General features: G+C 39.4%; 1 protein-coding gene across 1 annotated transcript; it reads left to right on the top strand.

Annotated features, from left to right (window-relative positions):
• Positions 1–31,006: 31,006 nt before the first annotated feature.
• PHACTR3 (phosphatase and actin regulator 3) lies at positions 31,007–142,645 on the top strand. The gene is made up of 13 exons (XM_072879514.1): positions 31,007–31,115; positions 88,843–89,004; positions 89,962–90,039; positions 94,252–94,434; positions 99,719–99,922; positions 103,846–104,110; positions 105,100–105,347; positions 112,629–112,782; positions 133,339–133,394; positions 137,690–137,751; positions 138,633–138,773; positions 140,551–140,627; positions 142,630–142,645. The coding sequence occupies exons 1-13, from the start codon at positions 31,007–31,009 to the stop codon at positions 142,643–142,645; spliced, it is 1,755 nt and encodes a 584-aa protein (XP_072735615.1).
• Positions 142,646–144,179: the final 1,534 nt, after the last annotated feature.

Here is a 144,179-nt window from a genome sequence, read left to right as displayed (position 1 = left end):
CGTACATAGGAGGTGGATGAAAAAACTGGGAGAGAAAAGAAACTTCAGGAAGTAGGTTTTCTGTAAGATCCCTGGGTAAGCTGCATCAGTCTACACCAGTGAAAATTTAAATTTCTTTAAAAGCAAGCCAGGCAATCAAGGAAGATTTATGCTTTTAGCGCTTAGAAGTTTCCACTGACTGATTTTCTGCTTTATGGCTTCTCTGTTTTGCGAAAAGGAACCAATTAAGATCAGTGCAGAATACTGACCAGGCTCTTCCACTGGTCTCCTCAGGAACATAACTCTCTTCTCCCCAGAAAATGTAGGGAAGAGGGAAAAAGCTGAAAAGGCCCAGCAGGCTAGGACATGTTATGCACACCCCTTTTGCCAAGCAATCAGTGGTCAGGTGTAACATGAAATCTGAGCTGGTTAACAGCTCTACCTCACTGAAAACATGTTTTCCTCCCTTAGTATGCAGACTCTGAAAGGATTAAAAATGAATTAGAATGCGCTAGAAGCTTAAATGTATTATTTCACTCAGGGAGGAAAAGGTAACATGCTTCTAGTGACACTATGCAGCCCATAAATTTCAGTGGTATCCGAACATTACCAAGTTATTTTACTTTACATTTTATCTTACGTTTACATATATGCAAAATGTGTACTCAGTGCAGAAGGCTATTTTAATGTAGCAGCAAAATTTGAAAGTGACAGGCATTGAATTTGTGCTTAAAAGACATGCTCATTTCCACGGATCAGACATGCAGCTGGTCCTACTCTTACTCACACTCAGACCTAAAGGCTGTAGAGCTATGCCAGGTTCAAGGCTAGTGACACTGAAGGGCAATGAATTCTAGCCGTTCTATCCCCTTGATATAAATGGGGATGACTTCTAGTATCTTTCATTAAAATTTTCTCTAGCTATTCAACCAAATGGCAGCACCAAACCAGCAAAGGCTCTCTGGGAACATAAATAAAGCAGATACCAATAAAGACACAGAAAGAGCTAGGCAGTTGGATGTACGTGGCTATACTAATTGCCTGCACCATGATGTTTTGTATATGGAGTTTTGCAAGCCAGCCTGGCATTTTAGCAGTTGGAGAACTAGGCACCGAATTATATACAAAGCTTTTAATATTCAGCTTTCATACAGAATTAGAACCCCAAATGCTTAGGTCATAGTCTACATCTGTACTCCTTATTTGTAAAGAGTGTCTATGCTTGGGTTAGAATGTGCAAAAAGTATTTAGTCTACAAATATGCTTCATAAAAGAATCTCAGATTTTAAATAATGCGTTTTTTTCTCTCAGATGGAGAAACTGAAGGTGCAGTTCCATGATACTGCTATGTCAACTGAACACCTAGTTTCAGCCAAAAGAACTAATCTTCACCTTCATGCCAGCGGCACTCTGGCCGTTTCTCTTGTATGGGATATGACTCTTACTTATACTACAGCAAGATAGTGTAGGGAGCTAAACCAGAAAAATAACCCTGCAAAACCCCCTGCTTTCAACTGAATTCCCTGAACTAAGCATACAAACACACACCTTCACTTGTACAAGGAAAAGGGCAAGAGCAGAATCAGGATCACGTCAGTGGTTGCTGGTTATTAAAATGGCTTAACTTTATCATAAAAGCTAAAGTGCAACCATGTTTGGGGTGAAATTTTTCATGCAAAACATTTTTTCTCACGCAGGGCGCACACTCACAAATGAAATTAAATAGAATAGAATTAAATAAAATAAAGTTAAGTTCACTGAATTATTGAAGAATCTGCATTCGAGGAAGTTATGTAAGGGACAAATATTTTTAAAAGAGCTATTGAAATTATTTTTTAAAAAATTACCTTCAGAAGTTAATTAGCATAGCAATTTATGGTAAAAAATATAAGGGCCTTTAATTTGAGCAAACTGGAAACAAGGTACCTTTAATTTCTATTCTTTCCACTCAACTGGTGAACCAGGAAAAAAAAGTTATTCCCACAGCTTTAGTTATAACAAGCCAAGACTAGAAACAAGCCAACATAGTATGCTTCTCTGATTCCTAATCCATTGTCATATCATTTATATCTTATATGTAAAAAAGGAATTATTATACCTTTTCCACTTTTATCTGGAGATCTTACACTACTTTAACAGACTTATTAAAAACATTATTTCTTCTTTATGCACACAAAGAAAGATGCAGAGGATAAGAATACACAAAGAACTTTCTGCACAGCAAGCAAGGGTATAAACTTGAAGAGCTCCAGTTATTCCATGAGAAATAGATACATGCACATCCTTATCCTAAAAAGTACTTATTTCAAAAGGGGATAAATTCTTGTCTTACCTCAAGAGGTAAATGTGAGGTGGATGATCTTCTTGTCCTGGGGTAAGAATGTTTGTTTGGCAATACTGCCGAGAAGCTGATGTATTTCAAGTTCACACAGCAGTTTGCCCTAAAGTAACTTCTTTATGTGTCCTTAATCAAAGAGACTTGCCCAAGCTCAGTGACAAAGCCAAGGCAGAATGGTGCCCTGCAGCTAGCTGAATGAGTCTTCATCACAGTGGGCCAAATATTACACTTTTAAAAGCATTTTACACAGTTCATCAGTATTACCTGACAATTTATTTTTTGATAGCTTTCCGAGAACATAATGTAACTAACACCAGTTATTTTCAATTTGCTTTTAAGAAATTTTATAAACTCAGTTCAGGACATTTCAAGAATCCTCATCATCACACTGGAGACCATTTTGCTACGGCATTATCTAGGGGCATTTTTACAGCTTCATTAACAGATGTATCTCTTACTTTATGCACACTGAAATGTTGTCAAGAGGCTGTAAAACTTCCATCATGTTAGTATTAGTCAATATAGTTCATACAGATGACTGAGAATTTTTGAAATATAAATCTTAATGCAATCAGAAATAATTATTTTGAGAAGATGCCTGATTATCCTTAATTGAAATTCCAAATTAATACATAATTTCTAAAATTATATTTTGCATATAACCCTACAGACTGAAATGCCAAAGATACTTTATGGGACAGAGCAGCAGCACAGAGGTGTAGTTAATGTAGTAACTGCCTTACTTAACATTTGCTATAAATAGAAAATTTTTGTAGGCCTTCAGTTCAGTTGCTATCAGATGCTTCCCATCTCTATTATTTTCTTCCTGCCAAAAAAGATTTTAAAGTAGGGTTCTTATAAAAAGGAAATAACATAGATGATATAAAAACTTCTGCTCTTGAGGTATTTGATCTCTTTTCCAGTAGCTTAAACAGTTGGATGGAGAAAAGAACAAGGAAATATGGAAAATGAGGGTGATGAGTATTAAAGTAAACAATTTAGCTTTGTGAAAAGTAGGTTTAAATGAAATTGCTTCATCATCAAGTCTTAAAAAAGGCCAAGTGAGTAACTGTCTATACTAGCACTTATCATACAGCTAAGTACTATAGACTATTTTGGCCCAAAGTCATGGTAAGTTGTTTTAGGTCATGAGGAAAGTGTGAACTTCAATGTATTTCACCTCACAAGGCAAAAACTTCTGCTGCAGAATTTAGACCCTGGCTACCATACTGGAAACAAAACTCAATACTGAACTCACAGCTACTTTTTTGTGTGGAATTTTTTTTTTTTCACAAGCTGTTTAAACCTGCATGTTTTATGTCTTACTCCAAAGCAGACTGGAAAAGACCTAGTCATAAAGTTTGTCACCTTTTATTGTAGCAACCACATCATATACTAGTATTAAAAAAGAAATAAAGTTTCTGCTCAGTTTTGTATTTAAACTTGATTTTTTTCAGTGTCGTTATAACCCCTTTTGTATGTGTCCCTTGTGTTTCTACAGACACCATCATGTCCTCTGACAGCTTCAGTTCAGTACACTGAGCACAAGGCCCTTTAAACCGTTCCTGAGAAATGCTCTTTGATTCCGTCCTCATTGCAGTAAAACCACTGTAAAACCTTGCTGGCCACAAATGTCACACAGTCCACGTGGTCTACATGCTAAAAATTGTGAACAAACCAAACTCTCAAGCAGTAACTATATTAAATGCTTATGAAGTATTTCAGTGCATCCAAAGGGAAATCCAAGCAAATGTGAACTAATCTAATCTCGTTTATTCAAGCTGGGTATCTGGACTTTTCCCTTCTAAGGAAAGAAGCTGTGAGCTCAAGTAGTACCATCAGTTCACCCAACACCACAGCAATAATAGGACAATTTACATTAGATTATCCAAATATTTTCAAATTAATCAATTTGTGAATTAAAAAAATAAATCTTGAAGACTGCATCTTTTAACTTGAATCAGATGCGTGCTAAATGATGAGAAAGAATAAGAAACTCAGTATTCACAACACCAAGGTGGACATAAAACAGCCTTTCTCAAAACTAAAAAAAGAATGAGAGGATCACATATTTTTAATCCATGATAACCAAGTGTTTCCTTGCATCAGTCAACTAAATATTTCTCTGACACAAAAATCATGATCCAGTTTCCAAATCACTCATTTCATATTCTGGGATAAGTTTTGGCATACTTACAGGAATTCTAGAGTTCTTTTCTAGTAGATGTTCTGTTTGTCTACTGTACAGAAGAAATAATTGAAGATTCTATCAACAAGACTTTTCACTACCATGTTACACAGCTTTAAAAATGTAATTTCCCTCCTTTCTAATGAAACTATTTTGAAGATACACAATTTGATATAATTTGAATTCTTAACTGTGTGTAACTTTTTCTCATTTCTGACTAAACATTGTACTCAGTGTCATTAATTCAAAGACTGATAACTACTCTTTAAGCACTGGCTCCAGGCAATAACAGGCCTTTAGTCCAATACCAGCAGGCCTACAGGAATGGCGTTCTGCAGTTTTCAGATGCATTTTGAAAGAGCATGATGTAGTCAGATGCAGGCAGATGATGAGAATACACTCAAAAATTCTCTCTTCAGTTACAGACAGAAGAAACTAGTAGGTAGTTCTCCAGAGACTGACCGCAGTTCAGGTATGAAACTACTGAGCCACAAAGTTCTAAGCAGTTTTTATTCCTTCTGTGTTCATGACCACCTCATGCAGTTTCCTCTGGCTGGCAGCATACAAAAGTCCAACTCACAGCACAAGGCCCCCTTATTCCAGGTGCTGGGCAAATGTAAATTTAGCCATTAGTCACTCATAAGTGACAAGCTCCATCCCAAAGAGTATTTTCCAAAGTGCATGATGAAAATCATCTGTGTTAGCTTTGAAGACGAAAAGTGTTCAACACGTACAAGGAAAGTGATGTTACAACAGATACTGCAGAGCTAACATCTGGACTGATCAGCAGCATCTTAATTGCAATATGAAATTCCCAGCACCATTAGTGTTCGGTTAAAAATTCCACATCAAAAAGAGTAGAGGACTATCCAATTTTAATATTTCCCCTCTTTATAATATGTGGGCAGATATCTTTCTGTACCCTTTCTTGTAGAGGTTTTGCTTGGCCTTTTAGTTTAATTTGTTTATTTCAGGACATGTCCAAACAGCTCATATAAAGCAATGAATGAGAGTTCTAGAATCTTAATTTCCAGTTTGCTGCTAGATATTGCCTGATTGCAGCAAGTAAAAGAGAAAACACTAGATGATAAAACAGGAAAAAAAGAACTAGTTTTTTTTTATACTGTAACTTTTAGATCTTAACCTACCCAAGTAAGTTGCAAAAAGTTCAGTGAGATGAAGCACCTGTTTGAAACATCTACTTCAGCAAACATGTGCTTTTCTGGGGGAAAAAAAAGTACAAAAAAATTATATAAGATACCTGAGCTAAGGGAAATGGATTGCTTTCACATGTCTGGTCTGAAGGTTTGTTTTTTCTGCCAGTAAGGATGCTATTTTAAGGTTATAATTGAAGATGGCTCAAAAGAAGCTGTGAAAAGAAATGTGTTGGTAGTTTGACCAAATGAACTACAGGTTTTATGAAAGCCAGCCAGTTTGAGCAACATAATTTACAAGCATTATAAAGCCAGTATCATTTAGTTCTTAATTTCAAATCCTTCATGTTTCTGATTGTAGTCATTCCCTTGACATAAGACCCATGCGATGTAACATTACAACAGGAGGCACAGAAGAGTGGCTTCCTCTAACTTGTCATGCCAGTTTTGCAGTTCAAGCTCTTCTCAAATGCTGCTTGTTGGCTACTAATATTGCACAATGATCATGAAAGAGGCATTTTGTAGTTTCTAAAGTGTATGCTACACAGGCAGTTAAGTTGACTCCCTCATTCCCACAGTGGCTCAGTGATTATTTCTCGTCCTACAGGGCTTCTAATATGTAATTTTGTTATCAGATTTAATCCAGAAGAATGACTCATGCTTAGTGGGGAGTAAGGTAAGTCAGTTCAACACGACACTATGAACCAAAGATGCATGAGTCTTAAACTGAACTCACAACATTATGAAGCTTTAACAACTGGCTCATGTAGATTGCTCTCTCTCCTATCACTTTCAAAAATACGATTCTATTCTGAGTCACAAAATAACCAATGGTTCCACACCTGCTCAGTTTGAGTGACGGTATAGCAATGGGTGCTTTGGCTAGTCTTAAACATATGTGAAACATAAAATGATGTGAAAAGGGAGAAAGGAAATGGAGAAACTATAACCTTCTAATTTTGTTACTGAATCCTATATGCTCAAGCTACAGACCTACTAAATAATCTAATTCTTCCTTTGCTGAGTATTTTTGATAGCATTTTCTCTTGCAGTTCCATTTTAACTCTCTGTAGCGATTAATGCTAGTTACTTTACTTGCAGTTATACAGCATGACACATCTCAATGTCAGGAAATTTCTTCCTGAGATTGAGTTAAACTGTAGCTCTGGGAATATCAGGAGTGTTGAACATGGCCAGCAGGTGTTAAAGTAGCACCAGCTGAGTTGTTTGAGTACCAGAGTCCCAAAGACAGGTGATGCTATTATTCTGTTCAGCATCGTGTCCTACTGTATCACTTTTTTCCTTCAAAGACTGGAAAGTGACATAAGTCGGGGCTAGCCTTTGGTCTGTTCTGTGCAATAGGAGAAAAGGTATCTTATCTCAACTGATGATCATCCGCTGGTAATTTTACTGTTAGTAGGTACAAAGTGCATTTATTGAACGTTAAGCTAAAAGCCAACAGTCTCATTCCACTAGGTATATGAGACGTTTAAATGCTCTAACATTTCTCAGCAGCAACGGTATGGATGTGGGAGCCTTTATGATTACGGTCCACGTAGTTTCAAGCCCCAGTTCATATCTCACTTGGGAGGCAGAGTTTTCCAGTTTTCCACTGAGCTTTCCACTGTCCTTCCTACAGGAAGGACACACATGTAGCGATACTGACAGGAAGAGAACTGCACATCGAGGAACTAGAGATCCACGTAACAGTTAGCCTCAGCAGGGCCAGGCCTGTGCTGTGCTGCGCTATGCTGCATGTCCAGTGTGGCTTTCAGGCGTGTGCTGTGCCGCACAAATTCCGAGGCCGCAGGATAAACTTAGCCAGCTAATGCTAAGAGTGGAGCCTGCAGGCAGCTCCTGCTTAGCACCGGTCATTACACCACCTGCATGGCCTTGCCTTTATCTAAAAGTGCAGCAAGAAGTTCTCATGCAAACATCCTTTTGGTTTGACAGTAGAAATTTTGTAAGAAAATTCTGTAATAAAGTGAATGACCAAAATGGGAGAGCTTCTTCTATGGATGGGTTCTGCACAGCATGCAGATGCTACACCACTCAGGGTTCCTAGCATCTAAAGGGACATAAGACTATCTGTACCACTCTCTCCTTATAGTGTTAGCTCTGATAAATACCATTTTAAGTGATACTTACAGCAGCTGAGTGCCTTTCTTACTGGGATCATAAAGGACCAGCACCTCCTGGTGCAAAACACATGTATCTGTAGATTACACCTCGCTTAGTAAGAGGCCTGCACAAAAGTATGCACATATTTATGAATTACATGGACAAACTCATTTTCCCTTTTTTTTTTGGTGTGTGTGTGCTAAAAGAAAGCTAGTAAGATTAGAAATTTTCAGGTAGCTCTGACACATTCCACTGATCAGACACCACCATGCTGTCCCTATGGCCCCAATGTCTTGAGCATCGTTCTCCTTCTCAGAAAAATATAATCACTTCTGCAACAGAACATTCTGGGAAGACTGCGCTTAGTCTCAACGTGAACTTAGACCACAAAAGTTAACTCAGTATTGAGGAGAATAGCCATATGTCTTACACCAGTTTAAAACTCCAGTGCCCTAAAGGGAAATATATAAACATATTTTTTTAAGTCCAATTAAGGTTTTAGCTCCAAGTGTTTGGCAGGACAAGAGTAAACATTTTATAACTTGCCTTTGCATGTATTATGCTATGTGAAGGAGTTCATATATTAACTAATGAGGTCCATAGGAGTCATTTTTCTAGTCTATGCTGATACTCTCCTAATCCTGGCACTTGGCCTCGAAGGATGTATTATTACATGCCGTATTATTATGCATTAACATTTAACAGTGTTATATTCTTCTTCCTGTTGGTTATCTTGAAATACCTGCTCCTCTTTTCTCGGCGGCAAAACTTTCTCTCACTGGCAGAAGGAGGACAGACTCGCAAGGTCCTAAAGTCATTGTCTGTCAGGTCACTGTATACAGTCTAACTGCCTGTGCTCCTCCTCAGATGCGACTGCATTGCAGTAAGTGGAGTATTTCTAGTAGTGCATAGAGTGCTCACATTCACCAAAGTCAGCGGAAACTTCCAGTCCCTTACGTGATATCTATTCAGGCCGTTTTGTATTTCCTTGCATCAGTGATATCTCTGGAAATCTCTGTGTATCTGGATCACTCTGGGCAGATTCAAGACCTGGGGCACCCTAATTTGGCAGCGATGTTCATTTCTCAGAACTTCTGTAGTTCTCTGAATAACAAGAATGGCATCCTGTGATTATCTCCTATCTTTCTCTCCTTGTCTGCTCATGTCCCTTTTGAGAAACTTCCAGCCCTTCAGACACTGGCCCAGAGGAAAACCCTGTCCTGCTGTACCCAACAAATAGGCACAACATGTTTTCTGATGCCTTGTGTCCCACACTGATGAAAGGTGCTCTGTATTTATAGATGTCCTTTATGCAGGAATGGCTCGTTCTTCAGTGCAGGGGGTGGCTCTTTGGTGGAAGAAGGTGGTGCTGCAGGGTTTACAGTTAGGTAAATTGATGGCTTTTCCTCATCTGGTCACTCTTTGTGGTTCAAGCAAGCAAGGAAGGTACCAGGAGCATGAAATGTTTTTCAGAGAATAGATTGATGTGCTTGTTTGTGGAGGAGAGGGGAATGCTAACAGTATAGAGGTTTAAAGGGGTGCCAGCTACAATAAAATACTTTCCAAATTCTATTAAAAATGTTGCACTGAAGAGGTTATGGAGAAGGTGGCTTTGTGAGAGGGACGCAAGAGTCAGAGAAAGGAAGGAATGCAGATTGCACTCAGGAAGCTGTTTTATTATCACTCCTGGGGGCAATGTATAATGTAGTGAATTTTAAGGGGGGGGGGGGGGGCGGAAATCACTTTTGTGGTAACTGATTTTAAAACAGAAATTCAAGCACTTTAAGCAGAACAGGGTTTTTTTCAGAATGCCTACAGCTGCTCAATTATGCATACAACAGATGCTTATCTCTGATAGAAAAAAAATTGGTAAAAATTTATTTCTAGGCCTTGAAGCAAAATCAGGGCATATGGAACATGAGGAAATACTGTAAGAATTTTTGCAGGCAATTCCTAGAAAGAGTCCAGATCCAAGATTTCCTAGAAAACCTGCGAAAATTCCTAGGAAGGTTCTAAACCTAGGAAGGGAAATTCCTAGAACAGCACAGGAAGTACCTCAGGTTCTAGATCCAGGAATCCCCATAAAAAGTGAGAAAATTCCGATAAAAGTTCTAGGTCCAGTAAACCCTAGAAAAGGTCTCAGTCCAGTAATTCCTAGAAAGGTTATACATTTAGGAATTCCTGCAAAGGCCAGGGAAACTCCTAGAAAAGATCTAGATCAATTAATTCCAAGAAAGTGCTAGGAAATTCTTTGAAAATTTCTCAATACAGTAAATCATAGCATAGGTCTCAATCTAGCTATTCCTAGGAAGGTTCTTGATCCAGGATGCCCTAGAAAGGCCAGGAAAACTCCTAGAAAGCCCCAAATATTCCTAAAAAGTTTATAGACCCCAGAATTAAAAACTAAAAAACAGACAGAGAATTCCTAAAAAGCTTTGAGAATTCCTAAAAACTTCAAGAAAAAAACCAGGAAAAATAGAAAAATAGAATTCCTAAAAACTTCAAGAAAAAAATAGGAAAAATAGGAAGATTCTTACAAAACTCCCAGAATTTCTAACAAGGCTTTTCAGCCTGAAATACCGAGAAAGCCCGAGAAAACCCCTAGCAAGCTACAGGAGTTCTTAGCAAAATTCTAGACACCCCCTTCCTCCAAATTCCTAGAATGACCTGGAGAAGTCTACTAAGTGACAGGGATTCACAGGAATGCTCTACACACAGTAGGGCAGTTGCAGGAATAGGAATACATTAAACACCAGAGTTCCTGGAACACCCCAGGGAATTCCCATAAAACTCCAGAATTTCCTAGAAATTGCAAAAGAGTACAGGGAAAATTCCTAGAAAGCACATGAAAAATTCCTAGAGAGTATCAGGACATTCCCAGAGAGCACCCAAAAAAATTCCTAGAAAGCTCTGGGCACATTCCTGGAAACTTCCCTGGAGGAATTCCTAGAGGGCACTTTGGGGCACTTCTAAAACACATTAGAGAAATTCCCAGAAAGCCATCAGGAAAATTCCTAGAAAGTATCTGTGCTAAATCCTAGAAAGAGGTGGGAAAATTCATAGAAAGTAATCTAAATGCAATAAAAAATATTTCAATTGACCATCATTTCATCCCCTAACCCCACACTGCAAACAATTTAAAGATTTGGAGATAATTCCCATTGAGAAAAAACCCTCCAGAGTCCTCAGCAGTTTTCAGAGGATGGGAAACTATTTCTTTCCTGGCCCTGTGAGTGATAGAGCATCACCCACAAAATCCGTTCGACATCCTTTGCATAGCTACTTCCTTGGGAAATTAAGGCCAGATTTTAATTTTTTTTTAAACCTTTCTATATTAATGAATTTTCACATATTTGCCCGCACACCTTAAAACATAAAAAGCTCCCTTAATTTCATCTATGTGTTTTAAGAGTAATAAAGATTCATTAATTATAAATTCTGAAACAATTTCAGTATATTCAGCTACTTTTGAACATAAAAATGGTTCAATCAAAAAGCAATAAGGTGAAGTGTATAGGCACTGACTTTTTCCTACTGAAGCTAAGCCAGAAGATAAAGAATGAAGAGTTAAATACAAACTCTAGCTAATTTGCATGCAAATCAATGCAAATGTACAAATCAATCACCTAAGTATACACTCTAATCACTAGGGAATATATAAAAGCTCCCTTCTGAAGGTGTGACCCTCAAATCTTTGCAGTTTTATTAACTTCTATGAGAGGTCATGGATTTTAATAAACTGTTCACACTTCTCCAGTCACTTAGACTGTAACCTGAATGCTGTTTATTCAAAATTGTTTAAAGGAATTGTTTGAGTAATTTTTACATTTCTTCACTTGATTTAAAGTCAGTTACACTTTCCATATGGCCAAATGACTTCCCAGCTAAGCATTCTGGTACTATAAAAGTAAATAGAAGTGTAGTCTCTCTTATGAAGTTTCTTCATAACTGGTGAAGAACAATTACAAAAAAGAACAAACAAATAAACAGGGACACCTGTGGGGTTTGGTTTTTGGTTTTTTTTAATTAGTTTGGTTCAACAGTCATAGAAGCAACATGGGCTTTGTCACCAAGTACTTCAAACTAAACCTGCTAGTTAAGTTTTCAAGTTTAACACTGACATAAACAGGCTGGCAAACTAAGTTGGGGATCTGCGGTTCAAGGGAGGTTTTTTTTTAGTCTGGTCTATTTAGGTTCTTATGGGATGAATACCATTGTCATATGGGTAGGGTCTTTCACATCACCACATGTTCCATTTACACAGCTGGCTCTAACATTTAATCTCTTCAGAATCCAGTTTACTCCCCTATAGCTGCTCTGACTTGATAATGCTGACAGAAGTAGTAAAATGTCACTTCAGTATAATAAGTGGCTCTGCCTCTCAGCACCAATTTATTAAGTAAGGAAACACCATTCTGCAACAATCCCTTTGCTGACCACAGCTGCACTAATCACTTGCTGTAAATAGAACTGCAGACCTGATGATGAAAAATTGGACTTGTGGGCTACTCCTTATCTTCTGAGAATATGCTTTCTTCCACAATCACTGCCAAGTTTTAAGCTACAGCCTTTCCACCTTCTGCTCATATAATAAGCTGAAAGATACCAATGACTTCAATGAGAAAGTCCTCCCAAAAAGCACAGAAGAGCTTTAGAAGGACAATGCATAAATGTACCAAGGTCTCTGACAGCTGATTTCAGAAGGCAGCATGAAAAGAGAGAAGAAATCACCTCAAGGCACAGGTACTTCAAAACAAAAGAATAATGCCATTTTCTTTTCTGGGGGAATAAGGGAGATGGGCCATATGAGATCTACAAAAATGCAGTGTCGATCAGATAAGGAAACATCAAATACTAGGATCAGGAAGAAAGGAGTCATGCAGCATTTTCCCTTTAAATCACCACTTGTAAGAGTTTGCTTATGTATTTTACATAGATGCACGCCATTCATGGTTTGCTGAATCATAATGATTTGAGGTAAAAGTTTTTCTAAGAACTAAGCTAAAATGGAACTAGAGTCACCAAAGGTTATCTATACAGCATGCATCAAAGCATCATCATTCAGTCTTATGGTAAAAATAGCCCATACATTAATTACTATAGTGGACTTTTCCTGGCTACATTACAGATCCCTGTGAAATTCTACTGAGCAAGAATTAAATGTTGATGTAAGAAGTCCTCACCAAGAGTAATAATTGTGTAAAATTAAAGGCCAGAGGTGCTAAAATCTTGGCTTAATATACTCTATTCTGTGCAAAACACAAGAGGATTCTTTAGAAATGTCGTGACAAAAGGCTTTCATATTTAACTTCACATTCTAGTTCTCTATTTGGCTACCACGCCCTACTTTGGAAAAGATACGATCACATAGTGCTCTCTAGTGGCTGTCAGTCAAAAAACCTCTGCAGGCTGCACTCCCAGGTTTAAAAATATGCAAAATAATCCAAATATGCAGCTGCCCCTGTGGTCAGCCACGACTCGCTGAAAGAACAGCGCTTCTGACAAAGAGGACCAAACCTAGTACAGAGGTAGCCCTGTCTGTTTGCAACAGCTTGTAGAAATGGGCTTGAAACACCTTTAGTTACAATTAATCAGAGCTGACATTTTGAATGTGAATCAGAAAGTAAAAAAAATTCTGTTTAAATGAGAATAAATTCGGCATTTTAGTATGTCTCCAGACTCGTTGACCTTACATCTTTAACAACTCACTGAGGAGTAGATAGTGACTTAAGGTACAGACTTTTGATACCGGTTGGTATCAGGGGATAATAGGGGTACAGGGGTAACAGGGGACCTTTTGGCTCTTTAACAAATTGCAGTTGTGCCAGATTTCTTCCTCATCCTACAAATGGCGGTGTGAGGGGAAAACCATTCCCTTCTGCTCCATCTAGACTTTCCAGTTGAGACGACCACATTGTAAAATGGATGCCTATTTTCGGCTATTAAAACTGTACTATCTTACTGTGCTTAAAACACAAGTCATAAAACAGGCCTGGGGCCGTCAGTCTTCTCCCTCTCCCTGAGCTTTCCACATAGGAGCTTCCTGTGAAGACAATGCAGAGCCCAGGGAAAATCTTGAGTTCTGTGAGGCTGAAGACAGAGATGATGCACATGGAGAGTTCTGGTTCACTGGGCTGACCTTCTTTAGGAAGTTCAGGTCAGCATACAGTGAGCAAATGCAGCTGTCTGGAACCTGCACGTACCACACCTCAGCCGAAAACAAGACAAAAAGTAACTGTTAAAATTGCTTACTTGAATTTTAATTTTATGTAGGGATTCTTTTAAAAAAAACAAACAACCACATTTGGGTACATTTTCAAAACTGAACAGCCAAATATTTGTCTCCAAGAATTTCATGGTATATTTCTTGAGTGTAAAAAGTACAACAGGTCAGAACACCTTAAGTGAACAGCAAATTCTGGGAGCATCCAAGTCAACCATACTTTTCCTTAGTGTTTAAATATGAAGCATTCCAGACAACAACTAACCCACATTCCGTTACAGTGCCAAGTCAGTGTGGGAGTTCAGGGAAATGTACTCTGAAAAAAAAATACCCTGAATTAGAGTAGCACAACACTAAACATAAAAACACAGGACTTCTGCTGCTACCAGTGTTGAACTTAACCTTGTGACCAAGAAAAAAATAAAATCAAGGAGCTCTCCAGTATGAGTTCTTTCTAATATATAGAACTTTATTTTCTTAACCTTTCAGAAAGCTTTTCTCTACAGCTTTTTTTAAAATATGCTTTATTTCTACTTTTCTACCCACACTGTAGGATTTGTAACAGAATTAAAAGATGTGAAAAATCCAATATGAATAGATATTCTTCAAATATTTTAAGATTTAACTGAAAATTAGTTCTGGTTGTTGACATACAAGTGTCTGTAAGAACAAAAAAATTTATCCAACAAGCAGATCTTAGAATAATAGCCCCACATCATCAACCCGATGAGAAAAAAAATCTGACATGGATCAATCTAAGTAAGATGAATGATGTATTTTAAAAATTATAAACAGGATACATGGAAGAAAACCAGAAGAAACCACTTTAGTGATTAATTTTAGTAAATGTAGGTAAGATACTTGATTTGATATTATTTTTATGTTGATACTATTTAGGAAAATGGCTTCAGAGTATGCTCCCTTGCAATCATTACATATCATTACATATGTTCAAAACAACACTGAAATCTGATTTCTGTAGGACTAAAAGTTGCAGTTCTTCCCGTGCTCTGTAAAATTCAAAGAGTGGAAAGGATGTGGACAGCTACACAAATGTTTCAAAGCTGCTAAGCAAGACAGAGGGGGAAAAAAAAATCCACCAAAACCTACCTTGTAAGTCAAACTGCAACCGCAGAGTTGTCTGTAATAGGTTGGGAAGAGTTGCATCCTTGGCTGCAATAATACCAAAGGATCTGTCCTGAAGAAAAAAACCCACAAATTCCAATATAGAACACAAGCTGCAGCGGGAAGAACTATTCATTTTATGTTAAGCACAGTATTTCTGTGGGATCAAGGCCAAAAACTTAGTCTGATAACTGCTAGTGATCCAGAATTAAAACAAAAAAAATTAAAATCAAAAGACCTGGGTTCTTTTGTACTTCCTTAAAGAGTAAAATAAGCAAACCTGGTTAATCTCTATCTTCCTTTGTTTCCTTTGCAGCAATAAGACATATGAACCACTGATACAGGCATGAAGACATCCCCCTTTATGGGCTAATATATAAAGTATATGGCAGCTGTTATTATTTAGTTTTTAGGAAAAGTGGGCAAGGAACGTAATTATCTGTCTCACTGAAGGTACACAAGTCAACACGGAGACAGTAATTTAAGAGTATGTGTTCATTAAATAAAAGCAATGAGGTCAGAGTGGCATGAGTTGACCCTAGTAAAGGAATTAGTTTTGAAGCAGAATCTACACATGGACAGCGCAAATGCCTGAAAAATGGGACACAAAAGCTCTCATAAGCACAGCAAGAAGTTCATCAGTACAGTATGGATTTCAGTATAGACAGCATTACTATGTATGGAAACACTTGAGACTGCAATTGGAATGACAGTCTCAGGATGCACATTTAGCTTAGTTTCTGTACTTTCTTACTATATCTCTATCCTATACCTGCTACTTAAGTAAATCTGCATGCACCACACCTCCCCTGCCTCTTCCAGACATAGCATTAACAGTTATCACCCCTTTTTCATTTTAGTCCCTTTTCCTTTTTGTTGGAAACGCCCAGGTCACTGGCCTCCAAGAGCCAAACCACCTGTACTGCTTCCAGTGTTTCAGACAAACTTTTAAAACCTCACAGCAGGATGCCAGAAGATAAAAATTGAACCTATAGTGCTTGGAGTATCCAAAAATCTAAGAAACTGGGGGTCTTTAGTATCTCACAAGACTGAGCCCGTAGTACAACTATTTGTCTTAACTGTTCAGTCAGATACAGAGCAACTATGACTTACAAGACTAGTTTAAAGCAGAAAGCTCCTTTATAGTACTTTCAGACCTAGATTTTCTTTCTAAGGTACTGATCAATGAAAGGAAAACACTGATAGCTGCAGAGAACACTAAACTAATAACACAAAACAAAGAAAGCCTATCAATGTATCCATGAAGTACATCATATAATTGCAAAGATACCTCTTCTCCTAGAAGTACTACTTCCTTTCTTGCTGCCACCTTCAACACCTTTCACTTACTATTAAGTACTACTGATTACTCTCCCCAGCCTTCAACATCCTCCTAAGAACCAGGATATTTGATGAAATTATTATTTTGTCTAGTAACAGCTGTGCAGCTGCCAGGTATCAAGAGGTAAAAGATCAATTGCTATCAATGGAATGGTAAGCAGGTGTTTAAGTGCTTTTGTTGAACACAGGAAATAATAGCTCTTTCACAGTGGTCAGTGGGAAGTTGGATACATCTCTGAGAAGAATTTTCTAGACTGATCCCAAGGAAATAGTAGTCTTAAAAGAAAAAACAAAAAATTACCCAATATCATCCTACAATACTGAAAGAAAATGGAAGGTTGTCTCTACAATATTCTAGTCTACCCCTCATTTCTTATAATGCCTTTCTATTTGATTCCTATCGAATTCAACCTCAATTTAGCACACATAGAGAAATTTGCATTTCAACTTAGTTCTCAAAAGGCAGGCCAGTGGTTATGGTCTTAGTCTGAAAAGGAGGCTCAATCCCCTGCTCACATGTTCCCAAATTTGGTACACATTCCTACAGGAGGATGTAAATAATTTCAAAATTATGAAATGGGATCTGTGTTGTCCCAAGACACTCATAAATAACCTGGAAAAGGGAGGGAACAAAGATGTGAGAAAATTTACTAATGATATACTAAATGACTCAGGAAAACAAAAACAAGGACCAGTTGTGAAAAGTTTCAGAGAAACCATTTGAAACAGGTGACTGCACAATAACATGGCAGATGAGATTCAATGAAGAAAATGTCAAGTGACGTATCTAGGAAAAAAACCAATTCTAACTGATGGCACTGAGCAATCATTACCACTATAGAAACATGTCTTGTGACTGATATGTAACTAGGAAAATGACAGCTCAGTGGTGAATAGTGGTTAAAAAAACCAAATCAGGAATTACTAAGAAAGGAACAGACAACATTATATTGCCACTCCATTTATTAATGATTCACCATCACCCTGAATATTATGTGCAGCTGGACCTCCCCCTCTCAAAACAGAATGGAAAAAGGTGGAGAAAAAAAGATGCAAAATAGTAACAATGATCAAGAACAAAATGTCTTCAAACAAAAGAAGTGTTAGAAGCTAGTAAACAAAGCTAGCAAAAGCCAGGTTCAAAACAAACACAAAGCATCAGGTAGAAGTATCATATATGCCCATCCTTGGTATCTGCTTAATTTGCCAGTGGCAGGACACTTAGGCCAGGCAGGTCTTTGTTCTGACTCAGCAGGGCTGTTCTTATCATAAATAGCCCAGTGTAAAAACAGGTGCTTCCACTCACTGTTACACTACAGAGCGAGAAAAACATCTCTGGAAGTTTCTGTTGCACTTCACTGCAGTCTTCTTGCATAATCCGGGACAGGAGTAGAAGGTTTCTGAACTCATTTGAATGCCTACAGATGAAGACAGATTGCTATCCGGCTTTTAAAAATTACTATTCTAATCCAAAACTTACCTAGGTAACTTGGGATATTCTGGTGGAGAAAACATCTATGTCTTTTGAATCCTAGATAAAGTAAAAATTCGGTTAAGCCTGCCAGTACTTCTCAAACTCCATCATCACAATAATATAACCCCATAATAGTTTGGGAAATTCCTGGATACTAATGCAACGGAGAATTGGTTCTGTCATAGATGACTTTCCCAAGACCTCTGAAGTCCTGGTATGTAACAGTCTGACAGGAGACTATTATCCTCTGCCCATAGTAACTGACACATTTTCATAACCATTGGCATGTGAATACTGCTGTTGTAAAATGTCTTACTAAAGATAAGTTATACTTTGATATTTGTTACTCCAGATGCATAAATAAAGGCTAGATGGCAAAATTACCCTTTCAAATAATTACATAATTCCTATGGCTCCCTGGTAGGCACACCAATATTTTCCTCTGTACAATAATGTTTCATCTCAGCTCCGTCAGATATTTATTCAGCCAAATAAAGCACAAATCACTGAGCATAAAACCACTACCGAGTGCTTGCAGTATCATCTATTAGCTCCATGATTTCCTTGACAGCACAAAGGATTGCAGACTGCCAATTATAATTAGAGCTCCCTATGGTCTTAAGCAGAGCTTCTAATTGCACTGGATAGGGAAATGCAGGTTAAAACCCAAGAGTACTATAAAATGGACCCAAACCTGGTCCTAGTAACTGTGTTTTACAGAATTGGAAATATCTCTGTAAACAATATTTATATGACAGTTGCATTGGGCAGAATACACAAGCTGTGACATTCTTACGTTGTCAGCTGGTCTTCTATTCAGGAAATCCAGTAGGAGGCCCACATGAAAATTTAAGAAGTACATACTGTATCATTCAGATGCACATATGTAACATCTTTACAGATGGAGAAAAATATTCATTTTGACAGCTTTGGTTCATAATGCATTAATAAACAGAATTTTTGTAACAGCCACAAAGCCAAGGGAGAAAGAAGACAAAATGTTAAAATAATTCATAACTTCTGAAAGATTTTTGAAGAAGCAAACCTACTGGCATCTTCCCTGACTGATCTAATTAGACTTACTTCCACTTTATTCTTTCTGAGGGGAAAAAACCAACAAAACACCAGCAAAACCCCCCTGTTTGCTAGTTCACTAAGCAAGGGTATAATTACCTAATTATAAATACCATGGGTCATACAATCCTTGGCTCTATGGACACCTGTCCTGGTTTCAGCTGGGATAGAGTTAATTTTCTTCCTAGTAGCTGGCACAGTGCTGTGGTTTGGATTTAGGATGAGAATACTGTTGATAACACACTGATGTTTTGGTTGTTGCTGAGCAGTGCTTACACTGGTCAAGGACTTTTCAGCTTCCCCTGCTCTGCCGGGTGCACAAGACGCTGGGAGGGGGCACAGCCAGCACAGCTGACCCCAACTGGCCAAAGGGCTATTCCATACCATAGGGCGTCATGCTCAGTATAGAAACTGGGGGAGTTGCCCTGGGCGCAGCGATCGCTGCTTGGGGATGGGCTGGGCATCAGTCAGCGGGTGGTGACCGGTTGCATCACTTGGTTTATTGTTTTTTTTCCTTGGGTTTTGTTCCTCTTTCTCTGTCTTGTTATTTTCCTTTTCATTACAATTTTTTTTTTTTTTTAAATTATTAAACTGTTCTTATCTCAGCCCACGAGTTTTCTTACTTGTGCTTTTCAGATTCTCTCCCCCATCCCACCAGGGGAGGGTGAGCGAGCGGCTGTGTGGTGCTTAGTTGCTGACTGGGGTTAAACCACAACACTACCTCCAATACACATGCCTACAAATGACTAGCAAGATTTCTAAGAAGCCATTCATGTACATAATTATTTGCATATTTAGCAAAAATTTGTGTTCCAGGTCTCCGTATTTCACATGGGGTTATAATAAAACATTTTTAGACTACATGTTAATAATAAAAAATCTAGTTCTGCAACTGGACCTTAAAACTTGAAGGACATGGCCTTGCAGAAGTAATTTGTAGGAGAGAGGCCTAAAATACCTATATGGTTCACAGATGATATTAAAGTGATCTTGGGAATTCCTTTCCAGTGCATTTTTTTATATCTAGCCCTAGCAGTATACATTTGTATAACAATGAGAGGCACATATTAGGGACAACCTCTAAGTGAAAACAGTGGGACTCTTTCCATTGACTTCAAGGGGTTTTGGATCAAGCTCTAAAGCCCATTCCATATTCCAGCTTGCCCAGGTCTCTGTTTTTAGTACCATTCCTGATGCTGTTTCCAGTTATAAGTTGGCATGCTTTCCCATTTACCTAACACTGCTGTACACTTGCACAGTCCTCAAATGACTAAAACCTTCCAGTGTTTACAAACACATGACTGTCAGAGAAGCATCTGATAGTATGTGGATTTTCCTTTTTGCTCTGGCTTCACATTAGATTATGCTAATGGCTTTGAAACACTGCAAGCAGCTGGGGCTGTTGGCTTTGCAGTGCACAAGTTCAGCACCACATCCAATGTCCTTCAAGTACATGCATAATACATCCTTAAATCCACTCTGCACTACAGCATTTCAGAGTGTTTCCCAAATTCGTTGGTGAGCGATGAGACTGCTTTGTTAGAATGTCACTTTCAGTGTAATTACATGATAAGAGGACTTTGCCAACAAAATCCCCATAAATCATTCTTGCACAACACACCCTACTGAGCCCGTAATTTGCAACCCTGTCAGTTGTGCTGATGCAACTCTTCATTTGACCATACAGAAAATCTGATCACTGACATAAGCCAGGTTAGAAGCAGCACTAAAGGAAGGGGATTGGTTTCTAGCTTCACCTTTTTATTGATTCAGTTTATACCACAATCCCACAACTATATTGGCACAACTGAAGCAAACAGCAAACTACAATGCATGGAACAAGCAGGTCAAAGCAGAACTTCTGAAAACAAATTACTGTTGAAGTCACCATGTCATGTAACTGTGCTCTCAGAGTCTTGTGTTTTAACGGATGCGGTAATCCTAGTGAAGAAAGACCCCTGCCTTTTAAATACTAATTAACTCCTACATGCTCATAAATTCTGGTTCGCAATTTGGCTCTTTAATAAGTTTATCAGAAATAGTGTTTGTAAAATCCTACTTGCACTTTTATTCCAGTGTGGCACTTGGCCTCAAAAGGGGCTTTGTAACAACCATCTGAATGCTGACCTCACTGGAAGAATATGACAGGCAAGATCAGCATTTTATTTGTTGAATAAAGACGTTAAAGGATCCGTTTCCAAAATACATGAGAGCAAAGCTGCATAGTCTGAATGTGCTCACCTGATGACAGTCTACTGCTGTTTGGAAGCAAGGCTGGCAAAGAGTGTATTTTACAATAGAACTGCAGTACAGAAATTTCCATGATTAAATTGTTCTGACTTTGCTTATGCTGATGTCATGGTCTCCAGCTTTGAAGTCATGGAACAGAAGATCCGCCTATTTCTGTCTTGGGCTAACTTTTCAGGTTAAAAGTTTACTCTTAGAACTGATCCTAGAAAAACAACCACTATCTCTGTCCATCAAATAAGTTGTGTTTAAATTGCAAAGAAGCCTGCCTTTCCAAAATTTGCAGCAAGATGGCATCTGTGCCATTAAGAAACAGCATACTGAACTGCAATACAGTAGATGAGCAGATTGTTTTAAGATTGCTTGCTGTCATGGCAACATACACAACTGTCAAAAAAAAAAGATACTTAAAGTGAAGAAAGTTAGCTCAGTTTTTGCTTAAGAATGATTTCTCAAAAACACTTACTACATCTGCAAAAGAGCAGAAGCACAACCTCCACAGCAATAATCTTACTGCACATCCGTATTTTGCCTAAATGAGGATGCAAAACACTACATAAATCCTTACTTAATCCTTGAGAAAGCAGTAACTTTACTATGTAGGAATGGTATTCAGTCCTAGTTTTCCTTAAACTAAAAATTCCTGGAATTTATTTGTAGCTGTTCTGCTTCCCTTCTCAAGTCTTGCTTCAGGAATTGGTGAGCAGGAAATTGAATGGATCGAACCATCCCAAGGTTTACTCTATCCCAGACACATACAAGACTAGGTAACACACAGAAACACTCGGAGAAGTAAGAACATATGCCATGAAGTGATCACTGCGTTCCTCCCTGGGGAAGCTCAAACAGCAAGCTTAATTCTCTTAAATCAGTTCTGCACACTGCAGCTCCACTGACTTCTGTTACAGTATGTAGCACCCGAGTACGTGAATTGGAACCGGCGGCTATGACTTACAGGGAGTCACACAATACACAACTTCAGTCTCAAAACAGATATTGTTCTGCTAACTTGGACCTTGCTTATTATGAGTTCTAATCAATTTGATCTTACATTCTCTTGTCTTCAGCTGCTGATCAATTCTAGACTTCCTGTATTTCCTCCCACGAAGACAAGCCCAAGTTAGCTCGCAATCATATGAGGCTGTGTCTTCTGCGAGATGCTCATAAATCCTATTATGGTCTTCACTAGATTTCAGGTCCCCAAGAACTACAAACTGTGATCTGCTGAAGGGAGCTCTGTCACTAGTTTCACATATCACTGGCCCTCAAAGTATTTTAACTCTCCAACTGCCAAATTTCTTATGTATCATGGTCAGTGTGTGAAATACCAGCCAAAGTCCTGTGTTATACAAGAAATGAAACTGATATACAGATGACATCAAAATGCCATTGAAGTAAATGTTGAAACTTAGACTAACATGAGCGGAATCAGAATTTTGTCCTGCAACTCTGTGTCAAAGATTCCTCAGCTCTCATCCAGTTAGCACAGAACACCAGTTTTCCCTTTCCGCTTCTGCTGACAACTGAATGATCTTCACTATTTGAATTAATTTGAAAAAGTTATACATCAAAATTACTCCAGATTTGGTAACAGCAAGATGAGATCTGAATCAGAATGTACTGTCTGAATACAATACATAATAAAAAAGAAAGGACATCTCTGATAAGGGTACAAGTTATCCAAACTTATCCCTGAAAAAATGAGCTGTGTTCCTTCTAAATATAAACACTTCCAACAGCAAAGCATAAGCAAAACAAAGGTTTTTCTTTTTCATATATTTTTTATTTCCTAATGGAATTTAAGCACTCAAAATAGTTATTAAAAAAGTCTACTTATTTTCTAAGCAATTTACCACTTGCAAGGAGAAAGCAAACATCACAATAATTACAATGTATTTGTCTCCCTTGCACTGTCGTCCCATATCACTTACCCTCTGAAAGATGGAACCTGAGATCCAGTGATGTGAGTGAGATATATGGAAAGCATAGGAGCTGCAGCAACCTGCACGCTGTATGTATTCTATCAATACTGCATATGTTCATCTTATTGAAACATGCTGATATAACAAAAAATTCACATAATGTACTAAATGTAGGGATGTTATGGTGGTTACTAATACTTGAAATACATGTGTACAAATATAATTTACTCAGCTTTTCATGGTTCCATACATCCTAAAGAGTCTCTGTTCCATAATAGAGAAAAGGCAGAGTATGTAAAAAAAGGACTAGACCACAACTATGGCTAAAGCTAAGTGATATAAGTGTTAATTTCTAGCACCGATGTAAACACAGTTTCATGCTTTCTCCAGTAGTACAGGGGATCACACTGCAGCTTAGAAGAAAGCCTTCCACCTTCTTCTTTCCAAACCACAATTCCTTCCCAGGCATGTGCCCTCCTGTTCTTGGGACAAACTGATCAGAATTACTTAAATCAGACTTTCATAAGCAAGTGGCAAGCTGTCATTTTTTTTACAATCCAAAAATCAATTAGTAGCAGATGCTAAGTTTTAGCCATTTGTGAACTTCCCCCATTAGTATACTAAGTCAAATAGCTTCCATCATTTTTTCCTCTTCTTCAATACGTTTGAGTGATTTTGAAACATAAATAATGGAAAGAAAATAATATATATAAGAAAAGCCGACAGACATAACTGCTCAATGAAAGGGTTGTGTTAGGGAAGAGCTCAGGCACTTCATGCATGGCATGCAAGATGACAAGTGGCAAAGGCAAAAAAAAGCTTCTGAACATACTGCAACCAGGCAGAATGAGGAAAGGAGTTAAACAGAACGGCCAGACAGCAGCAAATCTGCCACAGCACCTATTAATGCCCATAACACTTTCAGGATCACAGCTCTAGAAGCATGGAATGGAGCACAGTGGTCTTCCTAATGAAGTCTCAATTGGATACAAATTATTCCTCCCATATTTCTTCTTTGCTGGACACAAAGTGAGGAAGGTGACTAGCATGCTGACCACCACGCCTTCCTGACACTCATTTCACTAATACAGCCAAGCCAGGACTCAAGAGTACTCAGGCAAGTTAAGACTGTTACAAACCCTTCACTAGCATGTGTTGGTTATTTTTAGTGTGAAGAAAAGTCCTAGACTCTTACAAAATTCAGTTAAGACAGAAATCGAATATTCACCTGTGGATTGTTAGCAAGCAAAAGGCTAAACATAAAATAAAACACTGTTTCCAGCTGCTCGGAAATCATTGGGAAAGCAGCCTTCCCTCCTCCCCTTATTAAATCAGGAGGGGAAAAAAAAGTCTTTAAACAGTTGATATGATCAAACTATTAACTAACAATATTGATACAGTGTTATATGGGCCTAAAATGTTTTCATAAATGAGCTTCCTGATTCTACAGAGCTAAAGTTAAACTCCAGGGTGAAGTACCTGCCAAGTTGAGGTTAAATCCTGGTTAAACCTGTCAAGGTTTAAACATGGGGCAGGACTGGGATCCTTGCATAGAGTCTTTCCTCAGCCTCCACCCAACAGGATGCGTGTGGCAAACCCCACAGAAAGCACCAGCCCTTGAGCGGGTCGTGTTAAACCCTGGTAAAAGCTTAAAGGGAAAGCAGGGAAGAAACCCTGTCCGTAGAGCACCTACCTCTGAAGGAGCTTCCTCTCCATGCCAAATGTCCCGAGCTCTAGGAAGGGTGCGAGGGAACCACGGCTCTGAGGAGAGACCACTCCTCGCGCACCAACGGCCATGACGTCCCACACCTGGGGCAGCAGCACAGTACGGGTGGCACGGCGGGCTCTGCGGGGAACCAGCATCGTTCCCCAGGAAAAATGTGTTTTAACAGGGGAAGTTGCACACGTACGGAAAAGGACCCCACAGGAAAAGCAACGCTGAGGGTAAAATGAAGTCAGCGGAAAATTTCCCTCTCAGGTGAGCCAAGATCTCACCTGTGAGGACACCTCGAGGCCTAGAGATGCAGGCCAGACTACACCAATTAAAGTGCAGATCAGGCCTTATCAGGTATTTTCTCACTCTTAAATATATCAAAGGGCAATTTAATGATCCAAAGTGGAATCTCCCAACTCCAACGGCAAACTTTTTCTGGGATCTTATGCTGCATTTTTTTATACTGACAGACACCAATTTCTTTAAGCTATTTCTATTATGCTGACGCCTAAAACCTCTACCCACTTATGTTACAAATGTAACAAGAAATACTTCACTGGGTTTTCCTGTATTAATTAGTAGAGCTTGCAGGGTCTCAATTACACTGGACATGGCTTTCAGACCTCCCACGTCTGCAGTTTTTCATAGTTTTGGATATCTGAGACCATGGAATACTTTGAGGATGAAAGCCAGAATGATAAGGAACTTCCAGCCATATGCCTTCTTAAGAACACTGTGCCTGTAAAAAAGAGAAAGATCTGTATACAAGAATATTCATTCCCTAAAAGGCAATGCAGAAAGGAGGAAGATTTGGACCCACTACGGAGGTTGTATATATGCCCCTTTTCCTCAGACATATTGAGGTCTAAGGGGAACAAAAAATGGAGAGGAAAATCAGATTCATCCCTTCAGAGTTCAAAATGGCACAAACAATACTTAATGGCACATCACCTCTAGCCACGCTGGCTTTGACAGCACAGCAGGAGTCCTCCACTGCCTTCCACACACAGCTGCCTTTTCCTTGCTTCTGACACACAATTATTATGCACAGTAATTGCATCCCTGTAACTCTGTTAGCCTTGGCATGCCATAGATATGAGTTCCCTCCCCATAAACTGATACACTGCTGTTACTATTATAAACTGCATAATTTGGAATAACTGACATAAGAGTAGATGTTCACCTTCTCATTGTCATTACACTGCTACCTAGGACTTATGCGAGTAGAGCTGTTTGTCAAGCAAGCAGGCAGCTGAGATGACTGTCTTCCTTTACATTTTTCCCCTGCCTCTTCCTTTCCTGTTCCTTCACTTATAAAATGACAGAGTGAGCACTAGAGCTGTGAGAGAAAGCAAACGTGAAGATCAGATGGGTGATTCCTAGAATAGCTCTTGAGTATCAGAGATGTTAAATGTGAATGTGTACATGAAGCCACCAACAAACAAGTCCCTGATGCTTATTCATTTTTTATTTGCCTTCCATAGTAGCAACTACATCATCGTGCTTGGGAGAAGGCATCTTTCAAATCTTTGTACTTACAAAGTTGTGACTGCTGGATGATACTTATCTCTCTTCTCAGTGACATGCACTTATCTTCTTGACAAATAAAGGCTCAAAATAGGCCCTATGTCCTCTTTACCAAGAAAGCATCTGAGGGAAAAAAAAACCCCACAAAGTAAACAGAGACAAGAGCCTTTTGAGCACTGGAATGCTCATCTTTACTGTTACTGTAAGCATAGTGAACTACAACGAGCTGGCATAAAATCTAAAAAACTAGGTTTAAGATTCACAAGCAACAGAACAAATGCTTTCTGTTGCTGCATCTCAGAGAACTGCTCTGAGCAAGGCTATTTGTCCCTTGGTCATCAAAACAATTTTAACATGAAAGTTGATATTGTCAATCCAAATGTATCCTGAATTCATTTTTCTAAATAACAGCGCAGAAAGATCAGAGTTATGCTCAGAGATCACATGTAGGCTTCAGATGAATGAAAATGAGGTTGTTTAATATTCTGCTGATTCGAGAAAAACAGCACTGACATGACTCACCTCTTTTCTTTCTCCTCAGAGAATTACTCCTTTCTAACACAAGATAGGATTTCTCTTTATATAAGTAGATCACGAAACAGGAGTTCAGCTGTCTATCAAACAGAAAGTAAATTAATCAAATCGTGCATACCATTTATATAATTGCGTCTTAAAAATTTTTATCAAGGGAAGGCATATCAAATGGACATGCATTGGTTTGGTTGTGGAATATGCATCAAGCTAAATAAATTTTATTTTCTCTTTGTGTTCCTTGTGTGGATATTTCATTTTAAGAAGTATTTTTCTGCAACTGAATGGATTCCAATTGCAGAAATATCTGCCACTAAGCTAGAAAAATCTCATCATAACTTTTAATCATAAATATCAAAGGCTAGAAATCTTCTGAGAGAGAAATAAACATATCAGATCATTGTTCTTTCTGGGAAAATGTTGCAAACTTGTTTACCACAAGACTGCTATAGTGAGAAAATAAACCAAATAAAAGGAGAATCACATATCTACTAATAGTCATTCTGATCCTGCAAATATTTGTTTGTGACATTTATAGAATTATATGAAGTAGTAAACTTAAGGACAATTTTTCAAGTGCTTAGTACCCACAGTTAGAACCAGCTTTAGTTTCATTCCAGTTTCAGAGGGATTTACAAATCAATATATTTACAATATATTGGTTGGTGCATGCCTCCATCAACTTCTATTTACTTCTGTGAAAATGCTCCGTTCCTTTTGGCATTGGTCCTTCACCATGAAGAAAAGACTTTGCCTCACATTTATTTTTCCTGTCAAAAGCTTTGCCCCCTGAAGGAATGCAGAGCCTGCTTTAAGGTAAGGAAATGAAAAGTGCAGAGATACATCATCATTATAGATGAAGCTTGAAAGTAAAAGACACGCAGATAATCATACTTTTTACGAGAGACATTATTTAGCAACATAGGTTTAAACAATTTAACACATTTGGTTTTTTTCTTGTACCCCCTCCCCCAAATGCAATGATGGATCCTTCAGAAATAGCAAGGTGGCCTGGGGCCAGCTCCGTCAGCTGGCGTGTCCAGCACCTAGGACTTATTCCCAGACTGAGTCTCTTGATGCTCGGTTTGGCAGGAATGAAAGAAAATAAAATGTTTTAACCAAGTTAAAACAGCAAGGCAGATTCCAGCCTTGTTTGACTGATTTCTATCAGACAATATTTTAGGATCCAAAGGAACCCTATAAAGTGTCCTCTATAGAGGCAATCCATATGCGAGTTGGCTAAAAATACGTTAGTCTCATCTTGTGTGCTTTTATAGGGTACTAAAGCTGTCTTGGAGATATTCTTTCTTGGGTTGAAAATATTTTAATCTAGTCAATCTTGTATGAATGTTTAAATCTGATATGGAACTTTTCAACTACATATTTTATACAATAAATCAGTATCATTCTTCATTGCAGAAGGTAGGTATGTCAATTAGTACAAACAGACTTTCACAGAATTCACTAGAAACAATCAGCATTTTCTAGCATGACCTAAAAGCTATAGAGAAAAACCATTTAAAACTTTCTACTTCCTCTCTTTAGGACTAAAGCCAGATTTGGCTTATTATTTCACTATAAAGGGGAGATTTCTTTTTTGAAAACTGGGCCCAGTACCTATGTCAGACTGTGCTATCTTTCTGCCTAAAAAAAAAAATCTATCATAAGTAATTTTAAGAGTTCATGACTCCCTTTCAAAGTTGAGTCATGGCAACTCAAAAACTTGGCTCGAAGGGGAAAGGAATACAAAATACATCCTGATCTCTTCAAAGCACCCCTTAAACAAGTAGTTTGGATTTATTTGTTTCCTTGGGCATGATAAAAATGGTTCATTTACCTGTCTCTTTGGAATTACGATGAGCTGTTTGACTGGCAAGGCTTCAAAGAAATTATGAAAACTGACACTGAAAATGTGTCAAGATGGCAATGTTAAGCTCTCAAAAAAACCCAACTTACAGAACGCCCTTGCCACCTTAATTTATTCCATTGCATTATGATACAGCTTAGATTACACTACCACATGTTACTTTTTCCTTAGGATCTACCTTATATGCAGCAAGAAGGGATAGCACTCATTGAATAGAAACTCTCTGATATTTTACTTTAAACTCTTTGTTCAATTTCTGTTCTCATGACAATATTCAAACTTGCTGTTAGATGCAGCAGCTTCCCCCAGCCGCGGGCAGACGTTAAGGGAACAGCCGCACTCAGGCCTTGTTCAAATGGAGCCTTTGAAGAATTTTCTTATCAAGCTCTACAGTAAATGCAGGCCCACAGACTTATTTTTTTCAAAAGGTCACTAAGTTGACCAAACCTCAGGGAATACAGAGCCCAAAGGTGATGCCCAAATGAGATGTGTGCAGGTGGTTAACTCTGAAACTCTTGCTTCAAGAAAAAAGGCAAATACACTTCTCAATGTGATAGGTGCGATGAATTTTGGGTTAAACCCCTCCAAAATACAACAAAGACACAACCCCACAGAACTGCTTCATTTGCCCCTGCTTTCAGAAATGGCTAAAACACATTTGCTTTATATAAGATACGCAAAATGTTTTCCATAGATTTCTGTAAAAACAAATACTTACATGAACAAATGACTGCATTAATGGAAAATTTTCTGACACAGAGTTTCATCCTTAAAATCTGGCAAATTTATACCTGTCTTGTGATAGGAACTCGGCCAGCTTCACATATAACCCCCACTCCGAGTCAGCCTAAGAAATCTTCTTGTAAGTATGGGCTCTCCTTAATGCTAGTTCCATGCAAAGACAAAAGCAATGTTTAAGGCACGCTCCTCAACGCTATCCCCGATAATACACGACGGGAGAACCCGCATGATCCTTACAAGCGCCAACCGAGCATTCTGTAGGACTTTACTAGAGAGCGATTAAAAATTGTCCCTGGTTTTTACGGGTCAGAACTCCAGGGAGACGCCACCCGCAGCACCGAGTACGCGCAGGCAGCCCCTCTGCTGGCACCCGCCGCCAGATGGGGAGGAGCCGCCTTTCATTTAAGGAAAATTCCATAAAAACAGTTGTTCCCTTTAAACAAATTCCCAAACCAACTGTTTAGCCCAGGCGACAGACGCTGCTTCCCCGGGGTCCCCCTGAGACACCCCCTTTCCCACGAGACTCCCCCGCCGAAGGGGCGACACGGGGCGCGCCCCGCCGCACCCCAGCGGGGACCCGCCGGCCCCGCGGAAGCTGCCGCCGAGCTGCGCGGGCGGGCGGGCGCCCCAGCGGGGCGCGGAGCGGACAGCCGCCAGCCCCGCGCGTCCCGCCGGGGAGGAACCGGCGCCTTCCGAAGCGAGGGGAAACAACACCCCAGGACACCCTGCTTCAGCCCGGGCGGAGGCAGGCCGCGGACACCGAGCCCCGCGGCGGCTGCCCCGTGCCAGAGGGTCGCGCCGCTTCCTCCCGGTGGGCGAAGCGCCCGAGCGGCGGGGCGGGGCGGGCGGAGGGGGCCCGGCGGGGTCCGCGCCCCGCATCCCGAGGGCGGGGCGGCCCCTCCCCGCGGCCCCAGTCACGTGCTCCCGGTGGGGGCGGAACCCCGAGGCCGCGCGCACCTGCGGCGGCCCCCGCCTTTGTGCAGTGCAGGTGCGGTGCCCGCCCCCCGCCGTGACGTCACGCGGCCGCTCGCGGGGCACCATGGGAGAATCCCAATGTTTTCCAACGGATGCGCTCAGCAGCGCGGCGGCTTGAGGCGGCTCCGGGAGCGACGCTCGGGGGGGCGTCCCGGGAGGGGGCGTCCCGGGAGGGGGCGGCGGGGGGCCGGCCCGGCGGCCCGCGCCCCGGCTCTTCCCCACCCCGCCAGGCAGCATGGCCCACCCCCCTGAGGCGCCCGAGGCGGCCCCCTGAGTGCCCGGTGCCGGCGGAGCGCCCCGCCGCAGCCTGCCGACGGCGCCGGGGAAGATGCTGCCGCGGCTGGTCCTGCCCGGCTGACGCCCCGCCGCCGCCGCCGCACCCCCGTCCCCATTGTCCCCCGGCCGCCTCCGGCTCCATGAGCGCCTCCTCCTCCCCCCGCCTCTGAGCTTCCCTCCCGCCACCTCATGGCTGCATCGGAAGAAGGGACCGGCTGCTTTCTCCCGCGAGGCAGGTCGCAGAGTGACCCCAGCATCCTCACCGACCCCGCGGGCCCCGGCGCCGGGGAGCACCCAGGTAACGGCCTCGCTCTCCCCAGCAGCCCTCGGGCGGGCAGGGGCGCGCCGGGATCATCCGCCGATTTGCAGCACGCCCGTCCGCCACGGCCGGGCGGGGAATTGGGAACGTGTTTTCTGCAGTAGGCGCTGGAATGATGCAGCGGCTGAGCCCCAGATAGGATGACAGCGGAGCTTTTCCCGCGGCTTCGCAATCGCCGCCTTCGCCCGCAAAGTGAGGTGCGGGGGGCGCGGCTGGCGCTGGGCAGGCGGCGGGGTCCCCGGGCCGCCCCGCGCAGACCGGGGCGCAGGCGGCGGGGTCCCCGGGGCCGCCCGCGGGCTCCTCCGCCCCCGGGCGCAGCGCTCCGGCGTGGCAGCGGTTAACGCCACAGTTGAGGTTCACACAGAGCTAATTTATTACTTTCGCGGGGCGGGGGGAAATAAGGGCTAATAAAGCCGGCTGTTTGCACGGGATCACCATGGAGACAAGGGGAAGCAGAGTCATAATTAAACGCTTTCTCCCCACAAGAAGGTAATTTTCACTTCATAGGGAGAAGCGTAATCTGCTTATGAAGTGTAGGCACAGAGGGTGGTGCTGGGGGGACACAGGCGAATCACTAGTATATAAATAGAATATTGTGATTAGATTTTTTTTCTTTAACAATGGCTAATAATGTTTTCAGCTTAACTTTGAGGAATAATTCTAAACGTCTGTTGGTGGTGACTCAGTAATTTCAGGTTGTCGGAATCTAGGCAATGATGACCCCTTCAGAAAAAAAAAGAAACAGATAACTACATCACTTTGATGTGGTGTGATTGCACGGAAGGGCACAACAACAAGCTGGAAGCAAAGGCTAAGAGCCAGTTTACTCTCAGTTTACCTGAAGAGATAGTCACACAGGAACTGGAAGGTTTCTGTATGAGAAAAGGAGTAATCAAAACAGTGTAAGACAATGAATGGGGTGTTGATCATCACTGCCCGTTACACTGAATTCTAAACTTAGAAATTCTAAACTTAGAAATGGGTTTGGGTTTTGGGTCGGGCACGATCAGCCTGGAAGAGACAGTCCCTGAATGTGATTTTGGATTGAACTTTAGTTCCGGCCTTTTTCAGATTACTGAGTAAATAAAATATTCCAGGCTCTTTTCATACACCTGCTATACTGCTTCCTTCGGAGCCAATGGGGAGATTAGTATTTGTAACTATTTCAAGTTCTTCTATTTATTTGTCTTATCAAGCAATTCTGAGCACCTTGCTCTGGAGTGAAATACAAATTAAATTAAGGCAAACAGTAGATGATTTATCTCTGATGCCCAACTGTTCTGATACCCCCAGTGAAGGGAACAAAGGACTCTTCTAACATGAACTGCTCGACTCACTCCCAAAGGGGCAATCTTGACTGAAAGATGAATGTATGTTTCTGCCATTTGATTTCTGGAAGCAGAAGTGACTAATGAAAGGAAGGCATATGCAATCTCAGTTTTAATTCCTGTATGTTATTTTCTGCTAATTAATTATTTTGACCTTTGTGAAATATATAACAAAGAAAGTACACAACATGTCCGACATATAGACAAAGATATAAACATTATTATGCTTTTTGTAAGGAGAAAGAACTATCAATACTCAGTAGCATCTTTTTTTCCCCTAATACAGACTTCATCAGATAAGACAGTGTCCCATTGCATGGCAGAAGCTATACTAATATGCAGGAAAGGATGTCTTTTATGGTGTTGTGTTGTACATACAATATGTGGAGAGAAACAAAAGGTGATAAATACATACGTTTTTTGTCCAGGTAGGTATAAATAGTTAGTAGTAGAGTTAGCATGTTTGGTAAGCTTTTCAGGTTTTAAATTTGTTTATCAAATAGTATTGAACATCTGTATGCTTCAAAATGATAATAAAATGAACATAAATGACTTAATTTAAATAATGTTTTACCCTACAGTGTTGTAGGTAATCACTTACTATGAGCATTTTCATACAATCAGCTACTCAAAAAACTGAAATACGATTTATACTACTGTAAGAATTATGTGTGCTAGATGACATAATTGTAATTTATCTTATTTTATTATTCTGGAAAATAATTTTATCATTATAATACCAACATAACCATCTATGGACTCTAAGTCAAAAGAAAGTCTTAGGAGCACTAAATGATACATACAAAGTTTGTGTTTACATCCCAACCCTGCTCACAGACAAACCATGTAGAGAAGTAAGTTTGAACAGGTCGGATTCTTTGTTAACTTAAAAACTAAATTAATTTTCATGTCATTTTTAAGTCATGCATTTAAATTATACAGACAAATAAGCCCATAACAACATATGGATATAACTGAAGGATCACTACAAAAACATTCCTACTTTTATATGGCATTTGAATGATACTATATTCCTACTGGGGACAGACTCTTGTTTTGCAACATTTTCTTGAATGCATGATGTGGTCAAGGATTATTCTGCACCAATTCATTTGGCTATCTGTACTGTAGGAAAGTATATCGAGGTAGAAAATGTGGTAATAGATGAAGCCAGCCTATATTCTAGAGATTTTTCTGGTGTTCACGTGGGTTTGTTTAAAGACATAATTTATATTCCTTTTCTTGACCTGTACAATTACAGTGGGGGTTTCTTTAGCCCAGCTTTATACAGGAAATTTCAGTGACATAGCTGAGAATGTAGAGGTGGCAGCATATAGCTTTTCATGTATTTACCTAAGAAAATTCTCTGATGCAGTGGTTCATTTTCCTTTCTCTCTTGAAACGCCAGCTTAGCAGTAATATTGACTCTACACAGCATGGTTACAAGACTTGCTGGCTGTCTTGCACAAGTTCAGAATCTTTTATCACTGGTCCATTTAATCTCTTTTTAGCTGATACTGAGTAATGTAAACATCAGATTCAAGGAACTCAGGATGAACAGACTGCAGATGGCAAGTGTTAGTTCACTTCCTATTGCTTTCATTCACAATTTTTTTTCATGAACTATTGCTTGAGGTCAAATTTCAAAGGGAGTTTCCCATGTGAGAACAAAGCTGAAGTTTGTTTTTTGGTGTTTTTGTTTGTTTTGTTTGTTTGTGTTTTTGTCTTGTTTTAAAGAGGACTCCCTCTTCTTCCAGCAAGAGCACGGAATAACTAAGTAACTGGCTGGTTCAAATACCCTTAGATGTTGATTTTTGAGAAGTTCTGGATGCTCACAATCCTGACTGATGCCAGGAGAAGCTGCAATTACTCCAAGCCTTGAACAATCAGGGCTTCACAATAAGGCTTCTTATCTAGTGTGCTTTTCTTCACAAAGCATTCACTGTAGAAATGAAAAGCTATTTTATAACCTTGATTTACTAGAACAGATGTAATCTTTAGACTACAGTGAATTTTATCACATGTAAAAAGCTTAAAAAATTAACACATGCCACTATGATCTTATTAAATGTTCCTGCAGTAAAGAAGATACACAAGGTGTTCAGTAAACTAGATGAGATGCAGTTAATAGCTATTTATTCTAAAACAGAGATACAAATTCACTGATTTAGATCCTTCACATGCAACTTTAATTAAACAGCAGCTCCTCACAGTGATCAATTAAGACCTCACAGTCATGGTCTGAGAGGAGAATTTGGACTTCAGTTATCTGTGCAGGCTCTACTGACAAATAGATAATTTGCTCCAGCATTTAAATGGTGCATATAGTTCCTACTGGTAGTGTAGAGAATATTGGAAATAGTATAAGAAAGATAAGAAGGAGTGAATGCTTCTTTGTTTTAATTGAATCAGTTATTTTCTCCTTTAAGACAAAATAATGCATTTCAGCCTGTGATTTAAGTGAACTATTTTAGAGCCACTGAGCAATATTTTATGAGAATTAGTATAGTACAGTGAACACTGGACTTCATATTTCAGTCTTCATTTAAGCATGCTGTCACACTGAGTGAGCAAGCCTTAAAAAGGAATATGTCCTGAATTTGAGAAACACACATCAAAATACTTATGTCTTGCTTAACTATAGACTGTGTCTAGACTGTGCTGTTGTTAAGAAAGTGAATTTCATTTTTCTTATTGTGCCATGACTTAATGCCAGATTCACAAGTCTGCTTGATGTAGACTCTATTGCTCTGAATGTGTAATTTTGGTACTGCATATATGTAGAGTTGTGACAATGTGTGGTATCATTACGTTGCATATTACTCAACAAGATGCACTCAACACAAACTGCTTTATGCTGGTTGCCTGGGTATTTTACTTACTGAAACTAACTACTTAGTTTATTTTTTGGGATTCAAGAGAGAGCTTGGTGAAGTTATGTTTTAATGTTACTTTTGCAGCAGTTAAATGAGATCAGTTAATAAGTAGCTATTCATGTTCAGGGTTGTTTTTAGGCTTTTCCAAGGTTTGACTGTTCCCAGTGTTTGGAGACTTGTATTTAGCCAAATATTAGAGTTCTGTAAATGAAATAGAGACCTTTAATGGGGGAAAAAAAAGTGTTTTACAGTTCTCTTTTCTCCTAAATCCCAAGTTGGCAGGTAGTTTGAATGTTGCTGAAAAGATACTTAAACCATTTAAACCTCCTTATCCAAGAATTAGAAACACTTATTATACACCATCATAACCTAGACTGGATTTGTGAGTGTGAGGTCATCATATTGGAAATACCTGGTGGTGTTTTATGAACTTTTTTTGCATCTATAACTACATATACATACTACTACTGTAGTGGTAGTACATACTACTACTATCTATAACTACATATACATACTACGTATACTACATACATACATATACTACTCCTGCATCCTTAAGTAATAACTGAGGGTCCTGTTTTCCTCCTAGCTTTACAATCATTTTCTTCTGAGCAGAAAGATTGGACAGAATCTCACTTTGAAATGCAGAAGCCTAAGGGACCATCATGCAGTGCAAACGTGTGCTCTGCTCCCACATTACAGAGACCCAATGCACTGCTATTCTGATATTCCAGATGCTTGTTGGTTCTCTTATTCTTAGTGCTACTAGCAAAACTCTTGGGACACGTAAAGGATTGGGTCTAAACTTGAATATCAGAGTTAGAGTGGGTAGTCTATGACATGTCAGTGAAAAGCTTTTTCACTAGTTATCTGATCTAACAGTTTCTATTATACCTTGTTGAATCAGATTTAATTTATTAGTTCTAGAATATCTTAAATATTTTATCTCCCCTAGTGCCTGGGAATCCTCTCTCATGCACCAGAAAGAACCTAGTTATGTGTACACAAGTTCTTTCTTCACACTTATGTTGTTGCAGCAACTATACTCTGGCATTAAAAGCAGTAGGGATGACATTGCACGCTGTGTAAACAATGCAGGATTGATTTTTAAAAAAATTTTATATTGATACCTAAATAATGCATTTGCATCTTATTTAAGAAATTTTTAGGTCTAAGTATACAATCGTCCAAGCTGTGTGAGTGAAAAGGGGCTTTTTTGGAGTTGCAGTCTCTCATACATCACACAGAGAAGTATTACAGGTCTCTTGTATACTCTCTACAAAGGGCATTTCTGTTTCCCTCCTTAACTCTTCAGATGTTTTCATGCATCATAAAAGAACTAGCACAGATTACAAAAAAGATTCAGACTCAGATTCTCCAAACATGGATGTCTAGTCTGAGGCAATATCTGAAATACTACCTATATAAATATTATAATATTATTATAGAAATATTACCTATAGAAATATTACCTATGGGCAATATCTGAAATAATGCATGACTGTGCCAGTTGCTGTGCAGCATATAAAGAGAAACTGTTCCCACTTTAAGTAGTTTGCAATCTAATTTGAAAAAGACAGAAAACAGTGAAAAAACCCCAAGTGTTTCTTAACTTTTACATATGGGGAATTGAGCTGTAATTAATTGCCTTCTCTGAGTTTCTGTAGGAAGCCAGTGGCAGCACTGGAAGTTGACTCTGGATTTTGCAAGGCTCAGTCCCATATCTTAAGCACAGAAATCATCCACAGCAGTACTACTGTTGGGATAAATGCTGCTTATGTATCTATGTGTTTCAGAGGCTACTAGTCAACTCATGGAAAAAATTGGAAGGAAGAAGAAAAAATATTTTGTATAGAAAAGGAAATTGTTCTTATTGTAAGGTTAGAGAACTTTGGGGGTTTTATTTATTTATTTTTTAAAATGTAGCTGCAATTTCTTGTTCTATGGCTTCAGTGTTTCTCTAATAATAGAGAAAACAGTTTAGGCAAGTACAAATTTGGAGATTTGGTGAATTAAGGAAAAAAATTCTGAAACTGTGCTCTTTGCATAATGTTACACTGGGACAGTTTATTTAAAATCACAGGCAAGTCTGGTGTCTCACTTGGAGATTTAGGACAAGAATTTTTATTTGTTAAAAGTCTTCAGAGATTCAGTCTTTGTGCTGAATATTGTTTCACCTAATAGGAGAAAAAGAGAAACCATGGGCTTTTTGATGAAAGATAGACAGGGATTTCTAATTACCTTTTAGTACTTCTTCTTCCTCTTTGCAATTAATTTACCTTCTAATGACCTTCTTTGATATGAAGTAGAGGTAGTTGGGAACTTGACAGAGAAAAGTTAAATCAGAAAATATGTATTTGTCCACACCTTCCCACCCAGCTTTAGGCAGGTATATGTACACCAGTTTCAGTAAGGACAGAATTTAAAGAAAAAAAGAAAAAAAAGATCAGTAGTTAGGCAGAATGGGCACTTCAACAGAATGGAAATGGTTCAGTCAATCAGCTAGGCTATGGAGTACTGAAACCCTGTCTTATCTTTCTCTCTTTAATGTTACAGGCTTTATTTTAAAACAAAAGTAAACTCCAAATTTGATTGCATACATTAAGTACAAGTACTCAGACTTAATTTGCACACATAATAATTTGTGCACACAATTAGTTGCTTCTCTGTGCAAATAAGATAAACTCATATGTCTGTCAAATAATAAAAAACCCTCACACTTTAGCTATGAATGAAGATGGTTTAAGATTAGTCAGTCAATTAATGTTTGCACCACACTTTGAAAATGTAATGAGTTACATAATGCTTGGAGTCATGTTTATCTGGAAACTTAACTGTTTATTTTAGTGAGTAGTTAAGTAACAGTATTAATCTTTCACAATCTTTAGGTTTGGAACTCTGTTTCAAGACTGCCCAATTTGTGCTGTAGTGAACAGGCTACACCATTTATTTGTTTATATTATTATAGCACTTTTTAACCAAATCCATGGATTTGTATTTTTAAAATTTAATAAGTAGAATTAAATTACCCTGGTTTCTCTAAGCAGGTCAGATCTATAAATACCAGAGTAAGTAAAGCTAAATATGATACCTTCATTTTGCTTCTAAATGTAGCTAGAGTTTGTATGCTAATATATGGATTCTTTGTGCCCATTAAATCCCACGCTTTTGTTTGAAATTCAAGTTGATTTACGGTCTAATGTATACACAATTTATACATGCCCTAGAGAGCACATCATATAACTACTTGATGCAGGTCAATAGCTTCATGCTCGAGCCTGCATAAATATTTCAGTAAGATGATCTTAATCAAGGGTATCTTATCTTGCTCTCTGTAATACAGTAATACCCTGTAATCACACATGGTTCATGCATGCAGACCTGTGATTATAACTAAAGACAGACATGTCCTTATGCATAAAGCACTTCATGATTGTTGCATATAATGAAGAGACAGTCCATGTGTTAACTTCCTTATTCTAATTTTTTTTTCTTAACATCCTCAAACTGTTCTGTTGCTGCATAACCAGCAACTGGACATAGAGCACTGCATTACATCAAACCAGTGAAGCCTTCAACCTTTTCTGAGGGCTGCTGCATCCCTCGGGCCATGCAGTCTTCCCTGTGCCTTGTCCATATTGATCTATTGTGAATGTCTGTCACATTTCATTCAGTTGCTCACAGAAGTCTGCATCTTACCTCTTAACTAAACAGCCTGCACCAAGACTAGGTTTTTTATCCTTATAAGAACATAAGAAATGCTCTGCTGGCTCAGAACTGTAGTCCATCCAGTCTAGTACAGTGTTCTTGACAGTGGCAGTAGAAGATGCTATTTAAGGGAGAGCAAACTCGCCTAGCCTTGAAGCTTGAGACAGGCTGGAAGCAAAGCAAAGGGTGGCTGAATGAAACATGTGAACACCAAATGAAATATTCAGGGTCAACCTTTTGTGTCTGAGTTCAAATAACATTCACAAGTGTTGATGATTTGGGCAAGTTTGCTCAGCATCTAGAACCAGCCCTGCTTGCTTGGGGGAACTCAGACAAAACATTAGTAGAAATCAGTCTTCAAGAGAGTTTATTGACTCCTGCAAGTACTTTTTAATTCTTTCATCATGAATGATATGAATCTGTGTGGAATATTTAGATAGAGCAAATATTCTCAACAGAAAGGTTAGCTACAGAAGAATTACACACTCTTCCCTATTTCCAGGTCTTGCCGTGTAAGACGTGATGAGATTGCTTTGCAAGAAGTCACTGTCTAAGCCAGACAGTGACTCAGCCTCCAGAGTTCAAGTGCTTTCAGTTATGTATGATGGGCAGAGTTGGGGAAGATGACAGCAAGTTTAGGACTGGAGCCTGGAAAGTTTCCCCACACAATAGTGTCACAACATTATTTCAGCTGGACTTGAGAACTGTGGTGAGTGACCAGAGAAAGGAAATAGTTAAAAGATTTCTTCTCAACCAGCACACATTATGGTCAGCAATATAATGGCCACTGCTGAGCATTCACTTGAGGGATCACTGAATTACTATAAGCATTGCAATGACTTGTTCCCTGCATTTTGAATGAGCATGGCAGAGTGAGACAGGTGGATTGAGAGCCTTAAATCTTGACCATCCCAAATTGTTTCAGCAGCAGAGAGAAAATGATAGAACAAGTGAAAACACACTCACTCAACAGTGTGCCAGTCACCTCTAATGATGGCTCAAAGCAAGGGGGGATTTCATGAACTACTGCAGAAAAGGGGAGAAAAGTTGTACAGACTTTCACTGGCAGGTCTTGGAAATCACAGTTGAGATTGTTTGACAAATTTGGTTCTGTATGCTTGCCTTCTCTCCAGCTATCTAAATCCTCAGCACCTTTTGCGTTGCTCACAATGCACGATAGTGTACGTAACACAGACTTAATTGGGTTTCTCTGAAGTTTATGCTTTGCAGATGGAAATTCTATAATTTTGTAAGCTCTGCATTTATGATAGAAGAAAAAATTTGATTTTTTTTTTTATTATAGCAGCTATGCAGACTGGGTAGCAGCTTTCTGGGATTGCAGAGGTTTCAAGGAGAAAAGCACCCTATTTTCAGATACAGCAGTTCAGCTTAACTTCAGCTAAAATGTTTACTTCCATAACAGTTGCTCATTTGACTTTGCTGTATGTTACAATGCTTAGAAGCAGAGAATAAGTATTCATATTAGAATACTAACTATGCAGAGAAAGCTCTAGAAAAAAGGAAATGGAGCCTAGTATTTCACTCATACAAATTCTCCACTTGTTCACCATGAGTTTTAAATGCCTAGTTTCTTGTTTAACTCAAGAAAATTAGAACTGTGATACATATATCACTTCAGATTTCACATATGAGATACTTAGCTCCACAGAACCTAGCAACCTGTAACTCCTTCCTGCAAGTGAGGAACATAAGTGAACTTACTGTCATCTGGGAATCCCCTACATTTAGGAACATAACAGAGGTCCTGAAGAACATGCTATTTTACTGTAAACTCCTGATACTAATTCAGAATTGAATGGAGTGATACAAAAAAATTACATCCTCACTAAAACCATGACTCTGCTAGATCTGTAATAGGAGCAAATATCAGCCATTGCCTGAGGCTAGTTTACTTGAACCCTCGCAATAGTGGTTAACTTAACAGATGACATGATCAGATGCGTATTTTCTTAAGGCAAACATAGGGTATGTGAACAACAGCTGTCAAGATAGATAGCAAGTAGACTTCTTAGTATTATGGTGTACATTTTCTGCTGTAATTCAACCAGAAGAATAAACTGAAAGGAAGCCAAGTAAAAGAGATCATTTTAACAAGTAAAAGTACAAAGAAGCATCCTTCAAAAATCCAGAATATTGTGCGTGATTGAAAACGTTTTAAGAAGGGTCCCTAACTCATAATAGAAATGTATCCTCTATCTCTCTTCTTTAGTCCAAGAAAGTATCTTTGAAGACAACCCAGGCTGATCCAGAAAACTGGCATTCCTCCTATCTCACTGAGTTGGTGCTTTCCTACATTCTCTTGTTCTCTTGTGAAAGAGTAGAGCTTGTTGCAACTTCTTTCTACTTTTCCATCTGTTTTCCCTACAGTTTTTTCACTCTTCTGCCATCTAGTCTGAGTTCACTCTGTTAGCTAGCACTTTTCTTCTGTTTTAGCAAATGCAGGAGCCCCCTGCTCCAGATGCCTTTCTCCTGAATTATTATTCTGGAAATAGAATGGGTGTTACTATTGTAACAACAGAGAAGCCAACAAAGCCTGCCTTCCTGTAGTTTCAGCATTTTCAGTGTGATCTTAAACTGTCAAAAATCTCATTTATGACTTAAGATTGGATCCTCTATTGTCTAATGAAGTGTCAGTCTGACTGAAAACTATTCCCTTAGGGCACTTCTAGCGTCTCTCCTGTGTGGATGCTTTGGTGTGTAAGCAAAACTGACCTAACACTGGGGCTTTTCCTACAGGTAATACTCAATAGGATCACTAGTGTCTTTTTGCATGAACTCTATATCCTTTGTTGAAAGTTGCCAGTAAGCTCCAAAGTTATTGTGGGCGACATAGGATGAAAAGTGATTAAATAACCCTTGTTTCTGAAAGAACCTTGGAGCAAAAAATAGAAGAAGCTGTTTTCAGTAACTTGCTGTTCCATTTATATTTTTCTCACTCTTGCTCTCATAACACTACTTCTAGGATGTGTTTAGGCTTTATTCCAACGCATCAAAGGTCTCTAGTTCTACCAACCTCTTCGAAAAAACCTGCACTATGACCTGGGGCATTACTCATCTATGTTATTTAGGAGATGATGTTTTATATAATCAGCTCTCTTGTGTCCTGCACCTGCAGAAAATTCATTCCACTTCCCATCCTGGAATTAGTATTTATCTATTCCTCTATTTCTGTGCCTGTTGAGCATTTTAGACATATTTTGCAGTAACTTATTAAAAAAAAAAAACTTAAAACAACTTATTAAAAAAAAATTTATTAAAAAAAACAACAACAAAACCCCCAACATCCTCCATCCCCCCAACCAAAACAAAAAACACACTGCCAAGAGCCTGTGCATTTTGAGATCATGGTTTGTTTGGCTGCTCTAATGAAGTGATTTTAAGAGTTAAGTTACTGAATATGCTCTTAGCAGCTTAGACATCTTGAAAATATTAGCAGAGAAATACACCTTAAATTTTTGAATAGGTATGTATGGGATGATGTTTTCACTATGTCCAAAAGGACAGATCTCTTAAAAGGAGAATACACCTTTATATATGTATTTTTTTCTTTTTTTCCTAATCCTATTAAAAGAAATGGAAGGCTACTTCTGGTGGCTTTAATTAATTAGTTTTTAATTCAAATTCCCCTCCCACCCTCCCTCAAGAAATTCCCCTGCAATTTGCCATCACAGCATTGCAGAAATCTTTTTTAGATCTTGGTAGCTGATGTAAAGTCATCTGAGAACAAAAACTACTTTTGAATAGATTAATCTAAATATATGTATCCAAGTGGAAAAAAAGCGGAAGTAGATACCCTAGATCTTCAAAACTGACTTTCATTTGAAGTAGTGTCTTGAAGAAAGAGGAGAACCTCAGGTATTACATCATGTCTTTTCAGAAATACTAATTTTTAAACACTAGAAAACTTTTTTTTCCGGCTTTATGGTAATGATCTGATTTTTAGCCTGATAGCGTCTGTTAAAATTAAATCATACAGACTTAGAAATATCTTTTCTGACAGAAAGAGACAAGTCTAAGCATATGAGAGCCAACGGGAATGCATGCAGTTTAGGGATTTTGTTGTTGTTATAGATCATAATATTCTCATAATACAAGAGAGATTACGGAAATATGGCATAGTCTTATTTTGTCTGACATTGTAAAGAAAGAAAGACTTAAAGGATTAGTCTTGGTAATTTAGGTGTTCCTTTGCAACGTATTGTGATATAATAGAAAATAATGCAGTCCATATCCTGAACATGAAAGAGAGCCTCTGGTCAGAATCTCATTAATGCCAGAAATGACTTAAAGCTAGCTAACAGTCCCAGTTTTCTGTCCCAGAAATGACAACACAAGATGTGACACTTCTTATTCTAATGCTACATTAGAGCATATCATGCATATGATTAAGATATCATTTAACACGACTAATTCCTCAAGATTCACTTCTCTTCATTGTTAGAAACCTGAGGACAGCATAAGAAAGCAGGATTAGCTTTTAGATGGAAGCTGCTACTTTGACAGGGAATGAAACTATCTAACTCCTTTCTTTTCCAATGTCTGTTGAGAGGGATGGGCTAAGGAAGTGAAGTGAACTGTTTTTTACTCAAGTAAGCTAAGCACCTAATTTACACATTCATTGGCCACAAAGCTTCACTCACTGTGCTAACAAATCACCGTAATGAAGCATTTGCACACCCACACACATTTATACACATGCTGTTGCTCAGCTTGCACCTGCAATGATGGTGAATAGATGTGTAATTGCATATGTAAGTTGTTGAAAGAGCAGCTACTAGGCAAGGTCTATATAGCTATAGTAAGTGGCTGGTTTTTTTCTCCACATTGCTGTGGCTGGCAACTTTTTGGAAACTGTTTTACCACATAAATCCTGCTCTTCCATTATACAACTCTCAAAGACTTTTCCAAGGCGCCTGTATCAGCTCTACAGGTGTTGGTACTGAGTCATGAAAATGTTGGGTAACTGCTCCATGGGCTCATGTCTCTTGCAGAGTCAGAGAGCTGTGAGTCTCCCAGCTCCTGACTCTGATAAGCTCAGAGCAAGGGCAAGTGCTAGAGGGCCAAAGTTCAAGCGTGCTCAGATCTTACAGCTAAAGGAGGTTGTGTAGAAGAGGTCAAAAACTGGTACTAGAAGATTCACCTGAGAATAACAAATACTACGTGCTGAAATCTGCAAAATTTGTATGTGTTGCTAACGGCAGTACTGTATTTCCTGGCTTACAGCTTTCTAGTCAGATCTTATGGCTGCTTGATACCACAAATCAGCAATGCCATCTTCAGAGGAGCCACTAAAATGCTGAAGTCATGCCACTTCATTAAACATCCAAGTCATGTTCCAGACTTTAAAATCATGACTGTTATTGTGAAATTTTTAATTATGCCTTCTCAGAATCAATTTTTTGTTCCCTCATTTCCCATGTAACATACATCTGTGCACAAAACAAAATCATTGATCAGTCAGATGTTTTGTATCCTCCAGAAACAGCACTGAGATGCCTTTGTAGGCATTTTACCATTGCAACAAGCCTGACTGACCCAGTGCTCCTGCTCCCATCTTGTCATTTGGATAGCTTTCAGAAGGTATGACTTCAAAGCAACTGTTCCAAAATAGTATGTCTGGAGTGGTTTTAAGTAGCTGCTTTATTTCATTGTTGTTCTGCCCGTAACACACTCTGCCTTCTGAGATGTGAAGAAGGCTTCATCTATTCCACTGCCATCTAAGTCTACTTGAGGTGACAACCTTGTTATTTAGGATTATTTCTCGTGACAGATGGGTTATGTACAGCAATTGTTTCCCAAAGATGTACATAGTATCATTTTCATAAATTGTTGGCAGCTTTGAGATCACAAGTATCACAGTGTATTTGTTTAGTCTTACCCATTTATCTGCAAATCAGTGAATTCAAAGTGGCTCCAGCATCAGATTCCAGTAACAGTGATGTTTGAATAGTAATTATATTCTTCTTTTTAGAGTTTTGTCTGAAATTTAACAGTTTTAACTATATGTTTTTAATGGGCATTTCATGTCTGTGTTTGATACCACTGTCCATCAGTTTGGTTGATTAAGGATAATGGAAACACACAGTTGCACGTCTAAACCAGGGTGTCGCTGCAAAACTATTTCTACTATTTAAATGCATGGACACTAAATTGTGATTCTCTGTCAGGTCTTGTGCTATCGTATAAACCATATCCATTGAAAATTGATTTGATATGCATAATCACTGTTTAATTGTAGTATCTCCTAAGAAGGCTATTTTATATAAGTGAAAATAATAGCATGGGACAAGTATATGGTTTTCTCTAATAAGCAAGCTATTCTGATTACCCTGTCCTAATAGCATAATTGCATTCTGTATGGTCTCTCCTCAGCAATAACTTTGGTAATTACAGGCTACATGTGGTTCAGGTTCTGATGGGAGAGGAAGGGGTTTGGGTTTGGGGTTTTGTTGTTGCTGATGTTGTTGCTTGAATCTGAATTTTAAAAGTATGTAGCTAGATTTTTCTGCACTGCAGCTATGGTCAAGCTCTAGGATAAGGGAAGATAGCCATCAGGTTTTATTAATTTGTCAGTTTTTACCATTGTTGCTGAAAAAATAATAATTGCAGCCTTTATTGGTGGGGGGAGGTGGGAAAAGGAGAGGTAAGGAGGGGATGGAAGCTGTCACCTGTTTACCTTTATATTTTTGCGTGTTTTCCTGCCAACATATTACATGAAAAGCACAACCCAAAGGGTAGTCTGGATTTCGCACATTTCCTTTCTTCGTCGCTCATGTCACTATAAATCCATCAAGCCTGCAGTCACATCCTCAAACTAGCTCTGAGTGAGCTTAGGAGAGGCCAACTTTGAGCACCAGCTTTGGCCCTAATATCCATATATAAGACGTTGCTCAAACTTCAGCTATATTTAGGACTGAATTTCAGCTGACAAAGTACTGCTATAAGAGCTGTTTCTCTAAAACAATTTAGAATGCAGAGCCAAGGATGAAGCCATTTGGCCATCATAAGAGATGAGAACAAAGCTTTTAGATTCAAGAGGATTTAACTGTGGAACAGTCTTGTAGAAGTGCTTGGGCAAATCTAGTCTGATAGTCCTTGGGAAATATTACATAACCATCCTCATTTTCCAATTTTTTCCACTAAAAATTACATTTACAGTTGTAACACCCATTCTATTTCCAGAATATTCTCATCCTCCCCTCCCTGAAAAAGACTCCATAAAATGCAACCCCAACCAAAGTTTGGCCCCTCAAAAAAGAGAAGAGCCTGGCAATTATGTCTGTAGGTAACTAAGTTACTGCTAATAATTTTATGCAGAAAATGCTCAAATATGCAGATCACAGACAGCATTAAAAAAAAGTATATAACAGTCCCAACAGAACACCCAAGGTTTGAAGGGGCCCAAATAACCCATCCTAATGATGTGACTAAGCCATGATGGGAAGGACTGGAAGGACAATTTCACTGCTATTGCATGTGGAATTTTTGTTCTGTAAACAAAAGAACCTCAGTTCTTCTGGGAATACTGCAGTCACTTCAAGAAAAAATACAGTTTGCAATTTGTTAGTTCATGATATGCACTTTGTTTACTATATAATAAGAGATTTAATGAAATGGCTTGGGACTGAAATGGAATTTTTCAGCTATTCATAATTTTGTAGCTGATTTAACCATTCACCTAGTATTGTGATGCAGAGCAAGTAATTGCACATGTTAATAATGGCAATTACAATAACTAACAGGCATAATTAAGTGGTTTGCATATGCACTCATGGGATTTTTGTGCATACAAATGATTTGTATATTTCGGCATCTGATTTTACAAATTTTCTTCATTGTATGTAAAAGAACTCTCTTTTATATTTTGTTGCCATGCCTATTTCATTTTGCACAATGTATTATACTAAATGTTCAAAGCATTTAAGCACACAATTACCACTGATATATATATTTCAACCAAATGATTGTAATTGACTGACTACTTAACCAGATTGGACGAATAATGCTTCTTTTTAATCAAAGACTGATTTTTATGTGTGTGTTTAGTTCTCTGGTAGATCAAGGACTGTCTTATTTACTAGAAATACACAAATTTTAGAAACATGTCTTTGTAACTGAACTTTGAAGAATCCCTTTATGTCTTTGGGGCCTTTCTTGAGAATCTACCTGTGGAAGAACCTGCTTACTAAAGAGTTGATAGCACAGAGGCCAGAATTTGCCAGACTGCTTTTCTTCCTTTGGTTTTGTTTCATTACTTCAATGTTCATTTTTTATTTTAATTTTTTTTTAAGACTGAATAAGTCATGCTACTAAATGATTACCCCTTCCCTGCTCTTTAAGTTCAGTTTTCAGTTTCTCAACAGTCACTTTATTTAATCTTGTCACAATGGTTTTAAATGTGGCAAACACACTGATTCTGAATTGGTAAAGGTAGGTTATTGTGTGTTGGTTAAGACAGGGGGTGCTTATTCTGGAGCTGCATACCTCTAGGGTGTGATCATCTCAGAAGCAGAAGAGAACAAAGTCTTCTCATTCCCATTTACAAAGGGCCAAATTTTAGTTTGAGTGGCACCCAGGTTGCCTGAATGAACCGGAATCACAGGAGCTGTCATTAAGCTTGACCACTTTCACGTACTCCTGGTTTCTCCACACCTAAGATGTGCCAGTTCCTTTCCAGAGTCAGCCAGGTAGAGTCCTCCAAGAGACCACAGCTGATGTGACTGCTTGTTTGGTAGGATAAGGGGTTTTCTCTGTATATCTTCACTTTTGGAAAATTCTGCTGAGATTAGCCTTGAGGTATCTGCATAACCCATTTCACCATGAAATGGAAAAAAAGAAATGGGAAAGAATCCCCTAAATTCAGAGAACCAGCTTACATACGAGGACAATCCTGAAAGCTCTAGCTGTATCAGTTGTATGGTTTGGCAGTTTTATAATGCAGCTAGACTTTTTTTTCAGGCATCAGAATGACTCACTGCAGAAGAGACAGAGCTAATGATGGTTGAAGAGTTCTAATGATGCCTTTTGTGTACAAACAAAGTATAAATCCATTATATTCTGCTTTCATTTTATTAATTAGTCATTCGTTACCCAATGCACTATCAATTAAGCCTCTCTGAAGAATTCTTAGTATCCTCCTGTTCCTTTTATTCATAATAAATATATCAGTCTCTGATTAAATGCCTGAATTGTTAGAACAGGTTTAGAGGATACAACATAGTCTACCTCTTTACAGTATGACCCAAGGCTCCGATGACATAATTAAAGCATGCACTAGTGGACAGACCAGCTACTGACAGTGTGCATCCTCAGTGGTCTCGTCCAAAGTCATAATGGTTATGGTTCAACCCAAAATCAATCTCCAGGAGTGTCTCAATATGCATTTGTCTTGGAACACACTGAGTCAGCCTGTGCTGGAATGAAGCATGTAGTAAAAATCCAATAACAATCCATGTTTATTAAAATCACAAATTCTTGTTTCAGAGCATTTGCAAATAGATAAAACATTTAAATTCTCACAAGCAAGGTACCAAATGGTCATGTTAGTCTGGGAACACACTCAAATGGTTCAATCTATTCTAATTTGGCTAATTTCTCCTAAAAGTTATAGTGGTCTCTCCCATTTAACAAAATTAGGCAACATCTGTACAAAGCAAGGTTTGAATAACCAAGCATATGTTTTGCACACATGCAAATAAACTTAATTAAGAGTTGCACTCAGTCATAGAGTGAACTGACATAAGATATTGGACCAGAACTGAGCAATGCCACTTGTATATGGCGGCTGAACTCATACAATACACATTTTGAACACTGGAGAAATAATCTAGCAAGTACAAGTTGATGATAGTGTCAGGAAAACCATAATGCAATCAAAGGGAATATGCAGATAGGAAGTAAGAAGGTGCAAATATATTACTGAGCAGGAATTATTTGCTCAGCTATAATGGATATTATTGCATCTAACTAAAACAGTAAGGGCTTTAAAAACAAATTTGCATCACTCTGTAACCTTAATTAGTAACTACCAATCTTCCTAAACTTATTGCCTTCTCAACCAGTCAAAAACCCCCAGACTTTTGCCTCCAGTTTGCCACATGACCTGTAATAACTTTCAGATTGCATTTTATTTAACTGATGCTGACTTGAAAGATGAACAAGTTCTATCCTTCTCAAAAAATACAGAAATAGCTAAAAATGAGAATTAGAGAGAAAGCCCTCCTTACTTCTTTTTATAGTCACAGTTTGAATTTCATGCATGGCAGTAGCTCTAAGGCATTGAAGCTATTAAATCATTTTTAGTTCTACCTATTATGTGAGCTGTTTTAGAAGAGAGAAAAACCTACTCAAATATATTTAAAGATAAAAGCAAAACATGAAACACAGCATTTTGAATGTATGCCAGCGTCTGCATCAATGAGATTCATGAGCCAACTGCATTCTAAAACAACCACACAGAGCCTGAATTCACAGCCTGAACCATTACAGCAAAACCTGCCAGATTTAATGTATGCAGTTGTTTAATCTCCATTGTAGTATTGAAAGATGGCAATCGTACATCCCGGCCACAGCGCTTCATTTTGTCGTTAGTTTACACCAGTTTTTACCACTCACAACAGTCTAGTGTAAAGGGTGGCTTTATACTTTGTAGTTGTAAGGGGAAGCCACTTAGTTACATGCAGTATGACTGGTACCAAACATACTTGGCCACCTGTGATTTCTAATGGGCTAGATTTTCAGCTGGTGGAAAATGGCTGTCTTCAGTGGAATCGGGATAGTTAACTCAAGCTGAGGAACTGGTGTGCTCTCTTTTCTTATCTTTCACTTTCTCCCACATACACCCCCATTATCTTTAAAATGTTTTAACTGCTTCTACTGGGCAGAGGAGGAGAAGAGAAGCAAGGTAACTTCTTGTCAGAGTAATTGCCTTATTCTCGGTTTTAATTGAGATGATAGGCCTATGTACCCTCACATTTAGGAAAGCAATCTTGAGTTGCTGTTGAAGAACCAGCCTGGAAAAGTCATCCAAATATGTATAATGAAACATAAACTGAATGGGGTGCATAAAAACCTCTAGCCTATTGCCTTTGCAGAGGGCCATTAATTCTTAGACTGCAGTCATGAATATTGTGTCCACACCTGAGTTTGCAAGCATTGCAATGCCTGCTGTACTTTCTGTGGAGGTCTGGGGTAATAGGACATCCTTCTGCAAATAATGCTTGTTAGTACAAGCTCCTGGGCTGTGGGGAATACCCACATCAAATGACAACGTTGTCTAGCTGCTTATTTTCTTCCCATATACTCCAGGCAAATGTTTACCTAATGAAGAGGTAAAGAGACAGCCTGGTTTTTTTTTGGAATCTCTAACAGTATTTGAACCAGTTGTGCACCTTTTTCTATTATATTTGTGCTTCCATTTATTTCAAAGAGATTTGGAGGTGCGTAGTGCTTCGCAATGTTTTGAACACAGTGTGTAAGAGGAATGCAGAATTCAGACTTTGGAAACCACTCCTGCACAGAGTCTTGTGAAACTCAACAGGAGATAGTCTTAGAAATAACCACTGCATTTTAACATTCTACTAGAAGGACTGCTTGTGATCCAATATGCTATTTAATTCTTTCTTATGCTTTCATAACCTATGGGTATATGGTTGTACATATTTTATATACACTGACTACAATTTTTAACCAAATGTATCTTTGCTTCAAGAAGCTCCCATAGCATTGATTGGCCTTTTCCTCTTCTCTGTTACAACCTCTGGGTTGACTTAGTGCACTAATGATGTCTTCCTGAGATACTTCCTTTACCTAAGTCACACATTTGTGAAACAAGAAATTGAAATGTACAGGGACTCTAGTGAAGATCAAAAGAATCCATATCTTAAATTTCATCTTTCATTACTGCTATGCAAGTGAGAATAGAAAAATATTTTTGCCTGTCCTCTGCATCACATGATTTTAGACACAAAGACCTTCATTCTGTAGATGTAGTAGAAAGATGCTAAAACAGATTTGTTGTTAAAAACTACCATTCACTATTTTTCTAATACAAGAACATCTGTGTTTTCATGAACAGAAGTCATGTGTTGTTAAAGTAAAAGCTGAAAAGATCTTTTAGTTTCCATTGAAGAAAACAGTTGAACTTCCATCTACTTCAAAGAATCTCTATATGTACTCCTGGCCATTTTAATGGTTCTCTCTAGTAAATCTGAAGGCTAGAAGATCAGTTGTCATGGGAACTGGCAACAGATGACTCAAGAAAACAAAATTAAATGTTGGCTTGATGTCAACAGCTAATCTAGTGCCCTGCCAGCTGAAATCACAGTTAACACGAACCATGCCTAACAAGCTGTGATTTGAACAGAGTTGCAGCCAAAGATAGAGTTTCTCACCCCACGAACAGGAGAACATTTTAAAAATTGAAACTAATGAGGGGACCCAACAAGTTTGGGAACAGTGAAACTTAAAAAAACGTTGTTTATAATTGTTGAGTTTGTGCCTCCACAGCTATAAATCAGAGTTTCTTATTTGACATCAAAATCATGATATCAAATTAATTACCATTTCAAGATCTGTCTTAGCGTTTTCAGAATCCATAAGATTGATTTGTCCTGGGATACAGTCCAAAAATTGTTTCAAATTGTGGTTTTAGTGCATCTGTTATCTAGAAAATCCAATTCTTATGCTATAAGCTATTTTGCAAAGGAACATCTTTAAGCATATCGGTTTTAGACTTGGAATTTAAAAAAATACTATTTTTTCTAAAGAATCATATCCAGCTTCTTTTGTTCATCATCAGTAGACTTTAAGGCCTAAAGGGCTACATTAAAGACTGTAATTCAGAGGATATATAAAAAATTGTCTTTTATATACAGTGATGGAAAATACAGTCTCAGTTAAGAACAACCCACTAATACTTGGCTCCTCCTAGTGACTGTTAAATTAGCCCATATGGAGTGTAATAGAAAATAGAACAGTCTTGAAATAACTTGAGTGTGTTTAGAGCTTGTTTACATAAATATGGACTATGAAAATCCATGCAGTTTAACTTATGAAAGTACAGTGGATTAATTAACTATTAAGATCTATGTGGACACTCATGTCGAGAATTAAAGTGAGCTCAATTTAATTTAGCTTTATTCTTTTCCAAAGTAAATGAACCTAAATTGAATTAAGATTACTTTAATTCTAAGAGAGAGTACTCATGCAAATTTAGTGTGGTTTAATTAAGCTACTCCAAGGACACACAGTTAGATAATTTGGATTAGATTTTGTAAGCATTGCCATGGAAAAAAGCCCTTAGATTCACATAAAGGACAACTTTTAGGCTGAAATGTCTTTGTGTGCAGTATTGTATCAGTCTGGTTACCTAAGTAAATGTACAGTGATTGACTTTTCTCTTTGTTTTGGGATTTCCCATATACATTATTGCCATGTTCTCTCTAGTGATACTACATATTCAAGGCTACTGCATTGGGAACATTTTCTGACCTTACTGCAGTTTTGGTGTTTTGGACTATGTACCAGAATTGTCTGTACCACAACACAATAATCTACACAACCACTTTGAAGTTTAATACTGTCAGTGTTGCTTTGTTGTCACTGATAGATTGCCAAAGTCTTGTTCAGAACCTATGACAATTCATTCTCTAAAAATTAAAGCACTCTTTGGCTTGATACATAAAAAATCCAGTGGGACTTCATTTGCCTTTTTACATGTATAAAATATATAGAGGCCTTCTGAGTTAGCATTTCACATGCATGTAGATCAATTTAAGGTCAGGAATAGATTCATCTCAATCTACCCAATGCATCTCCATATTTCAAGTCCACACTCAAAGGAAACATAAGTCAATTAAACCTACACAAAAATAATCTCTAGGTTTGTGAAAGAATACACACATCTGTTTAAGGGAGTGAAAATGTCTGTCTGTCTCAGTCTGCATACAAGGGGGCATATATGCAATCTGTTACCTATGACATCTTTCTTCTCTGGAAGATGAAGTTGAGAAGTAGACAAGGAGAAGTGGAAAGAGAAATAGACTTTTGTTGTAACAGTGCAATGCCCTGGTTAGTGAGCACATCTGAGACATTGCAGACATGCTGTAGACTGTTTCTGAAGAAGTTAATTTGTGGCTGGCCTATCATGAAGAAAAGAGGGATTTGTGCTACAGTATCATGTCTTCTGAGATTGTGCAATTTATGATCTTTGTTCAAGACTGCGCCTAAAGGCACGATTTAGCCCATATTTTGTACATAGGCAATTCAAAGAAAAATAGATGCAAGTGCAGTGCACAATTCATCTGGCTTTTCTTCCAACACACATATAGGTAGCTGCATTGTGCATTACTAAGAGTAAATAATGTTACAAACTGTATCTCACATCTAACCATTTGCATTATATTCCACATAGAATGTTGTATAAAGAATATAGTTAATGAATAAAATTTAAGGTTTAGATTTTTTAATAAAATCTTCTCTATCAGGATTGCTTATTTCCAACAAGTGTTTTATTAATTCAAGATTGCTCTATATTTTTGATGGGAGTTTTGACTTTTAAATGAATCAAGTCCTTTCTATAGGTTGCGTGTAGTCCTGAGCTGACCTTGGTGCTGAATACTGGAGTGGTCTTTTCTGGTACACATTAATATATCCCTGGTACTCCCAGTGCTAGAGATAGATGTATGTTTATGAAGATACATATCATGTTGGTATATCTTACTCTTATTAGCTGATTAATGTAGAGCCAGTCTCAAATTCTTATAGCAATTTTTGAGGGAGACTGATGAAGAGAGGCCCAAAACAGCAGTCCATGAAAGCATTATTAGACAAAAATTCAACAATTCATGACATGCTGATTTGGATCTATGTATATGCATAAAAATATTAGCCAGTTTTAGTCCTCAGAGCAACAAAAATATAGCTTCAAGGCTATGGCCTGTGCAACGTACAGTATACTTATATTCAGTTGTTTAATGATTTATCCTGTATAGAGAGGACAGAAGTCCAGGTTCTCAGAACTGATTGCAAACAAAATATGTATTTTTACACAGTCTGCAAATTGCCTTCTTATTGATTATTCTCTTGAAAGATCATCATGATTTCAAATGAAAAGGCAAGAGAGATTGTGAAGTAAGGCTCATATAATGTGAGAAGAGATAAGAGAAAATCTTAAAGGGAAGTACCGTTTAGTGTTACTGCTTTTTGACATCACTCTTTTCACTTTCTTTTATGTTGGCTGGTGAAAAAATGGTCATCCATGTTTCAAGTGTTATGCTCTGTGGTGATGAATGTTAGAAGTTACAAGGATCTTATTTTAACAGGTGAGAGGAGAAATACATATTGTGCATGATATCCGGTAATATCTGTAAAGCTTCCCTCAAAAATTTATTTGGAGCTGAAACTAGCAAGTTCAATTGCAAATACTAAAATTCATCCCAAGAAGTTAAACAATACCAGCTGTTGGTTATCAACAATTGTTCCACTTCTGCTGGTTGTATTTTTTGTACTGAGCCAAAATGAATCTGACTTACTATTTCTTGTTTTACAAAAGTTACTCTAGCAGTCTACAATAGTGGATAATTTATAGGCTTCTAAGCTTTTCCAGCTTTGGTCAAGTGGAATTTTCTATTGTGCTTCAGTGTTTCTGCCTGAAGGTCAAAAACATACATTTGGGACATCTGTAAAAATACACGTAAATAATTGATGGATGTGGACATGGATTTTATTTGTAATGGTTACATAAACAGATCATAGGATCATAGGGTGATTCAGGCTGGGAGGCATCTCAGAAGATCATCTAGTCCAATACAAAGGTTCTTTGCAAGGAAGAGTTTCTAGTTTCTCAGAGGATGCTATTATGGGAAAATAAACTGAATTATGAAGTTATATCTTGTGATTGCAGAAACAAGTGTATAGCATGATTACATTTATTTGTTCCCTCAAATACCTTAAGATGAGCTCTTATTCCTGTGGAAATCAGTGCCAGTGAAATGAAAAATGCAATGTTAGGTCTTTCACTTCTTTTGCAGTAGTACTTATGTATAATCAGTTTAGAGTCAAATTATCCAGCTTTCATTCATAGAGTAATGCTTTGCTGTGTAGATAATCACAACAATGGTCAACAGAAATATGTATGATTTAGTGACGTGAGTGAGTAATACTGGCAGAATCTGCCCTTTGCATTAATTGCACCCTGATCCTCACACTCAGAATAGCTGTATATACTGTCACAGTAGCTAATAAGCTGTATCAATGACAGCTTTACCAATTGATAATATTTCCCATCCACTGTATTCATTTACAGGATTATAATGAGTATTGATAGAAAGGCCTTGAGTTCTGACATTAGTGCAGTTGGAATACTGCATATATCATTCTTCACCTGCACTGTTAAGACCAGGCTTAATGATTTTAATAATAGATCAGCATTACACTGAGTGGCTTCTGTTTGAAAAACTAACCATGAAATGGAGCTAGCAATGGTATACTGTTGAAATAATAATTTCAGACCTATGTAAACCAGATCCAGAACTACATATTCCCCATTGGCTAAATTATGACTCTAGAGTCTTGACTGTGCTGGAAATAGGCAGCAGCTATTCCTGACCTGTCAACATGAGGTACCTAATCTTCTCTTCCCCCTTACGGTCACAGGGTAACAAAGAGAGTAGCTATACAAAATCACATATAAAAGATATAAATACAAACAGAAAACATACTTAAATTCTCAGCCTTTCACCATTTTGCTGTTTCCCCCTTACTGTAATTTCTGGGCTTGGACAGGATTTTATACATTTCAGTTGCATAACAACCTTTCAGTGAACCATTAAATTGCTTACACATACAACAAATTTTTATGGCAGGTGATAAAAATAAAAAATTACAAAAGGCCTTCTTGAGAAAACAAAAGGAACTTATTGCCACATTTAAAAACCAAAAATATCCTAATTAAGGCTGATCAAGAGACACAGGGATAGTGGTATATGAATTTTGTAGCTTTTGAAAATGTTTTAGGACATTTTAAAGATACTTCCAGGAATTGGAATATCTGATCTCTCTTTTTCTACTAACTATGACATTAATTCCAAATCAGAACAGGTTACAAATGTTAATTATTGAAGTAGTAACAAAGTACTCCAAGCATGTTAAGTGTATTCAAATGAAAAAGGCTTTAAAATAAGAGGGATTTCTTCAGGTTCATGACAATAGGAGAACAAATGTTTCATTCTACAGTCTTTCTAAATCTAACCTCAAAGTTTCTGGTTTAAAGAGTAGTTGTTTCCAGTTTTTATGAATGTGCCTCTTCTACAGGTATTCATTAAATCTGATAGAAGAAAGTCTCAAAATTGAGTCCAAACACAATTTATGAGTATTTAAGAAATACTGAATAAGTTATAGTCCTAATTTCACCTAAGTTAAAACCTGTTTAAGAGGGATTCCTCAAATGTCAATTTTTCTTCAGTGTGAGTGTTTCAGAGTCTAGTGATTCTATTTGAAGAGTTCTAAAATTAGCACTCAGCATTCTGATACACAGACAAATTTTCAGATGATCATTTTTTCTTGAAAAACAGGAATCAAAAGCAAAACACCTTGGATTTTCAAGAGGTAACCTAGCCAATTTGCCCCCACCCACCCCTTCCTCAATGGGGAAACAAGCTTTTCAGTATCCATATAGGTTTTTGTATGCCAAGTTTGTGCTACATCAATAGCTCAAGTCATTACCTGGTAACTTTGACAATTTAATCTCTTTTTATTGAAAGACTTTTAAACAAACTGCACAATAAAACATTGGAAGATGGAATGTTGCCCAGCTTTAATGAAAGGGGTCGCCATTTGGTACCAGCAAAGAATATCTTATATTTTAGCTGTAATCCAAAGAAGATCTGTGATCTCATAAATAAAGGAATGTCTTCTAACACAGAAATACACCGACTGCTGAAATATAGAATATTATATCCAAACCACATGCACACAATTTTACATGAAACATTTAGGATGCTTTACAAAATTCATATACTTGAAGTATGTTTGCTAAGAAAAGCTTAACAAAAACTTAGTTCTCCAGCACATAGAGAACACCAAAGTGTATGAAGGGAGTTCAGATTCTTAAAGAGGTATTTTAAAAAGGCATGAATTCACTGTAGAGATTATTTATTCCGGCAGTGTAAGTTACCAGAGGTGCTTCATGTATGGAAGTGTAAAAATGAGAGTTCTGAGTCTCATGCAAAAAGGCAAGATTAAAGTCTGGGTCCTGTTAAGGAGCAAAAATTCTGTTTTATTTATGGCAATGGAAAATCTGAATCTGAAGTTAAGCCATTCCAAGCTTTTGAGGAATTTTGCCCATCATCAAGAGTACAAAACATCAACTTTCTCAATATGTGCATTCATTTGTTAGCTCAGTCCTGTATCAAAAGTTTCAACTTGCCCCGGTCACTGCAGGAAGCCCTCCAACATTACCTGTGTGGCCATGACACAGCTCCTCCATTGGTTAACAACCAGTTCTGTAGGCCTAAGATCAATGATTCATATAAACTTCTAAACCAGAAAAGATCTGTTTTATTTTTCAGCAAAACATTTAAGAAGCTTTTGCCAGATTGTCAAACTTGGGTGCCTAAATTTCAAGTATTTAGAAGCTTAGCAAATGTGGTTTTAAAACTCAAAGAAGCATGTTTGCGCATAAGGCATCTCACTGACAGGTGAATCCTATTAACCTTGTTAAGACTACATACTTAAATTTAAGCACATTTGGGAACTTTGCTGGGTCGGAGTCTTTAATTTTTAATAGAGATATTGCTTAATATTTTTTATTTACATTTGAAAGTTAGGCCTTTGGTTGTCATAGCTTTTTCCAGAACTTCAGTAAGTAGAAGGGATGAATTCTGTATACAGAATGGTGAGATAGTCATTATCTTTTTTTTTAAAATAAACTAAGGACTTCAATACAAGCAAGGAAGCATGCTTTTAGATATGAGGATGTTTGTCCTTTTCCTTATTCAACTTTATCTTACACTTTTCCCTGCTTTACCCAGCTGTCCAGTATTCTGATCAGAGCCTTATTTTCCTGCCCAATTTTAGCATTCTTCCATTCAGGAACCATTCAGAAAAGGCTAGTCTTGCCAGCAACAAGGTGAAGAGACTTACAAGATGACTCAACATCCTTCTTTCTCTTATGATACAACACAGAAAGTTCATTAGACTTTGCAGCACATGCCTGAGAGATTATAATAGGAAGAACTTACTGAATAACAATTAGATTAATGGCCAGATACTGATTGATGGGTCAGGATAATGCTCACTAGCAAACTTCTAGAAATACTAAAAGAAAAATTGGGATTTTTTTTTTCAGCTTGTCATTGCATTTAATTCTCTTAAGATACTTAATGGCTTGTCACATTACAGATGTAATTACATAAAAACAATCAGGAAACCCAGATTTATCAAAAAGCAAAGTTCCCAAATTTCTGGGCTGGCTTGCCCTCTAGAGAGAATCAGATACTTCTGAAATGCAAAAATTATACTCAGAAAATGTAAGGAAGTCCTTAGCTAGAACATATATATATTTTTTTAATATATATGTATACAAAATTTTTTATCTAAGTTATGCCATTGACATTAATTGAAAGACTCCCAATGATGTTAATAGTCATTGAAACAGTACTTCATTCAACTTGTTCCTTAAAGTGTCCCTCAAGGAATAACTAACAGACTGTCCACTGAAGTCTCGTTTATGACTGAAAGTCTATGCCTCTGTTTTATGTATGTTCATTGAATTAAAATAAATCAATCTTATATTATCCATATGATTAGTGCACTTTTTTCAGAACAAGCAATTTACCTGAGTTGCAATGGATCATTCAGTCACTGACTACACTATTCTGGAAAATAAATGTGGGTGGTTGTAGAAGATGCATAAGAAGACTCAATAAGAAAAAAACTGCTAATATATATTTCACGTGGCAAAAAAGACTGTGATTTAGTTTAAATTCATAAGATTTTTTTAAAAATGTTTTTAGATTTTCTCCCTGGATTTCAGAAGTTCGCTAGCCATTTTAAGAGCAAGAAGTATGCTCAGTGCTCTGAAGTGGAACTGTTTGCCAGAACACTATTTCAAGAATTACATGACCTAATATCTACAGAAGCAGACAGTGCTCAGTTTATTTTAAAAGTATTTTCCTTTAGAACTGAAAAATTGTAACTTTGGAACATGGGTTTAATGTCCAACATTTCAATCTACTACAGATGTAAAATAGTACTGCTTGACAGTAGGGACAAGATATTTTTGAGCAGTCAACAAAGAGCTGAAGCAGCTGCAGAATGTGATTCCACCAAAGAGCTGTGAATAGTGATTATATTTGAAAGTGTGCAAGAATTCTTATACCTGTGTTTTTGGCCAGTTCTGTACAGACACCTTGCAAGTAAAGATCCTCTCAAACAAGAACTGTTTTTCACTTTGATCTTATTTTCTGCATCATCGGCATAGAATACTTGAACAGAACAGACATTGTGGTTTTAAGTCTGCTTTTGCCTTCATGCAAGAAAGCCAGTGTTTTTAAATTTAGATGGTAATAATATGTTCCCAGTAACAAAATAATGTATAAAACCATTCTGCGATATGGCTCGCTTGAAGCTGAGAGCAATGCAGCTGTTCACTGAGAGTCCTCTCTTGTTTCTTTTAAATCTAGAGCATCTGCCTTTCCAAAACACTTCAATGTTAAGTCTCCCTAATGAAGGCATTTAGGATTGCAGGAAGGAACGACTGTTTTCCTGCATTCTGGGAAGTATGGTTGAGACTGGGTGGGGAATAATATGAAATTTAAATATTCTAGAAAAAATAGTAAGGGAAAAGCCCAGAACAGGCTTTCACTACTGTAATTTAAGCTGGAATTTTTTCAAACAGTGCTGAAGCAGTTTGCTGACAGTGCTATAAGACAAAATTGCCTTGGGAGAAAGGAATCACAGGTTTTATGTGGTAGCTGACCAAAAATTACAGTGGGGTTAGAGGCACTTTAATGACCAAAACATCTCCAATGTGTTTGTTTCTGGTGTTAAACCAAGCCTAGAGGTCTCCTCCAGCATTTCCAATGAAAAATCCATATTGGTTAAACAGTGACTTCCAGCTTCTTCTACAGGAAAGAAAAAGAGAAACTTTTGCAACAAAGAGAAGCTGATTTGCAGATTTTCATCTGGTTCTTCATTTAGAAAACTGAGCCCAATTCTGAGCATTACGTGGGTTTTCACAGTTGCATACAGTATACTATTAATGATCCAGGCGCCTGTCAGTGAAGACATGATTTTCATGGTTAAAATAGGAAATGCATTCATCTGTTTTACATAATATAAACAGACCTGGAAAGATCCCAAAGGTTCCATCCTTGTATTCCTATGCAACTTGAAAAGAAAAAAGTGAAGGAGTTTCAAGGGAGAACAGTAACAGAGGGTGAAAGGAAATAACTGTTTTCTTCCTCGGATCGAGCTGCTGCATTCTGTGTGCTCCAAGCAACAGCAGCACTCAGAGGTAAGTAGCAAGGAACAGAAGACAGGAATAGAAAAATGGATAAATACTTCCTTCCTGCTACTGATGCCTTATTTTGTTAAACTGATCTATCCTATTTACTTGGAGTTTTAACTGAGGTGAGTGGACATTATGTACCCTAAAGCTTTGGGCATTTTTTAAATATTTCTGAGATTCTATAGTCAGGGAATGCAGCTAGCTTTTAACATTAAGGAATTAGGAGTCCTATGATATTTTGCTTGTGATACAATGTGCAAGAATGTGTTATCTCTGTGATCATTAGAAATAGAGGGAAAAAAGAATCCATTGGCTATCTTTCAGGTGAAAAAGTAGGATTGTTGTTTTGTACTTTGTGCTCCGAAAATCATACATTTCATAACCACGAATGTATTCTTCCAAAACTAGGAATTAGTGATGGTGCTGGCAGATTAATTGCATAACTATTACACATGCTTCACTCCAATATTGATATATACACTTTTTCAACAGGGAGAGGGATTTATGTCTACAGTTATGTTGCAGAGAAGTTGGGGGGGGGGCAGGGAACAGGGAATTTTTCCCACTGCAAGTGTCACAATGCTTTTTAGTTTAGACGTGTATTGGATAGCTGGTCTCTTTCCTCCTAGCACTGATAAGAAAAAGAGTTTCTCTAAAAAATCCAACAGTGTAAGAAAGTTTATTTCTATGAAACCTTTAAAGCTGGTCAGGTAATCTAACAGTTGTCCAGCTTGCCTATGATTGCTTTTTGCTGTATAGTTTGAAGATGCAGAATGTTTTTATGCTACCTAGTACTTAAGACATTGATGTATATTCATTTTCAACCTACAGTTGAAAAAATCAGTTGAAAAGTATTATTTTGTAAAATATGAACTTTTTCAATAATGTATAAAACAACATATTGAAGCATTCAGAAGGACATCCTTTTTTAAATAAAGTTGGATGTGCATTATGGTTGAAATAAAGTGCCTGGTGAAATTAAATTCACATACTTTAAAAAAAAAAAGTCATCAATTCCCTTCCTCTCTCACTCTTCCTACACATTATTCATCTGGTATGTGAAAAGCTGTTCTGTGGCTTCCACACAAAAGCAAAGCGAAATGAAAGCCAAAGATGTTTTAGTTAAATAACAATTATTCTTCGGGATCCTTTTAAAGCACAAAACAAAATGTTCTCCAGATACTGAGAAAACATCACATACGTAGTTTCAGATAATTACATGTTATATACCGGAAAGCCAGTATATTAAGAGCACATTATTAAGATTTTTAAAGGCAAGCACTAAAAACTTAGGAAATGCCAGAATTATGGTTGCCTATGCAACCTTAATTTGGTTCCTTGTGCATATGCATTACAATGCAGCCTTTAAGTGCATGATCACACACATTTTTCTCCAGTAATCTATGAAGGCAGAAGTATTAATATATTCAGAAGCTTTTCTGTAGTGCCTATCACCACAGTACCTGCTCTACAAAAGCCCTAAGTAGTGTGGAGCTGGTGTGTCCACCTTACATAGTTGAGGAGTGTGCAGAGCATCAGAGAGAGATTTAAAAATACTAATTTTGACTGCCTCACTTGAGACGTGTATACTATGATTTTCCAGAACCATTAGATAAGGGAGCATTTTATATGCTTAGAGAATAATGTCTACTAAATTCTGTTGTGGATTCTTACCTACCTGAAGATTTGCATGTCAACCATAGTTTCAAGATCAGCACCCTGTTTAAATGACTTATTCCTTTCCCCCACGAGCAGTCTAGCAGGGGTAGGAGAGACAACCCAGTTAACCAAGGCCTTATCCATCTACCTTTTCCCACAGTTTCCTGACCCATTCACAACTTTTGCAGCAAAGCCATCATACAATTTCTCAGTGAATGACTATAGGATATTGCATTAAGATTATGTAGCCAACAGCATGCGTGTACAAGTTCTAGTAAAGACTTCGGAATATAAATTAAAACAGGCCCAGACCTTCTGCCACATAGATCAACATCACTGTTTCATCAGCAGTATTTCAGCCAGTAGATCTACTGCAGAGAATAACAGGGTAACTGAACTGAACCAGCAGATAGGAATGAAGATGAAACCTTTACCAGCACCCATCAGGTATTTTCCAATAGAGAAACAGTGGTCCAAAATCTTGGATTCAGTTTGAGGCTCTGGATGACAGTGTGCTTTGAGTTTAACTTTTTTCTTTCCCTTTAAATCTCTCCAGCTGAGTTTTGTCTCTATTGAAATTTTGGCTCCAGATCTTTCTCTCTTTCGTATTTCTAATCCTACACTCCACCATTCCCAGGCACAAATTTTCTTCTCTTAAATCTAAGCCTGGGACAGAGTTTTAGGACATGTGCTTTGAAGGCAAAGCCAATTCTGCCTTTAGCTATTTGTTTCCATTCCCATATGTAGTTCATCATCCTGCACTCAGCTGCTTGTCCTTAATTTTTGCCCACTGAATGGTTTCTGAGGCAATGTTGTGAAGTGTAGCACTGAAATAACCCAGGTTACAAGCACCATTTAAAAAAGAAGTTAAATTATACACATTAAAGGGTTAAGGAGAATTTCAGTGGCTCTTGGGGGTAACACCTATTTTAAGTAAACCTAGATAAAATATTTTAATCTCCCTTTAAATGAACAATATGTTTTTTGCCATTGGATTTATAGTGTTAGTCAATAGATTGACTCTATAACATGTAATTCCTAGTAGCACCAATCCTCATACCTGTAGTAATCTATAGGGGCTATGTTGCAAGCATTAAGTGTCATACACAAGAGCATGCTATGAATGCTATATTATTATTGATATTATGAGTTGATAAATTATACTTGACTAATTTATGGATCTCAAATGTGTGGAAATATTTTGTCCACCACCAACCCCTTGTTTTTGCTGGAAATCCGTTACTATTTTGCAATTATAAAGCAACCCTGATTTAACAGAATGTGACTTATGTAGTGTTTGGAGGGCTGAAAAGGAGTTGATCCATAGTAGACCTCTTATGGGTAGCATCACGGTATTTACTTCAATATGGTCTTGTCACAGTGACAACTACCAAACAGAACTTCAGACTTGTGTTTCCTCACTCTCCTTGTGGTGTTAGAGGTGAACAAATCTCAGCTGAAAGTGGGTAAAAGATTTCCAATTTTGCTTTAGTATTTTCCTGTTCTGTGGTTTTGATCTAAATGCTTAACAGGCTCTTGTGGTATAGAGAGAGAGTGGAGTACAAAGCTGTTTGGAGGAAGAATTCTACTAACCTGGGGAAATAGAAATGTTTTTCTTAATGAATGGACATCATCTGAAATCTGATTAAGCACATAAAGTATGAAAATCCCAAAGGCCCGTGTGGTGAACTGAGTTAGGTTGCTGTTTGATTTGTAGCAGTCACTTTACCTTATTATTGCGGTTTGCTTTTTCTATTTCTAATCTCCAAAGGCAATGTCTATGAGAGGTAACTTTGCAATGGTATGACATTTTCCATCCTTTTTTGCACTTCAGAATAAAGATTCACTTTTCACTAAAGCAGCTGGTAAGGAACCTAATAGTGAAAATGCTTTAACTGAATTAGATGAATGACTGATCTGATCTAGACAACAGTTCCTACTGTGACCTGGGAAAATTTTCTCATTGTTTCCAAGAATTGAAAAAAAAAAGGTTCTATTTTAACATTAAAATTTTGAAAATTATGGAATTTTTCATGGTACAGGAAATCCTGTTACTATCTATTTCTAATGTTTATGAAAGCACTTTCACTTGATGTATATTTTTTTACTTACTTATTTTTTACTGGAGAGTCCTGTGGCAGATACTCAGTTGATATAATCAATAGTAGATCAACTGATTTCATAAGAGCTGTAACAATTTGTAACACTCGTTGTGAATTTGCCCTTGAAAAATTATTTTTGAAAGTGCTTATATCTCTGTGGTAGGAAAAAGTTTTGTGGTTAGAATACTGGACTAAGGAAAGGATCTGTTCTATATCGTTCTTCAAAACTTTGGAAAAATAATCAAAATCTGTGCCTCAGTCTGTCTTGTAAAGACTGACTAATGCTTTTTTTGAATATTTAAATTGCAATTTCTTCAGAAAGACACTCTTATTTATCAATTATTTTCTTGGTTGTTTTTACAGCTTATATCTTGGCGTTGTTATATGGCTCCAAAAAAAAAAATCTGCCCTGCAACTTTTACAACAATAATTTTTGAATTCTAAGAGGCAAGTTGCAAAAAAACCCCCCCTCCTTATTTGGCATGATAGTAGAGCCCATCAGTGTAGATAAGCCTGAGCTGTATACAGATAAGTGCTAGTTAGCTGTGAGTAGTGATCACACAATAATCATGTTATGACAGAGATCTAAAACAAGAATGAAGATGTCAGAGCTACCCAGCAGCAAATGTAAATTTAATCTTAGACAAAAGCATATCAAATACACCCAAGTGGCTTATTGCCAGAGATGCTAATTAGAAAAAACTGTATTATGCACACAGCCATTTGTTCCAAATGGCTCTTCAGGGACCAGGTTAAGGAAGCATTTCTCCTGTGTGGTTTGTTCTTGTTTACAGAGGTTGTTAATATTTGCATAACCATTGAAAACTGAAATTTCAGTTTTCAATGAAAAAAAACTTGCAAGACTTCAGGAGCTGAAATTTTAAGGAAAAGCTGTAAATTACAGACAAGTATCAATAGTAGATATTGATCATGATTTCAACTCCCCTCATATAGCCTGGATCACTGCCTCTTCAGGACAAGATGTAGGGATAAATAATTTTGGACACAGTAAATGACTGCTTCATCAAACAGCTAATCTTAGAACCCACAAGAAAAGGTACCATTCTGAATTTCATCTTGAGTGGTGCTCAGGACTCAGTTCAAAAGGGTTTAAGTGGGTAACAGCCAAAATACAATTGTGGGGGGATAGGAGGCCCAGTGCATCCTTCCAGTCCCTTCTAGAAAAGGGACTGCATAAAAATGAGGTGATTAAGTAAAAAAGGAAACCCTAAAATAGACAGTCCAAAAAGCAAGATGCTACAAGATGCCTTTAAGTTGATAAAAACATACTACGTTTGAAACCCAGGTGAAATATATGCCCATAACTCAGGATAAAGTTGTCCTAAAATACCATGAATGGCAATGGGAAAGTTAAGGAGATACTTTAGGGAAAAGGTTGGCATTCAAAACTTAAAATTTGCCCAAATGAGAACAGGATCACCTTAGAAACTCTGTGCATCTTTGTCATTTTCCCCTCGCTAGCACTGCATGACTTAAAGCCATCAGATTTCTCTTTGCCTAAAATGGCACTGAATAGCTCCTGTCACAGGGAAGGCATCCTCCTGCCAAAGCAACTGCCAGGAATGTCCTGTCTATTAAGCAGACATCCATCCATTATCTTAAGAATCCAATGGACATTGCAAATGATAGTCATACCTTTCACAGTAAATTAAATTACTTGTATCCCTTTTACTCAAAGAGGATAAATGAAGCCCAGAGGGAGGAAACAGGTTGCTCAAGGCCACCAGACAAGTCAGTGGCAGGACTGCACTAAAAAAAAAATCAACAGTACTCCCAGGTTGGGGATATCTTGGCCCATGCACATAGACAGGCTTTATGAAAACTGAAGCAAGAACTGTAAATAATGTCCAATTTATGGATAATTATCTGAAAAAAAAAAAAAAACCCGCACTGAAGCGCAAATACCATAAAACTTGGGGTAGAATCCTGAGCTGGCAACAGTGGGTGTGTTAGAAGAATAATTCATCTTTCCTGATAAGGATTTACTGAAAAACAAGTGAGCTGCCCCTTAGCAACATTTTTTCCTGATATATCCGTCGAAGCTAGTTCTGCTATGAACCACTCTCAGTCATAGCAACGCCATAATTATTTTTGCCAAGCATTTAGCAACTGTGTTGCCACATGTCATTACAAATAAATAATGTAAGGGAAGTGTGACTAGGGAGTTAGAATCATTTCACCTGGTCAGCAGGCATCCCAACCTGGGCGAGGGTGCCGCAAGCTGTCATTGGGGACCGTCATAAACAGAGCAGCTTCCAGCCCAGAATGTGCTGGAAAGATGATTAACTTTGTCAGAGAGCTTTTGCTTATCAAAAGCCAAAGGAACAACACAAACCTGATCGTGTAACAGTGTCCAGCAAAGAAAAAACTGTTAATTCCCTAATAAAATAATGAACCATAAATGTTAGTAGACCGAAAGCCCAAGGGGAGGCCTTGCACATCAGCTGAGAACAACCTGATGTTACCCAGCAGAACGAGTGGGCAGGGCAGTACACTCTACACAGGTCCCTGCTGCACACTTATGGTTTCAGCTGCCTGCATTACAGATTTGTCCTCCCACAAGATCTCTCTGGCTTGCAACACAGCCCATTGGATAGCCGTGCTGCCTGGGGAAGCACATTGCTTGTGAAGACTGCACCATAGCCGTTTCCCACCCTAACTAGCCAGTCACTGCTAAGCCATGCAGGTCAGGGGAGCTATACTGCTGGCATTTCCTAGGATGAGAAGTCGCTGAAAGGCCAGGGGCAGTCCTTTCTGCCTCTTATGCAATGCAAAACCACTAAGCTCTGAGAAAGGGGATCCATGTACCTTGAGCCACAGCAGCTCCTGGAAGCACCTCTCTGCTTTTGCCCTGGGTTCTCCCTTGCATTCTACTCAGCGTCACACAGCTCCTCATGGGGCCAGAGCACAGGAATTCTTTCTCTCCATTCTGCAATGTAGGTGCACATGATACTTCATTATACCTATCAAGGCTGTCTGTAACATACTTGCTCTTATATATGCAGCTCCAGATTTACAGAGAAGCTGTGCAAGCAGATGCCTCAGTCCAGTTTATATATACAGCTGTGAATCTACCCCATGGGCACAGTTATGACAATTATGCATGCAAGCCAGATAATGAAAAAACAAAAATATCTAATTAAACATGAATTTGCTATTATGCAGCAAGTAGAACTGTTTGAGTTTATAAATAGTCTTCACAGATTTCCCTTGCTGGATGACACAGGAGTACTGCTGTGAAATTTTTGCAAACCTTTGAACCCTTTGCAAAATAAGGCATCATCAGGCAAGTATAGAAAGAGAAGACAAAGAGAGGAGGAGCCTGAGTAGAGGCAGTTGTGATAGAAACACGAGAGTGGCCTTCTGAACAGCTGAATTTTAACCTGCAAATACAGAAGAACTGTAAATGTGGTATCCCATTATTTAAATACATTGTATCACAATCCCTTCTTCAGCCACACTACCTACAAAGATGTTTCAGTTTTAATAGATTATCTGACATTTAAAAATACAAGTGTGGAGAGAGTTGCTAATGTATTTAGACTGGGGAGCTTCATTTTGGTCATCTCTGCCTCTAGCTTCCTCTTAAAACATTTAATAGCAGCTTCATTCCTCTTGGATTCTATGAAGTGAGGATTTTAATGTATTTATGCTGATGAGGAACTTTTCAATATCCTCTTCCCGTCTTGTTGCCATTACAGGGAAGAGGGCAATGATTCTTAAAGGAAAGTGTTTTTTATCTAGAACATGCAAAATTAAAAAGATACTGGAAAATGCAGCATAATTCAGGCTCACAGAACTCTAGAGACCTAGTTGAAGAATACCTATTAATGGAATTAATTTTTCATGCTCCACATATGCATGAATATATAGACCTACAATATAAAATCAGAGTCAATTTCAAAAGTAATATAATGAAATGGTAGAACCTTGGCCTGATGATTTGTTTAAACATCCTGTGACTTATTAATTGTGCTACAAATGCTCAGCTTCACCCGTTGCACAGTGGTTGAAGAGGAAAATGCCGCATGTGACTAATCTGACAGTTACTTGTAATATTTAATGCAGCCAGCCCCCTCTCAACCTTCTGCTTCTGGTTAATCTATTTATTTATAACTTTGCTGACAAGTATGACTTTAAAACTAAAACAAAGGACAGGATTCAAATATGAAGCATGGGTCACTGCCATCCCATCTTCCCTTGAGGCTGCTCGTGCCAACTTTCTCCAGATTTTGTGCACCAAAGTCCTTCAGATTTACTTCCCCAGTTCTTCCCTGTTCTTTAATTCTTTTTACAGAAAGTTCACCTCCCTCCCCAGAAAATCTTGAGATTTTCTTAGAAGTCATGTAACTTAAATTAAACCACAGGTTTTTGAGCCTTTATGACTCACTTTACCAAGCTCTTCTGAATAACCATGTGGGCCAGAAAATTAATTAATTTCTATTGTCTATTTCCAAAATCTATTAATATCAATGTTCTTCAAGAAGGAATAAGCTCTGTCACTCACAGAAAACTGAACCACCAGACCCTAATGTTATTTTTGCAGCACTAAATTTTTCTCTGAAAGTAGATCTCGGTCTATTGCAAGATTATCCAGGCACTATCACCAAGCACCATACTACCTGGGCAGCACTTTGGAAGATGAACAAATCTATTCAAGTATCAGAAACTTTAAGAATGCAAATTTCTGATTTTCACTTTTGGAGAATAAGCCTTGAAAATTTGAGCCACGTACGCCCTAGTGGTTCAAAAACCAGACAGCCAAGGAGACCCCAGAATTTTCTCCCTTTCCCTTGCCCCTCTCACTGAAAAAAAAGGGAGGGGAGGGAGGATGATGCAATTTTCAAGACAATGTTACAATTCCTGTTATAACCTAGCAATAGTTATATGGGCAAAGGACTCTTTCTCTCCCTATGTCAGCAAGGCAAAAGTCTTCTCCCTCATTTTTAGTGCCAGAGAAATAGGACTGGTCCTATTTGTGTGGCACAGGCACAGTGCCCTTTGTAGACTGTAACTGGCATGTTACACCTGCACTGCCACTGGAAGTCAGCTATAAACAGCTGTACAAAGCAGAAAAAAACAGCGGGATCCTCTCAGCTCTCCCATTACCCCAGATAACGACAACTTTTCCCAGTTTTTCTTATTCCTCTCAGGAAGATGGAAGATAGGTGATAATTCCCTTTCAATACAGCATTTAACAATCATCTGGAAGGCAATAAATGCTATACTACAGAGAGATTAGCACAGTTAAACCCAATTATAATGAATAAAATGAGATAGCAACTGCAACAATCTGCAAATCCAGAGATCCTTGGAGCTGTGTGAATAACTGATATTTTACTACGCTGGTAGTCCTGAAAAAGTATTTTAAAAATTTCCATTTGAAGGAAATGTTCAGCATTTCATACTTTGATAAATTGAAGGAAGTTGAAACAAATAGTTTCATAACAAAAATATTAATCAGAGGGTTTTTGGTGGTGGAAGGTAAGGATGCTCTTCAAGTCAAAGGTGTCACTGAAAAATTTTATCCAGAATATTTTCTCCAGCTCTAGCTTTTGCTGTCTCCAGTGAACTGATGGCATAGGTAAAAAGCCTTTGGATCTGCAGAGGTGTCAACTAGTGTAATTTTATAGTAAGTATCACAATTGGAATTTGTGGTTATAAAATTCTGGAATCAGGAGGCTGCAAAGAATGTTCAGTTTTCATGTAAAAAGCTGAACATTCTTTTAACCTTCCTGGCTGCAGAGAAGAAATGAGGAGGCAGCCATTAGGCTAGAGAGTCCTTGAAGGCAAAATAAAAGCCAAAGTTAATCCACCAGTCAATCAATCTTGTGATTCTGGATCTCTGACTCATGATTTTAAATAGTTTGAGGTGAAGAAATTGGGTTTGGCCTTCCTTAGTACAGATGTTTACTGTGGATATGCACTTCTGTGATTATTCAGAAGGCAATTTATGCCAAAAGACACATCATATTATTTTCTTCGAAGCATACAATAGCATGGCAACTTACCAAATGCCATCATGAATGCCAGTTACTGTTATTTGCACATGTATCACAACGCAAATATATATCTGTCATTCCATAACTACTAAACACAGTCTGATGCTTTTCCCACTGGGCTACTTTTTTTTGAAGTAGTTCAGTATTCAGAATTCATAATAGAAGGCAACAAATCCCTGAATCACATTTAGATTTTAGGGACCATCTGTAAATGAGGGGCTAATATATAAATTACCCACAGTGCAACTGTATTCTGGTCTACATAGCTCTCACTTTTCTCTCAATTGGGAATGGAGCTGGATTCATAAGCAAACCAAGAAACAACCCTTCCCCCTGCCCTGAAAGACAGAACCCTGTTTGAGAGGGGAGAAAATCCCAGGAAATTTGCATTCCTTATCAGTACACAAATGAACATTGCTGAAGCTTCAAAATAGTGTTTGGAAGATGCTTGTGAAGTTCTTTGAATGAAATATTGAACAGGGGTCTACAAATGAACTCTGGTTATTCAAAGTAAACAGTGTAGAAAGAAAATTAGTATTATTGTAGAGGAGAAAGGAACTGTTTACTTTTTATGTTTCGGCTCATTAAAAGTGTGATTAAATGGAAGAAGGCAAGATGAGATAGACCATGTGTCATGTATTTCCACTGAAGACAGCCAGGAAGCATCATATTTGACTTCAAAATGAATTCCCCTGTAGCTGTGCATGCTAGTAGGGCTTGATTTTATTAAATGTCATGGTAGAAACTATTACTTTGCTGTGTTTGTATGAAGTAACTACTGGTGCCATCCCATCTGTGCCTCAACCCTCATTAGCCTCTGCTCTCATTTTCTACAAAGATTAATCTATTTTGAGAAAAATCACGGCAAGAAATTATGCTTGTATAGCAAGGTCTTATTCTGCAAATTGTGAGAACTGTGAAGTTGTCCTTCTGTTTGCACTGAATCAAAGGCCACAATGTCAAAGAAAGATGATTAAATGAGTCTGCAAAAAGGCGTATATTGGCAATCCTTGGTTTTGCTTGTGTAACTGAGTGGTCACATGTATGTAGTCAGAACTGGCCAAGGATATAGCCATTATATGATTCATACATACAGCTGTGGCAACTACATACCAAATTAGGTCTCAATATGCACATACTTCATGTACAGCTGCACACTACAATCATTGAAAATATTTTTCTGCAACTGTCAGTGCAGTCATTCTACACACCATTCAGGTCTGTTTAAAAAGCAGGTACATTATCCATTTGTGCACCTTCAGCTTGCACTCACTCCAGAGTATACTGTCCTCACAACTTCTGAATTCTTTCATGTTTATAGCAAGATAAGATATATCATGCCACTGGGCAACTCTGTGGAACTTCCCCAGCCTGTGACTGCAGTCAGAATTTGCTGGGCTGCAGGATTTTCTAAAGAAGCCAAAAGGCAGAGTGCTGGACCAATATTCAGAGGTGAAGGTTCTCTTCCCAGCACTGGTTCAACCTGAGACATGTCACACTACATGTTGTGTTTTAGCTTTCCTGCTTTGTAAAGGACTTGGGTTTATACTTACAAAAAAGTATTACATAAGACTCAGCTGTTATATTAACATAACAATTGGAAAACATGATACTAATACATGATACTAAAGTATTTAATGTGGGGTTTTTATCATTTTTAATGACCACAGAGTATCTGGTTAGTTCGTAGAACAAGATGCTGAGGACCACTTTACTGAAGAGTTTGTATGTCTCAAGTGGCTTTACAGTTGCCATGGTAAAATTTATTTGCTTAGTGCCAAAGTGCATCATGGAGGAATAGAGTTGTTTTCCTTCTTAAATGGTCAAAACATAAGTTAAACCTGCCTTTAGGCACGCTCAGTGTACCCTGCAGCCACGCTGGAACAAACAAATAAGAAAAGTTTGCAATTTGAAACAGGAACATTTGTTGTTTTTTTTTCAGCTGGCTTTGCAAGTTTTGGCTTGGGAGATGCTTAACTGTCAAAGCTTTTCACTTTTAATGTTGACTAAATACTAAGTAGCACTGCGCTTCTCCCCTTGCCCTTCTGCCAACTCCAGGGGAAAAAAATAAAAAAGAGGAAACACAAAAATCAGAGGAAACAAATCAAGGAAAAAGATACCAGGAGAGGTGAGGAGAGCTAAAGAACCCTTTAATGGGAACTGCAGTTCAACTCTGTTCACAGTCCTTTCACTGTGCATTTAGGCACTCAAGTGTTATAAATATGAACATTCAAGACAGAGCTGTAATAGATGCCAAAATTTAACTTCTAACTTGTGCCTTATCTTGTTTTATTTGAAAGTCATCATACATGCTACTAGGATGAATTAGGTGCATTATTGAGAGTGGGTTAGAAACAGCATGCCTGAGCTAGTCAAACTTTGCACTGGGTTCTGCTAGGGCACATCTGCTAAGTAGCTTAGCTGGATTTAGAAGATCTCTGATGCTGACTATGCCACCCTAAAATCAAGCTCCCAAACCCTCTCTGACTCTGACCTACATAAGAAATAGCTATTTTATAATCAAATCCATATTACCAGCAGACTTCTTGAATTTTTTTGTAGATTTTTTTATATGTAATTAAGTAATATAATGTATAATATTGCATGCATGCATACATACTGTAGAGATATACTACGTACATACAGACACATTATAGAATATCTACCGAATTTGGGGAGGGTGGCGCATGCATGCATTTGTAGTGCATAAGCAAAAAGCCCAAAGCCAAAACCAAAGAAAAGCATACATGAGGAAAAGGGTGGTCTATTTTGCTCTGAAAATGGAGCTGTTCTGCATTACCCTGTTGCCTTGCTGGATGCAGCTGCGCAGCATAGGCTCATGCCCTGCAAAAATACTCTCCTTGCTGTTCATGTAGCACATAAGCTGCTGTTGAAAGTTGAGGTCACTGAGCGGAAGTGATCTGTACAGAGGCTAGAGCCACCATGTGATGTCTCATTTTGCTTCTTGCCACCCAGATCTCTGTGCTGGGGCAGCAGGCAGAGACGTTCCATTAGTTTCACATCACCTTCTGGCACCGACAGGCTCTGCTGTCGTATGAGAGGCTGATGTTAACACCAGATGTGTGCACGATTGTTTTTAACAGCAGTACAGGTTGCATCCATATCAAGCATGGGCAAATGATCATAATTCCGTCAAATCAGCCAGAGCTATGATACAGAGTTTATGCCAGCTCTGTACTTTTATGCCAGATTGATGCCAACTGTGGGAAGACAGACAATGCTTGATATGGCATAAAGCACAAGTGGCGCAGACAAATGACACCCGATCCAGCAAAAAGCTTGCAGCAACAAAGTTGACTGATCAACATTTTTTCAACACTTTTGAGAGGGCATAATGAATTTCTAGTGGATCTGCACTTTGTATCATTGGGACCATGATAGTTTTGATCTCATACTAAATGTCCTGAAACTAGATTTATTGGATACCAGCCCAAGACTTTCTAAACCTAGGCCTACTTGTTAGTGTCTGTATCTTCTAAGGGTTTATCTACCTTGTGGAAGAGAAGCTGTGTTAGGGAATCTGAGCTGCTATATCTAACTCAATACCATGCATAGATCATGGAAATATATAACTCCTTCCATCCAGCACCCTGCTAGCTGATAGTGCTTCTTAGCTCTCCGCTTTAGAGCTCATAGCTATACAAATGCTGCAGTGATATTTAAGCACCCTGGCTTGTTTTGGTTACTCAGACATGTCTAGCACAATGCTTCACTGTACATTTTACAAATATCTCGTTTCCATTTCCTTATTAAAGAAAAGAAAGAACAAAATCATAAGATGTGTTTTGTTTTCAACTTTAAGCATTCTGTTCTGGTTTTGGTGGTTTTATTGTGAATCACATGTTTTGGGTAACATACCCATGTGTTTTTGCAAATGTGATCTCTGAGTGATCCCACCAGGAATGCTCAAGGCACGTAACTCTCATAACTCCAGAGTAAACTGCTAGAACAGCACCTGGGCTGTGTGGTCAGCATGTGAACAAAATCACTGCGTGCCAGCTCGTGTCAAAGAACTAAAGCCTAATGGATCAGGTGCCTGGAAGCAGGATATGAGCTATTTGGTATAAAATGTCCTCTTTAAACTTGTAGGGAGGTATTCTGTTTGCTGATTTATTGTGACAGGTATTCTTCGTCCTGTGCCCACACAAAATGTTGTCAGAGCTAGTATCAATTTCATACCTCTGCAGAAAGATCACAGGGACAGACTAACACCTGCTCTGCTAATCATGGGCCATTTAGGTTAGGGTCAGGCTTCACTGATCAACAGCACAGGGAAGTTATGCTGCTTCATGAGCTGTGCCTATTACTTTGCATGAAGAAAAATCCGTGGTTTTCAGTGCTGTCAATCTGATATCCTCAAATTTGCTTCCCTCAGCACTAAGGGACAAGCTGGGTGGGCTTCTAGCAAGTATGCAGCCACTGCATGCAACTGTGTGGAGAAAGGATGTCTTGTTGATCATTCTGCCTTATTTCCAAATAAACGTATTCATTTTAGAGCCACTTTCTGAACTCATCATCCAAAGGCTATACCAGTAGCCAGATGTCAGAATCATAATTTTTTGTTCTCTCAAGCATTTCCTCAGTAGCTTTAAATAGAAGAATAAATTTTCCACCAAGAAAGAATCTTCTATTAATAGCATTAGATAATTTCACCACTTGAAAGGAAGAAATTAGTTGAGTTTTTTATGCTGGTTTTTTTTTTAACTTTTAAAAAATATTGTAAGTTCTTTTATTGTACAGGCAAGAGCGTCCGCCTTCAGAGTTTTAATTACTGGAGGAAAAAAAAATTATCTCTTTCTCTGAGCTCAAAAAACAAAAATGGTGAATGAGACTATGTGCAATGGCTTAAAATAAACATCTTCAAACAATCTGGTCCTATGTGTCAGTTCTTTCTCATGCTTTGATAATCTCATCTCAGTTGTTGAAACAGACTTACACAGATTGCATAGGAGGCTTGAAGATGATTGAAAGGGCTTCTGCTTATCCAATGCAGTGAATTGCCAATAAGAGGTGATGTTCTGAAGGGCAGTCTCAACAGATTTCCTCACTATATTTTCTCATAATGGAGAAAATTTGGCCAGTTACACTTCTACAATCTCACATTCTAAGATCTCTCCTCATTTGTTTAAGAAAATGAGAGGAAAACAAGCCGTAGGCTTCTCTGCATTTTCCAAATAAACTTTGTTATCCTCTTATGTAAAACACTAAGAGGATATTCCAAGTGGCAAAGAGCTTTATACACAGCTTCACTTAAAAGCAAAAACATAAAACATGTTTTGTTCTGCAGTCACAGAAATTTCAGTCATTTATTGTAATGAATGGGCAATGTCAAAGGAACATATGGTATTTTTAGCTCTGCTTCATTACCCAATGTGGTAAACCAATCCTGAATACTTGTAACGTCTAAAAGCTTTCTCTGAGAAGAAAGGCTTTTCCTGCATAGTCTTGATTAAAGTCAGACTGTTATTGTCCAGAGGGTCGGTAAACTGTACGGAGCAGGAAGAGAAGGCTGCCTGCAGGATAAGTAGTCAGATCTGTACAAATGGTGAAATGATAGCAAAACACAGAATTGGGTGTAAAAGCAGAATGTGTGTAGAGAAGAGGAAGGGTAGCCCAGTGAGAAAGGGAATAATCTCTGATGGGGAGATGTAATTTCAGTGTGACAAACTCCTTGTGTGACCTTATGTTCATGAATTTAGGACTGAAGCTCTATGTTAGAGGCAGATAAGCTCAAGCTAACATGACTGAAACAGGGCAGTAGAAAGCATAATAATACATGTCTATAAATGCAATAGAGCTGACAGGCACATTTGATACCAATATCCTCTGTTAATGTGTTTCACAACATTTTTTTACTGTTACATTTGCTGTATGAATCCATTTGACCTGACAGTGAATTTGGCTTATGCTTGAGTAAGTTGACCTTTCTTTCTTTTTCCTCTCTTACTGCACAAGATGCTTGACCTGGTTTGATATGGTCTCCTCAGTCTAGACATGAGCCAAAGCATGAGGGATCTGGCTTATTCGAAAAAAAAGTTATGGGATTGCAGAATGAAGAATGGTTTTCTGCCATGAGCTTCCCCTGTTGTTTCTAAATATAATATTACAGGTAGCTTCAAACAGAGATTTAGTTTGGATATACCTTACACTGTATAGGAAGGAGCAGGCAATGATGAACATGTTAGCTTGGAATAGCATGAATCAGCCTGGCAAGCACTGAACACCCTTCCAGTTCTCATAAAAGCCTGTGGATTTCAGAGTTTCTTGGAACATCACAGAATCAAATCCAAATTATGCCTAGACCAGTGAAATTCAATACCATCATTACACAAAACAATCTACAAAGTCAACAGCAGTCTGAAATCTCTGCAAATGCCGAAGAACAATAGTATAAATTTCAAGACAGAGTGATATGGAAATCTTTAAATATCTCAGTTTTCATTACACTCATAAGTAATCAGTTTTTGCAGCTAAGATACTTCTTCTGTTAGCTCCCATGTAGGTTCCTGGCACAAAGAAGCTTTCAGGAGATTTTTGTGGCTTTTTAGTGGTATACCCCAAAACACACATAGGCCTCCTCATAAGGAAGCAGTTATTATAATATTGTGGGGGGGTCTTGTTTCCAGCTCTCCATGACTCATGCAAGCAGCTGAGAACACAGTTAAAATATGAAAGCTGAAAAGAAACTGAGAGGAGGGAGTAGTTATTCCACTTCTCTTTCTCTTGGAAGAACTAAAAAATACATAAATTTAGGTCAGACAGGGTGAAAATATTCCATGCTGGTTTTCCTTCAATGCTATTTGGGCTTTGTGAGACTTATAAAAACAGGCCCAGGAGATGGTTGAAATGAACAAGACTATTATTTACTTGTTTAATAAAAACCTCATGCATTGAAATAGAAATTCAGTTCATATTCTATGTTGTTTTTAAAACAAAAGTTTTGTCACAGATCTCGTTATCCATTTTGCATAAAAAAATAATAAAATAAAAACTAAAGCAAAAAAAAAAAAAAGAAGGAAACAAGAGGAAAAAGTCCAAATATTCTTGCTGATGAAAGGCAAATGTTAGAAAAACATTCATTAGATGATTCCTTCTCGAAAACATGACCCAAATGAAAATCAAGAGCTGGAAACCAAAGAAATATCTGGGATTGTTAGTCTTAAAAAAATGTGAATTTAAAACCTGTTGCCAGTAAAATTAACAAAACTTGTCTCTACAAAGACAGAGCCTCCTGACATGCTTTTAATTTTGAAACCGGTAGTTATTTTTTGTTCTTTGGCATAAGCACTGACCAGCAGAATAGAAGTGTAATCATGTGCTCCCGAGACACTTCTCAATATTGTAGAATCTCATAATTTTTTTTTTCACACCACTATATTATACACTAAGTCTGTAAATGTAGAACCTGGGCAATCTCACCTGTTCAGACAAAACGTGCAGAACAGGATTTTGATCAGCAACTTCTGTATGTAAGTGAAACATGGTACAGAGAGGGTTTGCTATACCAAGGCAGATTTAAGCTGCTCCACATCCACCATGCTGGCCCCAACCACTAAGTTGCCTTGACAAAGCTATGGGAAAATTTATTAGTAGGAAAATCTTGTGCAACTCAGAGTTGCTGCAGCCTCTCTTGTTTCATCCACAGGCTGATCTAGGGTGAGCAGGACAATGCCTGACGCATTAGCCACATGGTGACACTTAGGAAAACCTTCCAGGCACTTAAAGGCAGATGTGGGGAATCTTTACCAATGCTGCTATAGACTTTTAAATGCAAATGCTGCCAGTAGACTTTTAAAATATCAAAAAAGCCATTTCTCAGCAGTTATCATTTACATTTTAGTTTAGCTCATGGCATTCTTTGTACCTGCTTTGAATATGCTTGTATGCTACCTCCTTCCTCCTCTGTTTATTTCAGTTTAAGGTAGTTCTTTCCAAGATGGTGTAAGCACTATAGTCATTAAACATCACGCTTTTACATATTGTTGCCTAATATTCCTAGAGATAGTAACCATCTGCAAACATATTGTTGAGGTTTATTATGTGACCTTTGCAGTTGTAAGAAGTACAACCTAACTAGCCCACCAAGTTTCTCCTTGAAAAGAACATGAATGTTAAAATGGTATTTAAGACATTTCTCTCCCCTTCTTTCAAATGTAACAATATCAATAAATTATGATGATGCATTTGCTGACTTGTTTTTAGTAACAATTGTCTAGTTTGTGTGGAAAGAATGTTTTACGTAGTAAAAAATTAATACAAAACTCAGTTCTTGCACTGAACTGCACAAAGACTCACTCCAATTAATGAAATCAGTAGAACTCTGGTTAAATGCAAAGCCCTTTCTCCACTAAATTCAGTGCACTATAAACCTCAGAAAAAGAACAAGCTAAAAGAAACTCATCTACCTGTGCATTAGAGTAAATTTGCTTTTTCTCTCACAACCATAGCGTCATTCTGGCAAGTCTGAAATTGTAATTATATTTATTTTGTTAATTTATGCATAGAAATTTCATTGATGCTAAAATGTCTTGCTCGAGGGCTCTAGGAAGATATTGGCCATTCTGGACATAGGGATATATAACAGACAAGTATAGTATATGGACATTTCAGGTAAGCTGTAATATGGGCTAAAACACAATACAAGGGAATTTTTACTTTACCAAAAATTTAAAAGCCAAAGTCTTGATGACAGTTAGTGACTTTCAGAAACAACTCATAGGAATTTGCATGTGTGTTTAGGGGCATTTGAGTCTTGTAATTTAGTAAGAGAAATAATGATCTTTATCCTTCCTCTAGAAAGAAGATACAGGAATTCTTAGTTCATTTTTGGAAGGGCGGTTGTTTAGTTTGGTTGGCATTTTTGTTTTAAAGAAGAATCTTGTTTTCTTTGCACTTTGTAAGGAAAGAGCTCATTCTGTGTCAAGTTAGAGTCCCAAGATCACACTACGTAACAAACGCACGCCAGAAGATGTTGAGTCCTTCAGCACCAGCTGCTCACAGACCTACTTCTAATGGGCTGCATTACTTGCTAATGTAGACACAGCCAATATATTACATTAGCAAAAGGAACAGCAGTTACTTTCATAGTTGTTATCCCTGCTTGGCTGCTGGGTGATATAGAGAGTTAATGCACAGAGATCACTGTTCTCCTGCCAAATTCTCATTTTGTTGTTGCCATGTGGGACATTGTCCCTCTATTCTTCTGTTTCTTACACAGGGCAAGGCTTACAACTCAGTAGTTTATTTTTCCTAGCTCCTATAATACAAGAGGAAAACAACCTGGAATGGAGTCATTCAAAGAGCTGCAGAGGAGACAGCTTTCTATCTTTTGAGTAATTTCCATGCTCATTCCTTGCCCTGAAGATCCCGCCATTCCCATTAGGAATAGACTGTGGTCTTGTTTCAGACAAATAGTGATAATCGCTACAGTAAATTTGATAAGCAATTATTTCTCTTGGCCCTCAACCAGTAAAGAATTTCATTTTAGAAGGCATATTGCTCTATTAGCACTTTAAAGATTGTTACCCAGAGCCCCTCTCTTTGGAAGCAGAATCTCAATTTTTAGCGTATGGACCTCCCAGGCACTCATTAATTTTTAAAGGTACTCAGATCTCTACAGTTAAGCATGTTGCAGTTTTGTTAGATCAGTGCTTTAAAGCCCTTATCTGAGCCTTGAGATAGTGCCATGGTAAGGAGCAGGTAATGCTAACTTTAACACAAGATTTAACAGGTGAGAAGTGCCATCGCCCATGGAGCCTTTGTACTGTCTGACCTTCTGCTCTGTGTGTATGCACATATGTGTGTGTCTTTTCAAGTATGCTGAGGACAACAGAGGGTTTGTGGTACCTTGCTGTCTTTTGAAGACTGCTGAGTATTTAGTATAATTGCTTCTTTGGAAAATACCAGTAGACAGTGGGACAACTGTATCTTTAAAAACAATGCCACCCTCAAAGTATTTCCTACATGTGTCTCATGTTTACAGAATGTTATGTGCAGCAGACCAAGCCATCTCTAGAAAGTATTTAACCATTCATTCAGGTGATATGACCTCCTAAGAAGGGTTTCATCAGAATTTACATACCAACCCAATGTAAAAATCACTAGCAGCTTTATAACAGTTTTACAAGGAGCCAAACTGGATGCATAACCTTTAGACAAAAGTTGAATTCAGTCACTGTGCCTGTTTTCTATCTACCTTTCTCTGTAGCTTTTCTGGTTTATGTCATATTTTTGTTGTTTAAGTATTTCTTCTTCCAAATCTCTGTCCTATTCTGTATAGCAGGCCTGGAATATGCACCAGAGACTGTTGACTAATGTGTATTTGTTGCCAATGGCTGTAAGGAAAGTGAAAGTGCAAAGCAGCAGGAGTGATAAAGGAAAAAAAAAGGCAGATGCTCTTGCATTTCACAAAGCAGAAAGAATGTTTTCTATCTGCAGTAGTGGCATTGAACAGTGACAGAACACCAACAGAGAGCTGTGGTGCGTTCAAGGAAAGAAGGAAATTATGCGTTAAATTACAAGGGCATAAAAGTGCATAGGACATGAGGCATTGGTTATTTCTCTAATATACAAGTTTGGGATGGATATAAAGTTAGAGCTGATTATATGTCTGACAGACATAGACTCCCATGAACAGAAGAAACTCTATAAACAGGTCAATTCTGGGGCATGAATCCCAGAAAAAAGCAATGTATAGTTCCCTGTTAGCAAGTATGGTGCTCTTACATGGATGGCTTCTGTGGGTATTACATGTCCCTCTAAATGTAACTGCTATCAGGGATAAGCTGCAGTGAAATGGATTTGAGAGACAGCACAGGGTGGTGGTTCAGTCTGCAGACTCCCTGAGGAAGCTATAAAAAACATCCTTTCAACAGGTTTGCAGCAAGGCTACGGCTAATTAAACAACTGCAGGTGATGAGACAGTGGTCCTGCAGTGCAGACAACAGCTTTAGTACTCCAAGTGCATGGAAAGCCTAATTTGAGCCATTCCTGTACTTCCTGGGCTTGGCCTCCCTTTGTTCCACAGAGCAGCATCTCTCCAAGAGGCTTGGGGAAACTGCCCAGTCCTGGGAATTTGTAACACCTGTGTGGTACAAAACCCTTTGCAGATGCAGGATGGACAAGGCTTGGTGCACAGCCTGGCTCTTGGCCCTCTGCAGAGGAACTGCTCATTTGACTTTATTTGAATAGATTTTTTGTGACTCTAAGGAGACGCTGCTCTGTCTGGTGCCTGAGCAAGCTCTCACTGGGTGAGGCATGCAAATGTCAAGTTTCCCCTCTCCAAAGAAGATATTGTACAGGCTCAGGTAACTGAATTGTGATTATACAGCAATCCTTCATTAGTCTCATTTTCTTACTGTTATTTAGTTCTTCCTTATCAAAGTAAAGCTTGTTGTGGGTTCCTTTACGCAAACACTGAAAAAATTATTTTGTTAATGAATTGCTAATGTCACACCATGCATTGTAAATCACAAAAAGTGCTATTGGGACTTGACACAATGATCCAAAAGCATGAAGGGTTCCTGATTAATTTCTTTGCACCTTGGCTCATATGGTGGTAATGCTGTTAGGTGATATGTCAACTTCCTGAAGGAACATTTTCTGGAAGAAATCACAAATCTCAAGCATATAAAGCGTATTTTTATCTAAGAGATTTAGCTGGAGTTGCCACTTCCCTGCTCTCTTTCCTTTGATAAATATAATCTGTTTCCTCGTTCATTTCAGCTAAAGCTCGTTTTAAAATCCAAATACTTTGAAGCGATGCTCAGCATGACAGAATGGAAATAAACTTCCTTGGCAAGCACAGCCCCCTTCTACCACCCACAAATTATGTTTTGGGGTTTTTTTCCTCCTTCAATTAAAGAAAAATGTTAAATCATAATTTAACATACTAAAGAGCAGTGGAAATTATAGAACAAGGATACATAGCAAACATTTGAGTATGAAGTGAAAATGGAAGCTCAAACTCTGGAGACCACATGAAGGGTAGAAAGGAAAGCACAGTAACTTGCATTTTCATGCAGGGAAGTATAAAACCCTAATCAGGATTCATACCACCAGGCTAAAAGAAAGGTGATACAGCCCAAGGACAACCTGTACTCAGTGGAAGCTGAACCCAGAGCTGTTTTGGGTATGGTGCTCATAAAGGACTCTATTCCCCTTTGTCATTCTGCCATTTATCTTAGTATTTTCACCCTGCCTTCATTTATCTCCATGAGTCTGAAGTCTGCACAAATTTACTGTGCCAGATTTTCCCCCCAAGGTAACTCAATGAATGACGTAGTTACCACGTGGATGAACCTGGACCATTATCCATCTGCTTCCTTATGGGATTAAAGTATTGGGTGAGATGAAATCCAAGGCGGGAAATCGTGAACATAAAGGATTACAATTTTGAGAACAGAGAGATAAGAATTCAGGCCATTTTTACCTACACTGTTGACCATACAAAACCTAAAAATTTGCAGGCATTTGCACCTCAAGTCTGTAATTTTCCCTACTTCGTTCCAATATTTTTCTGGTGTAACAAATATGATGTGTCAGAACAACAATCTATGGCACATCAGCAGCTGTGCATCCAAAATTAGCTTATGATTACATTCAATAATGTACTACAGGTACCTTGCCTCTTCTAAATAACTAAACTGTTAGGAATTAGGTTTTCTGTTTTACAAAGGATTCTGTGTAAATTTTTCCAAACCAACCCAAAATAATATTGAAACATTCACAGCTTCAAATACAAAGTCCTTCAAAAAAATAAATAAATTTCAGGGTCATCAAAAGCTTTTTTCTCGTTTCTAATTTTAATTTCTAACAGTCCTTTAAAATTGGAAAAATCAAAATACTACATGTTCAAAAAACTGAAATGGAGAGTTCAAACTGGAACATTCCACTGCAGTTTTCTTTCAAAAAGAGTCAAGAAAGAGAGCATGTCTGCAGAAATGCAGGTGACAGGAAACATTTTTAGAACAAGGGAGAGCTCCATCACAGGAAACATCTAACTAGTGCAATAAAAAAGCTCTTCAGTTTGAGTTCTGCTTCTCTGGAACATAACAGAAGTGTTCAAAGGCTCCTAGACACAAACAATTTACCCCTATCCTGCAGATTGAACTATTGTGATCAGTTCTTCCTCTTTTAGGATGCTAAACTAAGGAAAAAGGCATTTGTTCCTGCTGCTAATTCTCTTTCCCAAAGCTCAGGATAGTCCTTACTCTAAAACCAAGACAACCTTTCTGCTTACTTTCCCCCGCAGGTTTCTCTCACTAGATAGAAAGTACCCTCTGTATAGAGAGAAGTGCTGTTTCTTGGCTAACTCACAAATGTCTGGCTTGCATGATTCAGGACTGACCAGCAGTAGACATGAACCTCAGCTCTCCCTGTGATATCATCATTAACATCCTTTTTAGAGGCAGACACTAATTCTAGGCAGCACTGAAAGTTAGTAATGGTAAAGGCACCTCTACCCCAAAAGCCAAAAAGGTCATTTTGATTCCACTCACTGTCTCTACCCTCTGGAGTGGACCAAAGGGAACCTTTTTTTCCTTTTTTAACTCTGCATATGAATTGCAAAGACAGATGCAATGACAACAAAGGGGAGAACATGCAGAGCTGCATTACAAACCAATTCATCAGAAAACAGAGCACGCCTGCCTTACAAATTTGCCTGCAGCTCTTGTCTGCTGTGTTATTTTTAAACTGCCTGCAGGTTGCAGATTTTTCAGTGGTCCTTCTCCTAACAGTGTACACAGAGGATTTAGCAAGGCACAACTTCCATTACCATGAATTTAAGTTACCAAAATTCCCAGCACATTAAAATTCAGCATCCTTCATCTTCCCATAAACTTCTCACTGCAATTTGCATATTCACAAGAGGGCATCCCAAGTCTCTTAGAGTGTCTCTCCGTGGCAAGGTCAGTATAACTCGGCTCTGCGTTCCTGATGTTCCCAACTGCTATACATCACCCTGCAGAGTGCAGCCTGCAGTTGTTACAATCAGCAACCCAGGCATCAAGCTACAGACTCTTTGGCTCATCATGAAAAACCCAAGAAGACAGACCCAACTGACTGAACCCAGTGCTCAATTTCACAGACATGAAATTTCATGTCTCCAGACATGATTGTCTCAGCACCAAAACCATCTGCTGTACAAATGAAGGCTATGCGCAGGCATAGAGCACTCTTCCATCACGCATCCAGGACTCAAACTTCACAGTACTCCCAGTAAACCTGCCCCACTTCTGTGGGAGGCTGGAGGAGATAGAGTCAGGACTTGACATCTGTAAATGGGAGTGCCTCTACGTGCAGAAAAAGTGCACAATCCATGCACAATTCCTATAGAGCAGGGAGTAACAGGAAGAGTATTCTATTTATGTCACCACAATATTTTAAAGAAAAAAGCAATGGAGCATTTTTCAGAAAGACTGATCACCACAACTGCTGCTGATGTAAACAGAAGCTGCAGATGCTCAGACTTTCGAAGGGTTAGAGCCTGCAGCCAAATGTAATGAATACTATGGTTTGTTTCCTTCTTCTCTGTTGCCTGGTTTATTCTGCAGCCCAGAACAGTACTGCAGAGCAATACCTGTCAGGTCAGAACCTCTCCCCTCATCTGATTTGGGATGTCTCAGACATCTAGCCATTCACACTCTCGACCACTGTTAGGACCTCTAGAAATTACCCCAGCTAGCGCTGTAAGAAGCACTTGCCCAGCATCATCAGCAGGGGCACAGCCACATTCATTTCCACCCCTTTGACACACACAGAGCAGATTATAACTGTGTGATGTATGAGGGGATTGTTTTGGATCTGGAGCTCCAGCACCAAAGCCTTTGCCCTCAACAGGGTACAGCAGGGACTTGAAAGTAATTTCTATATAAACAGCCAACAAGCTTCAGTCAGGGCAAAATGCTCTGGCCCCGCAGGGCTGACGACTGTCTCCTTGTGGGACAGTGTGGGACCAATTGGTCTGTCTCAGCAGCAATGGCCAAGCAGAGCCTGGCTTGCCTCTGCTGGGTAGGGTTACGTTGCTGTGCTGTGGGTTAAGGTTGTGCTCGCTTGACCCTGTAATAATGACTGCCCCTCATCCTTCTACATTACACAGCTAGTTAAGCTGTTGCTCATTTCTCCCTGCTGATATGGAGAGCCTTGACTTGGCTCTTGGCTGTTTATATTTTGCAGACATCCTCTATGTAATTGCATGGCCTGGCCCCAGGCTATCAGGCTCTGGGAGAAAGAACTGCATTATTCCACAGAACAGTTAGCATAATTAAAATATTGACTGCAGATTAAAAAATGTGCTGAATATTTCACAGAGTGGTTGGAGGGTTGGCAAGTCTTGGCAGCTTGTTGGCTGCAGGAACTGGCTGATATTTAGGTGCGCCTTCTCCTTCAGTATTCATTGCTGTACGTGGGAACTGCTTTTTGTGCTGTCAACTTCTTATCTCCCAAGCAGCCAACCCACAACCAAGAAAAAACGAACGGACTGGAAATGAGGAGCTCCAAGGGCTTTCTTGTGATTCTTATTGCCAGTGAGACCATTTCCTTGTTATTTATGACTTCAGGACATCTGTCTTACTGTGTCTCTATCTATTTTTATTTGTGTCCGTCTCTCCAAATGCACAGTGTAGGAACTGCATATGGTGAGAATGTACCAGGTGATAAAACCATTTGCTTAAGAACTGTCTGTACTATATGAGAAGCATTAATAAAGTTAAAAAGCCCACAAAAACCTCCACTGGAACTTTTGTTTTAGCTACTATTCCTTCTTTGACATTTTATTTCTATCTGTATTTTGTCTGTAACCAAAGTCTAAGGCATAAAATCCTTACATTTCCACAACCAAGAGGGCAGAAGGGGATGGAAGCCCAGTTGACAGGGCTGGTAGAAACCATAGAAGCACTGATCACTACAGGGCACTTCGGAAATTCTTAGTGTCTTTGCAATATCTCCCCATTCTCTTTCTTAGAGGAATATCTGGGATAATAAACATTGCTAGAGGCACACAGGTTTGGTTTGAACGGCTTCCTGGTTCTGTCTACATCCCCTGCTATCTGGCAAAAAAGGTAAAATGATCTCATGCTACCAGTGTTAAACAAAACATGTGGATGATGCCTAAACCACTTTGCAGACACCTACATCCTGAATGAAATGCAGTAGGATCAGTTACTTGCCAAGGTACTGCTTTAAATCAGCTTCATATTTAATCTTCACTTACATGCTTGAGAAATTCCTGGGATGGTAGGAAGTGGTTGAGCACCAGTGCAGTCTCCACTGGTCTCCAGGGATGGCTAAGCTGAGGCTGTCCTACTCCACTGTAGCTTCCCTTGTAGACAAGGGTCTGATTTACAGTCTGATCTACAGCTCTTTTCTGATGAGCTAATTTTGTGAACATTTCCATTCCCACTCAAGGATGTCACAAGAAATGGCCAAATGTTATTTTCTGAGGCTTCTATTACAGCTTTAAAGTAATCATAATAGCAAATTAATAGCGGATCTACTCTGCCATTTTCCATTCTCATTGCCATCTCTGTAATCAAGAGCAGCTCTACTTCTTCAAAGCTCATTTCTGTGATACTTCTCATTTTTGAATATGCAATTAGGAAAGGAGCATGATATCTTGGCACTCCAGCTGTGGTCTGTAGGATACTGCCCTCCTTCTGTGCTAGGCTTATTGCTAGTTTCTGCTCTCAACTTAATATTGACCTCCAAACTGTAAATCATAAATATCACCTTGGGTAGACACCATTCTTTCCAAGGCAAAAATATATTTTTACATACATTTTAGATCTCTTCTAAATTAAACCCCAAGATAAACTCTGTGGAATGAGACAAAAGATGCTCTAAATTCAGTACACAGAAAGAGAAATTCACTGTGCACGCACAATGGGGGGGGGGGGGGGCGGGAATTGTTACAGCTTTTTCTCTGCTCTCATAGTTCACGTGGCCAAGTCTTTAGTTTGTCTCCACTGAATGATTCATCTCTATTACCAGTATTTTCAAAATTAAATGGAAGAGGAGGAATGTGTTCATTCCCCTGCTGTGTTTAATAATCTTCCAAAAATTGTTTCCTGTTTACTTGGATTCCCCACCTCCATGCTGTGATTTAAGCATTTTCACCGTGTTAACTTAAAGCCTAGAAGATGCTCTACAGTTTTTATCTTGCAGTCATAAAGCAATTTATGATAAATGTTGTGGTTCCAGAGAGAAATTACTTGGAAATGTGCATATGTTCATAGCTCCACATTGCTCATTTAAATCATAACTGATTGTTGAAAAAAATACAAATTGTCATTCAGTTTTTATTCATGTAGCATGTCTGATGACTGATGGCAGCTTCTCTTTTAACAATCACTGTATTGGTGCTCAAATACAAAGCTCAGTAAAGCCATCAATAATCCCATTTATGGAACTGTACTGCTTTCATGGTACTGGCTAGCACGCAACTGTGAATAGTCAGTATGTATTGTTTTATGCAAGACTTATCTATAAGCAAAACTTACAGTGTATTTTCAAGACAAAATATAAAAATACCTAAATTGCTTTTCCAGCTGAAGCATTATCTCTGAACTCCTGTGGCTTGGCTGGACAAAAGGGAAAGAATTTTCCCTTTAGCTTCCTCAAGGAATAAATTTGCACAATAGTTCTAGGATTTTACTTACGTAGCACATATCAAACAAACTATTCTTATAGAAAAGATCTGCATTAGCTCACACAAGTCAGTGTGTTCTGTGTTAGCTCATGTGAAAAGAGTTCATTTAAAAGGCAGGAGTATCCTGTGGCCTGAGAACAGAACTGTAAGCTAGGAATTCAGAAGGGACCTGAGCTTTCTCACACTTCCTCTCAGCTTTTCATAAAGATCTAAATTTTTCTAAATGAACATTACCTTTATGTGATTAACTGGAGGCCACATGGGCCTGATTTACAGATGTGTTAAATTTCTACTGCTCCTATTAAAGCTATTGGGAGCTCTCAGCTCTCCACGTTTCAGAAGGCTGTAATGCAGTTACACACAGCCCTTTGGAGGGAGAGTAACAGCATTACCTTGGTGAGTAGCAGGCATGGACAAAGGTACGAAAGCAATGGAATAAAGCATAGGGTGTACAAATTCATCCCCCTCTCTACGGCCCTAATAGCCCTGATTAATCCACGAGGGACAGCAGCAGTTGAGATACTGAAATATTTGGCACCCAGACAGGTACTGTGCAAGACCAGAGTCAAGAGAGGGGCTGGTAGGAAGCACCAGGCTGGCACAGTGAGGTTGAACGCCTCTCTGGCTGGCATCCCTCAGCCTGGCCGCCAGCTCCAGCAATGCAGAGACTTTCTTTCAAAGTCTTGCACTGCTTATCTTGGTGACTAGACTGAATGCTTGTTAGCTGGTGAGCCTCTATTTGCCTTCCCTTTTTAAGTCTACGCTGAAGCTTTTTGTCTAACAGCTGGCTTTCCTCTCTTCCCCTCTCAGATGAGATGGAGCAGTCCCCTACAATGCGTTCTGACTACTTGGTCTCAGGGATTCGAACTCCGCCAGTGAGGAGGAACAGCAAACTGGCAACGCTGGGCAGGATCTTCAAGCCATGGAAGTGGCGGAAAAAGAAAAACGAGAAGCTAAAGCAGACATCTGCAGGTAGGATGAAAACAAGAGAGGGATGCTGCACACAGCAAAGCTTAGCTTGTGTGAAATTTGCTTACATAGGAAATGTTAATGGTGACCTGATCTAAACCTAATTCAGAGATTTCAGCATGTTACAGATTATATAGTGTTTAAGTCTAGAAAGAGCCCATATAGGCCAACTTTCTATATAATAAAATATAGTACATTTAGAAGAAAAATATAGTACATTTATAATACATTTAGAAGAAAATCTAGTACATTTGACCTTAGAAGAAAAGGTCAAAATACAAGAGTGAAGCGCAAGCCTCGACACAGACTGCTTTTCATGGGCTGTCCCTTCTCCAAAATAGGCTACATTTATGGCCCCAAGTATCATTGCCCCTTTTATTTGGGGTGAAGATTATATAGGTCACAGTAACATTGTGAAAAGTGACAGGAGGGATCTACAGCATGTAAAATACCTTCCCTCAAGCAGCTGTTTCTGTGGTGAAGGAGCCCAGCACACAGCACTGCATGTTCTTGCTAGTCTCCAGGGATGTCCCAGGAGATCAGTCAGGAGACAAACTCACTTGCCTTTTCCTGAGATAGGATGGTGCAATTCCCTCCACTCGCCCTGATATCCTGTGGAGCGTCACAGTAAAGGACACCGCTTCCTGAGGCAGCCCCAATGTGCCTTATTAAACAGCACAAAGGCTCTAATATCCCAGTTACTCTGCACTCAGTGTGATCAGACAGTAGGTTAGATCATAAATCTCAGCTCTACATGTGGGTGATTTTACAGCTGTTTTAACAAAGGAAAAGGCACAAACAGGCTGACCAGTCCATGCTCCCCAAAACAAAATCCTTGCAGTTCTTTCCAAGCACACAGTAGTTGAGACTAGAGGGAATTTTCACATTGCATCTTTCTTACTCCATGATATGAATACTCTGTTGTTAACTGGTGCTGTGTTATGCTACTACTTCGTGCAGTGCTGGAGAAGAAGATGACAGCACGACAAGGTCGGGATGAACTCATTAAGAAAGGTCTTCTGGAGATGATGGAACAAGGTAAGTAAAAATTCTTCATCTTTTTTATCAAAGTCTTTTTCAGGACAATAGGAAACGCATAATTGCAAAAGAAGAAACCTAACAATCAAATGAATAAAAAGGAAAACCTTCAATCCAAACAGAGGAAAATTAAGTATCTGAATTAAGCACGTCTTTCTTCAAATTCCTCCCTGCTGCAATCAATCCAAGCAGTTTAATTTTTGATGTTTTACCATCTTGAATGCAACTCCATCTTCGCTTGATTTACGCATGGTGCAAATCTGAGCTGGTATGTATGTTTTATGCAATTGCTCTAAACCTAGCTAAATCCTACTGCCAAGAAAGTCAGCTAAAGCTGGTATAAATATAAACTTAAACATACAGATGCATTCAGCTAACATGTACAATCCATGAATTCAAATCTCATAAAATATACTAATCTGATGTTTTCAGCTGCCTTTCTGGTAAACCAAGTTTGTGACAAAACATATTACCATTCTGCCTGGTTTTCATTCAGCATTTGGTAGTGTCATTTTAAAGCTTTCCTGAGTACAAACCAGGTTCAGCAGAAGTCATTGAATGAAAGATGATAAAATGTCAGAAACATGCACAAAGGTCTGTGGTTCGGTATATCCCTGCTCCAAAGCCCTGACAGATGCTCAAGGGAGACAGAGATCTGGGTGACTATTCTGCAACATCAAGTGAGCTCCCAATGTTATGGACAACATCCCAATTGCCATTTCCACCTAAACAGAGATAAAAAAAATAAATCCATCTTTACTTTGAAAACTTTATAGCAGAAAGTACTGTCATGAAGAAAGATTGGCCTTTTGAGTTTGACCAATCTGATAGATAGAAATTATGTTCTTTGAAACTAATAATTGAGTTTCTTTGTATAAAACAAATGCCATGCCTATAAATAGCCTGTGGGACAATACTCAGTGATGCTATGCTGGAGTGTAACCGAGCAACTGAAGAGTCAGAAAAAGAGCATTTTAAACAGGATTTTTTTTCACTGCAGTAAAACAATTTCCATATTATTTTATTGGATATATTTTAATATGAGTTTCATGTTCGAGTTAAAAAATTCTATCAAACCATTAGTTTATTCTAAAATGGAAGTTTTTAGAAAGCTCGTTTTTAATTCTGTCCATTGAACTCTTTGTGTCTCTCATAATTCTAGATAATTAGTTGCCCTATTAGCATATTAGCACTATGGGATAGAAAAATACACCCCATTTCTGCTAGGAGTATGGAATTTCCCCATAATCCCTTAATTTGAAGACATGGGTATCTAGAACTTTGCCAAAGCACAGTAAAATAAAACTTCTGTAGAGCACATTAGAAGGTGGTAATAATAATAATAATAATAATAATAATAATAGTAATGAATTAATGAATCTGCTGCATGCATAGACAACTGCCTGGGAGGAAAACAAATTATGCTAATTTTAACAAAATTAAAATAGTTTAAATAAATACATATAATCCAGTGAGAAGTGATGAAAAGCTGTGCTTTCAAAAAGGCAGCTGCAAATAGACTGCTTACCTGTCTGCAATAAAGTTGCATAGAGCTCCTATAAACATCAAACAAATTTTCAGTACCACCCTGCTGCCCAGAAAGGAAAGAATGGCTAACAGTCAGCTGAAGGACATTGCAGCTGCCTGCAAGTTATTTTTCTTTACAGAGTGTTGTGAATCTCCAGGGTTATTTTATTATATTATTAGTAGAAGCAGCTTATTAACTGGAATCAAAAATTGACCCAAATAATTGTCAGTAAATGCTAGTGCCCTACTTGGACTGATCTGAAGTGGCAGCAGTTTCAAGGCTAAGTCCTTGTTTATGCAGTAAGTTGCAATTGTCAAAGCAGCAATACTATGCTAAAAGACTACAGTAAATCCTAAAATCCCTCTATTTCATCAGGCTCTACTCCACTTCCAGAGACCTGATTTCCTGCTCACTTCCATAAATAGCCCAAATTGGGATGAAGCTGTAGTCTGAGAAATCTCCAGATCTGCTTCGTGCAGTTACAATAGCTGTGTCACACTCCAGTTTCGTAGCACAAAGTCTGTCAAGCAAGCGTTTTGAACTGGACTGTTTGGATCAGAGCAAACCACAAAGCTAGAGCAGAATCTGCATCAATCTGTGAGCAGCCCAGGGTGAAACTGCACCGTCCTTGCTTTGATGATGAGTCATCCTAACAGGTTATGTCACCCTTTCTCCTCGCACAACCCCAAAACCCAGCTGCCCAGACACACTGTGCAGATGAAGTTGCACAGCCTGGGCCCCATCTGTCTCCTCCTCTCTCTCCAGCTCTGCTCACACAGGGCAAATACAGCTTCGCTCTAGGGAATGAACTTGCACTCTGTAAGAGGTTACAGGGTGCAGGGTCTGGCATACAGCAGGATTCATTCCCACCTAAATTACAGCCCTACTTCTTCTGATTACTTTGCAATACTCACAACTCTCTTCTGCTTTCCTTACCAGTGGATCTAAGGTCTGTGCTTTCTCCTGTCCTCGGACTCTCTCTAAAATATGGTGTTGGGACCCACTGCCTATCAAAGCAGCACATCCACTTTGATCTAAGCATGAGCTGATCATTTCTGACCGGGAACATCACTGTTGTGAGTCTCAGACGCTCCTCAACAGAAATTCTTCAACAGGGCTGTCTTCTCCGTGTCATTACTTCATTAGTCATTACACTTTCCATTGGCTGGGATCTGAAGGAACTCATGTCTCTGACTGCAGTTTCATTGTGGCACAGCTGTCAGCAGCTTGCCTTTCCGAAGGATGTGAGGAACGTGCAAAGCAGAGTTACCGTGAAAACATTTAGGGAGCTTCCCCCAATATTTGTCCCCATTGTGAGCACAAAACCGATCAGATGTAGCTGTACTTACAGCACTGAGAGATAAGGGCTCCCTGTCAGATAATGCAGGCATCTGTTAATACACCGATGACTATGTACAGGCTGCCTTCACAATGAGCTGAAATGTAGGCAATGAACTTTTTCCCCCTCCCCTTCCCGGTATCATAGCAACTGTGCTACTGCAGGGGCTATTTTAAGAACAGTAACTTTTCACCAAACGTGATTATGAGGCAGACTGAGTGAGCTCAGCATACAAAAATACTGCATCCCTTCCGCAGCATCTCTGGGCCAAAATCTGATACCCTTACCCAAAAGGGCAATAAATTACTCTGCAGATTGTCCGAATAGTATTAAAAAGGAGTAGCTATGAATGCTAGCTATTTTAAATCAATGTTCAAGAAACTTGTCATGATATCATTGCAAGAAAACATAGCCCTGTCAGGAGCTTCCAGAAAGGAGTGTCTAGGGCTGAGAAATACAAGTTAGGAGGTCAGGGGTGGACAGCAGACACATCCATCAGCATAGAGCGCTGGCTAGAGTGGGAAGTAATTGCTTTCTTTGGTTTGCAACAGTGATGTAGATCTTGTAAATTCAGAGAGAGTCGTGAAGTAAAAGGATAGTTTGTATTCTGAGGACTCTTGTCTGAATAGGAGAATACTAGAAAAGCTTCAGTCATCAAGATGCGTACAGCTGCAGGGATCACTGGCACAAAAATCTTTCAGTGTAAGCAAAGGGAGCAGTTTCTAGGTCTGCATGAAGAGGGATTTGAATTTCTGATCAACTCAATCACACAAGACATGCTTTTCAAAGCTGAGTAACCAAAACTATGCTCAAAACCTACAGCTTGGTAGGGAATATTAGCAGCCTTGTCTTCGGTAAGGCTCCAGCATTACTGCTGGGGCAGCTGGATGGCAGTGTGTCGTGCACGGAGCCTGACACAACTCAGATGCGTCAGACCAACCTGTGCACGCACGGCGCCATGAACTTTGCTCATGCAAGGAATTGCCTTCTCCCAGAGACCTCTGATTTCCCATGCTTGTACTCATCACCCGCATAGCAGGTGCTTACAGAGTACAGTGGCCTTCCTGTACATGCACAATGGCCGTTTCCCCAGGCTGCTGGATGCCTACAGGGAAAGGTGCCCCATTGAGAAAACTGGGTGGATATTAGTATCCAGATGGGCTGATCTCCACAAATTTTGCATTACAGATGCTCAGCACTGTTAGAAATCAGGTGCTGCTGTAAGACAAATCTCAGTCCCCTGAGAGCTAGCAGCTTTGAGACTCACTCTTCTCAAGAGGATAGCAGGGAGTTTCATCTTTCACTGTTCATGGTTTAGTTAAGATTAAATTATTTGGTGTTTTAGATACCGAAGGCAAAGCCTGCACTGGTAACGATGCCACGAGAGCAACGCAGAGTGACCCTCCAGCTCCTGTGTGCCAGGCGCTTGCCTCAGAAGAGGTGCAGCAAGAGAGTACAATAGCAGCCACAACGAATGTGACCTCGCTTGATGAGGAGCTGCATTTGGATGAGCTGAAAGAAGATGCAGGTATTGCGTATAAAATGTTTTTAAAAAAACTATACAATGTTAAAAACAAATTTCTGCTGAGCTGCTTTATGAGGAGTCAAATATGTCAGTGCATTCAAGGGTCAGAGCATCTTGTTCAGCTCAGCCCATACTGGGTTAGCAATCAGTACGTAAAAACAGTGATTTTTGCGACTGCTACCAAACTGAGGGACCACACAAAGCTTGGCATAATGGGATTAGTTGGATTATGAGACAATCCAGTCTTGGCATGGTGCCCCTTTGGTATTAGCAGTGACTGCTGTGAAGACAAAACAAGCTTCTCTTAAAAACATTTCTTAAACTTCTGTGCCAAGCCTGAAATTGCTTGTCCTGGCTCAGGACAACAATGTCAATACACAGCCTACACTGTCCATATCATCACCCTGTCTACAACATGCTGCAAATACAAGTGAAGTTCAATACCAGGAGTACAGATAAGCTAAACCAAGCTCCTTTCATGCAGCTGTGCTCCAGCAGAGCTCATCCGTGACAGCAGTTCCTTGGGACCAGAGCAGCCAGGCACAACCCAGCAGCTGGAGGGTTTCCATTCACTTCCTGACAACCAAGAAATGCAAAGCTGCAGAGATAATGCTTTATCCTAGTTTGTGAGGAGTGCCGTGCGATTACAGATCTTCCTGCCCATTCCCTCTGGTCAATCTTTACACCTTCTCCATCTGCCCTGGTTGCCTTTTGTTCTCCATCCCGCCCCCTCATGACCTGTTTCTCTGGGGTCCCAGCCCCAGCCACTTTCACCAAGCCCAACCCTACCTGCTGTGGTTCGCTGAGCAATGCTGCCTGCTTATGCCCTCACCCTGCTTCAGCAGCTCAGAATGGAAATCATTCTCTGAAGGGTTTCCCATTTCTTTGCTTTATCCTTTCCCACTTCCTTTTCCTCCTGTCCTTTCCAACCCCATGACTCATGCAATTTTGTTCCCTTTTGCTGTTTTACTTTTACATAATAATGCTCTTCTGGCCCATTTCTAGCTCCACTCCACTCTTAATTGCTTTGACAACAGAATTTCTTCTGTCTCCCAAAAAGTTTGCTCATCACAAGGATTTTTGTGTAAGCTTAACATCACCTTTCTGTCACCCATCACCTCCTTCATTTCAACTACATGTGTTATTTCATCAAGAAATATCCCAAAGCACTGTATGTGGGCTTCTAAAGATTTATCCTCTCTCTTTTTTTTTTCTTAAAATAGAGACAAAAATAGAGAATTGGACATAGACAGCTTCTATTAATACATGCCTTTAATGCTGTTTTCCTTTCTCTTCAAACTCTATCCTTTATGGCTGTGTTTTATTTTGTATCACCCTAAAACTTAATTGAGGCAAAACCCATTCATCTCCCTGTTCTTAGAACAACCAGATCATGATCTTGCCCAGAATCCTTCAGCACTACTATTATTAGCAATAATACTCTTTTCTAGAGCATTTCATTCCATATCACTAAGGAAATTACTCTCTGAACTTCTAATTCTTATCATTGGGACAGGCTATCCTGGAAAGATGGTACTAATAATGTATCACGTATTTAACTTTATGGCTCTGCAAAACCTAGTACCATGATTTAAAATTTACCTTACACTGCATTCAAAATCGTGTATTGATGCTTTCAAAATCATCCCAATTTCTTATGTCTCTTTCTCCAGTCCTAGTTCCTTTTATTGTCTCCCTGGCACAACCTTTCCTCTCGTGTATTTCTTTTCCTCCATTTTTTGAGGTGCAATTTTTCCAGATTCCAAAAAATAACACTGGGACTACTTTCTCCTGTCTCCCTGGTCTGCGAGACTCCACTCCTATTTGTTGGAAATCTTCCTACCTCTTTCATCATCAATTCATCATCAATTATTTTAAAAGGCCTCTGGCTTTTAAAATAATTATTGTTGATCTAATCTTTATGTGCGAATTTATCCCTGTCTGTGCATTCTAGCATTCCTGCCTCTAGTGAGTCCACCTTAAGAAATTCATTGGGTGGGAAAGCTCTTCAAAATTGTCAGACTGTATTCCTAAGTTTATTATAATGTTGAGTTTATTATAATGTTTGTCCTTGGGCTCAATCCAGGCCCAGTGCAGCGTCTTTCCACAAAATTCATATGAATATTTGACCAGCTAGAAACAAAATGAATGTATTTGCTTTATACCCAATATGTTGTATTTCATCCTGAGGATGTGGGGTGAAGGCCAGGGAGGGGAAGAGGAGGCAACAAAAGGAAATATTTGTAGACTTCATGTTTGGTTAATACACAGACAAAGAACAGCCTAGGCAGAAAGAGGGCAGTTTTTCCCACCTAACCTAGCCAATGGGCTTGAGGGCAGTCCCAAGGGGAGGATTTCTACCTAGTAGTGAGATGGCATGTTGACAAGTGGCACTCCATGAATAATTAGGTACTCTGGCAAAGAGTCTAGTGCTGAGCACTTGGAGTATTTTCAGCAGGATAACATTCACTTTGCAGTACGAAATCTGTTAATAGGTTTGTGTACTCAAGACTCAGGTCTGCCTTCAGCCTGCGTCACACGTGCTGTTGTTACCAGAAACAACCACAGAAAAAAACAAAAACCAAACCGTTCTTTGCAAGGAATGTAAAATGGACATTCTTTAGACAACAGTGCACAATGCCAGTTTGTTTTTGTGATACCACTGTCAGAACAGGATAGAGTTCAGAAACAAAAAGATCTGTTTCACTGAGGCCGAGTGTGTTTTGGATCGACCTGCTCTATAGGAAAGGTCCCACTATGGCTGCTCCTCTGCATCCAGGCCAAACAGCACTTCATGTCAGAGGGAGGTCTACTGATTTCAGTGAAGTTACTGCCAGAAGAAAGTATCACTCCACTCAGGAGAATGCACTCAAATCTGACTAATTTTTCTATCAAGCTACTAACATCTACCAGAGCTCTTGATCTTTCTGTAATGTAACCCATTAGTGACTTAATTTTTCTCTTCCTCTATTCCACATTTTGTCTTCTATGCAGTAGGCACAAAAATACAAAGTGATGTCAGCCTGGAACAAAGCATTTCCCTAGAAGTATATTTAAAAGAAAATTATTTCCTTCTATAAATCAGACAACTATCACATATGGCAGCTTTTCTATCAAGCCAAATTTCACAAGAATTCCTGTTAATGATGCATATTTATTCTACTTTCCTGTCTTTTTTGAATGATAAATACTCATTCCTCCTCTTCATGGCATACTCATTAATCTGTTTGTCAACAAATTAAATGCTATTATCTTGCCAATGGTATTGTTTCCAACTGCCTAAGTGCTCTGGTGCCTCCCTATGCACTCTGAACACGAGGATGCTGAATGCTCATTAATACAGAGAGCTTCTATTCCAAACAAGACATAAAACTGAGCCAAGAAAAGATTTGTGACGTGGCAGCTGTGGGTGCCCACTGCTGTGAGTTTTTAGGAGATGCCTTGGAATGGTTTGGAGGGAAAGGTACTTTGTTTAGACAATCCAGAATGCTAAAAGGAGTGGGATTTGCCATTTATCCCACCCAAGCAGTTTGGACCTCTCTCATGTTTTGGTCTGGTGAGACCCTACCTGGAGTACTGCATCCAGCTCTGGAGTCCTCAGCACAGGAAAGACATGGACCTGTTGGAGCGGGTGCAGAGGAGGGCCACAAAAATGATCAGAGGGCTGGAACACCTCTCCTACGAAGAAAGGCTGAGAGAGTTGGGGTTGTTCAGCATGGAGAAGGCTCCAGGGAGACCTTATTGGAGCCGTTCAGTACTTAAAGGGGGCTTATACAAAAGATAGGGACAGACTTTTTAGCAGGGCCTGTTGCGATAGGACAAGGGTAATTGTTTTAAACTAAAGAGGGTAGATTTAGACTAGATATAAGGAAGATATTTTTTACAATGAAGGTAGTGAAACACTGAAACAGGTTACCCAGAGAGGTGGTAGATGCCCCATCCCTGGAAACATTCAAGGTCAGGTTGGACGGGGCTCTGAGCAACCTGATCTAGTTGCAGATGTCCCTGCTTGTCGCAGGGGGCTTGGACTAGATGACCTTTAAAGGTCCCTTCCAACCCAAACCATTCTATGATTCTATGATGCTATGCTGAGGAGAGACTCAAACGTTGATCTCCCTGTTTGGATGAGTGCTTCACCTGTTAGGGTAGGAAAAATAACCCTTATGGCTCCTACTGAGCCCACAGTGGCTGGAAATGCAATTTGGAGAGAGCCTGGCTGTGGCTGGGGTCCTGGATCAGAGCCAGCCTCAAGCTTCTCTGTGGGTCCCCACGTATGCCAAGGCAGAGATCAGGACACGTAACAGAATGTGAAAGTCAAACAGTGCAGCATTGTGCGAGTTTAAGTACTGCCAGAGTCAGCTGGTATCTGAGCAGGATTCAAGGATGTTAATTTTGGACTTCATCACTGAAATTCCACCTATGTCCTGCTTCAGCTTCATGCCTTTCTGGATCTATTCCCCTGTGCCCTCATCACAGCCAGGTCAATTTGACGAACTGCTCAGTGATTCAGCATGCACTAACTTTAAAAGCTAAGTGCTTTTGCCATCTTTCAGGAGACAATCCTGAAATGAGCACTGCTTCACCATCTCAAATTAAGGCTTTGGTGATTGAAGTTTTTCTTAAGTACTTCAGCGATTCTCTGTTCCACACTAGCTGCTGAGATCCAATGGCAAATCCAATGGCAGGCTTTTCTTGGTTATCAACTTTAACCTCAGGAAAGACTCAACAGTTCTGGAGTCAAGTACAGTAAGACAAGACTGGGGATGCAAGTTGAAGTCATGTATTAAATAAGATAAAAATTAAATTGTGAAAATAAATGTGTACAACAAACAATTGGAAAGTCAGCTTTCACGTAATATTACCAGTTTGATACTCTTTGCCCTTTGGCTGTGTGTTCCTAGCACAGAAGAGTACTCACTCAGTAACTGTGCCGCTGCAGCTGCATGCTGTAAAAAAATCCATTGCTGTTCTCAAAAGTTGCTTTGCCTTGCTATCTTCATTATTTAAAAAAAAAGGAAAGGGAAAAAGGCTTTAGGGAAGTAAGGGAAGCTCAGCAGTTTTCTCAGGAACATCAAAACTAACATTTCTTCAATATCCTCATACATTTTATTCTTTACCTGCTTCATCTGGTTGGCTATTTCACACAATAATCATTTTGACTATGGAAAAGAAGTGCTTCTAGCTGTGTGCCATGTGTTCTGTTTTTCTGAATGTTCCTGGCATTGTCCCCTGGCCTATCATTATTATTAACTTCATGTTCCATTAATTTTACTCATCTTCCTACTAGCCAAGAAACCTTCAGCACCCACGGAAGAATTAGAAGATGCCAGCCTGCCAGCATCTGAAGACAGTCCACAAGCCTTACTTGTATCTGAATCCACAGATTCCCCCCAGAAACAGACAGAAAGAAACTCAGCACAGCTTCCCAGCCCTCCGTTGCTTCCAGCTCCACCACCTAAGGCAATCTCCAAAATCACAAAGAGCGTAACAGGTCAGTCATTCCTGGTCACTAAAGACTTTCCACATCCCTTATGTGTTGTTCACCTACACAGCACAGTATATAATTTTTTTCTTACATCCTTTTTTAAGCCTATTGCTGCAAACTACTGTGAATCAGGCTAGTTATATTGAGTGAAAAGAATGCTAATGATTTCCATGAACTGAGTGGTCCGGTTGCCTGATAACAATGCACTGATCTTTGTACTTCACATATTTATCTGAATCTCTCAGGGGACTATTTGTTGCGAGTCTATTGCACTAAACACATGTAATACAAATCAACTGCAAGCCTCTGCTGAATCAGATGCTCATATCAATATGCCATAAAACACAAGGAAGATTTAAATGTTTTCGTTACCCAGACTCCTGCTGGATAACAGTACAACAGCCAAAATCAAGTTCAAGTCAATAGGTTCTGTAGAGGTTTCTGTCTGAAGGGTTTGCTCTCTAGGGTAGGTCTAAACTAGAGCTATGAAATCTGGTCTAGTTACACAGAATACACATAAGTGATACACCTGGCTCCCACAAAGCAATCTTCCATGCTAGGCTTCATTGAATGTTTCAAAAGTAATTCCTCTAGGCCTGATTTTCTAATGTATTGCCAATGTTGTTACATTTTCCAACATTCTGGCACTGCAGAAAGGGTGTTAAAGTGAATATGACTTTAGTTTGTTCCAATTTTAGGGCCCCTACATATGGTAAAAGCAGCTAAAAGGGCCCTATTGCAAATTAGAATCAAGTCCTGACATCTAAAAGTCAGACCTGTTGGATATTTAGACTTTTAAATGACAGCCATTATCTCAGCCCTGATTTGCATCCACACTCATCTACTGGCACAAACAACAGGGTTTTCGAAGTCACCAGGAAACAAAATATCAGAGGGGCATTGTGATCTGACCACTGAGGTTCATAGAAAATATTGAGGTTTGCAGTCTTTTTGAGGGTAATTACAAGTATTTGTTTCCCATGGAAAATACCCATATTTTATCCATGCTTAAAAGCTGTAAGAGTTTAAGTGGGAGCTGGATTCAAAATGGTATCATAATGCTCCTTGGGAGCTGCTGTTCAGATTGCTTCAACATTCTGTGCTATGGGTCAGGCTCTGTCTTGCCCCTTCCACCTTGCAACATGAACAGGCACAATCAGGACACCCCTTTGACTTTGCTCAACTGATGAGAAGGCCATGCTCTGCATGAGATGTAGGCTATTTGGAAAACCTGACCCATAGATGGTAACAAGATTACAGCTCCACCAGGCACTTCACAGCATTTTGAGTCTAGATATTTTGATGCTTAACCAAAATATTTCCTGTACCATCTAAGATATTCTGAGTTTTGGTATTTCTTTCTCATCTAAATTTTCTACCAAAAACAACTCTTAGTTTTCTCAGTGACTCAAATAACTGTAGACACTTTTTCAATAGTGATTATACATTTGTTTATTTTTGTGTGGATGTGGAGGCAGTGGTAAGTTCAGACTAAACAAATACTGTCAATGAGTCAAAGGGAATACAAATGTATGGGGGAGAGAAAGAGTGATTATGAAAGAAAAGGAAGATGAAGAGGTTGAAAAGCTTTTTTGTGTTTAGTTCTTTCCCCCTTAACAATGTTAGAGATGCTGTTAGCAGAGAAGTGAGGAATAAGCCAAGCACCAATTAATCACAGAGAGAGGGGGAATGGGGCAAGGTGCCAAGACATCACTTTGCAAGATTATTCACTGAATGGCTGTCATTAGGACAAATAAGGTGTGATCTAAGCAAACTCTCAACTCTCAATATTGGCCCAAGCTGCAGTGAGGACAAAATTGGCCCTTGACCTGTTCCAGGAACAAACAGGTATAAAGATAACACAAAGTCTCCTCCCTTCCTGCTTTAGGGTTGAGCTGAACCCAGGGTTCTTGCTCTGAGAAATCATGGACACCCTCTCTCACTGTGCAGCGGTATAAAGTGACCTAGGTGGTTTTTTTCATCCCCTCAGGCCATGATTCAGTGGGCAATCATTGATCATAAATGTTCTCTGTGCATCTCCACAGTAGCACGTAATCAAAATCCCCTTGAGTGCCGAAAACACATCTTTGCTTAGCAGAGGTTGGCTGTCTCCTGGCTGCAGCAACCGTCCTGATCAGGAGGAGCTCCAGGGTGGGAAGGTGTCTCATTGCCAAGACATTGCACATTGGGCACCTAGACACTTGAAGAAATGCCCTTGTGCTTTCAGACATTTCAGATTTTACATAAGGTAACTTTTGGACTACCTTGACCCCTGTCTTCTGGATGCATAGAGAGATGAATGAAGCTCTGGCCATTGGTTAGGGTTCTGGGTTGGAGGGAGAGAAATGTGCAAAAATGCCTTCCAAAAATGAAAAAAATAATGTTAGACCTTTCTTAGAATAAGAGAGACTATTTAATTGTCAATGCAACTCTCTTCATTGAAGGATGGTCTCCTCCTCACCCCACAAATGTGAAAAGGAGACCAGGCTTAGTGTTGTCACTCTCAAATTTTCGATGTCTGATTTTGGTTATGGCTGCAGGAGCTCTTCTTCCTACTTGTGCTTTTGCTGTTGTCCTCAGTAATTCTGCCCTCCAACCTCCAGATGCCCAGCTCTTTTCACAGTGCTGCCCTTATGGAGCTGTACCAGATTTCCAGCAGTAAACTTAAGAAAAGGCATGTAGTTGGTAACCATTATGCAAGATGCTGGGTCTGAGAGGAAATATTTAATAACTTAAGTTAATATCCAAACCTAGTTTTGTACTCTACAGTTTTCTAGTAAGTTACCCTGCTAATAGGAACCAAGTCCTTTTTACATGGGTATTTCAGGATAATCCTGGCCTGAGCAAAAGTTATTCTCTGCTATGAGCTGAAGAATTTATCTCAAAAGTAAGTGAAAAAAGTAAAAATTATCTGTGGAAACAAGTTTGTACAAAAGCTGCACAAGCTGTGTCAGTTTAAATTCCTACTTAAAACACTAGGTGGCAGCAAGAGAAAATAAATACTCTTTTGTACTAAGAACTCGCATTGCCTTTTTACACCTAGACTGAGCTATTTGTATAAACAACGCCATATGCCAGAGGCTTGGGACGGAGATATAAGCGAAAGGGGAAAGGGGAAGAGAACTGCAGAACAGAAAAACTAATCAGCATCTTTTTCAGGCCAGATGTTCAGTTATCTTAAGAGTGTGAAACTACCAAATTTACAACCAGGGAAATGTTTACTGTGTTTTGGACTCCGGTGCTAGTGAAACGTACATATCAAAGTCTAATTTCCAACAAAATGCTTACATTGCCTAAAAAATATCTGAATCTGGGGGTAAAAAAAGATTAGATTGCCCCACCCTTCTTTTTTCTTCTTAGTGCTCAATACCACATCCTTCATTTGGATTTCATTTGGCAAGTTTTGTTATGTGAACCTTATCCTCATATTATAATGATTTTGGCATTTCTTCAACTGGCATATGAAAGACAGAGGTCTAAGCTGTGCAGCAATCACAGAGGAGCAGATAATAGACACTGGTACATTTTGTCCTGACTGAGAACCACAGTGCATAAATTTTAATACAGTCTGCCAAAGTCCAGCAGAGAAAGTGCTAGATTGGAAAGCCACTGCAGTACAAGCCATTGGTGGTTAGGAGGAACAGTACTGGCAATCGAGAATGCATTGGTGGGCTGGGAAAAAGGAGAATCTGATACTGTGAGAAAGAGAGGAAATGGGGGAGGCATCTATTTTGCTAGATAAAGATCTGGATCTGTGTAGTATGAGCCTTTTGAGTTCAGATAGCTACTCAGCTCAACCAGTTACCTCCTAGCAAGAACAAAACATCACCATTTTCCTCTGTTCAACACAATAAATTAATTTCAGTGCAGATTCTGTGCAAAAAACCAAGAAGCGTTGTACATCCTCTTACCCTCTTGTGTTTTGACAGCAGGGAGTGAAATAGATGACCCAGCCATGAAATCTCCTCCTTCCACCATCCTGAAGAATTATGTCATTGTTGGTTCCTCCCAAATCTCAGGACAAGCTGCCCTCTTCCATCCCTCTGGCCAGAAAAGTTCAGATCCACATGTCAGAGGACAGGTAACAACGCCAACTGGTTCCCCTCACCTGGCTGCTGTCCACCTGCCTTTACCTCCCAGCAGAGTCATTGAAGAACTCCACAGGGCTCTGGCCACCAAACACCGGCAGGACAGGTACCTACAGCCTCTTGGCTATATGGGTGCATGAGGAGAGTAATTCCACTAAATCATTTTTCTTGGTAAATGTTCCTACCCTGTTATTAGCATTTTATTTACTCCTACAGCTTGGGTTTGCCTTCCTCATGATGTCACTACTTTGAACATCCATCCCTGGTTAAAGTGCTTAATTTGGCCATTACTTCAAAGTATGTTCTTCCTTTATAAGGAGGCTACCGTGACACGGAAGTGGGTTTTCAACAGGTAGAATAATTTGACAGTCCTTGACCTATTGCAAAAGAAAATCTCCCCACAAGATACCAAGTTAGAGTAGCTAAGATATCCTGCTCTAAATTTCAGTACTCTACATATGAGAAATGCTACTATTTCAGTATCTGCCTCTTGGCTTATACATGAGCATATATGGTATCCATTTTTAATACAAAGGCTTGTATGGGAGTACATTGGGTACTTTGTCTGGTTTTCATTATAAGCCCTCCTGTGTATTAGAGGAGGACAGAGATAACCTTTTCCATCATAGAGCTTTGGAGTTAAGTTGGTAACATTTCTCAAATCCATAACAGCTATTGTCATGGGGAATAGATTCATACGATATTATTTCCAGGCCCTGTTAAACCTTTGTCATGATCATAAAATATCAGAATGGTAATATTTCATGCCATGTATGTTTTACATTAGAAGGATGTGCTGTGTGGGTTTTTTTTATTTTAATCAGTACAGTATAGCATGTGGCTATATATCAAAGAAATACATTAGTCACCACCCTTCCGTACCTTATTTTAAGACAGACATAGGAAAGTAGATCCACATCAGCCATTCTCAACACAGTCTTGAGAATACCATCCCATGTTGTCCCATGTTGAACTCTCTGCCCTGGTCTTTATGAGCTAGAAGACATTCCACTCATTTTCATGTAATGATAAGTTCCTACTGCGGCAATAAAACAGTCTTTTGTAAAAACTGGGCTGTGCACCTTCCACCCACAGCTTCCATGGAAGAGAAAGCAAAGGCTCTCCAAAAAAAAGAGTGGATGTCCGTCCATCCAGAACATCTAGCATTGAGCGCAACAAAGAAAAGGAGAACTCGCTGAGCTACAGCAGTGATTCAGAAAATAAGCGGAACTCAGTTAAAGAGTCGGATGAGAACAAAGAAAACATGATCATGAACTCAGAGCTCAAGGAAGACTCTGTTTTTTATCAGGATGAGGAAGTTTTGAATGACTCCATTATTTCTGGTAAGGAAAGTCACTTCTTATATTATAAAGATATACTATCGTAGCCTAACAATGCTCTAAACAAGGCAGCATGCAACAGAAAATATTGAGCAGTATAAATTCCTCTATTGTCACATCAACTTTTTCAAGGAATCCTGGTGAAAAGCTGAAGTTAAATTTGAGTCATAGTGATTGTGATCATGTTTGTCTTGGTAGGTATTGCATACTAAGATGACGTTTAGAGTTATGTTGATAAGTCAATATATCGGTATGCTTTACACTTTCAGTTACTTATGTACCCATATGTATCCTTACATATAAATGGCAGCACTTGCAGACACATCTCACTGTCAGTAGCCACAGCTTTCTGTACAGCCGGTGCTAATGCTGGGGATGTTTTGGAAGCTTCCCATTTTAGGACTATTATTCCAGTGCAGTGATGGTACAGTGAAAAGTGGAAGAGACCAATGAATCTAGGAAGGACAAACATCCAGAGAAAATATCTTAAAGAAGAAAGTTGCTCTCCATTTGGTCCATTTTACTGTTTCTTGAGCCATATGGGGAATGCATTGTATAATCCTGAGCAATCATTTAAGTGGGCTTTGGCAAAATAATCAGCTCTCATTAGAAAATTTATTTTTCATTCAAGCTTTTAAAGTTTTCCATGTTAGCAAGCCAAAAATTCAGTCTGAAATAAATCCCTTCAATCTCTTCATCAATGCATTAAAAGAAGGCAGGCAGAGAAAAATTCATCAAAAAATAATGGTTATAACAGATCAAGGATGAATTTTAAAAGGTGCCTATTAGAAAGTATGAGCCAGCAGACAGGACACATGAGTTCTGCTCCTGTGTCTTAAGACACCTAGTAACAGAATAGACTACTGAGATAAGGCAAAAGAAAAGAGAATCCCTTGCATAATTGCTGTGCATTTAAGGATAACTTAAAAAATAAAAATCACCTTTTAAGTTCTATCTGTTCTTTTCTGACTATGTGTTGTTCCCGATTATAAAAGTGGTCTCCTTTGGTATAAATTCTAAGAGCTAGAGGCAGCCAGGCAAAAAATATGTTATCCCCTACTAGTAAAACCAAATCTGAATATTTTACTGTTGAAGATGAATACTCTATGTATTTAACAAATAATTACTCACTGTCTGTGAAAACAGAAACTATGATGATAGGAGGGCATTGGTTATTGTACAAATTTCAGTGATAACTAGAAGCAGCTCTTGGCTTTCCACAATAAGTGTTAGAGTTCTGAAAAATTTCTGCTTACTGCACTTGAACAACAGTCTTCTTGTATTGGTGATGGCTTAAGAATGGTTTAAACGCAGCAAGTTTTATAGGGCAATATTAGACCAACTGAGATGGTGAGAAAGAGAGACCTCTTTCAAAGATGTTTTGGCTTTATTGTAGCTGCAATACTGTTGCTCAACATAGAAGATATTGAAATCTGCCATTTGAAATAGTGGCTACACAACATGAAATAAAAAGAAATCAGACTGAACAGAAAACTCTTTCCCCTTTACAATATAATTTGATTTAAGAAAATATTGTATGTACGTATAAATCTTACTTGATACAATGACTTATGTATTGGGTGTGATTGGTCGTGTATTATGACTAGGTGGGGCACGCCTGCTAGAAATTTAGAAAAATAATCTCTGATAGTAGAAAAATTATTAAATACATTTTTGAATAATAGGTGAGTACTACAAAGATGTAAAAGCTGGATGGAAAACCTTATAGGACAAATTGGTGAATATAACAAAGTGGGGCTGATACATTCTTAAATGTTTTAGTGAATAAGATTAATGGCCCAAATTTAAAATGTCAAGGGCTAGAATCACGTACAGACTTGCTTCCCAATTCTCATGATGGTGTGCTAGTAACAGAAGTGCACATGTAGATATGTAGACAGCCGGTTAGATGCCTTATCTGAAAGGCTGAAAACTCAAGAGGTTTGTTATGAAATTAGGTAGTGCAGTGATTATATACAGATTAGTATTTACCCACAGATGTACACCAAGGGCAAAGAGCACATACACCAAGGGCACCGATAAACAAAGATGGTTTATCATTTGACAAAGAGGCCCCAGATATGACTACAACCCCTTTTTACATGCAAAACACTTTCCAACTTCAACAAAAATAATTCTTAGGAAGAATTTTCTCTCATTTCTTTGTTTGTAGCTACACAGCCTTCTTCCTCATAATTAATTTATCTCACTCTTTGGCATTCGAGTCTCTTCACACCTAAACTTCAGTCTCTGCACCAAGAAGCCCATTCCATACACCTCTGAAACCCCTAAAACCCCAAGTCATCGTAAGACTTGAGCTTTATGCATAAGATCATTTTATTTAAAATGGATGAAGATCATTGTGGACTTCCTTGTCCTTGCAGGTTGTAAATGTGCATTTACAAAAGACCTAATTTGTTGTACAAGCCTGGTGCTTGCTCTGCCGGTGTTTAAGTTCAGGCACATTTTAGGGGCACAACAAAAACCCAGGTCACGCAAAGTTTCAGCTGTTTGATGTCTAAGGAGGCTGCCATGGACGGGTACTGGGCAAGCTGGGCAACACAGACGCTTAAACTACAGAAGTCCTGGTGTGGAGTGGTATAACCTCAGCCCCCGAGGAGACAACTTTGGGGATGCGACCACTTGCCATTTACTCAGCACAAGCTGGGACATAAGCAAGGCATTTCTGGTCTTGACACTGGGTGGCACTGCTTGTGCCAGCATTCATTCAAATGCACCCGTTTGCATTTCCAAGAGGAATGCAAGATGCAGTAGTGACAGGGATAGTACCAGAATAATTCCCTGAAAAGCTCTAGGTTCTTTCTAATTTAAAAAACCTGGGCTGGTTTGCAAATCAGGAGGTAAAATTATCCATGAATCCAAAGTTGCTTTACAATTAGTGTACTGCCTTAGCACATCACCAACTTTGCCATTGCCACTGCAATGCAGAACAGTGCATCAGTGCAACAGCCCCATGGTTACAGAGAGATGGGTACAGGCCACAGATAACTCTGGAAAAAGTGGGGAATTGTACCTTGGTTTTCCATTAGCACCCTACTCAATAAATCACTCTTTGAAACCTCTAAAAACACAAGGCAAGACAGTAGTCTTGTGCGTGAGCTTAAAAAATAACGTAACTAGCATGTAGCCCACAACTGATAACTAGTGCAAGCAAGGTCTTTCCATCAGCATGCAGTATTAGGATTTGCCTTTTGCTTGGTAGAAAGAACAGTAAATATACAGGAAATTAAATGTCATGATTCAACTGAATTAAAACAGGAACTTTTGTCAGGAACCTGCAGACCAAGCATGAAAAGGGTGTGATTTTTCAAAGCATTTATTGTTGACCTAGCTGAGCTTCCATAAATCATGAAACAAGCCACAGCCAAGATTCCACCTGAGATAGCTTGGTCATGGGGCAGACCGGCATTGAACATGCCTTATTGACCAGGAAAAAAACCCTTAGGAAGAAAATACTTAAATAAGGGTATTTGCAGGTTCACTTTCTACCGAGATAGTGATCAGGAAGGAATTTGCCTCAGGGTGCTGAAAATGTATGTGGGGAAAAGTAGTTTGGGGCTTTATTTCCTCTTTGTTCTCTGGCTTTGTTTTATTTATGTTTATTAATTCTGAAACTTCAGATATGGGTTTCTGCAGCAGGTGGAATAACAGAACTGGCCATCAGTGGGCCGGTCAAGATGAAAACAGATGAATTACACAGTGTTTCCCGGCATGTCTTCCTGAAGGGGGTAACATCATCTCCCTCTTTTCACTTTGTCAGGCAGGTATTATTTTTCAGGAATTAACCCAATTGGTCAGGCATGGGGAACAGCTCCTTAGACTAGCAGATCAGCTTAATCCAGATCTCTTGCATTTTTATTTAGTGAAATACCCTAAAGATTAATCAGTGCCCAGTGCATATGCACCATGGGAGTGGCTATAGCATAATCCTTTTAGAAATCCAGACATCTGGATGAAGTGAGCACAGCTTATCCTGAGTGGGTTATATGCTCTCCACTCCTCTAATGCAACAGCAGCATTTGGGTTAAAGTTGAGATTTTTCAGATATGATATGTGTTTTTAATTTCACAAAGTAGTAGACTCTTTCTAAGTGTGCAGCAGAGCAGCCTGGGAGCAGTCAAGGCCCTGAAGAGCAGCTTCATTTTACTTTGTTTAGGCAAAATATTGCATTGTTCTGTCTCAGTTTGAAATACAAGCCTCTAGGGCATACATTGAGCTAGCTTAAGCCGATGTCCATGCATCAGCTTCAAAACCAGACTTCTTGCAAAAGGGTCCAGTCTTTTAACTGCAGAGCATTGGTTTCAGCTGGCCTTCAATGAGATGAGGGACAGCAGAAAATGAGCCCTGACCTCATCTGAGCAAATCATCACTGTGATTCTAGCCTTTGTCCTTCCACAATTCAAAGATCAGGTATAGTATGGTATGGCAAGTAGTTTTATAACAGCCTGAAGGTAGTAGGGATAGTCCTGCATGGTCATACCTTAGCTGTCACCAGTGAATGGGAGAATAACCGTTTAGGGTGCATCGCAAAAAAAAAAAAAAAGTGTTTACTACACATGTAGAGCTCCCTTGTTTCCTTCTAAGCAGTTCTGGGCAGAGATGTATGCATGTGCTGTATAGCATATACATATATTGCTTTCAGTGCACCCAAGATGCACTGAACTGCGGGCAAATGCACTATGCAGATGGCCAGCACATGGGTGGTACGTCTATCATGTTCTGGAGTCATTGGGCTTAATGTGCATGTGCAGTCTCTCTGCAGCAATCTCCTGACATGACCAAATTCCTCTTACCGCCTGTTTAAAATTTCCAGGTGAAAATGAGAACATGTTCAGGGATACCCAGGAGCTGGCTAGCCCCAAACGTGCTTCAGATTGTTTCCAGAAGGAATTCTGTTGGTTCCTGTGCTGTAGAGATCGAGCACTGCAAATGCCCACTCTGCACCCACTCCCAGTGTGGTGGAGGCTTGAAAAACCTTGACAGAGTCCCAAGTCTGTGGCTTCATGAGCCAAATGTTTCTGATGGAGTCATATATTCAGTTAGCAGAAGGCTCTGTGTGGCATCAGCCAAATCATTTAACTTCTTTACCCATCTGTTAAATGTATACGTACTACTTCACAGGGAGCTGTGTGGTTTAATTTAATTAATGTTTGCAACAGACTTCGAAAGCATTAGGAGGAAGGTGCTAAACAAGGGCGCAGCTTTTAGATTCTAAGCAGGGTTTTGAGCTGATTATGGTTTCTAAGAAATTTAATTTTAGACCACTGCAACTATCAAGAGACTTGTCCCTGCTCACACAGGGAAACCATATCTACTCTCTGCCCCAGTCTACCCAACATGTATGTGTGGATGTGGTATAGATTCCTCCCCTCTGCATAAAGAAATTTGAGATCAATAGTGATAATAATAATGTAGGTCCACAGATCCCTAGCAAATAAAACCCCAATATTTGGGAATGAGAATCTGTTTAGGATTTAGAATCTTGCCAACCTCCAGAGCATCCTTTAAAAAATAGACTTTAATCCTATCTCAAATGCCAAACAAAAATACCAATTAAATGTCATTTTCTTTAAAAATGAGGTGACCTTTTCTAGAAAAGGTGAAGCATTAAATTAAAAGAACCCTTTAAAGTAAAAAGGAACCAAAACAAAAGAGCCTCCTATTACACACCTCGCTCCCAAGATGAAGCAAATACAAAGATTTAACTGTAGTCCCTGCATACCCTGACAATACTCTAAACCCCATCTGTCTGGTGCTACTCTGCAATGATAATTTTCAGACTCTGCTGAAGCCCTGGACTGGACACCAGAAAAGCCAGTACAGCACAGTGGAGGCATGCAGGGATCTGGTGTAAATTAGCTTGCTTACAACCTACCTGTGACATGATTGCTGGAAGACTGCAGTCCTACCAGTATGACTCAGCAGCTCACTGGTTTTAATAGCACTTCCCTCTTCTTTTCCTCTCATCATAAGCAAGCTACCCCTCATCAAATATGGACATCACCTCAGACTTTCAGTCTGCATTTGAAAATAAAGAAGGCTTTGTACTTTACGGCCATTTTATTGCGTACCTTTCCAAACACATGGCAAAATGGTTTTATAAGCTCAGGAGTCCAATTTTCATTTGTTTAGCCTGCTGAAGTCAAAAGAGTTACACCAGAGATACAGAAACACCTGCGCTCAAACACGGTTCCCTCTAATAGGAGTGAAAGGATGTTTCTAATGCCATCAGAGGGGCAGCATCAAGGAGTGAACATCCAGCACATGGAAGAGCAGTAGACTCCTACTCAAAACAGTTGCTGTATGTTCTCCTATGAACAGTTCTTTTGTAATGGCAATGGTTTAGGTTGTCTGGTTTGATGGAAAGCATGTATTATTGTATTTTTACAATAAGACCAACAGATAATGCTATCACAGTAAATATTTGTGTCTCTTATTGCCCCAATGCCCAATTAAGTTGCCAGCATTCTGCAAATCATCATAAAATCTGGCCTTTTCTTTCATTCTTTGGAATATTTGCCCCTGCTCTCTTCAAAGGGAAAGGCCTAATGTCAACAGTATAGTATTGATTGCTAAATGAAATTCTGTTATGACACACTCTCACACAGGACAGGATGTAGACATACATAATGGTGTTAGAATTACACATGGTGTCTGATCACAATTCTGATTTTCTAATTTGTAATGCCAGAAAACCAGAATGACATATTATATATATATTTATTTATGTATGTGTGTGTGTGCATATATACACACATGCCAAGCAACAACTTAGATTGTTTCAGTTACCATTGCCCTGGTTATACCTGGTGACCCAGAGAGGAAGGTGTACATGTCCCGGCCACTCCTGCCACTGAGCGATTCAGTCCTTCTGCAAAGGAACTACTAATGGTTCAGGAAATAGGGATTGCTCTGGGCTACAGGGATGGTCAGAGGGCTGAGGCAAGATGCACAGCCTTTGACTTCCAAACTAGTGACGTAAATCATGTCTCAGATGCAAGTAATTTTCACCTGAGAGCACTGCTTGCTTATAATGGATAACAAAGATAACAGAGGAATATGATCCTTCTGCATTTGTAAGCAGTTTTGTGTCTGAGCCCTGCACAACTGTAGTGCTACTTCCTTATATTAATGCGTACAACGGCTTGTTGCACACTAACATACAGATCACTGTCACTCTGTAGGTTTCCCGCTCTTCATATGTTCGTGTTTCATCTCCAGGAGCTGTCTTTCTAATAACTTTCTTTTCAATTCATGTCCCAGGTACTTTGCCAAGAAAATGCAAGAAAGAACTGCTGGCAGTAAAACTACGAAACAGACCAAGTAAGCAGGAGCTGGAAGACAGGAATATTTTCCCAAGGAGGACAGATGAGGAAAGACAGGAAATCCGGCAGCAAATTGAAATGAAACTCTCAAAGTAAGTCTATCTAAGAACAGGGAGGAACCTGCCTTTACAATAGAGTGTCCTCTGAGTACTGTCAGATGAGACACTGTCCCCCACCCCCAAGTCCATTTCCTGCAGTGAATCATACACAAACTAATATAGCACATTTTCAGCGGTTAATCAGTCACACGAAAAAAATCTTAACTTCCTCTTCAGTCAGGATTCCCTTGATTTCAATAGAAAACAAGACAGATGTCAATGTGGAAGACAAAATTCTGACAAATCTACCTGCAGCTCCACTGACGTAATCAAGATTTTGAGGTCCTCCAAGAAGGCTAGTGCTTTAACAAAAATAATAATATAATTATTTCTTAACCTCATTTTGCTTTGTCAGCGCTAGTTGAATTTGAGGATAAAGGCAATTGTTATAGCTGCATATTTACTTGAACAAGGGAAAGCTGCTGTATGCATTGGTGGCTGTATTTCTGCTTTAAGGAAGAAGCAACTTCAGCAGCATTGCCCTCACATGGGTAAGGTGTTTGTGTAAGTCCAGCTGCAGGGACGGCAGGAATGGTCTGGTTTTGATCAGTAACCAGGGCAACAGGGTAGAGCTATGAGAGAAAGAGCATTACTGTAGCATGTAGCCTAAAGCAAAGCTTTAAGGTAACTGTGAGGCTCAGACTGCACCATTTGGTTTTTGTGTGTGTTTTTTTAAGAGCTACATTTGGATATCTGCAAACATGAATATTTTAGATGAGACAAAGTGGATTGTTAAATAATCTGTGCTGCGCCTGCCCACATTGGGACAGTGAGCACTGCTTGCCGCCAAAACGCTTGGAATCAAATTGAGAAACATGAACAGAAGTTCATTTTCAAGGCTTATTAAATATTAAATATCTCAAGCCTCTCCTGAAAGAAACATTTATTGATATTTAGGCTAGCTCATTCATGTGTGTGCATTTGATTAAGCTTTACCTCAGGGGACAGGGAATGAGAAGCATGCATCCGGATCAGACCACAAGTCCTAATGGACCAGAGTTTACAGAGGAAAACATCACTGATATCACCACACTTGCCCTCAGCTAAGAAACAAGCTGCTGAATGAACACAAATGAGATTTTGGGTGCACTTCATGATGCCCCTGCAATGTTGGAGGTGGAATAATCACCTTCCTCCAGTCTCAGTGACTGCTGTTTATTCTTTGTAGCATGGTAACGCTTTACACCCAAAGGAGAACAGTGCATTGTGCCAGTGACTGCACAAGACAGAGCAGATGACAGTCCCTGACACAAAAAACATGTACATCCCATACAAGTAGAAAATATCACATTACAATTACATTAAATTCCAAGAGTTACAGGCAGAGCAAGTCATAAATGTGCCACATTAATACCCATCGTCTTAGGAAGGAAAGTGTCATGGACCTTGACCATGGCCTTGATCATCTTGACCTTGCAAGCCTTGTGTATTCATTTTAGGGGAATATTTCAAGCTGCACTCCAATATTGTTATTGGCCAAATCCAGTATTTTGGCCAGTCAATTGCTCGTGAAATGTCTTCATAGGTCAGGAGCCTAATTTTATGGCTCTAAAATACACAAAAAATGGTTTCCACCCCACTCCATCCCTAAAACCAAGTTGGACCATCACAGAGTATTCACTGAGTGAGAAGATTATCTCGTATCCAGCCACACCTCATATTGCTGAAATGCCTAGGTCACACCTCTTTTCAATACAGCCTGACTTCTCTTAGTGTCAAAGGGCTAATGGAATTGCAGCTTCAAGGTGGTATAACTACAGGCTTTATCCCTTTCTTTTCATTTACCATTTAGCTTGCTTAATAATGAGCCTAAAGAATTATTTTAAAGGAGGCATACCTAAAGTCAAGTGTCAGTACAAGGACTTAAAAAGGAAACTGCTCTACTGGTGAAGAAAAGGGCTGGTCATTACTGGAAGCTAGGAAATGTACTGTCTATAGGTAAATGCAGAGAAGGAAGCCTCCATATACTGTCTGCTGTGGTCTTATGGAGCAATCTGTGGTGCAGGCTATTAGTCTCATTGGTAAATGTCTAAAGTATGGCTAAAAGCCATCTTTGTTCCAAGTGCTGGAAGACAGGCTTTCATTTAGCTCCTTCCTCCTGGAACATGGAAGATTCAGCACATCTCAGGGAACAGACGGTGCAGAGATTGCTGGAATAGCCAGGAATGGCAAAACAGATTGGAAGCAATCTCCCACACAACTTCCAGCACATATGTGCACTGGCAGAGCTCAGCTCAGCTCTTAACTCATCCACCAGAATAGAACATGACCGTGCAAACAAGCTCAGGTGGTGGATGCATGCAGGAAAATATTTACACCAGGAAAAGCAAGTACGTGTCAAAAAAAAAAAAAAATCAAAATGTGTACTGGTAAAGGCCAGAGTCAAAGCCCTAGAGAGATCCCTCTGGAGTTTCTCACTAGGACTGACTAGGTCTCACCCCACAAAACCCAGACCACCCCAGAGTCCTCACTCAGAGCACAACCTGGCAGTAGCATGGAATGTAACCACACTGGGCATGAAAAAATCTTGCGTGAAATTCTGAGGTCTTTAAATCCATTCATTTTACTGGTACTTGTGCAGCAGAGTCTCTTTGTGACAACTTGGAAGTTTAAAGCTAAAGAACATACTGCTAAGCATTCAGGTGTAAGCACTGACCAGGAAATGGGATCCAATAGAAATGTCTGCTTTCCGTATGATTTTGCCACTACCTATGCGGATAAGAGCACGTTGCTGCTGCTGTACTAGTAACACTCTGACAACAGCAATGGGACTTGCCAGCTCAGTTATGAATCCACATGTACCATCAGGCTATAGACCTGTACTTTAGCACAGAAGAATAAAGTATGGGCAGATTAGTGAGTAGTTATTCGGTGGCTGTCTGCATAAGAATGGCAAGTAAACAGGCAGCTGTTTACAAGATCAATATTTTTCAGCACATTTGTAGGGATTTGAAAGTCTATAGCTGTCTAGCAAACTGCGTTAGTCCCACAGCTAATACAGCCTAGCTCTGTACGCTGGAGGGAAAGCTGTGTTGACGTATATAATGTGCAAAATATACCAAATAATAGTGTCTATGTAACTTCAAAACTGGGGAGACAAAAGAATAATGTTTTCTCAAAACCGCTGTACTTTTTAAATGGTTCTGCTTGTAATACATTTCAACAGTAGCTGTGAACCTCCTGAGAAAACCAACTCTCTACTATCATGCTGATAAGTGTTTATGCAGTTAAAGCTAAAATCCCTATTTTTCTTCGCATTCCATCTCAAAAGAAAGATTGAAGAATTCTGTTATATCTTTTGGGCCAGATTCGACTTTTACAGCAGTGCAAGTCCACTGACTTCAGATTTATTATTGACTGACAGCAGCGTGAATACAGATTCAAGTATTCATTTATGTGCATTGCTGCTTTTGAAAAGTGTATTTCCCAGATTTCGTGCTCCCAGCCAATTTAGTCTACCACTTGTTGCCATGGAAACATGCACGTCTCCCTCCTCCTCCATCCAAAATGGCAGTATTCTATTTTCCCCAGATTTCCCTTTCCAGTAGTGTTTCTCTTACTAATTCATGCATCCCCAGTGCCCCAGGCCATGATGTGCACTTCCAGTAGTCTACCGTGCATTAGGCAACAGGGCTCCTAACGGGTCTTGGTTCCCATCATTATGTGTTCGGAGTGCAGATAATAAGCCCTCAACGGAATTCAGTGAATTGAGAGCTCTTTGTGTCAAGAGGCAGAAAAGACATTTGCAAGTACGATTATTTGCAGTAACTGCTTTCTGCCTTACAGACTCACTTTTGTTCTAGAAGGGGTTTAAGCTGAAACCTGGGGAAGTAAAATAGTTGCTAGACTGAAGAGTGATGTAGGAAAAGGTTGTTTAATTAAATTTGATATCTGACTGTTTAGAAAGTTAATGTTTGAACTGCCTGGGTGGCTGGTACTTCTCAAGTATGCCATGTATAACCACAGTTAAAGACACTCCATTATTACTTCATGTTTCAATGAAAACATGAATTCCTAGAAAAGATTATACTTGTAATTTTCACTTCATGTTCTGTTTCACCTCCTTGGATATTTGCATAACTAGACACAACGCATTAAGTGGCACTTAAAAGGTTATGGAGACAGGAATTCAGATACAGAATGTAGGCATCAAAGGAGTCAGGAAGAATGACGGTTTTGTGGACACAGAGCAGAACCAAAACTCAAGCACCTAAAATTGATCTTTACCACATTGAAAATCTTGGCATGGGTAAGTGGATCATGCTGGGGCAAGGTTTCTTGGCAATGTGAAGTGAAAAAGGAGGTATCTTTATTCAGTACTTTACCACATCTGGAAATCTGTAGTTCTAGTGCTGCCCTGAGGTTCTTGGAAAGGCATTTTCAAGTTGACTTGCCCAGAAACTGCAGACGTAGCTAAATGCACACTCAGATTAGACCCTGGTTTGTACCTCGGCCTCATGTAACAGAGCGTGAAGTTCACAGTGCTGCTGGAGACAGAACAATACCAAGCAAACAGCACTTCAGATTTGCAGTCTAAAAGCACAGAGTGTGACCGTTCAACACAGAGCAATCGTAAAGGAAAATTTTACCTATTGATGAAACAGCAGCTGTGCCCCGCTTCCCAGGAATGGCATGTCCAGTGCCACTTTCTCACAGAAACATCTCAGTGCAGCTTTGCTCACTGAAAAGGCATCGGCCCTCCAGACTGAGAGATTCAGTGGGAAACTGGGCTGAATCCACAGAACTTTGGGGAATATTTTGATTTTGACTAAAAAAAGGGGGGAGGCGATGAGGGATGGGATGGTGGTGGTGGTGTTACAAACTACTAGTAGCCCTAATGCAGAAATTAAGTAGATACTGAACCGACCCCAGTTTAGAGACTAGCCTAAATTCACGTGGAGATTATCAAGGATTTTTGTTGAAGCTCGAACTGTGCTCAAACTCTCACTTGCTGAACTAGAAATCAGGGAACTGCCCTGATTTCAGAAGGCTGGGAAGACTTGACACAGATTTATTCCAGAGACAGAAAGGCAGAGGCAGGCACAAAGAAAAGATCAGCTGTCAGTGCTAATTAGCTGTGTACAATTTAATGCATTTTGTTCTTATTTAGCAGGAATCATCCAGGTAACCTTGTCACTGATGCTAAAAATAACCCCAGCGAGTGCAGCGTGGGTGTCTGTGAAAGCCTCAGCTCTTCAGATGAGACAGGAGCTATATATAGAGCTACAGTTTAATTCTGTGGGCGTGTGTGTAAGCCGAGGGAGTCTCCCGTTCTCCTTGCCCTGCACTAGACAGCAAGACGAGATGCTGGCAGTGGGGACCGGCTGTGAGGGTTGCTGTCAGAGATTTGCATGTGGCTGCAGTATTTTATTAACAGCTTGCACAGTGCCCAAGTGCTTTTTAAATCTGGCGCTGTGTGAGGATTTGGGATTTTTTTCATGTTTTGTCCCTTTTCCATTATGGGCTCAGCTTTTCAGGCTACAGAAAAGAAAAATATTTCAGGGCATAGGGGAGAAGGATTGGAAGAATGGGGGAGGTGCAAGTGATAGCTGAGAGTTTTTGGAGCTGCCTCCAGGATTTAGATGTCTGGATCCCATAGGCATGAATATTCCCCATGCCCTTCCTTGGTGTCAGGCAGTGACACACCGTTGGAAACCCTGTTATGTACCCAGTGACAGACACCACTGGCCTTACAGTCAAGGGGGCTGAGGTTTAGTGTCTGCTGCCAGAGTTACTCTGGGACAGTCTTCAAGGATAAAAATCAGGAGGAAAGGGAGAAAGCTCAAGTTTTGTTAACATCTCCAAGCAATGAGTCAGTTTAGCCCCCTGTTTATAGGGCTTTTCAGGTCCAAGGGAGCTGCAGTGCAGCTCAAATCTGTGTATTAGAAGAGATTCAAGTGCATCTGCCATACTTTGACTACCCTGTCCCTTTCTCTTAAGGACTGAAGAGCTCTTGAGAAAGGTAGTCTTTGCTCCCTCTCAGGTATTACACTTGCAAAAATAGAATGCACTTCACTAACGTGAATCCCTGGTCAGCAATAACAAACCTAACCACCCTGAGTGTGTTATAAACAGACCCTCTGGACAGAAGCTCTTTAACCAGAGGTGTTCGCTTGCTTCAGTAATGAAGCACAGTGCATGCTCAATTAATAATGGAGCACCCTATCAGCTCTGGGCAAGAGCCATGATCTGCAGCTGAACCAGAAAGAACAACTTGCTGTCTCAGACCAGCCCACAGCATGTTTGGCAAGAATTTTTGAACACACTAATTCATTTATAAAGGGTTGCAGCAGAGAGGACTTAGTACTGTGTGTTAGTTTTTGATTTGAACAACATGCACGTGACTCAAAGCTGCTCTCCGTTCAGGTTTGTATTGCTAAGGATTCAGCATGCACCTCCTGTTGAAAATGTTGGGTCTTGACTTTGTGCAAACATGGAGAAGTATCATTGCAGAGGACAGTTACTTCTGCCCGGGAACAAGAAAACTTTCACATGTCCAGGGCACAGCTGATGAGAGATTGTCTTCTGGGAAGACGCTAACTCCTTACACTGCTATGTTCTACTTCCCTGGCTCCAGTGCTGGGAATTCATAATCAAACATGTTTTCCACCGCACAACAAAGGCAAGGGCAGCAGGTCAGTGCACAGCAGGGAAGGGAAGAGAAGAGCAGAGCAGCAGGTGTAAACACAGAGAGGAATATCCAGGGCCTTTTCTGGGACACAGAGTCAATTCCTCAAATAGCTCTTCTAGCATAAGTGGCACATGTGAAACTAGAAATGAAAAAATCATGGTTCAGAAAGGTGTAATGTATCACGAGGGAGCATAATTATGTAAATAAACTTGCAGGAAAACTGCTAAAGCAAGTGTAATTAAATAAGGAAAAAAAAACATTTTAGGGAAGAAAATAGTGCACTTGTTTCTCCATTCCAAACTGCCTACATATAGCAGCATGTGTTCAGGTTCAGATCCTCTCTCAGAAATTAGGCATCTACGCATGCCTGAAGATCTGGGCCCTAGCCCCCTGTAGAGTGACAAGCAGCCATAAAACAAAATGGAAATCTGCAGAAAGCCCATAATGCTCTGTAATACTTCACCTTACACTGGATTATGATTCAGGCCCTTAAGCTAGTTTGGATCTGCAGCACAAGTAATTACAGAAGAAATTACTTTAATTTAATTTGCAGAGCTTAATCGATAGGGACCAAAGTAAGCTGCTTTGGTTGTCACAGCCATTTGTGCTGTTTTATGACAAAAACCTGACCAGAACAAGGTGCTGTAGCAGTTGTGAGCTACTGATAATGCAAGGACTGAGCAGGGGTTCAGGCATTCACGGTGGCAGCTCTCACCATTTCTGGGGATGGTTGCTGTGCTGCTGAGATTTTTTTGTTTTAAACCTGTTCATGAAATTCAGGAAAAATCTTTTTCCTGTTCAGGAAAAATCTTTTATGCACTTAATGCCAAGCACTTCACTGTAGTTGAAACAGAAGCAAGATGGGATGGACAGTGTGTATCTGAAAGACTATGAACCGGTATAAGCAAAATCTCAGCCAGAAAGAGGTTTGGCTGCATGTTTTCCAGTTTTAATGTACCCAATTTCAGACTTGCCGCTTGAAAGCATATAAGAACAAAAGAGAAAGAGGGGTGGTTTTGGTTTTGTGTTGGTTCTCCCTCCCCAGTTTTAAACCTAGCCAACTTTATATGCAGACTGGATATAGATGAGTTTCACCGTAATTGTTGCTGTGAATTGCCTGCAGAATAACAAAGCGGATAGAATTCACTTCCACAGAATTCGTAGTGTGGCTTTTAGATTGGGGAAGGGAAGAAGACAAAGCTTTCTTACTGTGCAGTGTCACATTTGCACACACCATACCTGGAGGGCGTATGGCTAGTACCCCAGCAGTATGTTATCACTGATTTATGGGTCAGATGAGTCATCTGCACCTTTGCATGAAGAACTCGAGCATGTTTTTTGGACTCTCTTCCAAGAACTGGCTCACCACATGTGATCCAAGGAAATGGCAATTAATAAAGTGCAGTTGCTGGCCCTCCAAATACTGTTAGAGTTACTACAGTTTCCTCCTCCTGTGGCTCTGAGCACAACTTCTGTAGCCTGGTTCATTCAAGATCTTAATTCCTCCCAGGAATCAGAGGCTTGAGCTTGCTGCTTTCATATAGAAAAACTGGGTCAGTCTAGCTCATTTTCTACCTTTTGAAATAACCTTAGAGAAGGCAAGGGGGGTGAAAAATGAAGGAAATAAATATTTAGAAAATAGGGAGGCGGGGAAGGAGAGAAAACAGGTCAGAACAGAAAGTCATTGTTTTTAATCAAACACTGCTTAATAAATATTGTACAGTTGTATCAATTATTAAAATGTAGTTCTAGCTAAATCTTTTTTATTCCATTGCCTGTGCTTACCTGGCAAGCTGCAGCTGTATAATCAGGTCTTGTGGGGGTTTTCCTGTTTATCTATGTAGCTTGGGAGCTACTTGGGTCAAACAGAGCACTGCAAGTTTCTTTCAGTATCTATTTTTCAGGATAATTAACTCATCCAAGTGGCCAGCACACTTCTTTGACCTGTCCAGACCCTGGAGAGTGTTTTTTTCCTGGTAAAACACTCTCATTTTCTATCTTTTTCTTTAGCTGTCTCATGTAACACACCAAAAGGCAAAAAAGGACTCCCAGATTTATCAATCCATGCTCAAGTATTTATCCAGTGAAATTAAAAAGAAACAGAAAACACCTTTGGAGGTTGAGGACCTCCTTCTGTTGAAACTCCACTTATGCAGAGGAATGTATCAAGGCAACTAGGAAACACACTTGCTTGAAGAACCAGCATGTTGGTAAAATCTGAGTCTTAAATTGCATTAGAAACAGGCTACTTCAATCTAGTTAGTCCACTGCTATACAAAGATGTGACAGTCATTTTCTTTTATTAAAAATATACAAAATACTACTCGCCAAGAGACAAACACCAGAATAAAAACATGAGAGCCTCACTATTGAAAAAAAGCCCTCAAAATCAAGACTACATGGCTCACAGATGAAGAGCCATTGTCATTTGCTTGAGATGATCATATTCATTAAGCAAATTAAATTCTGAATGAATTAATACTTCATTAGTTTTTCAGAAATCATGTTAAAAAAAATAAAAAGCCAGGATCTCACAACAGTCTCTCCAGATAGCAGCTGGTCTATTGCAAAGAGATCAGGCTAATTTGAGGGTGTCCACAAAAGCCATATTCTGGCCAGGCTACGCTGCAGCCTTATTATGATAATTATCACAGGGAGTGGCTACAGTACTTCCAAGTACCACCCAACAGGGGAAAAATCCTCCTTCTCAAGAAAAGGTTAAACAAAGCAGTTCTAATGTGGTAAGGAAAGTTATATTTATAGGCATCATGCAATTAAGTTTAAAGAAATCTTTTTGCAGCTTGTTTACAACATAAAGGAAAAGAACAACAGAGAATAATAGGCGTGTGGAAATGCCAAGCTTAGGTCTACAAGGGTGATTGGAGCAGGAAGCTCAGGGCTAGCAGGGACTTTCTGGTGGACTAGAGGCCCAGTGCCCAAATGCAGCATTACCTGTTACTTGCTGTGCATCAGCTGCAATGAAAAAAAACCCATGCTACAAAAGCCTAGAAAACCAGTGTATAATGGAGGTCATTTGCAGAGAGACAAGGCCTGGTCTAGCTTTGATGAAGTCACTGCCACCTTACATTGCTCTGCTTATCTTCCCCCTATCCTAGCAGTCAGACAACAGACAGAAAGCAACTCCAAGGAGACACGGATATAGTAAAATTGAATCCTTTCCCAAGAACACGGAGACCTCACGAAGGTTTTCTGTCGCAGCCTTGCACTTTGACGTTAAAGGACAGTGTATGTTGTACCACAACAAATCATAGCAGTAATGTCAAAACTAAATACTCAGGTCAATAGGAAATGTTACATAATTAAATTCTTACATTTTATTCAATTGAGGAACCCAGATTTCAAAAGATCAGAATTTTCTGTCCTGACTGAAATTTGCCAGCAACCTCTATTTGGATTTATACCACCATAAACAAACAAAGGATCCTAAATGGAACTAAGGAGGGTCCCAAAAAGCTTTGGTGAAGAGCAAACAGAATATGAGGATGATATTTTTAAATTCAAATCCTCTCTGCATTTTCATGTAAGTTAGTCTGTCTGTAATGCTCAGTGACACGCTTTGTGGCATCAAGTGACAAGTCATACTCCTCAACAGCCCAATTTAAAAACAAAGAAAAACAGAATCACTAAAATACCATTTGCAGTGGGAAGTGAATTAATCCCTGGAGGGTCTGCAAGTCTGGTTTTCCAGACAAGACACTTTGCCACATTTACCTATTTCTGTACAATAGAGATAACCGTATAGACCAGCTTTGCAGGGCACTATGAGATCTGCTGGTGAAACAACTACAAAAATAGATGATTATTCCTGTCGTCGTGACCAGGGGACTCACAATCCTACAGAGTGCTTGGGCCACATCTTTGAGTTGTCAATGGAATTTCTCATTTCACTCTGCATGCTGATAGCGGGAACACTCTTTGCATTGAAAGTCAACTGATAACCTCAAGAGAAATTTTGAGAAAAGCAAAAGATTAAAATAAAATAAATGGGAATGCAGTAAAGCAGCAGGATTCAGAGCATGCTGTGGGCAAAGGCTGTGTGGCCCTGGCCAGCCTTGGTTAATGACAGTGTGAGAGCAAGCTGTTGGTCTAGCTCTGTGCTGAAAAATGCTGGGCTAACAATAGCGTGCATGAGAAAACCAGAAAATAGTACAACAGATGGTGATATGCTATCTGAAGGCAGGGATATCCCATCCTTTTGGAGATGCTGTGTGGGTGAGTGACAGGAGAGAACTAGAAAGTACTTGCGTTGCCAGGGAGAGTGTTCCCAGAGAGATCCCTGCAATTGGAGAGCAGGTGCGCAGCCATACATATGGTCCCAGCAGGGACTGTCTATCCCAGAAGCATTTGTAACTTTAGGAATCACTATCATTTAGTTTTTTCTTTAGGGATTACACAAAGCCAAGAGAGCGCTGCATTTTCCTTGATTTACTTCAGCATTTAAGAAAGCTATCCCTTGGTGTAAAGCCTGATGTTACAACCAGTTTGGAAGGTGCAATGCCATGCCCTCTCCTGTTCGGGTTTGAAGCTGCTGGGTTAGGAGGCTCGCACACCTTGATACCACCAGCTCTGGGGTAAATCTTCACTGTTGCTTTATGCAACACCTTGCAATGGCAAACATGGCTGCAGATGTTTATTTGTCACTTCACAGGCTCTGCAGATTGCCAAAGGGTCCTTTAGATACAAATACAGGTTACAGGGAACAGAGAACTATATTCTCCAGAGCTCACATTGCATGGGGAAATTCTCAGCAGCTTGTATCCATGGCAAGAACGGCCATTCTCAAATAATTTTGCATTAAATCAGGGGGTGGAGGAGAATTTATATATAGTCAGCAGAGGCAGGCTGACAAGCTATGCATACTGATATTTCTTTGTCTGCTCTCTGCAAATCCAGCTGTGGTTTCTTCCAGTGACCCAAATCCCACAGTTGTACATTGCAGTGACATCTGTTGGTAGGGGCACCTGTTTATAGGTTAAGTGGACAGTATTGCAGGATCTTAACGCTAGCTGTGCAACAGCGAGCATTCTAGCTGAATTCAGGACATTTTGGGACACTTCCATCCATGTACAGTATCTCTATTTGATGGACTCTGAAACATAGCTAGTGTTACAGTCCAACTGACATGTCTTTCTGTCCTCCTGTCCCTGTTCCCTCTGACTGTGGTGGCTGAAATTGCATTCCTGGCTGCCCAGGAAGTTAAGAGCCTACAGACACTTCATGTATTACAAGGCTCAAGGGTGGCTGGCAAGCCAGCCTCAGTCTCCCTAGAAGAGATCAAGAACAAGCACTGTATTAGGCATCATTTATACAGTGAAGTTAAAACCTAACTTCTTTTCTCCTTTTTTTTTTCTTCTTTTTTCTTTTTGTACATATCATTACCCAGTAAGCACCCAGGAGTATGCAGCTGTTCCACTAGGAGTTTTGGAAAGCCTCAGTAAAATGGCAGTGCCCACCACTGGGCTAAGATTTGCTTCTGGTCTACGAGCAATTGACTTGCAGACTCCCTGCTGTTGCCCAAGCAGTTGCTAACAGAGCTGATTTTAGTATTACTTCAGCAGTGGTAGATGTCTTTATTTAAAATAATATAATGGTAATACATATGTAATGGGATAGAACTAAAACCCTGGGATTTATATAATTTCCTTTTGGTTGCTTGTCCTGAAGCATCAAACCCACAATGTTCTCAATTTGCCCAAATCTGAGATATACAACATCACTTTTTTTTTTTCTGTGGGAACACAGGGTTCCAGAGTTTTACTTCTCCTTCAGGGGGCGGGGGGGAATCTATTGCTTTGCAGTGAAACATTATTCACCATTTTCAGTGACCTGCACAGTGTGACCTAAATCATAACCAGCATGTGGTCTCAGTTGGAAGACCCTTCAACATACATTTTAATACACAGCCTTGAGCCCTCATCAGTCTTCAGCAGAGGAGTTGCACTGGGAGCCTGCACCACTTGCACTGTTATTTGAAGAGTGCGTTCCTTCAGCAGTTTTTCTTGCTGAGCTATTTTTAGCTTGAATGTATTCCCCAAACCAGTTCCTTGCCCAGCTGCAAGGCAAAGCAGAAGCAAGAGCAAGCAGTAGTGCTGCTCACACTGACATTGCTACCAAAAGGAACACTCATCAAACTACGAACTCGGAGCATGTCTTTGGCTGAATAATCAGTTGTACTTTTGTCACCCTAATGACTAAATATTGTAATTCTATTACAAACAGGACAGATCCACTATCTAGCAGCTCTTTTAAACCACAGAGTGGGGAAGCAGATGGAAGAGAGAGGAGAAAGCTCCTGTTCTGAAATAAGCAGCTATTACATTTACACCCTAATGTAGGCGTGTTAGTTCTTGTATATTAACTAATAGCTCAACTGAAAACAAAAATGCTTATGTTATGTCAGTCCTGGAGCATGCCACATCGTCCAAGAGTCCTTACTGCATGTTGAGAGAGGTACGAAAGCAAAAGTCTCCTGAAGGTGATGGAAGGAAACTCAGCATCTTCACTGAACTTTGCAGCAGGCCTTTGAACTGAAAGACAGGCTCTGCTCTCCAGCTGTGTCTGGCCTTTCTTCCTCACACACTGAGAAAACTATGAAACCAAAGGTCAAATGCAGCAGGGCTTTCACAGGTGGTGATAATAGTGATTACCGTAAAGCCTTCTCCATCTGAATCCTCTCACATAATTAGACACTGGCTCTGTTGGTGTATTCCAGCCCACCCAGTGCCTATCACTAAGTAACACTGTGCAATAACAAACCTGTCACAAGGATGTAGGTCGTTCAGGGACAGTGGGTTATGATACAAGGGTCATGCTGGGCAAGTATGTAGTTTTTATTCCAACTGAAATCTGAACTCCTCATTGCAGAGCTTCTATCATAGAAAATATAATGATGGACAACTTTAATTGCCTGAGAGATGAGTGACAATGTAACTAACTGAACGCTTTCTGATTTGCAGCCTTGAAAATCCAGACAGAACTAAAGGCCAAACAAATTAATAAGATATGTAATTAAGGCAACATACAGGGCTTCTGCATTTATCCAGTATCTTCTACTGGACACCCAAAGGCAGTTTTCTTATTTGGATGCAAAAAATAGTTTATGAAGGAAGAGAGACACAAATATTGGTCAACTTTAAAGCAGTAAAGTTTTTGCATGCAACTCACAGAATCTACCATACCAACTCACCCCTTTCATACTGCTCTTTAGCCTCCTACTATCAGAGAATTGCAGCAACTATTCTTAATGTTTTATGGGAAACGCTAGCACGTCACTCAGCTACCACGTTTTACATGCTCCAGAATTACCTTGGGGTAAAACCAAGTCTGTGTCTCAGTGTCTGCCTTCTAATCCTGCACAGACTGTAAAAGGCAAGTCCCTCCTACCAAGGATTTACTACTACCCATAATTGTACATTGCAAGCCACACTGCACTGCCACAATGCAGTGTGTGGGTGACTCAAAGCCCTGGCACACATCCTCTTCACAGCTACTTATAGGAAGCATGAAAATAAACTTCTTGTTGAATTGAACATGATGTTCTGGTAATAGAGATGCCAATTTAAGGGGCTCCTGACACAAGCTGCTTTACGAGTGAGCACAGGGCACTCCCATTTCTCCTCCCTTTGCTTGGGTTGGAGCTCTCCTGTGAGAGAGATCCTCCCCCCCCCCCCAACTCTATCTGCAAAACTTCTTGTCACAAGAGACAATCAATGCAATTGCTGCTGGCTACAGCTCACCTACTGCAGGCTGGATTGATTGCTCCCTTGTCAGTCCAGAGTCCACAGGCACATGCACATGTCCAAATCTACCCAGTCTGCCCCTCCCTTTGTAGAAGATTATCAGAATCACATGGATCTAACTAAGGAAGAGCAGAAAAAGGATTCCAAAGTATGTCTTCTGGCTTCAGCTGCAAATCCAAAAGAAATCCAGTTTTATGACAATCATACATACAGATACTGTGCAACAGACTCTATGCAAAAATATATTTGCAAAACAAAGGAACACACTTTGGGAACAAATAAGAAACCCCACGAACCCAGAACACAAGCTTTTTTGCACTGGATTCTGCTGAACACTTGCTAGGGTCTGCCAAGCAGGTGAGACTGCAGACTAGTAAGAGGAGCTTGAAAGTAAGGACTGTCTGAGGTGTGGGAAGCCAGCATAGCCCCATTCACATACAGGTGGGTGGTACCTGTTCCAAATCTGTCTCTCATCAGCTATTCGGTGCCCATACCTGTAAGCCCACAGCTTGCTGTGGCTTCTTTGCTGAGATGCAGTTCCCACAACAGACGAAGCAGACACTGCTAAGGTGAACTATGAGGACAGAGAACTTGGCAGCGTATCCTGCTTGCAAGACATATTGATGCATTGCTCATCTGATAGCAGACCCTGGGATCCTAGAGACATGCAAATCCTCGCACTGCTGAGGATTCAGAGTCACCTGTAACAGTCCGATACCATCAACCTTGGTGTAATGCTGGTCCCAAGACATTAATTCTCTGGAATGTGAAGGAAACAATCTGACCATGTGAAGTAAATATTGATCTACTGATCAGCAGTCACAGGCACATGTGAGAGTCGCTGGGCTCATGAACATGTGACCTTACTCCAGAGGGGACAAGCAATTAGTGGTTTTCCCCTTGAAGCTGACTGTAGCATCTGCACTTGTGCATATGTCAAACATGTTAGTTAGAAGGACCTCAAACTGGACTCTTGTGGCGGAGGGGCTCCACCAGACCAGCCAACAGAGACTTCCCCACCCATTGGGCTGGTAGGGGCAGTACTCGTTATCTCCCTGGGCAGCCTGTTTTGCTACAGTTATACACCGCACATGTACTGTCAAGGGAAACAGCCAGACACGCATAGATTTATTGCCCCTCTCAGCCAGCATGGGGCACTCATGGGCGTCACAGGATTCCCATATGCACTCTGCATGGAGAAAACAAATATCTTGAGGCCATGTGCAGACTCTCAGCACCTGTCGTACTTTGCGACTATGAGCGCACATGGCTGTACCTGCAGGGTGTACTCAGGGAGAACCACAGGCGACTGAGCTAACCTGCACTGACCTGCTCCTCTCACCCTCAGGAGTAACACTGCAGAGGACATGGGAGCAGGCAAAGTCTTCGGCTTCTGAGAGATGGAAATATACAAATTTATCCAGTTATCTTTCTGAGCCCAAATTACTGGAGAAAACATTCTAAAGGCAGTCTGAAAATAAGCCCAGAACACTCCACAAACTTCAAACAGCTGAAGAACACCTGGTGCTTGAAGGATTATGCTTGTTTTGTACAGAACAACAATAACATGTACATTTTTTGGTTTTTCTGAACTTAAGAAACAGCTGTTCATGTAGTGTTGTGTCTCTGTGTGTCATCTCCCCCCTCCCCCAACTTATGGTGACTTCTTTAGCATTATGATAAAATATTCAGCTTTTGGTCTCTGTTCAAACTTGGAGCATCACTGACACATGTACAGCAAATTCTGTCTGAACAGTATCCAAACATCGTTTACAGGAAAGCAACATTGGTGCCTCCAGTTCTGCTTGGTTTCCCTGAGGCAGCTGCAGTTGCCTTGACTGCGGTGCTGTAGGTTCAGCTCTGCTTGCTTCTGCTCTTGGCATCCCTTGGTTTAAGCTAACGGGGAAGCAAATTCCTGGAGTGCATACTCTTAACATGAGACCGTGGCAATATCAATGACATTCCTTGCATTTACACCATGGGGGATCTGGACAGAAATAGGACTTGCCTGGAAGTTACTTGAGAGTTTTAAGAAAGTTTGAAGACCCTTCCAAAAATGGCTGGCCCTGCAGAGGTGCTCAGAGGGAGCACTCCTGCCTCAGCAGACAGTGCAAAAATACACAAACCTAGATTTTAATATTGCCCAAGAACACAACAGCATTAATTGGATACTTTTCCCAAAAGCAAGAAATAGACACCTAAATTTAAGTCAACTGAAAAGGAACCATTACTGCAACACAAAGAAGTGGTACACTACGCCAGTGCTCCCAGGGGAGTCTACAGTCACCTCACCGAGGTGAGTCCCATATGGGGCTATGAGTCCCCAGATGAAAAAAGCAACAGAAACAGAAAGCACAGGACTCACATATCCACATCACAGTGGTGCTGGAGTCTCACACCCACCTCAGACCTTCAAATGGCTTCTACAACCAGAGCTGCAGAGCAACATGGCACCCAGGCTGGACGCAGGCTGGCCCCAGGGTGGAGCCCTGCAATCACTCACACTCAGGTGCAGGTACTTTGCTGAACCCACAGGAAACGAGCCAGGACTCTACTTTGCTTCAAAATGGCCTGTGGCTCTGTAATACAAAATCGTCTCTGTGCAAAGCTTGTGGAGATCACCCACAGTTCACTGAGGGTTGTTTTTAGCCTTCACAAAGGCTCCTTCATGGCAGGTGCCTTCTTCATCTTCCAGGATCACACACCAGCTCCCCTGCTGCAATGCAGTCTGCTGATAACCATTATTCAGCTGGAGTTTGTTTCCTTTAAACATAGGAGATTTGAGCATCCCCTCTCTAGAGCCTTAGTCTCTCAGTCCCTGCTTCCTGGCCTGCACTCCCCAACAACGGTGTGAGGAGAGCTGGCTGCCATTTCCCCAGGCCCGGTTTCCCTCAGGCAGGGTGGTGTTTCTGAGGCCATGGCACTGCCTCTTGGCAGGGCCGGACGGCTGCCCTCTGAGGAAACACACCGAGCTCAATATGCAAGGGGTGTTTTCTTCTTCTGTCAGAGGCAAGATTTCATATTTTAACAGCTTCAGAGAAAAATATGAAATAAATATCCAAAATAGAGCACTTGTTGCTGAGGAGAGCACATGAAGCCCCCTGGTGCCCAGAGAACAGCTCACCCAAGCAGAGGCACAAACTCATCCGAAACACTTTCTTACTTAAAGCTCCCTTCAAGAGGGACATGCATTTTTGACGGGTAACCTGCAGCTTTCCCTGTGCTACGCTGAGCCGCTGACCTGACAGGAACCCTCAGAAATGCGTTTGTCCTCATCTCGCTCCAAGCCGATCTGCAGGTGAGTTTTGAGGGAAGCCAGCAGTATCAAGGGGGACTGCCAGTCCCTTTCTGAGGAAACAAAGTGTGGCTGGGGCTGCTTAGAGCCCCGTGGGGGGATGAAGCACCCTCCTCCATCCCCCAAAAGCAGCTGAGCAACTCGGGCAGGAGGGGCTCTGCTCACACAATAAATACCCGTAGCAGCAGCAACTAGTTTCTTGCTACGATGGACGATCAGGCAAGGCAGTGCGCTCTGCGAGCAGGCACGCTCCTCTCTGGACGTAGAAAAGACCCTCCTGCAGAAAGGGCCTCTCACGTCCTGATTTACTCCAGTGCAGCTCAGCAGAGACGCGTGCCCCCCCCGGCCCTCGCCCTCCCGCCTGGGCCGTGCCTGCAGCTGCTTCCCCTCGTTACTATCAGCAGCCCTTGGTGGAGGCATCGGGAGTCCTTCACCTTCACCGACTTGTGCCATTTCCCCTTTGCCCGGAGCCCAGCCACCATGCAGCATAGCTCTCACAGCGGAGAAAGCAAACGGAAGGGGTTTCTGGGCAGAGAGAGGCTTCTCCTGAACAGAAAAAATAATAGGAAGAAACAAAATGTTCCTGCACCTTGGTAGCAACAATGTCAGTAGTGTTGCCACTTCTCATTGTTTGATCGTGACTCTCGCTGTATTTGGTGTTTTCACTCTATCCCCAGCTTCCTGAAATCCTGTTAGAATTTTGTCTTGAAGAAAAGTCCACATCTAGTTTCATGACCATGACAAAAAGCTTGGAAGTGTGGTCCATATCTCTGAAAAACTCAGGAAAAAAATTGCAATGCCTTCTTGTGCAAATATATGCCTGTGTATATTTGCACCTTTTCCTTCTGTTGTGGGTGAACCTGAGGGTGTGCACAGAAATATGTTGTTGTCTCTGGGCACCTACCATGTATTTATCAAACCCAAAAAGGAAACAGGGTTTTAAATAATTAACCATCACACATATTATAACTATATATATAAAAAATATACAGAGCATTCATATACATATGCATTCTCATACTGCTTTAATCATTTCTGTTAGGCTTTTAATCCCCCAGTTTAAAAGGGGCCTCTGAAATCTAATGTACAGATCCTGGGAGAATCTATAAATCTCGCATGGAAGGGCTGTAATTAAAAATGGCTTGAGAGAGAGGCATGTGAGCAGCAGGTCGGGTGGACCTTTCATTTGCAGATAAGCTCTCTGAGTAAGTCATTCTTCCCTGATTTATATTATAAAATACACATTAATCTCTTTCAAACAAAACCTAGCCAGAGTTGTATCATTTCTGAGACGTACAGGGAAATGAGCGAGGAGGGAGGAGTCCAAGGGTAACAGGAATTAAAAGTACATGTTTAAAGCCTTTAGTAGGGCATTTCAGCATCCTTCCTGTTTCAATTTGGATTATTGCAACTTCCACTGCCGTAGTATCCGACTCATTACTCCAAAGAGAAATCCAGAGACCAGGAGGTGATACAAAATGTTAGGTAGGAAGAACGAGAGTTAGGCTGTAGGTGTTTCTAAGCACAAGAGCTCATCATCTAAGTTTTTCTGTGAATCTGGTATAGCAGTTGTGATGCCTTCCTGTTGCAAAAGATAAGAGCTTTCCCAGTGATCTCAGGGAAATTAATTAAAAAAGGATAGGGAGTTGCATTCATATTTCGGGCTGTTGGTCCGATAACATATGAATACAGAGTTGATTTTGAAGATATATTTGGTAAGGCTTACAAAACAAGGAGAAATTAGAATCAGGTACTTTTACCGGTTCTTTTACAGTCTGTTACATTTTTTCATCTCTTGTATATTTGATAAAATGTAGATCTTGTTATAGCAGCATATAACAATGACTTGTTAAAGTCATTCCTTTATTTCCTATACACAGTAGAGGGATAACTACCGCAGCAGTGGTTTGCAGCATCGTCCCTGCTCTGAGTATTGCTTTGTGTCTCTAACTTCATCTCTGGCTTGGCAACATCTGCTGGAGAGGAGATGATGAGAATCCTTAACGTTGCCAGAACGCAGGCCAGAAAGCATCATAAACTCTTTCCGATCTGCTTGCTGGATTATTACTTGAAAGCTAGCAAATGCAGCATATGTGTGTGTCTGCCTAGGGGAGGGGTTCAATTACCTGAGATTCTGTGCAGATATTAGCAGTGTCTCATGGGGAAGTCTCATTTAGTATGCAGAATAAAATCACTATGGCACTGATCATATGATTTGAAGACTCAATCCTGAAGCAGCACTACTGAAAAGGGGAGGTGAAACTGCATAAGACACTCCGTTCAGACAGCGTGAGGCTGTGAGCAGCACACGAATTTTATTCAGCAGGCAGGAGGAGAGCTGCTGGATTGGTCTGTTAGATGTGTAGTCGGGAAACCACAGGAAAGCTTTATTTCTGGCAAGTCTGCATTTTGTCAGGATGCACCACTGGTGTTACTAGGAAAAAGGAAGCCCACTGCTACATGAGATTAAAAGGTAGAGGCAGTGATAGCCACAGAAGATCACTGTGAAACTCATTTGATAACCACCTTAATTACCCCCTCAAGAGTGAATTTAACTGTTGGAGAGCACTGGTTCCAAGTGACTGTCTGGAAAGTATGGTGAAAAGGATGCACGTTCTGAGGAAGCGTTTCACTGACAGCAGAGCAAACTAGAGGAGAACTTCTACCTGCATTGCTGACATTTGGGAAAAATAATATAAGAAAGCGTTCTGGTCCCAGGATTCTTGTATTTTTTTTCTTCCTGAGTCCTGAAGAGGGATTTTGTAGTCCCCTCCCTGAGGAAAACACCAACCAGAACTCAGAACACTGCCGACTTTCCAAAGAACAGGCATGGTACAAAATGTGATTTTGGTGTTTTTCCGCAGGCGACTCAGCCAAAGACCTGCTGTTGAGGAGCTAGAAAGAAGAAATATACTTAAACGTGAGTATTTTTTTTTTGTAAAGTATTTTATATGTGTTTGTTTAAACCAGTGATTGCATTTCTAGAACATATTATTTCTAAGTAGACAAATTCATTCACTAGGATTATTTTCTGTACCTAAAAGTTTTAATTTTTCACATGTCCTGGGTTTCAAATACTGCAGGTATCAGAATTTACAACTTGATAAAGGCATGCAATTTAGTACAGAAAAGAATTACTTGTTCAAATTTAGGCTTTCAAAATATTTTCATCCTGATTACACTGTTATGGATGTCTAAGAGGGGAATACAATCTTAGTGTCACACAGTGCAATGAGAATTGGACTGACATTTTTCAAGACGTGGACTGTCATGGCAAACCATACACTGAATACCACCAAGGCTAAAGTGGAATGGAGAAAGCATCCTTGCAGAGGTGTGATTCTCCTAGCAAATACATTTGTTCATATCATTAGAGATCATCCCAAAGACAAGTTAAAGAAGGATCATTCTGGCTATTAGAGTTACTAGAGGGACAGTTCCAGGTCTGTTATAGATGCTGCCCCAGGGGAATGTTCTCAACATCTCTCAAATAAACACAAGGCAGAAACTTGCAACTCTTTTCCTGAAGACTGGTGTTCTGACCTGGGGATCAAACAAGGGATGACCATAATCCCTTTCCTTACAAGTGCTGGGAATCCTCTAAGTTAGGGGAAGGTGAGAGAGCGCTGTGAAATTGTCTCCATTATGGGTCTCAGACAGGAGAAAGGGGGAGGCCATCTGCTTGAAGGAAAAGTATATTGCTTCTGTTATTTTCATGGTCTATTTAGTGTTGAAAGACAAAAAACAGAATGATGTGAACAATAGTTTGTTTCTCATTAAACAAGCATAAAACATAAAGCCACATAAATTTATGACATACAAGCAATGCTGCCTATGCTATTTAATTCATATTTAATTATTAATGTGATTGTAATTCGCTAGGAAAAAAGTTATCTACATTTTGTTACCTAAAATTTAATGTCTCAGAACTTTCTTAGTAGCTCACAGAAAAAACCTTATGCTCATGCCATTGAAGTTATTGGGGATTTCATTTCAGTTTTAACACAAATGAATTCCACAGTCAACTTATATTTATTGGTATTTTCAGTACTGTTCCAATGCATACATCGCACACGGTAAAATTAGATGTGTCTAACACATGCATAGCTAAATGAGAAAAAGGGTATATTCTTTGCAAATGTGAATGGATGAACTTGGCCTAGCTTCTCCTGTCATCTACCACAAGAGACAAGAAAAAGCAGTAACCCAAGATTCTGAAATAAGTGGGGCCAGATTTTCAAGAGTCAGTACCTAAGATCTCTGAAAATCTGTTTCTCTGGGTTTTTTCCTGACTAAGGAAGAGCTGATCTCTACTGAAAAAATCTGTTCCTTTATGTTTACTTTTTGAAGTGTATTGGTTACATCCTTAATCTGGGTTAAACTGACCAGTTTTAATAATAAAGAAGTTTGAATACATTCATATAATGAGCTTAGAGAGAGATAAAGCAGAAAGAAGATAAAGCAGAATTAAAGATATTTCCTGAATGCCAGCTAGACGTACTGGTCTAGATTTGTATCTCATTTAAAGAGCTCCCAGCACAGAGCAAATTTATTGACTTCAGTTCAGTTGCTCAGGCTTTATACAGGTTCAGCTGAGATCAGAACCACTTCTATTTTATTTACCTCTTCCATTATATGAAAAGCTAGGTATCTTGTAAAGAGCTAAGGTCATCACTTAGCTGTGTCAGTTGCAATCTTAAAAGGCTGGACAGATGCAACAACTCTAGTCTCAGTTTCTCAGTTTTGAGTGAATTTGGAAATTAGTGAAGTCTCCTTTTATTCATAGGATTATCAACAGTCTTGTTATGGACTTTAAAAACACCTGGATTGGGTCTGACATGCAAAGCTGTTGCAGTATAAACGCCTTTCAGTGAAATCACTACAACCTCCTCCAGGTTGTAAGGGTTTGTACAGTTGCATCATAAGGTTCCTAACATCTTTGATGTTCATAACACATACTGCTAACAGAAGCAATGCTACCCCCAAAGCTGTTTTAAGGACTAATAATTCACATTCGTACAACTCTGTCAAAATGAGAAGCATATTGCAAGTGCAACTAAGTGCCTAAGTGCAACTACTATGTTACTTTAAACAAATCTCGTGAAGACTAAAAAAAGTGACTTCTTATCTCCCTTGGGGAGATGTTTCTGAGATAAAAGTAATACTTAAAAAGCAAACTTAAAGCCAACACTTTCTTACAATTTTGTTGATCTTCTAAGTCCTTTACTTTAACTATAGAAACACTGCTGGTTTACCACAAAGCATGAAAAGCATATGAACTAAAATCACGACCCAGGTGTTCACATGTGTTCTTCCTGTCTTCAACAGAAAGCTCACATTCACATTCAAGAAGGCAGCATCTCTTAAATCACACTGTACAATCCCCAGTTCATTCTTAACACCAGGAATTGTTTTAGTGTCACGCACAGCTAAGAGTTCCCTGAACAACTCGCAGAGCAGCAAAATGAATTACAGTACTGCACATGCCACTTCGTAATTGGGAGCGTCTCTCTACTGAGATTTATAAAACCAGCCCACACTAATGAATGGATCTAAGTGTAGGCAGAGTGATGTTGATGGGAAAAACCTCACTGGTTTGTCTCGGTAATAACACCCACGTTTTATAATGCCCTTGCTAGCATTTCCTATCAAATCTTGTTTTATTTTTTCTAAAAGAACTATTTCTTTTATTTCTTGAAGGTGGGAATAAGCACTGAACCTGAGTGAATGTCTCATAGAAATGGGTCACTATACATGTTTAGTATATTTGGAAAAGCATTTTTTGATCAGAAATGTGTATTTGTGGTTTTTCTTTAGGAATTCTCTCAGTGCATATCACAGTCATCTCTTAAAAAGGCACTATGCCACAGAAAATTATCTTCTTTTAATAAAAATATATAGATAGGAATGTCTTCTCTAAAAGGGGTGAATTAGAACCAAATGAAGCATATTAGTAACTTCTTGCATGTATCTCTACATCTTAAATACACTCTACTTTTTAAAGCCTGTTCTCTTTTTAAACATTCCAGAGTTAAATAGCTGCTCGTCCCTGACAGAGCACTAATTTTAGCTGTCCTATTCTCTTTTAAATTTGTGTGCCTTGCCACTGAATTGTAATATAGCACATTATAGCATTTTAGATTAATTTGATTTACTTTTCTACTATAGCCAGTTGTAGCTATGCATTACTATGTTATTTTAAATAGATACTTATGATTGCATTTCAGTGTAATCTAATGAGCCTAAAAATAAGGGGGAAGAATACTTCATTACTAAAAATATCATTTTGGAAACTCATCTGCAGTGCTAGTGTTTTTTCGAGGCATATTAAAAATCACGTGTGTGCTTTAACACTGGAAATACCTAGTGCAAGCGGTATAATAAACTTCACAGTAGTATCTAGAGAATCCCAGAACGGTTAAACATTTTTCTCCAGGTCTTCAGCTTTGTTCAGGTCATAGGCTCATGCCTCAATTTAGTAACAGATAGTACTAGAAATAGAAACGCCATTAACTCGTTTCCCAAGGCAAAGGATATATTTCACACAGTGTTACAGCACTCTAGTCTATTTTTAGACCCAGTGTGTAGGAGTTATCACGGCTTGAATGTTAATAGGCACAACACACAAAAGCAAGCTGGCTTAGGTTAGAATGGAACGCTACAAAAGAAAACCCCGTGAGGATAAAGAGGTTCTAATGTCAGTGGCATATCCTGAATAGCAGAGAAAAAAAGCATGCAAGTCAAAGATAACTATTGTGGCAGTGTTACCATCTAAAGATGTAGCCTGAGAAAAAGGTTATACAGGAAAGAACATAGTTTCCCTGGAGCTGCTGCAATAAGTCTTTTCAGCATCTACAGCAATGAATGGCTCCAGCAATGTGGAGAATAAAAAATTATGGTTAACTATGGAATATTTTGATTTTCCTTCTAAAGTTTATACGATTGGAGAGTTGGTGTGGCTGCTGTTGTTTTATTAAATCTTGCAACTGGAGTTTAGAGCACAGGAAAAGCTGACATTGGCACCAGCACCTTGTCCTTACAGAGAGGTAACTATATGTTCTAACAGAGAACCAGAGAGAGGTACTGAACTAACAAAACATACAACTAAGAACCAGCTACTAATTTTTCTATGCTCTAACTTTTGTTGCCTGGAACTTTGGAAACTACTGATCCTCCTCGTGAGGAAAGTCATCTTTTTTTTAATGTTCTCTGCAGAACGAAATGATCAAACAGAACAGGAAGAAAGAAGGGAAATCAAACAGAGACTGACAAGAAAGGTAAAATCTTGCAATACCTTCTACTAATTTTTAGAAATTTAGCAAAGCTAATATAACATCAACCAGTCATAGAGGTCATTATCACACATAACCTCCCTTAATATACATCCTCCTTAGCAGCATCTGAGATAGTGGTATCTAGTAATATGAATTATAAAAATACTTACCTCATCTCAGCTACATGAGACTTTGTAGAATATTTACATATAAACTTAAATCAGAAAATGGGTGTTTGCTTGCACACTGCATATTTTGCAACTCTATTGCTAGAAAAGGACTACTTCATTCTTTGTAGCAATCAGTAGCAGAGCTGACTCCCTGCTGAGCACCAGGTGTGCTCCCACAATAAATTCCTCTTTGCATTTAAAGTATTCTCAGAATCAGGACTAGATCTTGTTATTGTTCTGTTCCTAGGAATCCCTACTGGAATTATAAGCCAAATATGCCGATAACTTGTTAAAGCCAAATTGAAATTCTTACAGTGGGTCTGGTCCCGAAAACCTTACACAGACAATCTGCCGCTGACTGTAGTAGAAAACCCCTACAGCATATGATAACTTGTACATAGATCATAATAAATTCATTACAATTCCTTTACATATTGTAAATGCATTTGATCAGTATCCAGGTTAAAATATTTTCCTCTTTTGTCCATTACAAAGCCACTGTGCTGTAGCCCATAACTCCATTTAAACCATTATTACTCTCCTAACAATCCTCTGAAGGATTGAATATTTCCCTGGAATTTCCAAGGGTTCGGGTTTTTTTCCCCATGTACAGAAATGCACACTAAGCTAAGATGGGAAGCAGAAAATGTTGCACATTTTATTGATAAGTTTGTTACTAACACTGATTTTATTTTACAAAACTATTTAATATAGCTTAACCAGAGACCTACAGTTGATGAACTAAGAGACAGAAAAATCCTGATTCGATTCAGTGATTATGTGGAAGTGGCAAAAGCACAGGACTACGACAGGCGAGCAGATAAACCGTGGACAAGACTATCAGCAGCAGATAAGGTGCTGACGTAATCGAAGTGACATATTACTGCTTTCTACTTGCTTTGTCTATAATACCTCAGATTGTGCAAAGACATTTAACCTCTGGGACATTTAATCTCTGTAAATGTTATCATTACTTTTTATGCTGAAACCACACTGACCAATGCATACTATCATTAAAAATGCTATTTATAAAAATGCCTATTTAGTACTATAAAGGCTTCTACCCAGCCCATCAACTGATAGAAGAAAAAAAAGCTGGATACAATCTTTCTTCATGCTTTAGAGCTGCAACTCAAAAATATTTCCAGCCAATGCAGTATCAACATTTATCCTCAAACTGGAAGTTTTGTCCCAAATGTGCAAAATCCTCCACTATGTGTCTAAACATGCAGAAATTTCCTTTCCTGTTTCCTATGAATGCTCAAGGAGTCACTTGATCCCACCTTTTCCTGAGCATAAACACACACTCGTTTTTGTTCCATCACATACCTGCCACACAGCTGATTTACATCCTACTTTAACTTTCACATTTAGGTGCTTGAGTAGTAAGAAAAATAGTTCAGCATGATTCCAGATAGAACAGTTGCTGAATAAGCTTTGAAGTTGCAGGGCTGCAGCAAGCAGAACGTAGGGATGCTCAGATAATTACTGCGTAAAACGGCAAGTACAGGAGCGTTACTTACTGCTTTGTTCTGAGATGTGAGGATCAAACACTTCATTCTCCATTCCACTGTCTCCCCAATAAGAAGTGTAACAAATGGTTTTAGAGGACTCATGTAGAAAAGGAACAATGTATTTCTACTACAGTAGCTGTTCTCCTGAGCTCACTAAAATGGTGAATAAGCTATTATATATTAATCAATGGAATAATGATTTTGTATTTTCCTTGCATGTACTGGGTATGTATTAAAATTAGGCTTTTACTGGTTTTATGTTGTTAACTAGGCAGGTTTATAAGCTAAAAAGAAAGTGACAGTGTTCAGTTGCATGCACTGGTGGCATACATCAGGAATTCAGGGTCAGGAGTTTGGCCATTGCATTTGTGACTGAAAAACTTCTCTTTCAGAGTAGACAAATACATTCTTTTTCCTCATTTTTATTTTAATAAGCCAAATCTCTGATATAAAACATGGACATGGGTACAAGCCTCCTAATTTTAGGTAGTTAAGCTACGAAGTACAAAATATATAAGAATCTGTGAAAGCACCAGTACATTCCAGTTCATGTGCAGTTGCCATTTAAACAAAAGAATGCTCTCATTTTTATAGTCTTGAATTTCATTACATTATGCACCAGAAGAGAACATTTTTCTTCACTTATGACTGTGCAATCCTATGGATACAGGTGATAACACAGTCTGGACTGGTATTTGCAAGTTCTGATAAGGCAAACAGTCTGATTTTTATTAAAAAAATGACACACATTGAAATGCCGTAAAAGTCAGCTGACCAGATGATCAATTTCTCGGCAACTTCTCTTAATCTTTAATAAATTTTACCTGGAATCTTATTAAATGTGAGACCATAAGTACTGTGGTTTTATTCTCCTGTCAGAATTGCTTGTAGACAGAAGTGATCCTGTCAGCAAGCAGTAAGGAATTATAAGTAGTATCATATCACAAATCCATATAACCTAAATACTCAGCATCTCTACTGGCATGGTGTGCTTTGCTATGCCCAATACCTATTACTTCTACTTTAGAAAACTCCAGTTCTGCTCTGCAAGTCTGGTATTTTACAATGCTTATAAATACAAAATTATTTGTTAACCACCTTCTATTTTCAATTCCTAGGCAGCAATTCGGAAAGAACTAAATGAATACAAAAGTAATGAAATGGAGGTACATGCATCCAGCAAACATTTGACAAGGTCAGTTTTCCAGCTATTTATTTCCATTGCCTGCTAAAAATAGTCTGCTTGAGTCCTGAATCTGTAGATTTTGCTCTTACATGCGGGATGGGGGTGAAGAATATGCAAAGGAAGCTTTATTTTAAAAGAAAATGGAAGTATTTATCTTCCTGTTCAGAACCTGGCTTTTCTGATTTTTTTTTCTTTAATTAGCATGTACTGAGAAGCCCCCAGACCTTCTCCAGAACATCACTCAGCTTGCATTCCTTGCAAGTGAAGATTCAAAAGCTATGACAAAAAATTAAATGTAGGGTATAACATAGGAAAAAATACGATATTTTAAAAGTAGATGAACAACTTAATACACTATACAAAGGTTTTTGAATTAAATGTACTTGAGTGTGCAACCTTATCACAAACATTGCAACTTCCCTGCTAAGAAATCTAAAATTCTACGTAGCATAACAAGACATACATAATGCCCGTAAGTAATGCATTTGTTCTAAAGGATTCAGCCTGTAGATTTCAGTATCCCTTGAATGTCGGTCCAGTTGCTATTGGAAGGAGTGCAAGCCCCCAAAGCACACGTCATGGCAGTCCAGTGGAGAGGTCAGGAGAAGCGAGTGGTTTGGAGTCCTGTCACTCTCTGAGTGGTTGGGCCAATGTGAACCTAGTCAATCTAGTGCTTGCTTCATGTGCCAGCACTGATGACAGGTACTATGTTTAAACATGCATGAAAACATTAATTTCCCTTTTCTAAGCGGGGAAAAAAACCAAGAGGGGCTGATTCCACAGTCATTGTTACTTGCAAAAAGACCCTGTTAATTGAAATAGCAATCAGCTATTTCCTACAATTTCTCTTAGGTCTCTTGAGCAAGTCCAATTGCTCTGAAAACACCATTTTAGGAGTTGCTGGGAGCACAGTGTACTCTTCTCATGTCTGGTATTCTCCTGCGTGTGCTTGCTGCTAAAGTACACATTCTCAGGTGTGCTTGCTGCTAAAATAAGTTGCCTAACACTGTACTAAGGAACTTGGTGTGCAGTCTTGCATTCTGGAAGGCTCACTTCGGCAGTGCCTGGGCCCACATTTCCATGCTTATTTCTGAACTCGGAATGAATTCCGGCTTAACTGAGCTTCCGATGTTCAATGAAAAGATGGTCTAGGCAAATACACTGGAGTCGTAAATGCAATGTACATTGATCTAAATGCTATATTTATATAATTCTAGACTGCTCATGCAATTATTGGGGCCTTTTTTACATTACAGGACTCAGACTCAATGTTTATGGCAAGACATCACTGATAGAATGAAATATAGGCAAAAAAATAGGATGGCTGCATTTTAAGTTTGAAAGTGAGATATACCTTCTCTAATTGAAGCTACCTCGGGAGTTTAAGTAGATTATAATGATATATTTTGAAATTTGTTCAGGATATTAGGACTAAACAGGCTTACAATTTACAATTAGTGCTAAGGCATTACAAATGATTGGGACTTTAATTACGTATCTCAGCCAAAAGAACAAGCCTACAGAGCAAGAGTATATTTATTCCAGACAGACTCTTAAGACTATCATATATTAAATCAACAGTATGTTCTCATATTTTCCAAAGCATCAGCTCAACATTGCTTAACTCTTACAAAATAACAAGATCACTGCACAATAAAGAATATTTCTACCAATGACAAAATGTGGATTAATTCCTAAAAGAAAAAAAACCAAACAACCAAACACAAAATCAACCCCACACCTATATTTGCACTTGCACTCCCAAATAACTGAACTGGTTAGACTGGGCCCTGAGGATTGTAACTGCACTACAGTCATGGAATATGTGTGAAAAGGGTTGGTGAAAATTAAGACTTAAAGCTGCTAACATTCTTCAATACTGTTACTGTACCTTTAAACAGAATGAATACTTTTTAAAAAAAATTTTTTTTGCTAATCTAACACAGAATTTTTTAAAATTGCTTTTTTTTTGTTTCAATGTTGTTTGAAAAATGTCTTTTATTTCTCCTAGATTTCACAGGCCATAGAAATTTTCTTCTGAGAAGAATCTGTCTTTACTTTTTGATATTGCTGCTGAACACACATCAGGGAATATATAAGTCTTTCCCTAAAGTTCAGTCCAGGATACCTTGATGTTTATGTGAAAGAAGTACTCTGCAGATTAAGTCTCTGCAGCACTTACATACAGAAAGAAACACCAGAGATGTACTTTGCTCTGAAGTCAGAAGAGCAATGGCCTGTGGAGTGGGACAATCTGCTGAAAAAGGCCGAAGTAAAGCTACTTGAAAGAACCTACTACTCTCCTTTAACACTTGTTTTAAACTGTTTTGCAGTCTATCTTGGAAAAGGAGATGTCGTGCATGTACAGGCTTTACCATTCCAAGGCCTCTGACATAAATGGACATGACACACTGTCATTCAGTATTACGTTGACAAGACATTTTGAACTTACCACAATTAGTTTGTAAAACACTTAAGTTCATGTTCTAAAAACTAATTTAATGTATTATAATTTCATTCTTTTTTATATAATGTCTAACAGAATCACAGCTGCAAGCATTTTTGATTCCTGTTACTTTTGTTCTTTAATTAAATGACTACTTATTGCAGGAAATGAACATGTTTCCTAAAGCTCTTTTTTTCCCAGGGACAGTTGGGAAGGGAAGAGATTACAATTATTATGCACCAGATCATATCGCTTCTTTATGAACACAGAGTCTTCAAAAGGACAATCTTAACTAAGGGTTTCCATCTTGTGGAATATCGATGTTTTGGACCAGATCCTGACCAGCATAACATGATTGTCATTCTACACTAGTTGAGGTTCTGGCCCTCTAAAGAATGACAATTAAGTTCCCTGTTATTCTCATTCAAAATCACTAAATTGGACAACCACAGATAGAAATGTAACAATGTACTGTGAAGTTTCACAAACAAGTTATTTTAATGCTTTCTTGACAGTAAGAAGAAAAAGTTACTAAATGCTAATAACAAAGCAAGTAAAACTGGTTGAGAAAAATGTAAAGCCAGATATTCTAATAATGCTTGACATCTAGAAGTATCTGAGAATTCTATTCAAAATACTACTAAAAGGAAAAACTTAGGAAAAAATAATACACTGATATCTGGAAAACATGCCTGATGAGACAGCAGCAAAATGGCACATGCACTCACAAGACAAAAATTTATCTGCAAGAGTCTTAAATGCTATCGTTTTAGGAAGTCATTCAACATTAAAAACTTGAAAAAGGCGCTCTTAATCCTATAGCTTGGTTGAGATGATCTCCATGAAGCATGAAAATAATAAAGAAAATACGGCATGTAAAATTGGTTTTACAGACTTCTACTAAATTGCTGCAAGATGGTGAACAGAATCAATGCAAACAGTGGATGGACTAACTTTCAATTCTCTTCTGCTGCTCAGTGTGGGGATGAAATAACATAAACACAGTGCTATTCTTTGGATAAACTAACATTTCAGAATGGAAGGTAAGAACAGCGCAATACTTAAAATACATGTCAGTAAGCGCAATGCTAGAAGAAATTGAGGGATCATGGCCG

The sequence above is a fragment of the Ciconia boyciana genome, chromosome 14, assembly GCF_034638445.1.
Source record: "Ciconia boyciana chromosome 14, ASM3463844v1, whole genome shotgun sequence".
In the NCBI taxonomy this organism is placed as follows: domain Eukaryota; kingdom Metazoa; phylum Chordata; class Aves; order Ciconiiformes; family Ciconiidae; genus Ciconia; species Ciconia boyciana.
The sequence above is the reverse complement of the archived record's forward strand: the minus strand, read 5'-3'. Positions and strand labels throughout refer to the sequence as shown.

Excerpts from the sequence above, each read along its gene's own strand:
- PHACTR3 (XM_072879514.1), top strand. The coding sequence starts at position 31,007 with ATGGCTGCATCGGAAGAAGGGACCGGCTGCTTTCTCCCGCGAGGCAGG. Across the intron at positions 89,005-89,961 it reads GCTAAAGCAGACATCTGCAG|TGCTGGAGAAGAAGATGACA; the intron begins GTAGGATGAAAA and ends TACTTCGTGCAG. Across the intron at positions 90,040-94,251 it reads TCTGGAGATGATGGAACAAG|ATACCGAAGGCAAAGCCTGC; the intron begins GTAAGTAAAAAT and ends TTGGTGTTTTAG.